This window comes from Hypanus sabinus, chromosome 26 (assembly GCF_030144855.1).
Source record: "Hypanus sabinus isolate sHypSab1 chromosome 26, sHypSab1.hap1, whole genome shotgun sequence".
NCBI classification, from domain to species: Eukaryota; Metazoa; Chordata; class Chondrichthyes; order Myliobatiformes; family Dasyatidae; genus Hypanus; species Hypanus sabinus.
The window spans coordinates 7,739,284-7,883,462 of NC_082731.1; the positions used below are offsets into that span (position 1 = coordinate 7,739,284).

Below are 144,179 nucleotides of genomic sequence, written 5' to 3' on the forward strand. Positions count from 1 at the left end.
GTTAAAGGAGCAAATAGATTGGTGGGAGTTTGAATTGAGAATATGCATCGAATTAATGAGTAGTCTTAGGAAGGACTGTTGCGAGCATCAATCATTAACGATTATAATTTAGAAAGAATAACAGTAATCTCTCAATACATATTGGCAGACACAGACAGGTGATATCATGTCCATTAACAACAGTGTTCAGACTCTGTCCTCCTAGATTCTTCATCTTCTCTACTTTAAAAAGAACAGAGATACTTATTTTGCAGTCTCCCTACATCACTCAGGTAAGCGGCTGCAAATCGAACTCAATACCGCTCAATATCCTACCGCTTACTTCTGCAATTATGGTTACTAGAATCTTTCTTCATACTCAGATGGTTCTTTGACAGATCGACTACTTTGATCCCTCTGTCCTTTCCCCTGCTGTGTATCCTGCCATTAATCCCGCGTTCTCCCTTTAAAGCCGACGTTCCAAATTGGATTGCGGCAAATCTTCATCACACACTCAGACAGTGCTTTCCAGATCCAACGAATACTCAGGCTGGAAAGTGTTCTTAAGCTGGCAAGAGTTGGGATCCAGTGTACAAATCTAGACGTCACGTTCGAGGAAGGGAGAGCTTGCACTGAAGGGATTGCAGGGGATATTCACCGGTCTGTCAGCCGAGATGGAGTGTTGTAGCTGCAGGAATACACTGTGTAGGTTAGGTTTGGATCTATCGTACTTCCAATATTCTGTTTAGCGCAGCTGATTTCCTCGGAAGTCCCCTGACTCTTTACTTATTTACCATGGGCCGTCTGGCAACTGATATTTCCATTATTGGAGAACGTTTCCCACTCCTCCCCGTGTCTCCGTCTCTGAGGCGGCGTGTACCACTGTGTTTTCCAGCAAGGAGAGAGACACGCACTACAAACAATCCCTCATGACCGAAAGCTTCAATTACAAACACAAGAAAATCTGCAGATGCTGGAAATCCAAGGCAACACGAACAAAATGCTGAAGGAACTCAGCCGGCCAGGCAACATCCATGGAAATGGGTATATCGTCGTCGTTTCGGGCCGTGTTCCTTTAACGGTGTGTGCTGCTTTGAAAAACTCGATAACCATCACTGCCTTTCAGAATACCCTGTACATCCGCTCGAGTGGATTCACTTCTGCCATTTCGATTAGCTAGCACATCTAGATGCAGCGCGCCAGCTGTGTCCTAAAGAATGTTTTAAAGTGTTGTAGCGGGACTTGTATCTCATCTGATGCGATATCACAGCTAACGAAAGCTTCCTCACGCTGACATCAAGAAACAAGTCTGATTTATCTGTGGTTAGTGATGCTGACTCACGGTTAGGCAGAGCTACTCGAATTCTCAGATTTAGTCCATTTAGTTATTTGTGACACTTGTAACGTGAAACTTGTAACATGGCGTCATCATTCTGCCTTTCCTCATTTCTGAGTTGGTAATACATGACGATGGAAACGTTGACCATTTTGAAACACTTGAAATTGCTAATTCAGGCAGGAGATACTCGCATCCTTTATGCTACCAGGATCACAGAACATTCTGGTAACTTTATTAGGTAACTCTTACTACCATGCAGATCTCCCATGTAGAAATGATCTTTGTTCACCATTTAACTAATGATTACAGACACCATCGCCGTCTTATTTTATTTTATTTAGAGATACTACATGGAACAGATCCTTCCAGCTGTTTGATCTGCGTCTCCGCAGCAACTCCCTATTCAACTGTAACCTTCAGCAGTGTAATACGCCGAGGAAATCAACGTGGGATGGAAGGTCAGTATTTCCGCGGCTCCAAACCAACTGCATCTTTAAACACATAACGTTTAGATAAAGTAGACAAGGCTGATTCATTGCTTGTTGATTACTAAAGTTCTCTGTGCGCTGGTGGAGAAGCCGGAGCATGAATTCTAGCCGATCAGTTCCTTGATCCGGAATGATCCGAAAAAGGAATGCCGAGCGAAAACAAAGAACTATTAACGAGCAAACCTTACATTGATCATGATGGAAAAATATTCTATTCCTAGTAGGAGAACTCTTAAACAGCGCCGAGAAAATCAAAATGATTTAGAAAACGGGAAACGCGACTCACCGATGCTCTTGAATTTAACAATGAACTGTAACTCGCATCATGAAATTAACGAAATAGACGGTGACACGATGCTGGCTTTGAACATTCAGATTTTGAATCGTTGTGAAATCTGAAGTAATAAAACAATAGGCGTGGGCAGTAGTTTTTTTCTAAAGGAACACACGTCAGAAACAGTTCCCTCTTGCCCAATGAGTCTACACAGCCCTGAGGACGGTGGAAACCACAGGAGCCGACGGAAAGCACATGGCCAGCAGCCGTGGAGAGACCGTCCACGCAAGCTGCTTATTGGCCTGATTGGGTGGAGAACCCACTGGTATTTAACAGAGGAGACAACTGAATGTCTCCATTGGAGGTACCGAACAGATAGGTCTGGAACACAATGATTCGCATGGGTAGTACAACGGAGAAACACACCTTTTGACAAATCGCGTCCATTCGTTGTTAATAAATACCACGCAGCCGCCTGCATTGGGATAATTTTCTGCGAGAGTACCATTTAATTACTTCTCCGAAAGTCTTTTGAAACGTAGTGACGTAGTGATTGTTTAATTCCAGCGAACTGCAGACGTCAACTATTCGTTATTTGTAAAATGAAACGAAGTCCATCTCAGATCAGACAAGAATACCAGAAACTATCGGAGCAGAAATAGGTTATCCAGACTATCGAGTACGCTCCGCCATTCCATCATGGCTGACTAATTATCCCCCTCACTCACATTCTCTTACCTTGTCGTTGTAACCTTTGAAGCTCTGAAAGAAATACACCAAATATACTCAGTAATTTGTCTTCCACAATCATCCGTTGTAAAGAATTACACAGATCGCCACAAACCTCTATTCTAAGGCTTTCCCTCTGGACATAGACTCAACCACTAGAGGAAACATACACTCCACATTCACTCTGTCTCGGCCTTTCAATATTCGATATGTTTCTGTGAAACCATCCGCTCCACTTCGTTCTTATAAACTCCAGCAAGTACGGGCGCAGAGAAATCGCTCCCCGTTCATTTTTGTGATCCGCATCCGGCCAGCTCTCCTCTCAAATACGGGACCCCTAATGTTCATAATGTTCCATGTGCAGACTGATGAAAGCCTATGTACCTCAGAATGAGTGCTAACATTGCATTTGCTTTGCATACCACCGACACAACCTGCAAGTTCACCTTCAGGGAGTCCTGCAGAAGGACTCCCGTCCCTTTGCATCTATGAGTTTTGAACTTCGCTCCCCGTTTAGAAAATAGTGCACCCCTTTATTCCTTCCACCAAAGTGTACCAAAGGCAGAAAAGTGTACGATTCCCTACACTATATCTCTTGTGTACTTCTTTGTCTATTCTTGCAATATGTCCAGGCCTTTCTGCAAACTCCCTGCCCCATCAGCGCTACCTGTCTCCCCATTTATATTTGTATCATCTGGAAACCTGTCTACAAAATCATCTATTCCATTATCTAGCAACACACACACAAAATGCTGGTGGAACACAGCAGGCCAGGCAGCATCTATAGGGAGAAGCACTGTCGACGATTCGGGCCGAAACCCTTCATCAGGACTAACTGAAAGAAAAGATAGTAAGAGATTTGAAAGTAAGAGGGGGAGGAGGAAATGCGAAATGATAGGAGAAGACAGGAGGGGGTGCATTAAAGCTAAGAGCTGGAAAGGTGATTGGCAAAAGGGATATAGAGCTGGAGAAGGGAAAGGACCAAGGGAGATCTTGCTTGCACCTACGCTCGGTCTGCCAGAGAAAGCAGGATCTTCCAGTGGCCACACATTTTAATTCCACGTCCCATTCCCATTCTGATATGTCTATCCACGGCCTCCTCTACTGTCAAGGTGAAGCCACACTCAGGTTGGAGGAACAACACCTTATATTCCATCTGGGTAGCCTCCAACTTGATGGCATGAACATTGATTTCTCTAACTTCCGTTAATGCCCCTTCTCCCCTTATTTCCCCATCCCTGATTTATTTATTCCCCGCTTTTTTTGGTCTCTGTCCACCACTCTTTTTCTGTTCTCCATCTCCCTCTGGTGCTCCCCTTTCCCTTTCTTTCTCCTGAGGCCTCCCATCCCATGATCCTTTCCCTCCTCCAGCTCTGTATCACTTTTGCCAATCACCTTTCCAGCTCTTAGCTTCACCACACCCCCTCCTGTCTTCTCCTATCATTTCAGATTTCCCCCTCCCCTCCTACTTTCAAATCTCTTACTATCTTTTCTTTCAGTTAGTCCTGATGAAGGGTCTTGGCCCGAAACGTCAACAGTGCTTCTCCCTAGATTCTACCTGGCCTGCTGTGCGTTGCTTGAAATTCCAGCATCTGCAGATTTCCTCGCGTTTGAATTCCATGATCTAAATCATTGACATATAACATTCCACCCCTGCAGAACAGTAGTCACTAAGAGCCAGCTAGAATAGGCCCCCTTTGCCTCTTGCCTCCTGCCAGTCAGCCAATCTTCTACCTTTTCTCGTACCTGTAATTCCATTACCTCTTATCCTTTCAGCCTCATTTGCAGCACCAAATGCCTTCTGAAAATACAAATAAACAAACCCACTGGTTCTGTTTTACCTATCCTGTTGATTATTACCACAATAATTGCAACAGGTTAGCCAGGCAATATTTTCCCTTGAAGGAATCATGCTAACTTTGGCAAACTTCTGCATGAGTCTCCAGGTATGCCAGAACCTCAACCGTAATAATGAATTCCACTATCTTTCCAACCTCTGAAGTCAGACTAACTGGCCTAGAATTTTCTTTTTCTCCCTCCCTGCCTTTTTAAAGAGTGGTGACGTTTGCAAATTAACAGCCCCCTACTGAACCGTTCCAGAACATAGTGATTCTTCAAAGATCATTGTTAATCCACCCAAAGTGTCTCTAGCTACCTCTTTTACAAACTTAGAAACACGAGAAAATCTGCAGATGCCGAAAATCCAAAACAATGCATATGAAATGCTGGAGGAATTCAGCAGACCAGACAGCATTTATGGCCGAGACCCTTCATTAGCACTGGGAAGCAAGGGAGGAAGTCAAAATAAGATGGTGGGGGAAGGGGAGGAAGCAATACAAGGTGGCAGGTGATCAGTGAAACCAGCAGAGGGGGAGGTTGTGAAGTAATGATCTTGGAAGTTGATTGGTGAAATTGTCAAGTTATACTCAGTGACTGTAACCAGGCCTGTTTGAAGAAAACCCTGCCCAATTATCACCAGTATGTAATCTGTTCCAACACATCAAACCACTGCTATACTACAACAAGGAATGCCTGTCATTCCTTCCCAAGACCACATTTTGGCAAGTTGGATCATTTGATTGTATCCCTGCTACCTGCACATAGACAGAGCAAGGGTCCAGAGGTCAAAACTGAAGATCAGTGCTACATACCATGTGGGTATCTTGTGACTGTCTCATGACCATGATGTAATTGCGTATCTGGTGAGTATGATGTAATGGTCTTGTGATGGTGGGGTGATGTAATTTCCCGCCAGTGTGAGGTCACGTGATGACATGTTTCAACAGGTATAAAACAGGGAAAGCCTGCTGTGACGTAGGAGTTTTGGTTGGGACGTCATTTAAGTTGTCCGTTACTCCGTTACGTTGCGTATTTGGTTTCATGACACAGTTTTATTTTAAAGTGGAATTTTAATTCTTACTGTCAGGTACATTATTGTTGTGCCGGCAGTTTTGAAAATCACTGCCAGTTATGTTTGATGTATCTTTGATTTAATTTTAAAGTCTAGGTATAGGAGAGTGAAGATCTACCGAAGTACGGAAACCCGAAGGATCGAGTAAAGTTGGTGTCGTTGGCGATTGACCTTGTTGGATCTTCATTCAAGGAAATAGTAACTTGCATCCAAGACAATTCCTGCTGTAAGAGCAGAAAGCATTGGGCGCAGTGTTATTCACCAAGGAAAAGGTCAGTTCCTTCAAGACATTTTTATTTCCTTCATCGTGAATCCTTTGGGCAAGGCATATTTCAGCTGGGATGAGCAGTAACGTCACGACGTTGAGGAATTCGTTACTTCAGGGAAGTCTCTCCTAATTGACTGTACAAATCATTTGCACTTCCGCATCTATCACTTTAAGAACTGTGTTTGCATTTTTAAGAACTGTTCGAGTTGCTGTACAGCAGTTAACTTCTGGTTAAGTTAGTTGTTTGTTTACTTTTCATTTTTATTGAGCAGAGTTTAAATAAATATTTATTTAATAAATGCTATCTTATTGGCTCTTAACACAACCCTGGAACATCTGGACAGCAAAGATGCATACATTAGGATGCTCTTTATCAGTTACAGCTCGACGTTTAATACCATTATCCCCTCAAAACTAATCAGTAAACTCCAAGTCCTGGGCCTCAATACCCCCTTGTGCAAGTGGATCCTGGATTTCCTCACTGTAGATCCCAGCCAATATGCATTGGTAAAAACATCTCCTCTACAACATCCGTCAGCACAGGAGCACCACAGGGATGTATACTTAGCTCCCTGTTCTACTTGCTTTACACCTATGACAGTGTGGTGAAGTACAGCTCCAACATCATGTACAAGTTTGCTGATGACACCACTGTTGTGGGCTGTATCAAAAGGGGTGATGAATCAGCATACAAAAGGGAGATTGAAAATTTGGCTGAGTGGTTTAATAACAACAACCACTCACTCAATGTCAGTAAGACCGTTGTAGACTTCAGGAGAGATAAACCAGAGGTCCTTGAGCCAGTAATAATCAGAGGATCAGAGGTGGAGAGGAACTTTAGATTCTTGGGTGTCACCATCTCAGAGGACCTGTCCTGGACCCATCTTTTAAATATAAATGCGAAGAAAGCACAACAGTGCCTCTACTTCCTCAGGAGTTTGTGGAGGTTCAGCATGTCATGTTGGCAAACTTCTAAAAATCTGTGCTGATGCGTGTACTGATTGCCTGCTTTACGGCCTGGTATGGGGACAGCAATGCCTTAGAGCGGAAAATACTATAAAAGGTAAAACCCTTCCAACCATTGAGCACATCTACATGAAATGTTGCCGTAGAAAAGCAGCAACCATTATCAAAGATTCTCATCACCTACGCCATGCTGTTTTCTAACTGCTGCCATCAGATGGAATGTTCAGGCGCCTCAGGACTCACACCACCAGGTTCAAGAAGTGTGTAAGAGGCATTGATCGTGTGGATAGTCAGAGGCTCCCCCCCCCCCCCCACCACAGGACTGAAATGGCTAGCACAAGAGGGCATAGTTTTATGGTGCTTGGAAGTAGGTACAGAGGAGATGTCAGGGGTAGGTTTTTTATGCGGAGAGTGGTGAGTGCATGGAATGGGCTGCCAGCAGTGGTGGTGGAGGCAGAAAAAATGGGGTCTTTTAAGAAACTCCTGGATAAGTACATGTAGGTTAGAAAAATGGAGGGCTATGTCTAAGGTAAGGACAAGTTTGGTACAACTTTGTGGGCTGCATTGTGCTGTGGGTTTTCTATGTTTTCTATGTTTCTAACAGTTACTACCCGTTAACCATCAGGCTCCTGAACAAAAGAGGACAACCAAACTCATTTAAGGACTCTGTTATATTGTTATTTCATACTTGTTATTTATTGATATTTATTTATATCTGTACTTGCACAGTTCATTTACAGTTAATAGTTCCTGACCTTTACGGTTGAGAGTCATTCAACAGATTTGCTGAGTATGCCCACAGAAAAAGAATCTCAGGGTTGTATGCGGTGACGTGTTTGTACTCTGACAATAAGTCTTCCTTTGAACTTTGAATCTTGATCTCTCTGAGTGAAATAGTTCCCACTCAGATCCCCTGTAAATCTCTTACCCCTTTACTCTGTATCGGACTTTTTGTTTGATCGCTATTCCCCCTCTGATTTGGGGAAAAGATTTTTGATTTCATCTCCTGATTATATCTCAATCATGTCTCTTCTGACCTCCTCCATGTTGAGACTCTGAACTGAGTCACCAGAGAGACACTGAAGCTCAACGTCAAAGGTCAATGTAAATTTATTATTGAATTCGTTTTACCATATCCTACTTCGAGACTCAGTTTCTTCCAGGCATTTAGAGAAAAATCAAGAAATACAATAAACCTTATGAAAAACTATACTTAAACAAAGAAGTCTGGGGATGTAAAAGTCTTTACTCATCACAGCCTGGTAGAGTCTCCCAAACGCAAGATTATATACCCTTGAGGTCAAAAGTAACAGCAAGTGATTCGTTACAAATTCAGTAGTTACAATGATATCATTTACTTCAATATCCTGAGTCTTCATTGAGTTGTGTATCTATACATGGGTCATCTCTGAAGGTTCTAACACCTTTGCTGGGGCTAAGTAATTTGCAAAGATTGTCCAAAGCTTCTGCAAAAATGGATCTCAGTCTTCCAGAATTAATACTGTGATGGCTGGCTCTCTGGGTGCACAAACATCCCAACTATTCTTAGATCAAATTTGCCTGTGATCATGTTTGATATGCTAGGTGACAGCCTGGTGAACTCAATTTCAGTGGTACAGAATATGTGAGCCAGTAATTTATTGGAGCCTCTACTACCACCCTCAGGCCAAATAATGCAGAATCACTGGGGCTGTAATTTACTGGAGCCTCTACTGCCTCTATCAGGCCAGATGACACAGAATAACTGAGCCAGTGATTTATTGAATCTCCTGCCATCCTCATGCCAAATTATGTAGAATGACCAAGCCAGTGTTTTTACTGCAGTCTTTCTGCTGCCTTCAGACTAGAAGATGCAGAATAACTGAACCATTGATTCACAGCAGCCTCTATTGCCAACCCCAGGCAGAAGATACAGAATCACCAAGCCAGTAATTTACTCCGGCCTCTACTGCCACCCTCAGGTTTGATGGGCAGATTAACTGACCAGTGACCTCTACTGCCACCATCATGCCAGATGATGTGGTAACTGAGGTACTAATTTACTGCAGACCCCACTGTCAGCTTCTGGGTGGACACCTCACACTTGTTCAACCCATTTCCCCCGCTGGTCCAGATCCCACGACAAGCCTAATAGCTTTCCTCACTGTCCACTACATCCCCAATCTTGGGTGTAATCTGAAAAGCTACTAACCAGTTAACCACATTATCATGCAGATCATTGTTATAAATGACAAACAACAGAAGACCCAGCACGGATCTCTGCGGCACTGCACTGGTGACAGGCCTCTAGTCAGAGGGGCACCCACTGTCTATCACTCTCTGCCTTCTCCCACAAAGCAAGTGTCAAATCCAATTCACTGCTTCTTCTTGAATGCTGAGTGACTGAAGCTGACTGACCAACCTCCTATGTAGGAGTTTGTCAAATGCCTTGCTAAAGTTCCTGTAGACAACACCCACTGCCTTGCCTTCATCTACTTTCCTGGTAACTTCTTTACAAAACTCGAAAAGATTGGTTAGACATGACCTAACACCCACAGAACCATGCTGACTATCCTTAATCAGTCCATGTCCATGTCCATCCAAACTTATCTATCTGGTCCCTTAGAATACCTTCCAGTACCTTTCCCACAACTGTTGTCCGACTCACTGGCCTATAATTTCCTACTTTATCTTTGGAGACTTTCTTACACAGTGGAATAATTTTGGCTATCCTGCAGTCCTCTGGTACCTCTCCCGATGCTACAGATGATTTAAATGTCTTTGCTAGGGCCCTGGCAATTTCTGCACTTGCTGCTCATAGGATCCAAGGGAACACCTTATAAGACCCTGGGGATTTATTCATCCTGATTTGCCTCAGGGCAGCAAACACCTCCTCCTCTGTAATCAGTACAGGATCCATGAAGTTGATGCCTTATTTTGCCTCACTTCTATTGGCTCCGTGTCTGTTTCCTGACTAAATACAGATGCAAAATAAAATATATTTAAGATCTCCCCCCACCTCTTTTGGCTCACACATGGATTACCATTCTGATCTTCCAGAGGATCAATTTTCTCCCTTGCAGTTCATTTGCTCTTAACAGATCTGTAGAATCCCTAAGATTCTCCTTCAGCTTGTCTTATTGGGCATTCTCCTGCCTTCTTTAGGCCTTTCCTAAGTGTTCCATTGCATTTCTTATAACCGACAAGCACCTCATTTGTTCTGGGCAATGTGGCTGAGCAAGTGAAAAGTGCTGATGAAATTCACCAAGATATTATGCAGATTGTAGAACTTCAGTTCTGGGAAGTGATTAGATAAACTGTTCTTGCTTTCCGTGGAGAACAAGAGAATGCGAGGAGACCAGGTAGAAGTGTATAATTCTATTAGAGATAGACCATACAGTGATAGAATACAGCAAGGACACAGACCTTTTGGACCAATCAGGCAATCCTTGTAGATAGTCCAAATTCCCTGCAATTGGCCCAGATTTTTCACAGAACCTCCCCTCTATTAACATGTCCATGTATTTTAATAATGCTATTGCATCTGCTTCAACCTCTTCTTCTGACATCTGTGTCGGTGTAATGCTATTACAGTGCTAACAATTGATTGGAGTTCAACTGCCACGATCTGTAAGAAATTTGTCTGTTCTCCCTGTGACCGCGTGGGTTTCCTCTGGGTGCTCCAATTTCCTCCCACATTCCAAATATGTATGGTTAGAGTTAGTGAGTTGTAGGCCTGCTACTTTGGCGCTCCAAGCATGGTGACACTTGTGGGGTGCTGCCGGGCCCCCAGCACAATCCTCGACGATTTGATTTGATGAAAAAGTTGCAGTTCACTGCACGTTTTGATATCTTAATGTACGTGTGACAAATAAAGACAATCTCCATCTCTTTCCATGCACTGGTTACCATCTGCATGTTAACGTTGCCCCCTCAGGTCCCTTTTAAATCTTTCTCCCACCCTAAGGCAGTACCCACCCTTAGTTTTGGGGAAAAGTCTGTTACCAGCCACATTATCGATCTCTCTCATAATTCTAAACACTTCTGTAAGGTTGCTTCTCATTCTCCTACATTTTAAGAATCAGAGAAATAGCCTGACCAAATTCTCTTGATAACTCAAGCCTCGTTGTAAATATTCTTAGCCCTCTTTCTTTTCACAAATGTGACATGCCAATGAGGTGTGAAGCCCCAATCAGTGGCTTGGAAATTACTGGAGGAAATAGAGATAGGATTTAGTTACCTTCTGCAGTGACAACAAAGTTGATTGATGTGAGTGGAGCAATGGATTCTGTCTACACAGAATTTTATAAAGCTTTCAGCACTGTAAGAAAATGGTATTTCTAATGCCCATTCCCACTGGGGTTGGGGAGAGGGTGTTCCATCTGATGCATGGTTGCAAGGGCTGGGAAGTCTTTCAAATCACAGAATATATGAGAGACATACTTGGACCTTTGTGAGGTCACAATGGGGGAGAGCATGAGGGAGGGAAGCTGAAACTTTGATCCTTAAAACTAGTCCTGCCCCTTGGATCCTGACCATCCCTTTCCACAGCTTGTCCACGTATCGCAGCATGGGACGGAGCACGAGGAGGGACCTGCTGCACTTCTCCTCAGCAAAAAATAAAGATGGTAAATATATGGTCAAGGAGCTGGTGTGCCAGGGATGGCTTCAGTTACATGGATTGCTGGTTCCCTCTAGGATGGGTGGGAGCTGTACTGGAAGGGATGGTTTGTACATAAAATGGAGGGGAACAAATATCTTCACAAGGAGCTTCATTGATGTTGCTCCTGATTAGGAGAGTTTAAACTAGAGCGTGTGGGCGTGAGAAGGTGCTGGGAAACAAACAGCAAATCAGTAGATGAAGGGGTTATTGGTAAGCCATAAAGCCACAGACTCATAGTTATAAGGTCAGGAACAGGTTCAGTAAGGTGTTGGGACCGATGGGTGGAAGAAAGTTGATCTCAGTCCAAGCAGTATTCCTGGTGAGGCAGATGAATTTAGTACCTGTGTCAGTGCACAAGACTATGATGGTACAGGCATTACTGAGACCTGGCTGTGAGGGGCATAGGACTGACAGCTCAATGTTCCAGATATCCATGTTTTAGACATGATGGAGAGGGAGGTAAAGAGCTGAACCAGTTGCATTACTCACCAGGAAGGATGTCACAGCTGCGCAATGGAGGGCTCCTCCACACAGTCAACATGGGTAGAACTCATAGAAAAGGTGCAGAGACTCTGATGGCATTATATGAGACACCTTACAGTAACTACCAGAGGAGAGGGAACTGATATATAGTTGCATTGTAGAAAGATCTAAAATCAAGTTGTAGTGAGTGATTTTAACTTCCTCAGGACTGACTGGAACTTCCTTAGTGTAAGAAGCATAGATACAGCAGAGTTTATTGGGTACATTGAAGAGGGCTTCTTGAAACAGTACAAGGATAATACCAATGAGAAGAGGGACAGTACTGGACTCTGTACTGGGAAATGAGCCTGACCAGATTTCAGTGGGACAGGATATTGGAAAGGGTGATCACAATCTATTAAAGTTTTCTAATAGTTATTAACAAGTCCGGAACAGGAGAAGGTAGAGTACAGAAATGCAAATTACAGCATTTTTAGGCAAGAACTTGGCAGAGTGAATTGAGAAGAGTTGCATTGGGTAATTCAACATCTGACATATGGGAGGCATTTAGAAACTAGCTGATGAGGACTCAGGACAGGCATGTTCCAGTGACGAGGAAGGACAATGCTGGTAATGTAAAGGAAAGATGATGAGAGAGATGGTGAATTTAGTGGGTAACCCTAGTAATTTCTAAGGTAGGGACATGTTCAGCACAACTTTGCGGGCTGAAGGGCCTGTATTGTGCTGTAGGTTTTCTATGTCTTAGTCAGAACAGCAAAGGACACACATAAGGTTTATGAGGGACCTTGGAGGAAAATAAACAAATGCTGTGAAGACCAGAAACAAGGAATTAGGAAGACAAAAGTGGGACATTAAATAAGAATCCAAGGCATTTTATGTGCATTTATACAAGAGATTAACTTGCCAGAGGGTAAGACTGTTCAAGGATGAAGGAGGGAATTTATGTTTGGAGTGTGAGCATGTTGATGAAGTATTAAACAAATACTTTTCACTTACATTCACTAAGGACAAGGACAAGAAGAGAGTGAGAGTGAGAATGAGTATTTTGAGATCAAGAAAGAGATGTTGTTGGGTCTTTTGATGAGAATTAATGTAAAAAAAACCCCTCTATTTTGATGTTAGCAAGGTCCTGCATGTGAGGTTAGTCTGGAAGATTAAATCCCATGGGATGCAGGGAAAGATGGCTAATTGGATTCATAATTGGCTCAATGTGGGAAGCAGTGTGATGGTGAAAGTTGTTTGTTGCACTGGAATCCTGTGAATTTCTGATTTATTGATATCAATGATTTGTGTGTGATTGTAGAGTGAATAATTAGTAAGCTCTTAGATAAAACTAAAACAGATGTATCAAAGAAATTGATGAACATTATAATTAAATACAGGAGGCTGCTTGTACGTGCCAAAGTTTGGCAAATGGCATTTAATTGGGTTAAGTGGAAGCTGTGGCATTTTGGGAAGTCAAATGACTTGTACAGTGAATGGTTGAGCTCGGGAGAGCCTAGAAATACAAGTCCATGAATCCTTGAAAGCAATGACAGGCAGACAGGTGGTGAAGGTGGCAGGCCAATCATCAGTCAGGCCATTGAGAACAGAAGTAGGGACTTTTATGTGGTAGCTCTATACAACATTGTTGAGTCTGTATTTAGAATATTGAGTAGAGCTTATTTGATCACCCTGTTAAAGTGAAGATGTCATTGAAGTGGAGAAGGTGTGGAGAAAAAATGGGAAGATGTTAACAGACACAAGGACCTGAGTTAAAGGAAGAGGTTGGGCAGGCAAGAACTTTATTCTTTGTTGAATTTCTAAATTAGTTCTTCTCTACTTGATCTTTCACAATATTTGTACACCCCTTTTATACATAGCCTCATTCTAAATCCATTTTACTATGCTGACGGTTTCAAGACCAGTCCATAAGAGACAGTTACCCTCCAATGTGTTGATGAGAGTACGGACTTATTTTGTGTTTGGGGGGAGCTGACAGTTTATGTAATCTGAGATAAAAACTAATTTGCAGTTAGCTTAGAAATACCTAGCTATTAAGTCATCATAAAGGTTTATGTTAAACAGCAGCAGAATAAAACTGATAGGAAACTACTGGCCAGTTAGTCTGGTCTCGTGGCTGGGAAGATGTTGGAGTTGATTATTAAGGATGAGGTCTCAGGCTACTTGGAGGCACGTGATAAAATAGGCCACGGTCAGCATGGTTTCCTCAAAGGAAAATCTCGCCTGACAAATCTGTTGGAATTCTTTGAAGAAGTAACAAGCAGGATAGACAAAGCAGAATTACTGAATGCTGTGTACTTGGATTTTCAGAAGGCCTTTGATAGGTGCCACAGATGAGACTGTTTAACAAGCTACAAGCCCATGGTATCACAGTTACAATTCTAACATTGATAAAGCAGCAGCTGATTGGCAGGGAGGCAAAAAGTGGGAATAAAGGGAGCCTTTTCTGATTGGTTGCCGGTGACTAGTGGTGTTCCGTAGGGCTCTTTGTTGGGACAGCTTCTTTTGACATCATATGTCAGTGAATTGGATGATGGAATTGATGGCTTTAATGCAAAGTTTGTGAATGATATGAAGATAGGTGGAGGGACAGGAAGTAGAAAGGCTGTTTGGCTGGCGGTGACTAATGGTGTTCCACAGGGTCTATATTGGGACCAATTATTTTTATGTTATACGTTAATTATTTGGGTGACTGAATTGATGACTTTGTTGCAAAGCTTGCAGCAATAAGAACATTAGGAGAATGGGCAAAGAGGAGGTGGATGGATTACCGTGTCAGGAAGTGTATGGTCATGCACTTTGGTAGAACAAATTTCTATTTTCTATGACTATTTTCTAAATACAGAGAAAATACAAAACACCAGGCACAAAAGAACATGGTGGGGGGGGGGGGTCCCTTGTACAGGATTCCCTGAAGGTTACTTTGCAGGTTAAGTGTGTGTGAAGTAATTGATTCAAGAGGACGAGAATATAAAAGCAAAGATTTTATGTTGAGAATTTATAAAGCACTGGTGAGGCCTCGCTTGGAGAATTGTGAGAAGTTTTAGGCCCTTATCAAGGCAGCGGAGGTTTGAGATCAGAGTTTTCCTTTTCCTACATGAGCTGCCAACCTCGGCTGACAAGCCCCATCTGCCCGAGTCAACTGATTTTAAGGCACCAGTAAACTATCTTTGCCTCAGTAGAAAGGGTTCTGCCAGACTTAGTAGTTAAGCTGTACGAGAAGGCCAGGAGCTGGACTTGGTTGGCAGCGGCTATTTGAGGTGAATGCCTTTGGGAGCATTTAAAAGGTATGAAGAACCTGTCCCCATTACCACGCCCATCTATAACAACCCTAAGGAGATGATGAAAGCAGGAAGAACTACAGATCTTTGGATCATTGGGTTCTTCCAGAGAAGGTGCAACCTGTATAGACAGGATGATGTGCACCTGAACTGAGGGGGACTAATATCCTAGTGCAAAGTTGAGCTAGTGATGTAAGGTGGAGGGAAGGGTTAAACTAGAGTTGCAGGGGAATGGGAATCAGAGTGCCAGAGTAGATAGTGGAGTGGTTGTGGTAAAAGTTCAGAATAAGGTTTAATAGCACTGACAAATGTAATAAAATTTGTTGTTTCGCACCAGCAACAGAGCACAATTAATAATTTTAAAAAATGACAATATAATCAGGATTCAAGTACATTTATTATCAAATAATGTATAAATTATACAACCTTGAGATTTGTTTGTTCACAGGTAGCCACGAAGGAAGAAACCCAAAATAACCCAGTGAAAGAAAAAAAGAATAAAAATAAAAGACTAATACCCAATGCACAAGAGAAAAAAAGAATATAATTCATGGTTTCTTGTCCCCATCACCCTGCCCAATTAGTATAAATTCAGAGGTTCCCAACCTGGGGTACATGGACCCCTTGCTTTATGGTATTAGTCCACAGCTTTAAAAAATGTTGGGAAGCCCTAGTTTGCTAGAGCTGTTGGGGTCTCTAGCAAACCTCTCTGCAATTATATTGGTCCTCTTCAAGATCACGTGCAACCCATCTTCTTTGTACAGGTCATGCCTTCCTCAATAGACATCCAAATGATTCAGAAATATGAAAACTTGCTCCCTGTACCAGTTTCTCTGTGACACATTCATCTGTGAAATCACTTTATTCTGACCCTGTGAGTGACTCCAATGATTGCTACCCTGGAGGTCTTACTTTCCATCTTTCTAACTACCTCCCTAAATTCTCTCTTGAGGACCTTCTCGCTTTTCTTACTTATGTCATTGATGCCAATATGTAGCAAGACTTCACCAGCCCCCTTTAGAAATATGCAGAGGTTTGCAGACAGTTGCAAAAAACATTAGGTTGTGATAGTTGGTAATTTTAACTTTCCATAGATTGACAGGGACTCCCATATTATCAAAGGACTGGGTGAGATAAAGTTTGTCAAATGTGTTCAGGAAAGTTTCCCTAGTTAACCAGCTCTGAGGTCAGAAACACCATCAGACTTAAGAGAGTGTTGTGAGAGGCTGCACCAATATTTGTGTAGATTTGCACCTGTGTGTGTTTCTGTGTGAATGTCGGCATGTTCACGTGTGGCAGGTGGCTGTACATGTTTGATTTAATATGTGTACGAGTGTTGATATGTTGGGGTATGCATGCATGTTTGTGCATATCAGTGTCGAGATAATGTAGGGGAAGAGGACTTGCCAGAGTTGATATTGGGTACAGGGAAAGTGGGATTGTGCGACCCAGGGAGGGAGGGGTTTTAGGGGATGTGCTAGAAACAGGTGACGTACAGAGTGTTCAGAGATGGGAGGTTTTAGAGGAGGAAGGGAACGTCACAGGGACGGTAATGTGGGATCTTCCTAGAGACGGGAAGGAGAAAGAGGTGTAACATAGATGAGTGTACAGAACTAAGGGGGAACAGGGGATCGTAAGTGTTGGGGGAAGTGCACGTCCCTGAGAAGAAGGGGGCTGAGACGGGAAGATAGCATCCCAGAAATAGGGCTGCTGATCGGGTATGGGCATTGAAGAGACAGGGGAATGCTGTGTGATGATGAAGTGGTCATCTCACACTCTGGCAGGGTAAAGGGCGTGACAGAGGCTGAGAATGAAAAGGATGGATAAGGAGGATGGAATGAGGAATCATAGAGATGGGTGTTGGAGGTGGGAGAAGGGGAATTCAAGAAATAGAGTGGGGAAACAGAGAGAAAGGGGCATCCCACAGATGGGGGTGGAATGGAGCATCACAGAGAACAGTAGTGAGAAAGGGGTGTCCTCAAGACAGGGTGCAGGGTGGGGCGCAGGAGAAATGCCGCATCAGAGTTGGAGGTAGATGGGTTGGAAGTGTGGAAGGGGGAACTGGGATTGAGGGAACATGCCTGAGGAAGGGGGAAAGCAGACGGATGAAGGGGGTAGGGGATGACCCAGAAACGATTGGATGGGCATCTCAGCAATGGGGTCGAGAGTGTGAGCATGGTGTGCTGAGATGTGGTATAGTCAGGGCAATAGGACTTCCCAGAGTTGGAGGAATGAGTGCAAATAAGGCATCCCAGATACTGGCAAGAATGGGAGTGGGCATCCCATAGATGGAGGGCCACAAGAGATAAAGGGAAGATAGAAAACTATGTACCACAGGTGAGGGTGCAGGAGCAACCCAGAGATGGGACCTGAGTTGGAGGAAAGGTAAGATAGTGATCCAGAGATGGCAGAAAGAGAGTGGTGAGGGGCATGCAGGTGATTGAAGTCCAGAGACAGGAGCAGTGGGTGAGTAAAGAGGAATTCAAGGGTAGGATGATGAGGGAATGGTACATCACAAAGAACGGGGAACTGATAGGAGTGGTTGGGAGCCAGAAAGTGAACAACTTACAGATGGGAGGGTGGGCAGGGAAATCCCAGACAGTGTAGAGGGGCATCCCGAGATGTGGGGAAGCCAGATGATGGGAAAGGAGTCATCTCAGGGATGGGAGGAAGACGTGGAAGGGTGTAAGTTAAGCAACTCAGAAATGGTGTTTACAGGGCTGTGGGTGTCCTGTAGATGAAAGGCAAGAGGCTGGGAGTGTCCCATTGCTGGGTGGTGGTGGGTGGGGCACAGGAGTCCCAGACAGAATGGGAAGGACCTCAGAAATCCAGTGCGTATTGAGTCATCTCAGCAATAGGGTGGGACTGGGAATCCAATATATGAAGGGCAGAGACACCCCGAGGCCGGGGTTTGCATTTCAGATAGTGAGAGGGCAAAAAGGGGGTGGAGTGGATTAGAAGAGTGCTTCAGAGTCAGGAAGTGGGGTATGGTGGAGAAGAGGACCCCTCAGGGACTCTGGGGAAGAGGATGGGAAACGGGGTTTCTACATACTGTATGTGGAGAGTAATGATGTTTTGGGATGGGAGTGCCCCAGGCCAGGTATTATGAGTGGTGGAAGGAGAGGGAAGGTGATTATAGGTTGGGTGAAATAGGTGACACACAAATGGTGGGCGAGAGGTGATGCTGGAAGGAGAGGAAATAGGCGTCACAGTCATGGATCAGGAGGGAGACAGGGACATCCCAGAGGCAGGCGAGGGAGAAAGGAAAGGATAATTACAGAGATGCGGGGAAGGAGTGATGGTGAAGTTCCAAAGATGGGGAGGGGATTGAGTCCCAGAAAAGGTGCTTGGTAGTCTCAAGAGAGAATGAGGTTCCAAAAAAAAAGCAGCAGGAGTAGTCCTTTCCTAAGATGGGAAGGGATTCGGTGTCCAAAGACAGCATTAGGATTGATAGGAGGAGGAAGGGGACATTCCATTGTCGGTGGGGAGGGGTCACCTGGAGTCAAGGAGAGAGTGCAGAAAACGTGGAGTGAATGTGGGGAAATGAGATGGGATCAAGGGGCCAACCCATAGACGAGGGAAGGAGGGAGACTTGGAGACAGGGTAGGGAGTAGGAAATCCTGAGACAAGGGAAAGGGGAGGGAGTAATGGGAGACCATGAGTAATGTGTGGAAGGATGAGAAGCAGAAAGGGGAGAAAAGACGTGACCCCGAGTCATGGGGGAAGAATGCGCCAATCCAAATGCAGTGGGTCAGGTGGCTCAGAAGTGACAGGGATGCGAGGAAACAGGGTGGCTCAGAGAAGCGTTAGCAGGTGGGAGTAAGGGCAAGTGGAGGGAAAGGGAGACTCTGAGTTAGGGGTGGGAAGTACGGTACCAAAGGACAGGGGGGTGACAACCCAAAAACAGCTTGCAGGACATGGCTATGGGATACAGGATGGAGCTAAGAGGAGGAAGTGTGACCCACAGACAGGGGTAAACATGGATTTAAAAGTGGTAGGTTAACCCAGTGATTGAAGAGATGAAGGCAGTGGTGAAGTGGTCAGGGAGTCTCAAATTCAGTGAGTAAATGGGTAGAGCAATAGATGGGGGATGCTGGAACTGAACAATCTAGTGAATCGGGGATGGGTGAGAAAGAATAGGGGCAGCCCAGAAGCAGGGACTCAGGGGGGCATCCAGAGATGTGGGGGAGAGGAAAATAAACAACTCTAAGAAAGGGCTGGGAAGAGGTGTGTGCAGCGAGGCACTGACTGGCAAGAGGTGTAACCAAGAGGCTGAGGTGAAGTGGAAGAACGAGGAAACCCAGAGAGCAGTGATGAAGGGGTTCAGATCAAAAGGTCCGAACTGCTTTATTTCCCTCCATATATGCTGTCTCCAGCAATTTGCGTGTAAATTGTGCAGTTTTGTGTAGATTTACATGCAATTTAAAAACAAAAAAGAACTGATTTAAAGAATGAGATTTAGAACCACAATATTAAACTCCAGTCCAATTAAGGCTCATGTCATGAAAACAAATCCCTCCCATGACCAGTGACCAGGGTTTGGTTCCGGGTGTGATGAACGACAATAACTGGCACCAACAGTCACTCTTGAATTTGCAAATGGATTCATTAAACGTGATGGTTAAATATTTAACAGAGCTCTTTAAACTCAATTTGTTGGTGTTTGAGCAAAGCTGTTTGCTCATGAAGGACAGATGTGCAGCCTCAGGCCGTGGGATAACTGTGAATCTGTTCCTACAGTCTGAACAGTACGGCCTCTCCCCAGTGTGTATCAGCGGAGACGATTGAGTGAGTCCCTTCCCACAGATGGAGTAGATAAACAGTCACTCCCCATTGTGAACTTGTTAGCATATCTGCATGCAGGAAAAGTGAGGAAACTCTGTCAAAGAGCAGCTGAACAGCTTCTTCCCACTGTAAACTCTCTGATGTGCCAACAGCTCAGATAACAGTGAATCCCATCTTAAAGATGAAGCACGATGACGGCTTCCCCCCAATGTGAACTCTCTGAAGTGTCTTTAAGTTGGACAACTAAATGAATCCCCTCCCGCAGTCACAGCAGCATACTCTCTCTCGGTGGTGTAAACTTCCAGATATACCTTTGGATAGGATGACTCAGTTTATGTCCGGCCAGACACCTAGCAATAGAGTAGCTTCTCCGCAGCATGAACTTGCTGATGATTCTGTTAGATGAAATACTAAATTACATCCCTTCCCACACGGAGCAGGTGCAAAAACTTTTTCCCACCGTGAACTCACTGCAGCCTGGTTGAACACTGAACCCCTTCCCACAATCTGATAGATGAATGATTTTTCCTTGCTGTTAACTCTCTAGTATATCATCAGGTAAGATGACATAGCGAATTTCCTACCCCATCCCCCAGTCCCAATTCTTCAAGGAGTTCAGTATCTGATCTCTGATGAAGTTATGCTGGGGCATTCTCAGGGATCCAATGGATTTCATTGAACAGTTGTGTCAGAAAACTTCATTTTAGACACAAAGCAGATACACATTTCAAGCTGGGGTGAGATATGCCCACTTTTCCAAGGATTGTCAATTACAGGTCACGTGTTACACAAGACAGAGGGGTTGATTATCATTATAGAGAACAGGTGAAACTAAAGTCTCGCTTGGCAGAAGGATCCACAACTAGATGATGTTCAACAAAAGTGTTTTGCTAAAGAACCAAAGTGAAGGAAGGAGTTTGCTTTTTCCCTTTTCAGCTCTAATTGAGATTTTAACTCATTAGATGCTGAACCCAGTTCTTCTTTTAAGCCTTAGTCTTAAATATTCTAGCTATCTACCAAAGTATGGACATCAGCAGCTTCTGTCCAACAGTCCTGATCTCAATGTTCCATTTCAAATGGCAGAAAATTGTGTATCTATTTATCTGGAGGATATATGTGAGTTCTGCATGCAAGATAAACTCAGAATTATTATCTTTCATTTGAGTCCCAATTCCTATGGTTTTGATAGCAAGATCTCAGTTGTGCCTAGGAGGTCCATCACACTGACTTGTGGATCCGTTTGTCCACTGAATGCATGATTCATAGACAGGTGCTTAATGTAAAGGCACCCTTTAGGAGGTAGTGATCATAATATGGTTGAGTTCATACTGCAATTTAAGAGGGAGAAGCCTCTCTCTCTCAAGTCACACAAGTCAATATCGCAATGGAATAAAGGGAATTACAGATGCTTGAGAGAGGAGCTTGCCCAAGTGAATTGGAGGAGGATACTGGTGGGTATGATGGCAGAGCAGAGATGGCTGAAGTTTCTGGGAATAGTTCATATGATGCAGGATAGGTATGTCCCACAGAACAAGTAGTTCTCAAATGGCAGGGGTAGGCAACCGTGGCTGACAAGTAAGTTAAGGACTTCATAAAAGCCAAAGAAAGGGCATATATCAAAGTGCCTGGGAAGTTGGATGATTGGGAAGCTTTTAAAATCCAACAAAAGGAAACTAAAAAAGTTATAAGAAAAGGTGAAATATGAGGGCAGATTAGCCAATAATATAAAGCAGGATGCCCAGAGGTTTTTTTCAGTTATATAAGGAGTAACAGGGAGGTGAGTTGATATCAGACCACTGGGAAATGATGCTGGTGAGGTAGTAATGGGGAACAAAGAAATGGCAGATGAACAATGGATACTTTACATCTTTCTTCACTGTGGAAGACACTAGCAGTGAGCCAGAGGTCCATGAATATCAGGGAGTAGGAGTGAGCGCCATTGCTATTACAAAGGAAAACATGATAGGCAAACTTAAGGTGGATAAGTCACCTGGACCAGATGGCCTACATCCCAGAGTCCTGAGAGAGGTTGCTGAAGAGATAAAAGATGCCATGGTTATGATCTTTCAAGAATCACTTGATTGAGGACTGGAAGATTGCAAATGTCACTCCACTCCTTAAGAAGGGAGGAAGGGAAAAGAAATTACAGACCAGTTGGCCTAACCTCAGTGGTTGGGAAAGTGCTGGAGTCTATTATTAAGGATGAGGTTTCTCGGTACTTGCAGACTAAAAATAAAACAAATCAAAGTCAGCATGGTTTCTGTCAAGGGAAATCTTGCCCAACAAATCCGTTAAGAGTCTTCGAGGAAGTAACAAGCAGGGTGGACAAAGGACAAGCAGTGGATACCATTTACTTGGATTTCCCTAGTGTTACAGGAAAGATACAGGCATTGGTAGAGGAATGGCTGACAGGCAGGAGGCAGCAAGTGGGAATTTCTAGTTGGCTGCTGGTGACTAGTGGTGTTTCTCATGGGTCAGTATTGGGATCCCGAGTATTCGCATTGTTTGTCAATGATTTTGATGATGATATTGATAGCTTTGTGGCAAAGTTTGTGGATGATACAAAGATAGGTGGATGGATAGGTAGTACTGTGAAGCAATGTAATTGCAGTAGAACTTAGACAAAATAGAAGAATGGGTGAAAAGTGGCAGATGGAATATAGTGTTGGGAAATGTAAGATAATGCATTTTGGTAAAACGAACAATAGTGTGGACTATTGACTAACTGGGGAGAAGGTTTAAACATCAGGTTTAGAGGGTCCTAGGTGTCATTGTGCAAGACTCCCAGAAGGTTTACTTACAGGCTGAGTCTATGGTAAGGAGGCAAATGCAATGTTGGCATTTATTTCAAGGGGAAGAGAATATAAAAGAATATAAAATGCTGAGTCTAAGACACTAGTCAGGCCACATTTGGAGTATTGTCAACAATTTTGGGCCCCATATCTCAGAAAGAATGTCAAGTCAAGTCAAATCAAATTTATTTATAAAGCACATTTAAAAACAACTCATGTGGACCAAAGTGCTGCACAAACCATAACAGGTGCCTAAAATGACAAATACAAGAAATACAGATTTAAACATCAAGGCACTCAGCTTACAGGCACAAAATAAACAACACATGAACCTCGGTACAAGCCAAAAATCAGCCACATCAGGAAGATTCAAATGCTAGTGAATAAAGGTAAGTTTTGAGCCTGGACAAAAGAGTCAATGGAGGGTGCAGATCTGTTCCAGAGTCTAGAGGCTGCAACAGCAAAGACGTAGTCACCCCTGAACTGAAATTTAGTTCGCGGGACAGTCAGTGATATAGCAGGGGACCAGCACATTTAGGGTTTTATAAACAAACAGGAGTAATATGGTCCCTCTTCTGGGCTGCTAAGTTCTGGCCTAGTTGCAGGCGGGACAGGGATGACTGACTAATCCCAATACACAGGGAGTTGGAGTAGTCCAAGCTGGAGGATATAAGGGCGTGGATGACTTTGAGATCTTTGAAAGAGAGAAATGGCTTGATTTTGGCAATAGTACAAAGCTGAAAATACTGGCTTTACTTGCTTGTCAAACTTACGCGGAATCAAATATCACACCAAGATTTTTAACATGGGTTTTGACAAGGGTGGACAAGTTACCAAGACTGTTGGTAATCACTTTGATGGAGTCAGGGGGTCCAAATGGGACAACTTCAGACTTGCCTTCATTCAGTTGTAGGAAGCTTTGTGCCATCCAACACTTTATGTCCTCAAGGCAGTTCATGAGGCTGACCAGATTTGACTGGTTGTTTGGTTTCAAGGGAAGATAAAGCTGTGTGTTGTTAGCATAACAATGGAAGGAAATGTCGTGCTTTTGAATGATTTGGCCAAGGAGAAGCATGTATATAGAGAAAAGAATTGGACCTAGGATGGAACCTTGTGGGACGCCGCAGGAGAAACTAGCTGGGGAAGAGAAACATCTGCCTATGTTGACAGAGAAGCTTCTATTTTTGAGGAAGGATGTGAACCAGTTCAAGGCAGTGCCATAAACACCAATCCCATACTGGAGACGGTCTATTAAAAAGGCATGATCCACAGTATTGAACGCTTTGCTGAGGTCAAGAAGAATTAGGATGGCAGAGTCACCTGAGTCGGTCGAGAGGAGGAGATCATTGTACACTTTCAGCAGGGCAGACTCTGTGCTACGATAAGCCTTAAAATCTGACTGAAATCTTTCCAGGATGTTGTTGGTGTAGGTAGGGCAGCAATTGACGAAGAATAACCTTTTCAAGAACCTTTGACAGGAATGGAAGTTTAGAAATAGGTCTGTAGTTACTGGTAAGGTAAGGTCTAAGTTGGGTTTTTTCAGGAGGGGCTGGCCCATGGCACGCTTGAAGCAGGTTGGAATGGTACCAGTAGCCAGGGAACTGTTCATAATAGAGAGGATGCTGGGACCGGCTATGTCAAAGGCATCCTTCAGGAGGGCAGTGGGGACAATGTCAAGGGGGCAGGTTTCAGGTTTCATGGTGGTGTCATTGAAGCAAGTTCAAAGGATGTTCACAAGGATGATTCTGGGAAAGAAGGGGTTAACATACGAGGACTGCTTGGCATCTTTTGTCCTATACTCACTGGGATTTAGAAGAATGTGTGAGGATCTCATTGAAACCTACCCAATATTGAGGACTTGATAGTGTGGATGTAGAGAGGATGTTTCTTGTGGTGGAGGTATCCAGAACTAGAGGGCACAGCCTCAAAATTGAGGGAGAACCTTTTTAGAACTGAGGTAAGGAATAATTTTTTTTTAGCCAGGGTAGTGAATCTGTGGAATGTTCTGCCACAGACTGTGGTGGAAGCCAATTCTGTGGGTATATTTAAGGCGGAAGTTGATAGTTTCCTAATCATCAGGACATCAAGGGATATGGTGAGAAAGCAGGTGTATGGGGTTGAGTGGGATCCAGGATCAGCTACGATGAAATGGTGGAGCAGATTTGATGGGCTGAATGGCCTAATTCTGCTCCTACTCCTGTCATATGGGTGCCTTTCGACACAACTTGGGACTCGCGGCACCTGCACACTTGATTCGCAGTGATAGTACATTCTGAAGCTCAGATTTCTGGATAAGATCATTACTATTGAAAGCATTTACAAGCATCAACTCCCCTCTGCCAAATGGTACCAAAGCAGTCAATATATTTATGAGAACTCAGTGGCCGGCTGAATGCAAGAAGCTTCCACAAGCAATATACTCAATGTTAACAGGCATTGTCAGTAGTCAAATTAACCAAGTTTTTTTCTCTGCCAGCTTCCAAATGTTGCTACTGTCTTTCATTGCTACACTTTTGCCCCTACTCCCTGGCTGTTTCCACAGTCATCATCATATGCCCAAAAACTCTGCCCTGCGCTGACTTGTCTCTGATTTCTGGCCCTGCTCCATTCGATATCCAACTGAAGGTTCCCCAGCTAATGCTTTCAGATGTTAGAGGACACTGGTGTATCCTAAGAACCCATTAGTGTGAGACACATCCCTATAGAAGCTTTGAGAATGATCTATAATATTGAAAAGAGCAGGGATTAATGAGGTTCTTTACCAATGTAATTTTGCCTCAGCGCAGAGATTTGAGGGATGAAGAGTATTTCAGGCATAAATGCAGTCAGCTCATCTTCTTCAGTCTGCAGAAAGACATGCAGGAAAATTAAGGGATACCTCTTCACCCACAGAGTGGTGACCATCATCATAGGGAGAGCAAGTAGCGAACAGTAGGGAAGGATTTAAAAGGACTGTTGTGGAACAGAAACACTGGCAGGGACCAGCTGGGCTGAGTAGACTCCCTGGTGTACACTGGGTATTTTAAACCTGAAAAACACTGTTTAAAATAAAACTGATTTATTTGCACAGATCCAGAAACTCCTCTCCCATTGAAAGTGAACATTACCAGAATAAATTTGTTTTATGCCCAGTGGCCAGGGTGCAGAAATGGCTGTGTCGAACACTGATTAAGTTTTAAGGGTATTGGGGGACTAAGAAATGATTCTCGGATTCTTGTAAATAACGGGTTAAAATTAAGCGGCAGCTTGTGTGTGCTCTGTATGGAGAGTGTGCAACGTTTGTCCTTCGCTAAGGAATCTGCCTTCAGCTTGCTTAGATTAACAACTCACAGTTTTGCACCCGTGAACTAAGCTCCCTCCTTGTTTCTAATGAAAGGGAGTAACTGATAAAGACTGGACAGAACATTCCTTTATTTTAATTAAAGCTCTGATTTAGTTATCTAAGTAATTAAGTTTTGCTTCAACAGAAGAATACCAGTTTCTCTAAGTGCTCTTTGTTTCCTAGTTCTATAAATTGTGTCGTTTCTGCAAGTTAGTCAGAAGCTCGTCACGAGGGGGAGGGGGAGAGACGGAGAGAGAGATTGAGATTGAGATTCTGTCTCCCTGATGTTTGGCTCCAAGCTTTTCGACGGCTGTGTTCCAACAAGTAAACTGGTGAAAGGATAAAGTAAAGAACTGTGTGTGTTGTGGTTATTGGTTCCAGCAAATTTAAGTTTACAACACCAGCAGTCACTTTTGAAGTTGCTTCTCCATTGAGCAACCATGATAGTCAAATATCCAGCATGCAGCTTATTTAAACTTTCCCCCAGTGTGAACTCTATAGTGCATCACAAGGTTGGATGAATGAGTGAATCCCTTGCCACATTCAGAGCAGGTGAACGGCCTCTCTCCAGTGTGAATTCGGTAGTGCGCCACAAGGGTGGATGACTGAGTGAATCCCTTCCCACATTCAGAGCAGGTGAACGGCCTCTCCCCAGTGTGAACTCGCTGATGTATCTGCAGGCTGGATGACTGAGTAAATGCCTTACCACAGTGTGAGCAGGTGAACGGCCTCTCTCCAGTGTGAACTCGTTGATGTACCTTCAGTTGAAATGACCGAGTGAATCCCTTCCCACATTCTGAGCAGATGAATGGTCTCTCTCCAGTGTGGACTGACTGGTGTGTCTGCAGGTGAGATGAACGAGTGAATCCCTTCCCACAGTCTGAGCAGGTGAACGGCCTCTCCCCTGTATGAACTCGCTGGTGTATCTGTAGGTGAGATGACCGGGAGAATCCCTTCCCACAGTCTGAGCAGGAGAATGGCCTCTCTCCAGTGTGAATTGACTGGTGCGCCAATAGGTCAGATGAGCGAGTGAATCCCTTCCCACATTCAGAGCAGGTGAATGGCCTCTCCCCAGTGTGAACTGACTGGTGGGCCAATAGGTCAGATGATTGACTGAATGCCTTTCCACATTCGGAACAGGTGAATGGCCTCTCCCCAGTGTGAACTCGCTGGTGTAGTTTCAATTGAAATGACCGAGGAAATCCCTTCCCACATTCCGAGCAGGTGAATGGCATCTCCCCAGTGTGAACTGACTGGTGTGCCAATAGGTCAGATGACCGAGAGAATCCTCTCCCACAGTCTGAGCAGGTGAATGGTCTTTCCCCAGTGTGAACTCGCTGATGTACATTCAGTTGAGATGACCGAGCGAATCCCTTCCCACAGTCTGAGCAGATGAAAGGTTTTTCCTCAGTGTGAACTGACTGGTGTGCGTGTAGGTTGCATAACTGAGTGAATCCCTTCCCACACACGGAACAGGTGAACGGTCTCTCCCTAGTGTGAACTTGCTGGTGTCTCTGTAGGTGGGATGACTGAGTGAATCCCTTCCCACAGTCTGAGCAGGTGAATGGCCTCTCCCCAGTGTGAACTCGCTGATGCACCTTCAGTTGAGATGAATGAGGAAATCCCTTCCCGCAGTCCGAGCAGGTGAACGGCCTCTCCCCAGTGTGAATTCGCTGATGCACTTTCAGTTGAGATAAGTGAAGAAACCCCTTCCCACAGTCTGAGCAGGTGAATGGCATCTCTTCAGTGTGAACTGACCGCTGTGTCTGCAGGTGGAATTAGTGAGTGAATCCTCTCCCACAATCCGAGCAGATGTATGGCCTGCTCCCAGTGTGAAATGCGTCAGCAGATCAGATGGCTGAAGAATCCCTTCCCACAGATCCAACAGTTCAAAGGTCCCTCTCCCTTGTGAACTTACTGGTCTGTCTGTGGGTAGATTGAGTGAGTGAATCTCTTCCCGGATGTGGAACAAGTGAACAGCCTCTCACCAGTGTGAATTTTCAGATGGATCTTCAGCTTGGATGACAGAATGACTTGCTTCCCGTAGTCAGAACAGGTGAACGATCTCACTATGGTGTGAACTCGCTGATGTATCTTCTCGGCAAATGACTGAGTAGATCCCTCCCATACAAAGAATAGGTAAGTGATACCTCTTCTTGGGTGATTCATCAAGTCTGATGTCAGATGCAGTGAATCCCTTGCAGTATCAATGCAGTTGAAGAACTGATCTCCAGTGAACAAATGCTGGCGTGTTCTCAGCACCCCGGTTCCAATGGATTTCACTGAGTTACAACAGGAAACTTCATTTCAGACACAAAGCACCTTCCCATCTGGGATGAGATAGTTCTTCTCTAAAGACTGACAACATTTATATTGGCATTTCAAAGGAAGTATCCAGACAGCGACAGCAAAAGCGATGTGCTGTGGTGTTTGACGCTCCCATGGATAAATACTTTGCCGTTACTAACCTGTAAAAAGATTTACAAAAAGGCATCAATGAGTGAAGGGTTGCATTTCAGATGAGATAATTTTAGCCTTTGTGCTGTGCTCTGACATCACTGAGGTTCAACTCAAGTTAGAAGAATTACTCCTGATCTTCTAACTGGGCACAGCACAAGCATCCAGACTGACCATTCAGTTATCTACTTTTCTGACTGTATCAGATGGGCCTTTCCTGCCCATCTTCAAACTGTGACATTGGCTCAGTTTGTCTCTCACCATTAGTACTGTTTCAAGTACTGCTCATGACCCCACAGCACTACATAAGCGCACATGATACAGGTTTCCCTCACTATCTGAAGGTAGAGCTATGAAATGGTTCGTAAGCCAGAATGTCGTAAAGTGAATAAGCAATTACCATTTATTTATATGGGAAAAATTGTGAGTGTTCCCACACCAAAAAATAACATAAAAATCATGCCAAATGTGATGAGCAAACCAAGCTAAGATGGGGTCCAGAGCTGACCCCCCCCCAGTGAACTATGCTGCTATTGAAAGGGGGGGGGGGGGGAAAGGCATCCCGTGCAGATGAGAGAGAGAGAGAGAGAGAGACATGATTTAATATTATGGCTCCTTGGCTGAGTGTTTACCTTTGCTACAAGGTCACTTTCTGTACCTGCTTGTTAGATTCTTGCAGAGACAGCAAGGCGGACCGGCTTGATGGATGGCCGGTGCCCTGCGGAGGGGAGATAAAATTCAGGTCGGCGAAGACACAGGCAGAAACACCATGGGACACTGAAAGAGCATTGTGCACTCATGTGAAGGTGGGGGTTTGGAGGATTGATTCGGGGGAAATCCATCAGTGGCTCACAGTGTGTGAAGGTGCAACTGGTGTCCACCCTTGCCTGGGTGACAGGTCTACCACTGAAGAACGGTCGTACGGGAGGGGGGTGGGGGGTCACAGTCAGTGACCATAACAAACAGGAAGATAAAAAAAGGTTCCACTGCAATGGCATCACCTCTCCCGCTCTTTCTCTCTCTCTCTCTCCAACGTTACACCAGCAACTACCTCGACCTAAACTGAACTGAACTCTTCACCATCGTAAGACTATCCATTTACCCCTAGACTTTTAAAGAGCTTGGTTTTGATTCCTATTTCCACACTTCTGTATATATCACTGCTAACCTGTTTCATATATTTGCATTTTTATAGTACTGTATTACTTAGTTTACTAATAAACACTATTAGTTACAGTAATACCAGACTCCAACGTGTATTCCATTTCTGCTGTTTCGGTAACCTGGCCATGGGGGTATGTAACAAATTGGGGGCTCATCCGGGATCTTGACTGTCAAATTGGGAGGATGTTGAATTGATTGGGGTAAATTCCCTTATCTGATTTGGGTTGTGTGGAAAAAAAAAACCCAGCAGAAATGGATGTCGATAAATTTTTGGTGGAGCCAACCTCTGAGGCATTAGAGGATACCAGGAGGGTGGAGCTGTTGAGTATTGCAAGAAAGTTCAATCTTTCAAAGGTGAAGACATCAACAAGGAAGTCAGAAATGCAGAGAGCCATATTATGTATTATGTATCTATGGGGGTGTTTCAAGTAGAGTTGGAGTTGTTCCCTGAAAGTAAACCTAGCAAGGTTGAGATTCAACTTCAGATGGAAAGATTAAGGATCGAGGCTGAGGAGAAGAAAAGGGAGGATGAATTCCAAATATGGAAGCTGGAGGCACAGAAGTAAAGGGAAGAGGCTGAAAGGCAGAGAGAAGAAGCCGAAAAGTAGAGAGAGGAAAGGGAAAATGAGAGGCAGTTTGAGCTGGCAAAGATAAAGGCATTGTAGGAAGGGGGACAGGTAGCAGACCCAGCATAGGGGTTCAAGATGAGTCAGGAGATTAAGTTGGTACCCCCATTTGAGGAAATGGATGTCGGTAAGTATTTTGGGCATTTTGATAAAGTCGCTGTGAATCAGAACTGGCTGAAAGAGAATTGGGCTGTTTTGTTACAGAGTGTTCTTAAGGGGAAGGCTCAGCAAGTCTATTGGGTGTTGTCTGCGGATGAAGCAAAGAATTATGATGAAGTAAAAGGGGCTATACTGAGGATTTACGAGTTGGTTCTGGAGGCATACCGGCAAAGGTTCGGGAATTTGAGGAAGCCGTAGGACCGCACGTATTCAGAGTTTGTCCGTGAGATGCAAATGTACTTTGAGCATTGGTGCACCTTGAAAGGGGCCGGTGTGGATCTTGACAAACTAAAACAGTTGATGCTGATTGAGCAGTTTAAAAGCTGCGTCCCTGAGGGTCGAGAAGGAGGCAGAAACTCTGTCCGCGACTGCCAAGTTGGCAGATGAGTATGCCTTAAGCCACAAGGTAAAGTTTTCTCCAAGTAAGAGCTACCAGAGGGGTAGTAGGGATGGTAGAGAGAGCCCACAGGCTAAGTCAGAGAGTAAGCTGGGGACTAGCGGAAAGGGTAAGGAGGATGAGAAGCAGTCTGGAGGGAAGCTCCCCAGTTTTACAGGTTATAATTGTGGGAAAGCTGGTCACGTAGTGTCTAAGCGTTTTGCTCCCAAAAGAGATAAAGGAAAGGGGAAGGCACCAACCCTGACTGCCTGTATTAAGCCGGATGAAATGCTGCTAAAGGAGGAGGAGTCACGCTGAGTTCAGGAAGGATGTGAGAAATTTCTTTCGACTGGGTTGGTATTGGTGAAGGAGGGGTCAACCCCAGTTCCAGTGAGAATCTGGAGAGACACTGGGGCTTTTCAGTCCTTAATTCTAAGCAAGGTGTTGGAATTTGGTGCTGAGACAGAGACTGGTGACGTGAATGTGCTAGAAGGGATTGGAAAGGGGACCGAGGCCACACTGTTGCATAAAATATTTTTGAAATGTGACTTAGTATCCGGACCAGTCCCGATACGCGATGTGGATGTCTTACTCGGTAATGACCTTGCAGGTGGGGATGTGTACTCAGCAGCGAAGCTAATGAACAAGCCTGTAAGTGCTGGGGACCCACCCATAGATTCTGAAGTTTATACTGCCTGCGCAGTAACCCGAAGCACGTCGAGAAAGGCTGAGACAAACACTAATTTAGTTGAGACAAACCTTGATTTAGCTGAGACGTTTTTACTGTTCCTGAGCAAACAGGATGTAGAGGAGAGTAAGGCTGAGGAAAGTAAGGGGGACGAGGCAGATTAATCGTTGTCAAGGAAGGAATTTGCAAAGGAACAGAGCAAAGATGAGAAACAGATGAGGCAGCTGGAAGGTCCAGTGTTGAAGAATTTAAGTGTGTTCCTGATAATGGAAGGGCATTCTGAGATGAAAAGGATGCCTCTCCCTTGAGGGAGTCTGCTGGGTTAGCAGACGAGGTTGTTTTAACCCACAAGGTTGAGTTTACTCTGGATGGGAGTTGCCCAGAGAGTAGCTGGGAGGATCAGGGGAACCTGGAATTTGAAACTGGGACTGGTATTGAAAGCCTAGAAGAGGCAGCTGTTATGTTTGCCTGTGTTCAGGTTGTTGAGGTACCTGTGGATTCACAAGGTACTGAACTTGGTGTTGAGGCTTAGGAAAGGTCTGAGGTGTCTGACTTGGTTAAAAAGGAATGCAGTCCTTTTGCGTCAGATGGACTTGGTTCAGTGAGTAAGGGATTAACCCTGGCACCAGTGGAAAGTGAGGATTCTCAGTCACTTGTGTTAGAAGATGTTCTAAAAGTTAGTGATGAGATAAAAGCTGGTGATGTGAATATTATTGAAGATATTGAGAAAAGTGTTACTGGACTTTTGAATCAGGTAAAATTAAAGTCTGGAGTGGTTTCAGGACCGTTGACCATGCTGAAGGGACAGTGGTTTGGTAACAAGGTGCCTGCTAGTCTATTACAGTTTGTTTTGGAACTTAAAGATAAACAACTCAGTGATGTCGTTCAAGTTTGTGATTTGGAGAGACCATCTGCTGGTGTTATTATGGAAACTAATAGAATTAAATATCTTGAAGATAAAATTAATGACTTGCTTAAAATTAATGAGTTGTTTGGAAGTTCAGCAAATGGGCTTAGTCTGCAAAACATTGGTGATAAGCTAGCACCTGTGCAGGGGGTCCATGAAGGCCTTATCCGAGCTGGTAAGCATGCTGATCACTTGATGGTTAAGTGTTCTGTTTCAAAGTGGAAAAGGGGCAATGGCTGACCGAGCGCCATTTTGAATAACAGGATTTGGTTTTGCAGGAATCTGACTTTTTTTTGACAAAGCTTGTGAAAGAGAAAGACAATATCACAGTAGATTGACTGTTTCAACATTAAGTTTAAAAGTGAACTAGTATTTGTATACACTTCTGGAATGTGTTACATGATAATCACACATGTATTGGTTCAAACTCTGTAATATACACCTAAGTTAAAAATTATTCCACTGTAGAGAAAGAATTACTCTTGCTGATTCTGGCTTTACAGCATTTGGAAGTTTATGTTTGTCCTGCACAGAAGCCACTAATAGTTTATACTGACCACAATCCATTGGTATTTCTGACTAACATGAAGGATAAGAACAAAAGGTTGCTAAATTGGAGTCTGATATTCCAAGAATATGATGTGAAGATAAAACATGTAAAAGGGACTGACAATGTAATTGCTGATTGTTATCTAGATGTTAGATTTGAAATTGTATCAGTGTTACACTGTTGATTGATGACTACCTATGTATATTAGACTCTGTAATGTGCATTCATGTTTAAATTTTTACCCCCCGTAAAAATTTCCTAAAAAGGTGGGGGTGTGATGAGCAAACCAAGCTAAGATGACCCCTCTGTGAACTATGCTGCTTATGGAGGGGGGAGAGGGAGGGGAGGAGAGGGAGAGACATGATTTAATATTATGGCTCCTTGGCTGAGTGTTTACCTTTGCTACAAGGATACTTTCTTTGCCTGCTTGTTAGATTCTTGCAGAGACAGCAAGGGGGGGACTGGCCTGATGGATGGCAAGTGCCCTGCGGAGGGGAGATAAAATGCAGGCAGACACACCACAGGACACTGAAAGAGCGTTGTGCACCCATGTGAAGGTAGGGGTTTGGAGGATCGATTCAGGGGAATCGATCAGTGGCTCACAGTGTGTGAAGGTGCAACCGGTGGGGACTTGTTTGTGTGTCCACCCTTGCCTGGGTGACAGGTCTACCACTGAAGAACGGTCATATTGGGGGGGGGGGGGGGGTGTCACAGTCAGAGACCATAACAAACAGGAAGATAACAAAAGGTTCCACTGCAATGGCATCACCTCTCGTGCTCTTTCTCTCTCCCTCCAACGTTACACCAGCAACTACCTCGACCTAAACTGAACTGAACTCTTCACCATCGTAAGACTATCCATTTACCCCTAGACTTTTAAAGAGCTTGGTTTTGATTCCTATTTCCACACTTCTGTATATATCACTGCTAACCTGTTTCATATATTTGCATTTTTATAGTACTGTATTACTTAGTTTACTAATAAACACTATTAGTTACAGTAATACCAGACCCCAACGTGTATTCCATTTCTGCTGGTTCGGTAACCCGGTCACAGGGTACGTGACACAAATAACACATAAAATAACAGTAACATATAGTAAAAGCAGGAATGATATGATAAATACACAGCCTATATAAAGTAGAAATACTCTTCTGCAATCACTGCAGCACTGTCTAGCATAGCGAAAATCTCACACATGCACTCTCAGCGGAAGCACTCTCTCCAGTAACCTTTAAGTTATGAAGCTGCCAAATCATATCAGATAACACAAACACATAAAAATGCACAGCCTATATAAATAGAAATAACGTATATATAGTGTAGTTTCACTTACCGGAATCGGGAAGACAGCGAGCACACTGATGATGGTGTGTTAGGCTGAATCGTCGGAGGTTGGTTTGGTGGGAGGTACAGGAGACTGGGGTGTCATCTTGCTAACAGGTGCACAAAATAAATAGAGATAAAGCACAGATGCTCACAGGCACGCGTTTAAGCAATGGCGGCTAGAATGTAACTAATGCAGGTCTTTTGAAACAGCCAGGTGTCGTAAAGTGAACATTTGAAAAACGGGGGGGGGGGGGTCATTGTATTCTATACAAGAGCAACAGAGGATGAGAAGTGACCAGACAGAGGTGTATAAGATGATGAGGGGTGTTGATCGTGTGGATAGTCAGAAGTTTTTCCCAGGGCCAAATGGTTGCTACAAGAGGACACAGGTTTAAGGTGCTGGGGAGTAGGTACAGATTTGCCAGGGATAAGTTCTTTACTCAGAGAGTAATGTGTGCGTGGAATGGGCTGCTGGCAAAGGGTCTTTTGAGAGATTTTTGGATAGGTACATGGAACTTGGAAAAATAGAGGGCTATGGGTAAGCCTAGTAATTTCTAAGGTAGGGTCATGTTCAGCACAACTTTGTGGGCCAAAGGGCCTGTAGGTTTTCTGTATTTCTATTTAAGAGAAAATCTGCAGATGTTGGAAATCAAAGTAACACACACAAAATGCTGGAGGCACTCAGCACGCCAGGCAGCACCTATGGAAAAGAGTAAACAGTTGATCTTTCAAGCCAAGACCCTTCATCTGGACTGATATTACATGGCTGATCCTGGAGACTTTGTAACTACCTGACCTCTGCTTTAGGTGACTGTGGCAGTGAACTAATCAATGGCAATGCCAATGAAGGGAAGGGCAGTACTATTTTTCAATGGAATGTGGCACTTTGATCTGAAAGCTGCAGGTCACTAGTTACACAGGACAAAGATGTTTGACATCATTATATACCCAGAGAGAACAAGACAAAGATGATCACCTCAAGAACTAAAACTGATGAAAGGGTTTTTCCGATATGACATTCCAGACATTCACATTGGTTGGAAGTAGCTTCTTCATCTGAGATTAATGCAGATTTTTGTTAATGTATTAATGTATTTTTGTTTTTATTTTTATTTTTGTTCCGAATTCCTAATCCTTGAATTTAGGTAGCTGAAACTCGGTAGTGGAAGACAAATACAAGCACACCCATTTCCTCCCCTTGCGCTTCTAAACAAGTGGGCAAAGAGCCGAAAGTGTTACCCATGGCCGCCAACATACCCAGAAATCCCCACGCAGCAGATACTCATCTGTTCGCCACAGTCCCATCGATGCGCATGCGCTCCAGAAATGGCGCCAGCACCTACACCCAACACAGACAGAAGCTACCTGAGGCCCGGATATAGAGCGTGGCCTCACCGGCGGAAAAAGACCGACTCTACGCCGGGTTTGACAGGTCACGGTGTGTGCGAGGCTCGCAGCAATTGTCCCTCAAACGCAGTGCGAAAGCGGGTGTAAATTTTATCATTTAAGAAAAATCAGCGCCCAAAGTTCCACTCCTACCTACTGCCGATTCTCCAGAGCCTTTTATCCGCTGCGCGCATGCGCATTTTCTGGGCTAACAGCGACGCGCCTGCGCATTTGATCGCTGGGTCATTGACGGCGAATTCTGAAGCACGGAGATTTCTGGGTAAGTAAGGTGCCATTAATGGCTTCTGCAAGCACCTGTTTCCTCATGCCTCAAACCAGACCAAGTTTTTTATGTAGAACACTCAACAGCTACTTTAGTGTAGCACGCTTCCACAAACAATATACTCAATATCAACAGATATTCTGTGTGTCAAATATCAAAATCCAACTCACTTAAAATGGGATACATCCTGAACCATTTACTGCCAGAATTTCTTTATAACCATATGATCCTCAATCTGCTGAGGGACAGATCAATGTCTCTTAGGTCTGGCGACCAAATAAGATACAAGAAATCCTGGTACAGTCTTACGGTGGCAATTATAGACTGAACCCCCTCCCCCTCTTTCTGCCTTTCCCTCCTTCCCTTCCTGCCTCTCATCCTCTCTTTCAACCTTGTCTCTCTCTCTCTGCCCCCCTCTCTTTATACCTCTCTCTCTCTCTTACTCTTTCTGACTCATTCTCCCTCTTTCTGCCTCTCACCCTCTCTTTCTTGCTGCCCCTCTCTCTACTTCTCACCCGCACTCCTTACACATCTCCTCTTCCTGCCTCTCTCTCCCTCTTTTTCCTTCTTATTTCTGCCTCTCACTTTACCTCTCACTTTCTCTCTTATACCTCTTGCTCACTGTCTCTCAGTTTCTTTCTGCTCCTCTCTCTCTATCTGCCAGTCTCTCTCTTGCTCTTTCTGCCCCTCTCTCTTTCTGCTCCCATCTCTTTCTCCCTTTACCCCTCTCTACCTCTTCTCTCTCTCCATCTTCCTCTCTCTGCCCCCTCTTTCTGCCTCTCCCTTTCAATCTCTTTGCTCTCTTTCTCTTCCTCCCTCGCTGTTTCTCCCACCCACTCTCCATCTTATGCCTCTCACTCTTTCTCTGCCTCTCTCTTCCTGTCTTCCACCTCTTTACATCTCTCTCTTTCTCCAAGCCCACACACACTCCCTACTTGTACAAAGAACTATGTACAAATAGGGAGTGATCTTTTTTTTTACAACAGATTCATTGATTTGTGAGAATAAAATCAGGCCTATAAGGCATTTTTCCCAGTATGAATCAAATTGTTCAAGCTTATGGTTAACAGATGCTGTTATCTTCTCCATTTTGTAAATGTCCATTGTAATTTCCATCCGTGTATTTAAAGTTGGGCTCTCCTGTGATAACCATTTCCTAGTAAGAGTCTTTTTACCAGCCATCAACAGTATTCATTACATATTCATTAAATATTTATCTCTTTTCAACCATTCTTGAGGTATATATCCAAAATATATGGTCTTACTCTCTAAGGGTATTTCACATTTAAAGATGTCTTGTAGGGCATTGTGTATCCCCCTCCAATAGTTTTTGATAACAGGGCAGTCCCAAAAAATATGATAATGATTTGAATTTTGATTTCCACAATTTCTCTAGCAAACAGGGAGGTTACTATCATAATGAGATTTCTGAGAGAGTGTAATAAAATATCTTATCAAGTTTTTCCATCAAAATTCCCTCCATTTCTGTGAACTGGTACACTTCCATTGATATCTCCATATTATTGTCCATTCTTCCTCAGATATAATTGTCCCTCCTTCCTTCTCCCATTTTGTTTTAATGTATGAAGTCAAATGTGTTTTAAGATTTGACAACCCCTTATACATGCTTGAAATGATTCTACTACCATTATCTGAATTATATGCTTTTCTAAAGAGCTCTATCAAGCATGTATTTGCCTTGGTTACATTTTTAAGCATCTTATTGTTGCATCTGTAAATACCGATAAAAATCTTGTTTTTCTAATAAGTTCTCTTCAAGCATTTCAAAACTGAACAGTTTTCCTTCTTTCATTATGTTGCAAAGAACTGTTATTCATTTAACTGTCCAGTCTTTAAATCTAGCATCCAATTTATTTGGTGTAAAATCTGAGTCAAATGCACTCCATTTAAGAACTGCAATATCTCCCTCTAGATTATATTCTTTTATAGTAGTTTTCCATATTTTAAGAGTCAATTTCACCCATGGGTTATCAATTCTGTTTATGTACCTTTGCAGGTTGTTATCAGCCAAAATTGCTTGTATGTGGATGGGAAGTACCTGCTCCTTAATGTTTTTCCATTGTGCGTCATATGATGGGTTGCACCAACATATCACAGCTCTCAACTGTGCTACAAAATAATAATCTCTAAGAGTAGGTAGGCCCCATCCCCCATTTTCCTTTGCTAATTGCAAAGCTTTGAGATGAACTCTAGGCCTTTTGCCCTGCCAAATATACCTTGATAGCATCCATTCATTGAATTGATTTTGATTAATCTCTATTGGTAGGGTCTGAAAGAGATATAACAGTCTGGGCAGTATATTCATTTTAATAGACTCAATCCTTGAACTGAGACTGAAAAAAGGAATCAGGTTCCATCTTGCCAAATCTTCATTAATTTTTTTATATAAAGGCTGATAATTACATTCTGATAATTTTGCCAAATCTTTTGGCATAGTGATGCCCAAATATTTGAAAAACTCTGTGTGCCATGCCCAGGGGTATCGACTTTCAATTTCTCTTGGTGGGAAAGAATATGTTGGTTGCCCTAGCTAGATCAAAATGTCATCCGTATAACAAGCCAATTTATGCTCTGTCCCTTTAATAGTAATTCCCCTGATATCTTCATTTTGTCTGATGTATTGAGCTAATGGTTCCAGATATAACACAAAGAGTAGTGGTGACCATGCACAACCCTGTCTCGTGCCCCTTTCCAAGGTAAGACTATTTGATAAATATCCATTGATTTTAATCCTTGCAGTAGGGTTGTAATATAGTGTCTGTATAGTTTTAATAATTGTGTCTTGGAAACCAAATCTATGTAAAACTCCAAAGAAAATTCCAATTAACTGAATCAAATGTGTTTTCAGCATCCATGCTTATCACTATTGCTTTGATTTTATTTTTTAGTATATGATCCATAATGTGAAGTGTCCTTTGTATATTGTCTTGTGTCTGGTGTTGTTGTATAAAACCTGTCTGATCGTTACGTATCAGTATGGGTAGAAACTCCTCTAATCGTTTGGCCATGATGGAGGTAAATAACCTATAATCTACATTAAGAACGGATATTGGTCTAAATGATCCATATTCTTGCCTTTACTCCCCTATATCTTGAGGCTATGTCCCCTCATTCTAGTCTTGCCTACCAGTGGAAATGACTTTCCTTTCTTCATTTTATCTATGCCTTTCATAATTTTATATATTTCTATAAGATCTCCTCTCATTCTTCAGAATTCCAGTGTGTACAATCCCAGGTGACTCAATCTCTCCTCATAGTTTAACCCCCTCATCTCTGGAATCAACCTGGTGAACCTCCTCTACACTGCCTCCAAAGCCTCATGTTATTGCTGCATCCCTTTATGTAACACATAAAATATTCCTGCATTAACATCCCACTTGGGTTTTGATTCCTAAGGTTTTTCCACGCAGTCAGATGCACTCTTACAAGCAATGCATTGCTCATGCAGTAACACACAAAGACACACGCGCACACACAGAGACACATGAACACAGATACCACTCACATTGCTATCTAGTTCCCCAGATCAGTATACACACATCCCTCTGATGCTCTGAATGGTTTGTTACACACTAGCCAACTGTTCTCTCTAGCCATAATGTCTTGACAAAGACTGAGCGCTATCTGCTTGCTTGCCACTTTGAGAAACCCACACACACACACACACACACACACACAGATACACAAGTGCACACACACACATTCACACACAGACACACACACACGCGTGCGCACACTCACACACACACACACACACACACACACACACACATATACACACACACACTCGTAAATAAGCATGCAGGTGAAGGGTGCAGACACACAACACACAAAGGCAGACATGGACATACACATATAGGCAGATCATCACACACACATATTACACACGAGCACAGACATACAAACACAGACTCAGTCATGCACAGATATATCCACATACAAACACACATACAACCACACAAACACAAATATGCACACTAATACCCACACACAGAAACACGCACACACTTACACACAGACACAGAAGACAAACACAGAAATACGTACACACACAAGACACATGCAGATGCAAACACACATGTGCAGACACACATATGCATAACATTCAGATACAAACACCCACAGACACACAGTTGATATACACTGAAACACACAGTCAGATGCACAAATACACACACAATGGCGTATGCATGCACACAAAGAGAGACACGCATACACATGGACAACACAAAGATACATACACACACATACACAGACAGGCAGACAGACAGACACACACACACACACAGGAACTAACACAGACGGACATGAGCACATATACACACTGTTACCAACTATAACGTTTTCGGAACAAACCAACAGCAATAGATTACACCTGGAATCTGGTTTTGATGTTAAAACCACTACCTTTATTAGGAACTACTTATAATATTGTAAGTTAAAAAAGATAAACAGAAGTTATCAGTGTTATGTGTATCAATATGTGCAAATATAACTCCCAAACTATTGAGCCTGGGGGAACATGGCTTAGGGTCTTGAGATGGTAAAGTAGGAAAGTTCAGTGATCCAAGGAATAAATGCTGGGAGAGAGATATTTGTAATTCAAGGTAAAATGTAGAGAGAAGGCAGTTACATTGAATTCCACACATTCCATGATGCTAATTAATAAATATCAGTTGACAAAGATCCTCCATTGAGTCGTTCCAGATCCACACATGAATTACCACCAAAGCGATCTTTCACAGGGATGTCGTCTTCAAGGGGTTACCACATTACATACCCAGGCAAGGGTTAACTTTGAGTGGTCTCACAGGACATTCCTTAATCCACTCCTGTGGATTATACGAAGTGACCGCCACACATTTGATGTGCACTGGATCAATAATCAACCAACCCTTGTGGGTATAGCAGAGTTCCAAATCCCCAGCTAAAACAAGCTGGAGCTGCTACCTCTTCTAGGTTCGCTCCCCTCTCTCTCGTTCTGACTTCTGACTGTGACTGTCTGTGTCCTTGTTTTAAAGGTAAACAAGCTGCGAGTCAGTCAGTGAACAACATCATAGTCTTGCCTCACTGAAGTACTCTTTTAAAGTTGCAATCCACAGTAAATGAAACCTGCAGGTTCGTAACACTTCCTTCCAAAAAAGGAAAAAAATTGATCTAAAAGAGCAAAATTTTAACTGCAAACTACAGTATGTAAAACAATACATATATGGTTATTATATAACACATTGCAGAAGTATATACAAATAAATACCAGATTGTACTTCACTATTAAAAATACATTGCAAGCTTAATATCTGGAAAGACAATCTGCCATTACATTGTCCTTGCCTTTAATGTGAATTATCATAACATCATATTCTTGCCAAGTCAGACTCCAGTTTAACAATCCTTCATCTTACTCAAAAACACCAATGGAATATGATCTGTATAGTTCAGTCAAAGGAAGAGCAATATCAGCAAAGTTCTTACAGAACTTATGATAATATCCAACCATTCCCAGAAATCTTAGGAGAGCCCTTTTCCCAGAATGGGAATGGAATGGGAACTTCAGAAATTGCCTGAACAGGAGCTAATTCACTGTGACCCACCACATTACCAAGATAGGTCACAGTGGCATGGCCAAATTCACTCTTAACTAAATTAACTGTAAGGTTGGCTTGGGAAAGCTTATCAATCAGCTTTTCTACTGCCGAGATATGAACTTCCCAAGTGCCATTTCCTGTGACTAAATCATCAATATAGGCATCTGTGTGTTCACACCCTCGAATTACAGAATTTGTCATTCTCTAGAATGTTCCTGGAGCATTTTTCATCCCAAATGGCAAAACATTATATTCATACAACCCAGAAGGTGCCACAAATGCAGAAATTTCTCTACCTCTATCCATCATTGGAACACATCAATACCCTTTCAACAGATCAATCTTTGTAATAAATTTAGCTTTTCTAACCTTATCTATGCAATCATCCACCCTAGGGATGGGATAAGCATCTGTTTTTGTTAACGCATTCACCTTCCCATAGTCAGTGCAAAACCTAATACCACCATCGGGTTTAGGTACTATAACACAAGGTGATCTCCACTTTGAAGTTGAAGGCCTAATAATACAATTTTTCAGCATATATTCAATTTCTTGCTCAGCCAATTTACATTTTTCCACGTTCATATGATAGGGGTTTTGCTTAATCGGTTTGGCACCCCCAACATCCATATCATGTGATGTGACTGTGGTTCGATTCAGAACATCAGGAAATAAATTCTTAAACTTCAAAATTAATTCTTTCATTTGTTATCTTTGCTGCGGTTGCAAATGGGCCAACTTGTTATCAATGTTTTCTAAAATAGCTGCATTTGTTAGTCTTACTGGGATGATGTTTGGTTTAAAATGAATCTCAGCAGTATCAACAATTACCTTCAGAATTATCTTCAGTCTCACTACGGCTGTCAACAGCCACCACAGCTGCTGGATGTGTCTCACCAATGTCATTTTCTCATAATAAGGTTTTGACATATAGGTATCACAAAGCTGTGTTTTTCGTTTATGATCAGGTATTTTGATCATGAAATTCACATCACTAATCTGAAGTTCAATCTCATTAGGAACTAAAAATCTCACCTGAAGAGGGCTTGAATTTGTAGGTAACAGTATTACCTGGCTTATCTCCTGGCTTAAAAATTCTCTTTCTCGCCTGTCGATCATACCAAACCTTCATTTTCCCTTGAGCTGTTTTCAAATGTTGTTTTGCTAATTTGCAACCTGTGCACAGCCTGTCCTTGAATGTCAGCACATAGTCTAACAAATTAATATGTAAGTCTTTATTAAGCCACTATCCCCTCACTCGATGACCAAATACAAGTTCAAAAGGGCTAAAGCCCAGTGATTCCTATACTGATTCTCTTGCAGTGAACAAAAAGCAAATGTACCCCTTCATCCCAGTCTTTTTCATTTTCAACACAGTATGTCTTAATCACTGTTTTGAGGGTAGAATGAAATCTTTCTAAAGCCCCTTGTGATTCTGGATGGTATAGAGACGATGTAATTTGTTTAGCTCCCAGTTCATAAACTACCTGCTGGAATAATCCAGATGTAAAATTACTTCCTTGATCAGACTGGATTTCTTTAGGCAAACCAAATACAGTAAAAAAAAACTTTATGAGAGCGTTTGACAGTTTTAGCTTTGATATTTCTGAGAGGTACGGCTTCTGGGAATCTGGATGCTGTACATATGATAGTCAGCAAATACTGATGGCCAGCTTTAGTCTTTGCCAACGGACCAACACAATCCACAGTAGCTTTAGAAAAAGGTTCACCAAATTCAGGTATAGGCCGGAGTGGGGCCACTGAAGTGACCTGATTAGGTTTACCCACAACTTGACAAGTGTGTCGTCCTGCAAAAAGTCACAATATCTTTCTTCAAATAAATCCAGAAAAATTCTTTCATAATGCTGGTTACAGTTTTATTCACACCAAAATGGCCACCTAAGGGCATACAGTGAGCCAAAGTTAAAATTTTGTTCCTGTAAACTTTAGGAACTACAACTTGGTGAACAATCGCCTATTCCTCACTTGCAGGTATAGCAGGTGGTCTCTCCTTTCTCATTAACACTCCATCCTTGAGATAATACCCTACTGGCACTTTCTTAATCTCATCATCTGAGAGAGCTTGTTCTTTTAAAGCTTTAATCTCAGGGTCTCAGTTCTGTTCTGCTATAAACTCCTTCCTAGACAGTGACAAATCTTTCTCATCAGATTTACTATCTGAATCCTGTTGAAACAATAAAGCCAGAAAAGTCCCTGACAAGTCATCACAACCTGAATCCCGATTTTGACTATCATGGGTACCAGAATCATGCTGCACAGAACTATCTGCATTGACTAACTTCTTAGCCGTACTTCGAGTTACTGCGCAGGAAGGATAAATGTTAAAATCCATCTGTGGTCATCAGTGGTTTGGCTTAGTTGTCAGCTGTACTGCAGGAACAACTTTACCATCTGCTAGGTCATTTCCTAACAACAAAGAAACACCATCAACTGGTAAACTGGGCCGGAGTCCTATTTTAACAGGTTCCCTCACAAACTCCGACTGCAAAATTACAGGAACAACGTTGCTCCCAATGCCCTTAATAATATTTACCTCACCAGTGTCAGTCTCATCATTAAACTTTAGAACACTCTCTAATATAAGTGACTGAGAGAAGAATTTGCACTGGTACTGGGGTTGACCCTTCCTTTACTGATACAAACCCATCTGACATAAAGTGATCGAATCCTTTCTTAACTTGGTCAGACCCCTCAGTCCTTAACTGAGCCTCAACAGAATGTTCAGAACCCTGTGGGTTTTTTGGTGTTTCAACCTGCTGAATACAAGCATTTGGGACTGCCTCCTTTTCCTTTCTCTTCTTCAGGACAGAACAATCAGCCATAACATGGCCAGCTTTCCTACAACAGTAACAAGTAAGACCAGAGTATTTCTCCTTTACTTGCTTCCTTTCATCCTTACTTTTGTCACTGGCCCCAGATTGAATTTCTGGTTTACCCTGGTTATCTCTGCTACTCTTTTGGAAGCTCTTACTTGGGGTAAACTTAAACTTGTGGGTTAAAGCAAACTCATCTGCTAATCTAACAAACTCCTGCAAAGTGGGCAGCATCCTTTTCATCAATATAGGTCTTTATGTCATCAGGGACGCACAATTCTTCAATTAAAACCAACTCTTTCAAGCAGTTGAAATCATCATTCACATATTTAGATGTGCACCAGCGGTCAAAACACACAAACTTCCAATAAGCAAATTCCACATAAGTGTGATTCACAGATTTCCTCAAATTTCTAACCCTTTGCCTATAGGCTTCCAGAACCAATCCATAAGCTCTGAGTACAGTCTGTTTCACAATGTCATAATCAGCTGCCTCTTCAACTGTCAGAGCAGAATAAGCCTGTTGGGCCTTACCCATAAATACACTCAGTAACAAGAGAGACCAGCTTCCTTCCAGTCAATTTTGACTCTGAGCTACCTTCTCAAAATGCCAAAAGTATTTATCAACCTCAGCTTCATTAAATGGAGGAACCAATTTAACTTCCCGACTGGCAACAAACTTCTCACCAGGGTCAATCACTAGACCCCTTTGCTGCATTTTCTCTATCTTTTCCAATTGGAACAGCCTCTGTCTTTCTGCTTCTTCAGCTTCAAAACGCCTTTTTCCTGCTTATTCCCTCTCATTGTCTTTTTCTGCAGCTTCTAATCTGTCTCTTTTGGTCGATCCTTAATTGGTCCAGCCATAACTGGAGCTCAGGGGTAACTGGTTTACTTTCAGGGAACAGTTCTAATACCTCAGCGTCAAACTTCCCCGAAGAAATATCAATTGTCGAAGATCCTTCGACGAGCTGTTCCAAATCCACACACGAATTACCACCAAAGTGATCTGTCACAGGGATGTCATCTTCAAGGGATTACCACATTACATACCCAGGCAAGGGTTAACTTTGAGTTGTCCCACAGGACATACGAAGTGACAGCCACACATTCGATGTGCACTGGATCAATAATAAACCAACCCTTGTGAGTATAGCAGAGTTCCAAATCCCCAGCTTCAACAAGCTGGAGCTGCTACCTTTTCCAGGTTCGCTCCCCTCTCTCTCCTTCTGACATGACTGTGACTAACTGTGTCCTTGTTTTAAAGGTAAACAAGCTGTGCCACGTGCGAGTGAGGCGAAGAATAGAATGATTATGCACATTAATACGAGGCTGAGAGCATGGTGCAGGAAGGAAGGGTTCAGGTTTTTGGATAATTGGTCTTTGTTCCAGGGCCATTGGGATTTGTTTCGAAGGGACGGTCTACATCTGAACTGGAGGGGTACTAACATTCTTGCAGGAATGTTTGCCAGTGCTGCTCGGGGGGGTTTAAACTAGATGTGCAGGGGGCAGGGATCCAGAATACGAGAGAAGATGATATGATGAAGGATAAGGGACAGGTGGGGAATACACGTTTCCCAAATATTAATTGTGTAAAGGAGAATGGTGAGACAGAACATGTGTTGGAAAAGTTACATGTACAGAGGGTTGGTCAGAAGGAGCATGGGGTTAAATATGTAGAAGGTTTGGGTAATCTTGAGAAGGTCATCAAAATTCAAGGTGCAATTAGCCCGATGGAAGTTCAAGGAGCTGGGTTAGGTACAATAGACAGTGTTTTAAGCAAAGAGAGGAGGAATGGGCTAAGAATTCTATACTTGAATGTGCGTAGTGTCAAAAATAAGACAGATGAGCTTGAAGTTCAGATGAAAATGGGGAACTACGATATTGTTGAGATAATGGAGACATGGCTGCAAGGGGATCAGGCCTGGGAATTGAGTGTACCAGGGTATACGTGCTATAAGAGGGGGTGGGGTGGCCCTGTTGGTGAGGAATGAGATTCAGTCCTTAGCAAGGGGTGACTTAGGAACAGGGGAAGTAGAGTCTGTGTGGATTGAGCTGAGGAACAGTAAGGGTAAAAAGACCCTAATGGGTGTTGTGTACAGGCTCCCAAACAGTAGCGTGGATATTGGGTACAAGTTGATTAGGGAGTTAACATTGGCATGTGCTAAAGGTAATGCAGTCGTTATGGGAGATTTCAACATGCAGGTGAACTGGGAGCATCAGGTTGGTGCTGGACCCCAGGATAGGGAGTTTGTGGAGTGTCTAAGGGATGTATTTTTGGAACAGCTTGTGCTTGAGCCAACCAGGAACGAGGCTATTTTGGACTTGGTGATGTGTAATGAACAGGAATTGATAAGTGATCTTGGAGCCATTAGGAAGTAGTGATCATAACATGATAAGTTTTTATCTACAATTTGAGAGGGATAAGGGCAGATCAGAGGTGTCAGTGTTGCAATTAAATAAAGGAGACTACGGAGCCATGAGGGAAGAGCTGGCCAAAGTTAAATAGGTGGATGCCCTGGCAGGAAAGACAGTGGATCAGCAGTAGCAGATATTCTTGGGGATAATACAAAAGATGCAAAAGCAGTTCATTCCAATGAGAAGGAAGGATTCAAAGAGGGGGAAGGGGCCACAGTGGTTGACGAAGGAAGTCAGAGATTGTATAGCATTAAAGAAAAAGGAGTATGACAGGGCTAAGATGAGTGGGAATACAGATGATTGGGAAAGTTTTAAGGAACAGCAGATCTTAACTAAAAAAGCAATACGGAGAGAAAAAATCAGGTATGAGCTCAGTCTAGCCAGGAATATAAAAGGGGATAGCAAAAGCTTTTTTAGCTATGTGAAGAGAAAGAAGATAGTTAAGAACAATGTTGGCCCCTTGAAGAATGAATTGGGAGAAATTGTTATGGGAAACAGGGAAATGGCAACAGAATTTAATGCGTACTTTAGATCTGTCTTCACCAGGGAGGACACAAGCAATCTCTCAGATGTATGGATGGGCCAGGGTCATAAGGTATCAGAGGAATTGAAACAGATTGACATTAGGAAAGAAACTGTGATGAGTAGACTGATAGGACTGAAGGCTAATAAATCCCCGGGTCCAGATGGTCTGCATCCGAGGGTTCTAAAAGAGGTGGCTCAGGAAATTGCGGATGCATTGGTAATCATTTTCCAATGTTCCTTAGATTCAGGATCAGTTCCTGAAGATTGGAGAGTGGCTAATGTTATCCCACTTTTCAAGAAGGGAGGGAAGGAGAAAACGGAGAACTATCGGAGCCTAACGTCAGTCGTGGGGATGATGCTTGAGTCCATTATTAAGGACGAAATAGTGGCATATCTTGATGGCAGTAATAGGATTAGGCTGAGCCAGCATGGATTTACCAAGGGCAAATCATGCTTGACTAATCTGTTGGAGTTTTTTGAGGGTGTAACAAGGATGTTAGACGAGGGTAAGTCAGTGGATGTAGTGTACCTAGATTTTCAGAAGGCATTCGATAAGGTGCCACATAGGAGATTGGTGAGTAAAATCAGAGCTCATGGCATTGGGGGCAGGGTTTCAACATGGATAGAAAACTGGTTGGCAGATAGAAAGCAAAGGGTAGCAGTGAATGGGTGTTTCTCGGACTGGCTGGAGGTGACTAGTGGGGTACCACAGGGCTCTGTATTGGGACCACAGCTCTTTACGATTTATGTCAACGATTTAGATGAGGGCATTGAAAACTATATCAGCAAGTTTGCTGACGATACTAAACTGGGTGGCAGTGTGACATGCGAAGAGGACGTTAGGAGAATACAGGGAGACTTGGATAGGCTGGGTGAGTGGGCAGATACTTGGCAGATGTCATTCAATGTGAATAAATGTGAAGTTATCCACTTTGGAAGCAGGAACAAGAGGGCAGAGTATTGTCTGAACGGTGTAGAGTTAGGTAAGGGAGAAATGCAAAGAGACCTAGGAGTCCTAGTTCATCAGTCAATGAAGGTGAATGAGCAAGTGCAACAGGCAGTGAAGAGGGCAAGTGGAATGTTGGCCTTTATTACAAGGGGAATTGAGTACAAGAGCAAGGATGTCCTTTTGCATTTGTACAGGGCCCTGGTGAGACCACACCTAGAATATTGTGTACAGTTTTGGTTTCCAGGTTTAAGGAAGGACATTCTGGCAATTGAGGAAGTGCAGCGTAGATTCACTAGGTTGATTCCTGGGATGGCAGGGCTGTCTTACGCAGAGAGATTGGAGAGATTGGGCTTGTACACACTGGAATTGAAGAGATTGAGAGGGGATCTGATTGAAACGTTTAAGATAATTAAAGGATTTGATAGGATTGAGGCAGGAAATATGTTCCAGATTTTGGGAGTGTCCAGTACCAGAGGGCATGGATTGAGAATAAGAGGTCAGTTATTTAAAACAGAGTTGAGGAAGAGCTTGTTCTCCCAGAGAGTTGTGGAGGTGTGGAATGCACTGCCTCGGAAGACGGTGGAGGCCAATTCTCTGGATGCTTTCAAGAAGGAGCTAGATAGATATCTGATGGATAGGGGAATCAAGGGATATGGGGACAAGGCAGGGACTGGGTATTGATAGTGAATGATCAGCCATGATCTCAGAATGGCGGTGCAGACTCGAGGGGCCGAATGGTCTACTTCTGCACCTATTGTCTATTATCAAGCTGTGAGTCAGTCAGTGAACGACATCATAGTCCTGCCTCACTGAAGAAGCGCTCTTTTAAAGTGACAGTCAACAGTAAATGAAACCTGTGTGTTTGTAACAATACAGACTGACACACATTGACCCTCACACCCAGACACAAAGATGCACACACACACAAGCACGTACAAATATACACACAAATGTGTGGACATACAATGACAGGCAAAGGCACATACACAGCCAAACCACTCACTCACACATAGATATACATATACATACACATGAACAAACAATACATACAGAAGCACACACACCCACGGATGCACACATACACAGACATGGCTACACTTTCTTATCCAGCTCTCTGCTGTTTTTTTTGGCACGCTCTAGGTGATATGATTAAAACATGCGCAGCCCTCCTGCGAAAACTGCTGAGTTTGATGGCTATGCATTAGGATTGGGGCTGGTTCCTGCATGAGCCCCCAAATGTTGTTACTGAGACTAAGTCACTGAAGGAGGGTTCGTGGATATGAAAGTGTTTATTCATCACCACAAACAGACATTTTCTTGGAGACCATCTTGATTGACCATCTCATTCAAAAGTTTATGTTCCTGAGGAGAATGGTAACAGTAGATGATTCAATACAATTTCACAAGCTGCAATGACGTAATATATAATATCTCATAAATGGTTTCTTTCAAGTGCATATTTACAGTGGAAGCACATTTAATTAATAACACTCCTGAAGGTTCAGACAGCTTTCTTGGGACAAACCAACTCACACAAATGGTCTAAAAGCTTCTGAGAACAGAGAACCCAGATGCCCAATGTTACTGTTGTGAGAGTTGACACATGGATAGGTAAGGCACGTAGGGAGACAGATCATGTGACTGTCGGTGGGATCCGCTTAATATGGTGTCATGTTTGGCTCATACACTGTGGGCCGAAGCTCTTTTCTCAGAGCATACGTTCTCTCAATGGTGAAGAACATAGATAAGTTTTTGACTCAGGACAAAGTTTGGCACACTTCACACAAACAAACTGAGGGTGGTTACTGGTGAGTGATGAGATTACAGTCAGGTGAGCTGTGATCACAATTGGTGGAGAATCAGAATGGAGTGGTCGATTTGTGCTCAGTGGATAAGACTTGGGTCTGATGGTGACTGAAACAATATCCCCTTTGCTGAAAGAATGACTCTCACAATTTACACCCCCCCCAGTACTAACACAATTTCCAGTGTTTTCAGTTTCACAATTAATTCACCAAATTAATCATGATCTGTCATCGTGGGGATAGCAGTTGTCTGATGTAATCGGTTGGTAAATAATTTAAAAATCTTTATTTTTAAATCTGTCTCCGGGGAGTCGCTAAATGATATTAAAAATCCTAGACATGTACTGTCTCAACATTTCCACTTGAAAGATCATCTGCAGCACAGGGGAACAAATCACTGGACAGGGAAAGTGCTTGCAATGTGTGAAAGGTACAGGAATGTGGAGAAAACATTGTACATGTTCATTGCTGTCATTGGTGTTCCTGGTAAGTGAGCAAAGCAATTTATGTTTGGTACTTCTGTGTGTTAACTGGTGTGAGCCTGTTTATGATCATTTTACAGGCTTCCAAATTGATGCTCACTGCACAAATATCTGTGAGTGATATCGATCCTGTTAACTCAACATTCTGATTTTTCATATTTAATGACAATTGAATCTAAACCTCTCTTGTCTAACTCTTGGGATTGAATCAAATATTATTCTTGCCTTAATAACACCGTGCCCAGAGTGGTGCCAATGCTGGGGACAGGCAGTTCTCCAGGAAGGTGTGATTGGGAGAGTTAAACATTTTAGTGTTGACTGTTCTTGAGTTATTGATCTAAGTGAACACATGGTCCTTTAATGGCAATTTGTCGAGAGTTATACCAGTGCTGGGGATAGGCATTTCTCTGGGAAGATAGAATGGGAGGGTTTTAATGAGACCGTGTCCAGTGTTGTATGAGTGATGGGAACAGGCAGCTCCCTGGGATGGTGTGGCTGGAAGAGTTATACATTTCTGAGTTATTGATCAGAGTGAACACCTGGTCCCATTTTTCACATCTCCCTCTGGAGTCAGTCACTTACAGATTCCACTGCCTGTTGGTCAATAGTTGGGTCTGGTTACCTGAACCACTGTCCATAGATCTGCTGACTTAAAGAAAAGCTTTTGGCACACTGGCCTTCAGAAGTAAATGTATTGAATACAGAAGGTGGGATGTTATATTGAAGTTGTATATGACTTTGCTGGGGCTCCACAGGGGGACTGTCCTGTCTCCCTTTCTCTTCACCATCTACACCCCAGACTTCAACTACAACACAGAGTCTTGCCATCTTCAGAAGTTTTCTGATGAATCTGCCATAGTTGGATGCATCAGCAGGGGAGATGAGGCCGAGTACAGGGCTACGGTGGGAAACTTTGTCACATGGTGCAAGCAGAATCATCTGCAGCTTAATGTGAAAAAGACTAAGGAGGTGGTGGTGGACCTGAGGAGGGCTAAGGCACCAGTGACCCCTGTTTCCATCCAAGGGGTCAGTGTGGACATGGTGGAGGATTACAAATACCTGGGGATACGAATGGACAATAAACTGGACTGGTCAAAGAACACTGAGGCTGTCTACAAGAAGGGGCACAGCCGTCTTTATTTCCTGAGGAGAGTGAGGTCCTTTAACATCTGCTGGACGATGCTGAGGATGCTCTATGAGACTGTGGTGGCCGGTGCTATCATGTTTGTCGTTGTGTGCTGGGGCAGCAGGCTGAGGGTAACAGACACCAACAAACTCATTCGTAAGGCCAGTGATGTTGTGGGGGTGGAACTGGACTCTCTGACGGCGGTGTCTGAAAAGAGGATGCTGTCCAAGTTGCATGCCATCTTGGACAACATATCTCATCCACTCCATAATGTACTGGTTAGGCACAGGAGTACATTCAGCCAGAGACTCATTCCACCGAGATGTAACACTGAGCATCATAGGAAGTCATTCTTACCTGTGGCCATCAAACTTTACAACTCCTCCCTCGGAGTGTCAGACACCCTGAGCCAATAGGCTGGTCCTGGACTTATTTTCACTGGGCATGGTTAACATTATTATCTAATTACTTATGGTTTTATATTGCTATATCTCTACACTATTCTTGGTTGGTGCGGCTGTAACGAAACCCAATTTCCCTCGGGATCAATAAAGTATGTCTATCTGTCTGAGGCCTAATGTGGAGTACTGTGTGCAGTTGTAAACAAGGTTGAAAGAGTGCAGAGAAAATGACAAGGATGTTGCTGGGTCTGGAGGACCTGAGTAATAAGGGAAGAGTGAATAGGTTAGAATTGTATTCTTTAGAATGTAGAAGATTGAGAGGAGATTTGATAGAGGTATACAAAATTATGAGGGGTATAGGCAGGCATTTTCCACTGAGTACAAGCAAAGGAAGTGAGCCCTGCTGAAGAATCTCGGTCCGATATGTTGACTGTACTCTTTTCCATAGATGCTGCCTGTCTTGGTGAGTACCTCCAGCATTTTTTGTATGTGTTTCTTCCCACTGGATCACTCCTCAGCCCTGTCAGATGTTGAATATCCAGAGACTTGGACAGTCATAGTTACATCATTGAAACCAATCCCATCAGCGACTGCAGTCAGGATCTGCATCAATCATTGTTGTCCCTGCAGCTTGATTTTATCGCCGACAATTACCCACACATCGTATTATCTCCACAATGAAGAAGGCATGTTCGAGATAGTGTCTAATGTTAGATTAGCAGCTGTTCACTGACTCTTGCACTCCTGATCTTTAGCTGAAACCAGAATTCCACGAGAATGTGCTCAGTAATGCCCAGTATCTGTTTTCTTCTCTCTTTCCAGTGAATTTTGTGGCGATGGTGATCCTGTCCCGGGATAAGTGTGGCCTCTCTACCTGCACCATTCGCTACCTGCTGGCCATGGCAGTGGCGGATCTGCTGACCATTGTCACCGAGGTCATTTTGATTAGAATCAAATCGTATTACTTTCCACGGAGTTTTCTAAACATTACCCCTGTGTGCAGAGTTATCGAGATACCGAGGTACACATTCCCAGATTGTTCTGTCTGGTTCACTGTCGCTTTCACCTTTGACCGGTTTGTCGCCATTTGTTGCCAGAAGCTGAAAACAAAATATTGCACCGGGAGAATTGCAGCTGTGGTTCTAACAACAACCAGCGTAATGTTCTGTCTGAAAAACGTTCCCTGCTACTTCATGCGGGAAAACATAGTGATCATCGACAATGTACCGTGGTTCTGTAGGATCAAGGACAATGTTTTCACTGACCCCGGGTGGATAGGATATGATTGGCTCGATACGGTTTTAACTCCGTTCCTCCCTTTCGCTGTGATTCTTCTGCTCAATGCTCGGACAGTCAGGCACATTTTAGTGGCCAGTCAGGTCCGTAAGGGGCTGAAGGGTCAGAGCAAGGGGGAGAACCGTAGTGACCCAGAGATGGTTAGCAGGAGGAGGTCTGTGGTTTTACTCTTCACCATCTCTGGCAGTTTCATCCTCCTGTGGATGACGTACGTTGTACATGTCATATATTATCAGGTCTCGGGCATAGGATTCAATTTCATTGATTCTGAAAAGATCTTTCACTACTTCGGGGCTTTGCTGATGAATTTCAGCTGCTGCACAAACACATTTATCTATGCAGTGACTCAGTCAAAATTCAGGGAGCAGCTGATTAGCGCGGTGAAGTGTCCGGTCACCGCGGTGCTTCGGTTCATTAATAAAGCCATGGCCTGAGCACAACCCAGTGCCTCCAGTCCTTACATTCATCACCTGATCTGCTAGGTGTTATTCCTGAGGATATTGTCCTATCCGTTGCCAGCTTAGGGACATTAGAAGCAGCATAGTCCGTGAGCCAGTAGGGTTGGTCGATACCATCTGAGGGGAAGAATTGTCATAGTGATTTTTGGCAAAGTATACATCTCTACAGTTAGAAAATATAACCATATAACCATATAACAATTACAGCATGGAAACAGGCCATCCCGGCCCTTCCAGTCTGTGCCAAATGCTTACTCTCACCTCGTCCCACTGACCTGCACACAGCCCATAACCCTCCATTCCTTTCCTGTCCATATACCTATCCAATTTTACTTTAAATGACAATACCGAACCTGCCTCTACAACTTTTACTGCAAGCTCGTTCCACACAGCTACCACTCTCTGAGTAAAGAAATTCCCCCTGGTGTTACCCTTAAACTTTTGCTCCCTAACTCTCAACTCATGTCCTCTTGTTTGAATCTCCCCTACTCTCAATGGAAAAAGCCTATCCACGTGAACTCTATCTATCTCCCTTATAATTTTAAATACCTCTATCAAGTCCCCCCTCAACCTTCAAAGCTCTAAAGAATAAAGACCTAACTTGTTCAGCCTTTCCCTGTAACTTAGGTGCTGAAACTGAGGTAACATTCTAGTAACTCTATCTCTATTCTCTTTATTTTGTTGACATCTTTCCTATAATTCGGTGACCAGAACTCCAAATTCGGCCTTACCAATGCCTTGTACAATTTTAACATTACATCCCAACTCCTATACTCAATGCTCTGATTTATAAAGGCCAACATACCAAAAGCTTTCTTCACCACCCTATCCACATGATATTCCACCTTCAGGGAACTATGCACTATTATTCCTTGATCACTCTGTTCTACCATATTCTTCAATGCCCTACCATTTACCATGTATGTCCTATTTGGATTATTCCTACCAAAATGTAGCACCTCACACTTATCAGCATTAAACTCCACCTGTCATTGTTCAGCCCACTCTTCTAATTGGCCTAAATCTCTCTGCAAACTTTGAAAACCTACTTCATTATCCACAACGCCATCTTAGTATCACAGTAATATGTGATAGCATTGCACCAGTGCTAGCTTTATTACTTCAAATAAGTAATCACTTTTTGTATCTATTCCATATTAACATCAGAACTGCAGAAAATGTTACTCCACCCCCAAAAGGTGAAAAAACCTCATTTGGAGAGATCACTACTGCAAATGCAGTACTACTGTGATGCCTACATTGAAGAAGTTCAAATCTTCTCTTCAACGGGAGTTCAGTGAAACTCTCTCTCGCTGTTCCCCATCTATAATTTTTTTGGTCCTTCAACTTTTCGATCATATTTTGACCCAGACCCACTATTACAGCCATATATCCTTCCTCTGACTGTGTCTCCACCGCCAACTGACTCCAGTTGGTTTCAGGATCCATTTTCGAGCTTCTCAATTTGGACCTTCTGAGGATCCCAGGTACTCACATTTAATTGACTCTGCCTCCCGTTGTTTCTCCTGTTGAGCTCTGAGGGCGACACTCTCCACCATGAGAAGGTACCTGGCCTCCCTATCACAATCCCTTCCACGCCTCCGGGACACTTTCTTCTCCCTATGTAATGGACCTGTCCATTATTTTATCCTCCATCGGATCCATGCACGCAATCGCCGTTTCTTTGACTTTGTCACGTCCTGCAAGGATTGCTAGATCTTCCATCTGCAGACCCCAGAGCCTGCTGGCTCCACCATTAGCAGGCATGAACTTTGGATCGCTGCCCGAGTTGTCGATCTCGGCTGCCCCAGCAACCCAGGGCATATTCAAAACCCAGACTCCAGCACCATCTACGCGGGTTCCAATGACCATGGACATCTTCAAAGTGATTGTGCAGCCTCCGACTGCGACTCCAGCCTTGAACTCCAGGCTGGGTCTTCACATGCTGTGATTGTGACTCCCATCTCCCCCTCCCCCACCACTCTGCAATCCCTTCTCTCTCATATCCCATTGTCAGCTCCTGGGCCCTCAGAGGCTCCATCTTCCTCTCACCCCAACCCTTCCCTCTCCACTGACACTACTAGCCTCCCTCCCCCCTCTGATAACATCTCTCACCTGTGCCGGGTCGTTACCATTCCCTCCAACCTTCAACTTTCTGAGGCAGAGCGCTCTGTCCTCAGTAAGGGCCTCAGCTTTGTCCCCCTTTGCCCACACCTCAGCGAGTTCCGCGTACACCATGATGTTGAACTCTTCTTCCGCCATCTCCGTCTCCGAGCTTACTTCTTTGGTAAGGACTGTCCTACCCCCACCGATGACCCCTTCTCCCGTCTTCAACCCTCCTCCTCTTCATGGACACCCTGCTCTGATCTTCTGCCTGCTCTGGATCTCTTTATTGATAACTGCTGATGGGACATCAACCGTCTTGACTTCACCACACCTTGTTCCAATTCCAACCTCACTCCTTCTGAACGCTCTGCTCTCCTCTCCCTCTGCACCAATCCCAACCTCACTATAAAACCTGCTGATAAGGGGGGTGCTGTTGTGGTCTGGCGTACTGACCTCTACCTTGCCGAGGCACAGCGACAACTCGCTAATACCTCCTCTTATTTACTCCTCAATCATGACCCCACTAAGGAGCACCAGGCCACTGTCTCCCACACCATCAAACCTTATCAGCTCTGGGGATCTCCCATCCACTGCCACCAACCTCATTGCTCCCACACCATGCATTTCCCATTTCTACCTGCTACCCAAGATCCACAAACCTGCCTGTCCAGGTAGACCATTGTCTCAGCTTGCTCCTGCCCAACCGAACTTATTTCTGCATACCTTGACACTGTTTTATCCCCTTTGTTCAATCCCTTCCCACCTACGTTCTTGACACTTCTCACGCTTTGAATTGTTTCAATGATTTTAAGTTCCCTGGCCCCCACCGCCTTATTTTCACCATGGACGTCCAGTCCCTATATACCTCCATCCCCCACCAGGAAGGTCTCAAAGCTTTCCATTTCTTTTTGGATTCCAGACCTAATCAATTCCCCTCTACCACCACACTCCTCCGTCTAGCAGAATTAGTCCTTACTCTCAATAATTTCTCCTTTGGCTCCTACCACTTCCTCCAAACCAAGGGTGTTGCCATGGGCACCCGTATGGGTCCCAGCAATGCCTGCGTTTTTGTTGGCTTTGTGGAACAGTGCATGTTCCAAGCCTATATGGGTATCCATCCCCCTCTTTTCCTTCGCTACATCAACGACTGCATTGGCGCTGCCTCCCGCAAGCATGCTGAGCTGTTTGACTTCACTAACTTTGCCTCCAACTTTCACCCAGCCCTCAAATTTACCTGGTCCATTTCCGACACCTCCCTCCCCTTTCTTGATCTTTCTGTCTCTATCTCTGGAGACAGCTTATCTACTGATTATCTCCTATAAGCCTACAGACTCTCACAGCCTCCTGGACTATTCCTCTTCCCACCCTTGCAAAAATGCCATCCCCTTCTCGCAATTCCTCCGTCTCCACCACAACTTCTCTCAGGATGAGGCTTTTCATTCCAGGATGAAGGAGATGTCTTTCTTTTTTAAACAAAGGGGTTTCCCTTCCCCCATCATCAACTCTACTCTCAAATGCATCTCTCCCATTTCACGTACATCTGCCCTCACCCCATCTGCCTGCCACCCCACTCTTGATAGTGTTTCCCTTGTCCTCACCTACTATCCCATCAGCCTTCGGGTCCAATGTATAATTCTCTGTAACTTCCGCCACCTCCAACGGGATCCCACTACCAAGCACATCTTTCCCTCCCCCCCTTTCTACTCTCCACAGGGATTGCTCCCTATGCAACTCCCTTGCCCATTTGTTCCCCCCCCCCCCCATCCCTTCCCACCGATCTCCCTCCCGGCACTTATCCTTGTAAGCAGAACAAGTGCTACACCTGCCCTTACATTTCCTCCCTCACCACCATTCAGGGCCCCAGACAGTCCTTCCAGGTGAGGTGACACTTCACCTGTGAGTTGGCTGGTGTGGTATACTGCGTCCAGCGCTCCCGGTGTGGCCTTTTATATATTGGAGAGACCTGACGCAGACTGGGAGATCATTTTGCTGAACACCTACGCTCTGTCTGCTAGAGAAAGCAGGATCTCCCAGTGGCCACACATTTAATTCTACATCCCATTCCCATTCTGATATGTCTATCCATGGCCTCCTCTACTGTCAAGATGAAGCCACACTCAGGTTGGAGGAACAGCACCTTATATACCGGCTGGGTAGCCTCCAACCTGATGGCATGAACATTGATTTCTCTAACTTCCGTTAATGCCCCTCCTCCCCTTCTTACCCCATCCCTGACATATTTAGTTGTTTGTTATTTTTCTCTCTCTCTGCCCATCTGCCTGTTCTCCATTTCCCTCTGGTGCTCCCTTCCCCCTTGCTTTCTCCCGTGGTCTCCCATCCCATGATCCTTTCCCTTCTCCAGCTCTGTATCCCTTTTGCCAATCACCTTTCCAGCTCTTAGCTTCACCCCACCCCTTCCTGTCTTCTCCTATCATTTTGCATTTCCTCTTCCCCCCCCCCATTACTTTTAAATCTTTTAGTATCTTTTCTTTCAGTTAGTCCTGACGAAGGGTCTCGGCCCGAAATGTCGACAGTGCTTCTGGCCTCTTGTGTTACACCAGCGTTTTGTGTGTGTGTGTTGCTTAAATTTCCAGCATCTGAAGATTTTCTCATGGAGAGATTTCTGGAGTTTTATCAATGTCATGATATTTTCTATATTGTATCAAATCAAAACAATCTTAAGCTTTTGTCATAGCATATAGAATTACAGTACAATAATTCAAATGTGGGGTTCCACACGGCCCCATTTGGTTGTAAAATGAATATATTTAATCAAAGACTGGTTTCCATACTTTGTTTTCCATACTTTCATAACCTATTAATAATCAGAATCATTTTTCAAGTCTTCCACGTCTTCATCTGAACTTTCCACACTCTCTGAGGTGGATGCCTGGTGCTCACAGTCTGCCAGTCTACACATGTCGGAACACCTGAGGCCATTTGCAACACACATACATCTTGGGAATGAACATTTTTTTTGGACAGTTACAGACCAGTAGATCCAGGATGGTATCGGTTGCTGGCTTGGCCTTCCATCCAGTGCACCATCAACTGTTCAGCTTCGTCTTCTTTCTCCATCTTCCATCCTCTGCCAACAGGGCTTGGTACTTGTGGATCCTTCTCCAAATACCATTCTGGTAGTTGGCTCACTGTGCATGTTTTGTTAAGCAGTCCTTGCATGGTGGGAGTTCATGACTTCTGATTTCACCCTTTTTGGCCCAAAAAAGTTGATACCTGAGCTCATTGACCTTGGTGGTCGATGATTTTGGGGCATACAGGAAACATGTAAATGCCTCCAGTTTGTCCATCAGTTCTGGGGAGAGGTCCCATTCCTGACCCAACTCTACGAAAATGTCCTGAGATTCTGTTGTTGGTCAGAAGTTTTAGGGCATTTGTCTTTCCTTTGCCTGCAAAAGTGCTTACAGTGTCACATGCTGTATATGCGTGCAACCCAATGAAAGCCCTACAAACCTCTACGCCAACAGTGGCAGCAACCTTCCTGATGTCTACAAGCCTTGTACGGGTTCTAGTGCCACACCTTTGGAACAAGGGGGGCTCAGTCTTGTCACAAAATGCTAAGGATGTGATAAAGATATCTGCGTCTTCTGAGCAGATCACTACAGATTGGTATCTCTCTCTTGTGGCATGGGCAGCATGGAGAAGTAGGCAGCCATCTGTTTCTTGTTGACACTGAAGATCTGACACCTCCTCACTGTCTTGAGATGCGATTCTGTAACATTTGTCATTCACAGCTGCATACAGAATCTTCTCCTGTAGCTTTGCTCTGTACTCCGCCTTCCTCCATTTCTGGACAATGAAGCTAATGAGACTATTTTTGTTACTGACTTTGGTCAGGAAGCTCCTCCACTGCCTCACCATCTGTGTGCCTGTGTTACCTTGCAACTCATGACCAGTCTCTTCACCCTGTAGAGATCTTTCACTATTCTTGATAGAGTTCTCCTTGTACGTGTCGAAGGCAACATCTATTCTGCTACTCTGACTGCCTTCCCTGAGAGCCAAACCCAGAATCGTTGTGGCAACGTCTCTGAAAGTAACTTGATCACCTTTCACTCTTGGGCCATGTTCTTTCCATCAGCCACTGTAGCAGAGTTTCCTGGGAGTTGCTCTTCTACTGCTACATCTTTCTGCAAGGTTGTGGCTAAAGTAGCTTTATTTGTCTTTCTCAGCAATACCTTCTGGTGTTGGCAGGGCCCAGGGCAATGGTCCAAGGGGATGAGAAAGGATATCCTCCATACATAGACTGCACCCCTGTGCCATCACTATGATGCGTCCAAACAAAGACCTGTCTGCTTTCAAGATGATTGCCCTCCCATTTGATTTCACTTCTCTCTTCTTACACATATCACTAAATGTTTGCAGCTTGTTGGTTTTTATTGGGTCATGGAAGTTCTTTGCTGGTGGGTCTTCCTCTAGTCTCTCAGCCTTGAAGGTTGCACAGCATTGCTCACCAATCCCATATGCCTTCATCAGGTCGGAGACAATGTCCTTGGGGGCTGCCTTTGCGAAGGAGGTCCCGCTTCTCTGCAAATGAGTTGACCCATTCATGTATGAGGCTAACCACTGCTGAAAGAGCTTCCTCATCTTTCTGGATTCTTGGCTGCTGTAGCTCCGCATGACAAAGCTCTGATCTGTTGCCTTGCATCATCTCCCTGAACTGTCCCAGGAATGCACTGCGGTGCTCAGCTGTTAGGTAGTAACGCTCGATAGCTCCGGCACTCAGGCTGAACCGTGATGTGCCTCCAGGAGTCTGTGTGTCTTTGTTCACTGTGGCTTCAATAGCCTGGTCCACAGGGATCTGCCCAAAGGGGCTGTTACTTGACAGCTGCACTGAGAGTTGGCCTGTCTGGAAGGCCTCACACACAGGAGGATTCTTCTCTGGGAGGTTCATCATCTGAACAAAGTGAGGGGACAGGTACCTGGCATAATTCATCTCATCTTAGACAAAGCACCATGGGATCATGGTTCTTATAGCATGGAGGTGCAACTCCCAGTCCCTCTCACGAGAGGCGCGCAGAAGCCCAAGTATTACGTTCTCTGCCATGTCAATGCTGATATCCAGAATGCGGATAGCTCTCCATTGTGATGGAGGTGTTCCAGAAAGTCTGTCCACAGGGTTATCAGCTCAGCCAAGAGCGGACTTTGCAGCGGATTGTTCAACTTCTGTTGGTTCACGTCACAGGCCGTGTGGTCACATGGTCTAAGAATGATTTGATTGTCCCACTCCTCTGTGGAACATCGTCCTCAGCCCACGGTGTGAACTCTGCCCATGCCAGTCTCAACAGCGCTTCATAGATGTACTTGTGGATCCTGACAACACGATTGTGGTGTTTACCATCAAGGGCTGCATTGATGGACCCTTCTATGACAATTCCAGCCTCTATGCGTACGTCCTTCAGACCAGCATCCCAAAATGGCTTTCCTAGGATGGCTAAACTACCACCGCTGCAATGCTCTCACATATTTTCTAGCACTAGGGGTGTATACCTTGCCAAAAATCACTATAAGAATTAATCCCCCAGATGGTATGGGTGGCCCAAATTTGGGGTCCTGGCTCACTGACTAGCAGGGGTGTAGACCGCAAGAGGATAGAGGAGAGATGATTGAGATCAAAGGGGGAAGGGGACAGGGAAGTGGTTGTGAGGGGAAGACGTGACAGAGTGGCTGAGTGAGGTGGTGAAGCAAGAGCGGTGCGTGCATGGGTGAGTGAGGAATGGGAGACTGGGGGAACGAGTGAGTGTGTGTGTGTGTGTGTGTGTGTGTAGCGAGAGAGAGACAGAGGGAGAAAGGGAGAGGGAGAGAAAAAAATGTAGAAAAGACTTATGAGGATGTTACCAGGACTAGGAGGCCTGTGCTAGAGGGAGAGGTGACCAAACTGGGTCCTTATTGCTTGGAACTTAGGAGAATGAAAGACAAGCACATAGAAACAATTGAAGTTACCAGAGGCTCAGATAAGCTGGCCTGTGACAGTTGAAGTTCCCACTGACTATTGGGATCTAAAATACAGCCCCAATAGAGCGACATGCCTTGTTTCTAAGTTCTACCCACTGTGGGGCTGGTGTTGGGAGAGGGGAAGGCAACTCATATGCAATTCACAGGTATTTTCATAGTTTTGCAACCAGTATACAGAGCACCGTGGTGCTGCCGTGTTGGGATCCCATTTCTGGGATCAGCACACAGTCACCGTGGGTTCATAGGATTTTGTGAATAAAATGTGCCTAGCTCATTTTATGTGCTCAACAAAAGCCACAGCCCTTTACTTCCATTATGAACAAACCAAAAGCAATCATCTTACACTCATGCCATTGCATCAGGCACCATCTCTTAAAGTGAAGTCAATGGCAGTGTCTGTGAATTATGTACAGCAGTTTCTATTTGTGTCATTTGTCACCCTTTACATTTCCCAACCATTGCATCATGACAGTGGTTCCTGTGGTGGCAGAGGGAACATAGTGTTGCATCACTGTCAGTTTTGGGATCAGTGCACAATCACTATCTAGTCTCGTTCTGACTAGAGTCCGCCAGTCCCAGCAACAAAAGTAGTCAATCCTTATCACACTTTCCTAGGTTAATCACATCCTTCCTGAGGTGGGTAACCAGAGATGCAGACGGTACTCCAATTGTGATCTCACTAACATAGAACAGAACAGCACGGGAACAGGCCCTTCTGCTTGCTGCTTTGCTCTGAACCAATTGAACTAGTAATTTTGTGCCTTATTAAAACCAATCCCTTAAACGTACACAAGGTCCACATCCTTCCATTCTCTTCTATCGCATCTGCCCCCACCACCAACCCTGGCATTCATTCCACACACTCACCACTATGAGTATGCAAGATAAAACTTGCAAAACACATCTCCTTTAAAGATTCAAAGTCAGGTTTAACATTACTGTCTTATTTAACTTGATCTTTCACAGCAGCAGTGTAGGGAAAAGATATAAAATTACACAAAATTACAAAAGAAGTAGTGCAAAAAAGGAATACTAAGGCAGTATTTCCCCCTTCACCTTAAATGCATGCCCTCTGGTATTAGACCTTTCCTCCTTGGGGAAAAACTACTGGTTGCCCACTCTGTCTGTGCCTCTCATGTCCTTAAAAACTGTCAGGCCTCTGCTGCTCCAGAGGAAATATCCCTAGACTGTCGAATCTCTGGTTATCCGGGCAGCATCCTGTTAATCCTCTTCTGCTCATCATCCAAATCCTCCACATTTCTCCTGTAATGAATGAAATTCTCCAGATGTGGTGAAACCAGAAACATATAAAACTGCAACATAACTACCTGACTCTGGAACTCAGTGCCTCAAGCTGGCCAATGACGCCTTTACCAACCCTTCACCCTGTGCAACCACTTGCAGGGAGTTATGAACTGGGATCCCAGAATCCCTTTTTAGATCAACATTGTACATCAACACATTCCAATCTGGGCCCATGACATAAGCCCCCCCCCCCCCCCCCCACCAATCCTGGTGAATCTCCTCTGCAGTCTTCCTTCCAACACAAATCATCCTTTATATGGGATGCTAACCAGAACAGAATGCAACATTTCAAGAAACTTGGCGTGTCAGGCAGCATCTATTGAGAGGAAGAGAGTCGACGTTTTGGACGAGACCCTTCCCTTTCAATATTGACACAGGCCCTTCCATGCCAACCAGGTGCCCACCTAAACTAGTTCCATCTGCCTGTGTTTGACCCATCTCCTCCGGGACAGGGAGTAGCTTGAATGTACATCTCAGTCACATGGGCACAACGGCTGAAGGATCTTCTCCTTGATATACGAGTCCATGACTAAATTTTTCCTGTTCAGTGCTTATCCAAAATGTCATTTAAATAATTTATATAAGTACAGAACCACTAAGGAGACAGTGTTTGGTCTCTTACAGAGCATTAAGATGGATAATTTTCCAGACCATAGTGGTACATTCTGCAGATTATTGAGAGAAGCAGGAGAAGAGATTACTGGGGATTTCACCAATATATTCGTGTTCGCTCTAGCCGCAAGCAAGATCCCAGAAAATTGGTGACTAATATTATTCTATTGTATAAGAAGGGGGAAAGATAATCCTGGAAAATGTAGACTGGTGAGTCTCACGTCTGTGGTAGGGAAGTTACTGGAGGGGATTCTTAGGGATAGGATGTAGAGTTATCAAGCACCACAGCACAGTACAGGAAGTGTTTTCTGGCCTAGTCCCATTTAGCTGTACTGAGACCATTGCCCTTCATATCCTTCCCACCCATGAACCTATTGAGATGTCTCCTAAATGCTGCAATTGATCCTTTGTCCACTACTTGCTCTTGCAGCTCTTTCCACACTCACACCATCCTTCAAGTGAGTAAGTTCCATCACTTGTTTCCTTTAAACATTTCACCTTTCACTTTTAATCTATGACCTATTGTTCTGGTCTCACCAAACTTGAGGGGAAAATTCTCAGTTAGGATGAGACTACACTTATTGCATCTTTCCCTTTAACTCAGATCCTGAAGTGTATCATTATAAATTTCTCTGTCATCTTTCAAGTTCATTGATATCTTTTCTGTTTCGGTGACCAAAACTGAACACAATAATCCAAGTTAAGGACATAAGACGTAAGGGCAGAATTAGGCCCTTCAGCCCATCAAGTCTGTTCCACCATTCCATCATGGCTGGACCCAGATCCAATTTGACCCCATACACCTGCCTTCTCCCCATATCCTTTGATACCCTGACCAATCAGGAAACAATCAACTTCTGCCTTAAATATATCCACGGACTTAACTTCCACCACAGTTTGTGGTGGAGCATTCCACAGATTTACTACTCTCTGGCAGAAAAAGAATTCCTCCTTACCTCTGTTTAAAGGGTCACCCCTCAATTTTGAGGCTGTGCCCTCTAGTTCTGGATACTCCCACCACAGGGAATATCCTCTCCACATCCACCCTCTCTAGTCCTTTTAACATTCTGTAGGTTTCAATGAGATCCCAATGCATTCTATATTCCAGTGAGTACAGGCCCAAAGCTGTCAAATGCTCCTCATATGTTAACCCCTTCATTCCTGGAATAATCCTCCTTAACCTCCTCTGGACTCTCTCCAATGACAACGCAGCTTTTCTGAGATATGGGGCCCAAAACTGTTGACAATACTCCCAAGTGTAGCCTGACTAGTGCCTTATAAAGCCTCAGCATTATCTCCTTGTTTTTATATTCTGTTCCCCTTGAAATAAATGCCAACATTGTATTTGCCTTCTTCACCAGAGATTCAATCTGTACATTAACCTTCTGGCAGTCTTGCATGAGAACTCCTAAGTCCCTCTGCACTTCTGATGTTTGAAACTTCTCTCCATTTAGATAATACTCCCCACTATTGTTCCTTTTACCAAAATGCATTATTATACATTTCCCAACACTGTATTCCATCTGCCATGTTTTTGCCCATTCTTCCTATTTGTCTAAGTCCTGCTGCATTCACATTACTTCCTCAGCACTATTACTCCACCTATCTTCATATCATCTGCAAACTTTGCTACAAAGCCATTCATTCCATTATCTGAATCACTGACAAATAATGTGAAAAGCAGCAGTTCCAATACTGTCCTCTGAGGAACACCACTAGTCACTGGCAGTCAACCAGGAAAAGTCCCTTATATTCCTACTTGCGCCTCCTGCCTATCAGCCATTCTGTTATCCATGGCAGTACCTATCCTGTAATGCCATAGGAATTTATCTTGTTAAGCAGCTTCATGTGTGGCTCCTTATCAAATGCCTTCTGAAAATCCAAGTAAATGACATCCATCCACTCCCTCTCCTTTTTCCACCCTGATTGTTACTTCTTCAAAGAGCTCTAACAGATTTGTCAGGCAAGATTTCCCTTTACAGAAACTATGCTGACCTTGACTTATTTTATCACTAGACTCCAAGTACCCTGAAACCTCATCCTTAATAATAGGTTCCAACACTTTTCCAACTACTGAGGTTAGGCTAACTGGCCTGTAATTTCCTTTCTTTTGCCTTCCTCCCTTCTTAAAGAGTGGAGTGACATTTGTAATCTTCCAGTCCTCAATCAAGTGCCAGAATCAAGTGATTCTTGAAAGATCATGAAACAATGCATCTGTTATCTCTTCGGCAACCTCTATCAGGACTCTGGGATGTAGTCCATCCGGCCCAGATGACTTACCTACCTTAAGATCTTTGCGTTTGCCTATCACTTTTTCCTTTGTAATGGCAATGGTACTCACTCCTGCTCTCTGATACTCACAGACCACTGGCACACTGCAAGTGTCTTCCACAGTGAAGACAGATGTGAAGTACCCATTGTTAATCTGCCATTTCTTTATCCACCATTACTACCTCACTAGCATCATTTTCCAGTGGGCTAATATCAACCTCCCTTTATAAAACTGAAAAAACTCTTGGCATCCTGCTTTATATTATTGGCTAATCTGCTCTCATATTTCATCTTATCCCTTCTTATAGTTTTTTTAGTTGCTTTTTATTGGACTTTATTCAGGTAGATGGAGCTCGTCAGCCTGGGAAGGCAGTCCATCTAAGAGAGGGAAAACTCTGATTTCAAACCTCCGCTGCCTTGCGGCCATACCCACTCATGGGAAAAGCTTCAGGAGTAAACCCTGAGGACAAATCCGGAGTTGGAGTCCCTAAGGCAGTCCGATGTTGTCTTCAATCTTGTTCTGCAGCTCCTTCGATGACACTGGCGCCAAGCTGTATCGGCCTTTGCCCTTCCCTTGGACAACTTTGGTGGTGTGGAGAGGGGAGACTTGCTGCACAGGCAACTGCCGATCTTCCATACAACCTTGCCCAGGCCTATGCCCTGGAGAGCAAGACTTTCCAGGTGCAGATTCATGGTCTCGCGAGACTAACAGATGCCACACAGATATTGGATTTTAAAAGCTTCCCAATCATCCATCTTCCCACTCACTTTTGCTACCTTATATATGCCCTTCATGCAGTCCTTAACTTCCTTTTTCAGCCACGTTAGCCCACCTAGGCCATTTGAGAAATTCTCCATCTGTGGGAAATATCTATAATGCGGCTTGTGAACTATTCCCAGAAACTTCAACCACCTCTGTTCTGCCCTCATCCCCACCAGTATCCTCCTTCAATCCACCTAGGCAAGCTCCTGTCTCATGCCCCTGTAATTCCCTTTATTTCATTGTGATACTGATACATGTGACTTACTCTTCACCTCAAATTGCAGTATGAATTCAATCATATTATGATCACTGTCTCCTAAGGGCTCCTTTACCTTTAGCTCCCTAATAAGATCTGGGTTATTACACAACACCCAATCTAAGATAGCCTTTTCCTGAGTAGGTTCAAGCACAAGGTGCTCTAAAAAGCCGTTTCATAGGTATTCAACAAAGTCCCTCATCAGAATTGCGTCATTACCCCTACTCCATGCCCTTTCCAGCTCCCTTTGCAATCTCAACCCCACATCTTGGCTACTATTTGGAGGCCTGTATGTGATTCCCATGGTTTTTTTTTTACCCTTGCAAATTCCTAACTCCACCCATAAAGGTTCAACATTCTCTGACGCTCTGTCACCTCTTTTTAAAGATGTAATTCCATCTTTTACCAACAGAGCCACACCACCGCCTATGCTTTCCCACCTGTCCTTTTGGTACTTTGATGTTAATTTCCCAATTATGGCCTTCTTTCAGCCACAGTGCAGTGATGTCCGCAACACCACACCGACCAATCTCTAATTGCGCCATGAGTTTCTCTACCGTATTCCCAACACTACACACATTTTAAAACAGCACTTTCAGCCCTTTTGAATTTTGCCTCTGTAGTACAATTTAACTCTTTGCTCTGTCTGCATTTGTACCCAATGATTGGCTTGTCCTTCCTTACATTCATCATCTACTTGTAACCTGCAGGCTCACCCTCAGCTTTATCAGCCTGGTTTTCATACCCGCCATATAAGTTTATAGACAATAGACAATAGGTGCAGAAGTAGACCATTCGGCCCTTCAAGCCTGCACCGCCATTTTGAGATCATGGCTGATCAATTACTATCAATACCCGGTTCCTGCCTTTTCCCCAAATCCCTTGATTCCCCTATCCATAAGAAACCTATCTAGCTCCTTCTTGAAAGCATCCAGAGAATTGGCCTCCACTACCTTCTGAGGCAGTGCATTCCAGACCCCCAGAAATCTCTGGGAGAAGAAGCTTTTCCTTAACTCTGTCCTAAATGACCTAACCCTTATTCTCAAACCATGCCCTCTGGTACTGGACTCTCCCAGCATCTGGAACATATTTCCTGCCTCTATCTTGTCCAATCCCTTAATAATCTTATATGTTTCAATCAGATCCCCTCTCAATCTCCTTAATTCCAGCGTGTACAAGCCCAGTCTCTCTAACCTCTCTGCGTAAGACAGTCCAGACATCCCAGGAGTTAACCTCGTGAATCTACACTGCATTTCCTCTACAGCCAGGATGTCCTTCCTTAACCCTGGAGACCAAAACTGTACACAATACTCCAGGTGTGGTCTCACCAGGGCTCTGTACAAATGCAAGAGGATTTCCTTGCTCTTGCTCTTGTTGGTGAGTTTGTCCTCACCAACATATTATACAACCTTTATGTTACATCTCCTTCACAATGTACAAGCCATAAAGAGGGGAAATGTGGGAGTATATTGCCCAAACACTAGATAGATAGATAGATAGATACTTTATTCATCCCCAAGGGGAAATTCAACATTTTTTCCAGTGTCCCATACACTTATTGGAGCAAAACTAATTACATACAGTATTTAACTCAGTATAAATATGATATGCATCTAAAATCACTCTCCCAAAAAGCATTAATAAATAGCTTTTAAAAAGTTCTTAAATAATAGTTTACTAAAGTGCATTGAGTGGTAACTTAATCTTAGTCCTAACCCCGGCACTTTAACATGTCTTGCCCCTGGTGGTTGAATTGTAGAGCCGAATGGTGCTGGGGGGTAATGATCTCTTCATCCTGTCTGAGGAGCATTGCATTGACAGCAACCTGCCACTGAAGCTGCTTCTCTGTCTCTGGATGGTGCTGTGCAGAGGATGTTCAGGGTTTACCATGATTGACCGTAGCCTACTCAGTGCCCTCCGCTCTGCCACCGATGTCATACTCTCCAGTTCTGTGCCCACGACACAGCCCGCCTTCCTTACCAGCTTATTAAGACGTGAGGCGTCCCTCTTCTTAATGCTGCCTCCCCAGCACGCCACCACAAAGAAGAGGGCGCTCTCCACAACTGACCGATAGAACATCTTCAGCATCTCACTACAAAATTATATATAAGATTGTATACATAATTGTTTTGTATACGTGTATATACAGCCAGATACAATGTACAGTCAGATATGCAATCAGATCAATGTGCATTGATACATCTGACAGCCAGGTGAAAGAAGCTGTCCCGCTTCTTTGGTCCTGGCCTTAATGCTATGGTACCATTTGCCAGACAGAAGCAGCTGGATCAGATTGTGGTTGAGGTGACTGGATTGTCTGATGATCTTCCGAGTCGTTTTTATGCACCTGCTGCTATAAGCATCCTGAACAGAGGGAAGTTCACATCCACAGATGTGCTGGGCTGTCTGCACCACTCTCTGCAGTGCCCTGTGATTCCTGAACCAAGTGATGACGCAGCCAGTTAGGATGCTCTCGATGATGCCCTTGTAAAAAGTCCTGAGGGATTGGGGATTCAAGCCAACTTTCTTCAGCAATCTGAGGTGAAAGAGGCGTGGTTGTTATTTTATCACCACACAGCCAGTATGTCCAGTCCAGATGAGATCCTTGGTGACGTGTATACCAAGGAACTTGAAACTACTTACCTTCTCAGCTACAGTCCCATTGATGTCAATAGGGGCTGGCCTATCACCGGTGGTGAGGGCAAACTAATATGGCAAGGATGGAAACCAGGCTGATAAAGCTGAGGGTGAGCCTGCAGGTTACATGTAGATGATAAATGTCAGGAAGGACAAGCCAATCATTGGGCACAAATGCAGAAAAACTCCTGAGAGCCCTGCTGTCAGCCGATGGGGTAACATTTTTTTGAACTTACTGCTACCTTATCTATCTTTTTGTTTCCTACCAGTTATTTGAAACCTTATTATCAATCTTAATACTCTATTATGTCTTTGAGAAAGACTAAAGCCTCTGCAAAAGAAAAAGATGATTCTCCAACCACTTTGGAATCAAATGGAGATTTCCTTAAAAAGCAAAGAACGGAACTCTCTGAGGAATTTCAACATCTTAATGTTAAGCTGCACACTATTCAACAAACTCTAATCCAACATGAAAAGCAAATTAAGGACAATAAAGAAACTTCATTGATACTGGAAGCGGACTTAGAAGACCTGAGTAAGCTCTGCAAAAAAATTATCATGATCTAATGAAAAATTAACAAAGAAGATCACCAACCTGGAACGCAGAAGCAGACGGAATAATTTACGTATTCTGGGTCTTGAAGAATCAATTGAAGGTGCCCACCCCACGGAGTTCTTTGCAAGTTTTCTGAAGCAGCTATTCCCTGACTTATTGTCGTCTGTGTCTAAGAAGGACCATGCCCACTAGTCACTAGCCCCCAAACTAAAGTTGGGAGAGCATCCTAGGTCAGTTATTTTAAGTCTTCATGAATTTTGTACTAAGGAGCTTTTGATCCATCATACCCATCAAGTAGGAATGATCGATTACAATGGTAAGATGATTAGATTCGTGGAAGATTATACACTGGAGGTTATAGCTGAACGTGCTAAGTACAAAGAGATCATGTCACTGCTTTATAATAAAGGGTTTAAGCCCTCCCTTTGCTTCCCTGCACATCTTAGAATCGTTCTGAAAAATGGTGTGCAGAAATGGCTGGGATTGGTTGAACACGCACAGAAGCTTTTGAAAGCAGAGATTGCGTTATATCTCTTACAGGAGCAATTATCTTTTTAATGTTGGATCAAATATGATTTTATTAAAGTTTTGACCGTTTATATATTTTGTTTTTTGATTTTTTTGGATTCTTTTTACTATATTCTTTTTTTGAGGTTTTTCTATGTATATATTTTTGAAATTGTTAAAATGAATTCTCTTATGTTTTGGATTTTTGATCTAAGTTTCCTTTCTGTTTTGTCTTGGTAGGAACATAATAACCTTGTAGGATTGGAGTTTTGCCCGCAGGATTTCTTTGGGAGGGTTGCCTTTAGGGTTTAGCTTGCTGACTGGCTTTTTGGCTTTGGGAGGGGGAGGGGGTGGGGGTCCCTTTTTCCTTTTTTCTCTGGAAGCTGGGATGGGCTACCACCCACATTTTCTGTTTGAGTATCTTATTTTATGGTTTGTTCTCTGGTTCTAATAACTTATGGTCAGATCTTTTAACTCTTCTGTTAATTAGAATTCATAATGGATCAAAATATTAATTTACTTCGTTTTAACATGAAAGGGTTAAACCATCCAGTGAAACAGAATAAGATTTTTGCTTATATTGAAAAGTTAAGGGCCCCTATTGTTTTTCTACAAGAAACACATGTACATAGTTGTGACAACACACGCTCTTTTAATCGGTGGAGGGGTCTACAATTTCATTCCTCATTCAGAGCAAAATCTCGAGGAGTCTCGATTTTTATAGATAATACAATTTCTTTTATTCAATATAAAGTTGTCTCTGACCCTAATGGGTGATTTGTCATAGTGTCAGGGAAACTACATAATAAATTAATTGTATTTGCTAATGTGTATGCTCCCAAAGTGGATGACCCAGGATTTTTTGAGTGTTTCTTTTCATTCCTGCCAGATTTGAGTTTTTATACTTTAGTGATGGGAGAAGATTTTAATTGTTGGCTATACCCAGTATTAGATTGTTCTTCTCTTAAATCAGCCACACCTAATAAATCAGCTTTATTTTTTCAATCCTTTCTAACGAAGTGTGATATTGTTAACGTCTGGCATTTTTTTCACCCAGTAGAAAGGGAGTATCCATTCTTCTCTCATGTCCATCATTCCTATACCAGGAATGATTTTTTTTATTGATAGTCAAATAATTCCATTAGCTTGATCCACTGAATATTAAGAAATAGCTCTATCCGACCATTCTCCTGTATTTCTATCTTTAAAGCTTCCTGGTTTCATTCCATAGACCATAAGACCATAAGACAAAGGAGCAGAAGTTGGCCATTCGGCCCATCGAATCTGCTCCACCATTTCATCATGAGCTGATCCAATCTCCCCTTTAGTCCCATTCCCCCACTTTCTCACCATAACCTTTGATGCCCTGACTCATATGAACAGATCCTGGCATTTTAAGTTAACTTTGTTATCTGACTTTTTAAGGACTTCTTATAATTTCTGGAGAATCAAATTACTCATGTTTTGAAGAAGAAGATGCATTGGAAGAGACTTCTAATCTTATTATTTGGGACGCTTTTAAGGCATATATTAGAGGACAAATTATCTCATATAACTGTACATATTAAGAAAAAAAGCTAATAAAGAGAGAATTGATTTAGTTAATCAATTAAAACAATTAGACCAGAAATATGCTTTGGCACCAGACCCTGAACTATACAAAAGATGTATTGAAATTAAAACTAATATGATCTTCTTATAACGTATCCAATTGAAAGCCAACTTTTAAAAGATAGAAGCCAATTCTATATACATGAAGAAAAAACTGGTAAACTATTTGCTAATCAATTGAAGACCCCTATACCTAAACGGCAAATTAAAGAAATTTGCAAAACCAATGTTGTAATGACAACTGACCATTTTGAAATAAATGATACTTATAGAGAATTTTATTCTAAATTGTATAGTTCTGATTCTGTTAAAGATAATACTGCAATGAACGATTTTTAGACCAATTAAATATTTCTGGACTTTCGGTTGATAATCGAAAGCAGGTGGATCAACCTTTTTCTCAGGAGGAGATCACTGAGGCTATACATTGATTGCATTCTTGGAAATCTCCAGGACCTGATGGATCCCTGCAGAATGTGCTTCTACCAAGCACATCTTTCCCTCCTCTCCTCTTTCTGCTTTTCACAGGGATTGCTCCCTACGCAACTTCCTTGTCCACTCATCCCCCCCCCCTCCACCGATCTCCCTCCTGGCACTTATCCTTGTAAGCGGAACAAGTGCTACACCTGCCCGTACCCTTCCTCCCTCACCACCATTCAGGGCCCCAGACAGTCCTTCCAGGTGAGGCGACACTTCACCTGTGAGTCAGCTGGTGTGGTATACTGCGTCTGGTGCTCCCGGTGTGGCCTTTTATATATTGGTGAGACCCGACGCAGACTGGGAGACCATTTCGCTGAACACCTACGCTCGGACTGCCAGAGAAAGCAGGATCTCCCGTGGCCACACATTTTAATTCTACATCCCATTATCATTCTGATATGTCTATCCATGGCCTCCTCTATGGCCAAAATGAATCCAAACTCAGGTTGGAGGAACAACACCTTATATACCGGCTGGGTAGCCTCCAACCTGATGGCATGAACATTGACTTCTCTAACTTCCGTTAATGCCCCTCCTCCCCCTCTTACCCCATCCCTGACATGTTTAGTTGTTTGTTTTTTTTTCCTCTCTCTGCCCTTCACTCTGCCTGTTCTCCATCTCCCTCTGGTGCTCTCCTCCCCCTTTCTTTCTCCTGCGGCCTGCCGTCCCATGATCCTTTTCCTTCTCCAGCTCTGTATCACTTTCGCCAATCACCTTTCCAGCTCTTAGCTTCATCCCACCCCCTCTGGTCTTCTCCTATCATTTTGCATTTCCCCCTCCCCCCACTACTTTCAAATCTCTTAGTACCTCTCCTCTCAGTTAGTCCTGATGAAGGGTCTTGGCCCGAAACGTCGACAGTGCTACTCCGTATAGATGCTGCCTGGCCTGCTGTGTTCCACCAGCATTTTGTATGTGTTGTTTGAATTTCCAGCAAGTGCAGATTTCCTCATGTTTGCACAATACTCCAGGAGCAGTTTCACCAATATCTTGTACAACTGCATCATAACAGAACATAGAACATAGAATAGTACAGCACATTACAGGCCCTTTGGCCTACAATGTTGTGCTGACCCTCATAACTGCCCCCCCACCTTAAACTCCTCTGGGAATTTAAATAACATGTTAAATAACTTCCCCACTCCTGTGCTTGGTGCCCTGCCTGATGAAGGACCGTCCGAACACATTCTAAACCAACAATGTGAGGGGTAGTGATGAGGTGGATGGTAATGGTCCTTTCCCCTGGGTAGTGTAGTTGAAAACTAGTGGATGTAGCTTTAAGATAAGAGGGAAAAGTGTATAAGGGATTTGAGGGATAAACTTTTCACCCTGAGGGTGGTCCATATACGGAAATGATTGCCGGAGAAAGTGGCTGAGGCAGATACATAACCAATGTTCAAAGGATGGGTCGGAAGGGTTTAGAGCAGGGGCTCCCAACCCTTTTTATGCTGGGGACCCCTACCATTAACGGAGGGGTCTGTGAACCACAGGATAGGAACCCTCTGGTTTAGAGGGATGTTACATCTTGTAACTTCAAAACATCAAACTAATTCAAAGGAAGACATGGGAATCTGAAATGTGAGTCTAACTTTGTGTTTACTTTAAGCAATATGCAGACAAACTATATAAAAGCGTGATGATGTATGCAATTCACATATTTATAGATATAACCCAGTGTGAATGATTTAAGTAACAAGAATGCATATTCAAACAAAATATTTACAATATTACTCAAGTACGACTGAAACATTAAATAAACCACACTCCTCCTTGCTTAGCTATAAACTCCAACTTAATAAAGAATGCAACTCAGCTATATAGACAGTATGCTATATAATACAACTACTATATATAGATATTTCAAATTGTCCAATTCACCCTAAAGGTATTCACTCTCACCTCAATGTTTTAACACTAATATATGGATTAATTGGATAATTGTTCATGGCTCTTTGGGCCATAAGGGCCTGTTGCTACACAGCACTCTAAAATAAGATGAATATTGGATACACCAAGGATGCGATGCTGGAACGCGCAAAGACAGCACCGTTTGAAGAAGAATCTACAAGGGAATTTGGAAATGCAAGTGAAATTGAGAGCAGATGGCAAAATGATAAGAGAAAGAGAGATTAATTGATACAGACAGATAGACAAATGGTGGAGAGAGGGAGAGAGAGAACTAGATAGAGGGAAGAACTAAAAAGTAAGAAGAAAATTAAATGAGAGTGAGGGACTAGGGTCAGGCAGAGCCAGTGAAGGGAACTTACTGAATAAAGAAGAGGAGGGTTAAGAATGAGAATGTAAAGAGACAGATTGCGAGCATCTGTAGATTCTCTCTTGTTTGAGTTTGTGAGAGAAGGTGGGATTGGGGTGACAGGAAAAAGTGAGAAAGAGGTGATGAACAGTAGGTAAATGAAAATAAACTGGAAGAACAATGGGAAAGGACAGCGAGAGGGAGGGGCGGATACAATGTGAAAGGCAGGGAGGTAAACACTGTAGGAGATGGATAGTGTGAAGGAGGGAGAGAGAACAAGAGCTGAGAGCAAGGATGAGGGCATTGGAGGTTAGAGAATCTAAGAGCGATAGAGGATAGAGAGAAAAGAGGAAGGAAGATAGAAAGGTAGGGAGAGCATGGGTGGTAGAGAAGATGAGAATATGAGACTGAGTGGATAAAGTGAAGAGAGTGGGTTAGAATAGAGGAGAATGGAAGAAATAGTGGAGGTGGGAATGAAAATAGATAGAAAGAGAAAATCAAAGCGCGGTGCAGGAGGATTTGGGGGAACAAAGGCAGGGAGAGATCGAGAGACACAAAACGAGACAGAGAAAGACAAAGAGGTAGAGAAGTGGACAGCTAGAGAGAGGGAGAATGAGGGAGAAAGAGAGAGGGACTGAAACTTTGTGAAAGACACTGAATTGTAGACAACAGTTGAACTTGATGTAAAATATTTTGTGAGGTGTGGAGAGTGGAGCAAGTGTGTGGGTGCTGAGCCAAGCAGCACCTGAAACACTCCGGTGCACATAGCCTTCATTGCCACACAGGTGGACTTTTCTTTGATATAATTTTGGAATAAGGTTAACAAAAGTTTGAAATTAATTACGTGTTGATGAACATAATCCATACAGTTTCTAAATAATAAATGTACCACAAGCTATACTTTCAAACATTTTAGAACTTCAATGTATTTACAGTGTTCATGCTTCAATTTACAACATTGTCAAAAATTGTAACAATAAATACAGAATGGAGGTTGGGAGCGCATTGCTAATAAATTGCTGGCCAAGTGAAGGCCAACACTGACTAGTCAAAACATTTTACTTTTGCCATTGTGCCTATCAGTTGCTTTGACTGCCTGATATTGTTTACTTGCATTGTGAGTTGTTGTTTGCATTTGTTCAATGTGAAAAAATCTATTACTTACCTTTTTTTGTGAAGCAGTCTTACAAAAAACAATAATCTAATAGGAATTTTCAATTAAAATTGTTAGAACAAGGTAAAAATTCTCTGTTACTATTGCAAACACAACTAATTTTGAATTTGGAAAAGAGAATGTTGCACAACTGACAAAAAAGTACTCAACCATTATTACAAACCACAACAAAGGCATTGTCTCAAAAATATTGCAGCAACACTGTGATTTCAAACTTGTTGTTTTTGAGAAAGTAAAGACTGGTTCACTTAAGATGTTCACTGATATGTGAACTACTTGCTTAGTAATGAGGGACCTGAAGAAATGTTCATTCTTGTTGACATCATTGGAACATTTCAAGCTTCCAATGCTGGAACATGGATTCAGTCTTATGAAATTCATCAAATCTAAATCCAAAAACAGACGATGAGTGGAACATTTGGATGAGCTAATGGTATGTATCTTTCATCTGGATATGAAATTAATCTGGACAGTGTTTATAGACAATGTATTTGTAGTAAATACAGACAAGAAAATATTTATATTCTTCAGTTTCATTCTAAATATTCATAGCATGTTACAAAAAAAATTTTAAAGTACTGCACAGTTGTCAGGCAGTGTAACAATTTCTTTCTCACAGCAATGGTTTGTCCATGTAGCAGAGAGAAAAAAAAGAGGGAATGTTGTCTCCACATCTGCCCCCAAAACTTAATCTGATCTCTAAGCCTCCACAACCCCGACCATAAAATCTAATCTGATCTATGAGTCCCCCATATCCCTGTCCCTACACTTTAATCTGACCTGTAACTCCCTCACATCCTGAAGAACTTCTGCACTCTCTCCAAATCATCAATATCTGTCTCGTAATGGGTGATCAACTGAATGCAATGTTCCAGATGTGGCCCAAGTAGAAATTTATTTGGCAACAGTACAACTTCCCAACTCTTGAAATCAATTCTTCAACTGATAAAGACAAGCTTGTCATATGCAGGCAACATATTATCAAGTTCAAGTTGCTTTTTATTGTCGTTTCGACCATAACTGCTGGTATAGTATACAATAAAAATGAGACCATGTTTTTTATGACCATGGTGCTACATAAACAATACAAAAACTACACTGAACTATATAAACCAACACAAAGACTACACTAGACTCCAGACCTACCCAGGTCTGTAACCTGTGCAGCTACATTCAGGGAGTGATGGGCTGGGACTCCAAGATCCCTCTGCTCATCAACACTGTTAAGGGCTTGTCTCTTTATGTTTGATCTGTCCAAGTTTATTACTTCACATTTGGGACAGGTTAAACTCTATTTTCCATTTCACCGACCATAGGAACAGAACATTGCAAATGCCACTCAAATCTTCAGGAAGGGAGATTGGCAGAAGAAAGGAAATTGTAGCGCAGCTGGTCTTACCTCAGTGGTTGGGAAGATGTTGGAGTTGATTGTTAAGGATGTGGTTTCAGGTTACTTGGAAGCACTTAATAAAATAGGCATGCATTAGGGTTAGGGTTAGCTTGAAATGATGTGTGCAGTGGGAAAATTATCTCTTGTGTTTCTTGATCTCCTTATTTGAGATTCAGTGTCATGCAACCCTGCCACTTTGATCTGGCCCACAGCTTCATTAACCAGCCTTTATTGGGATCTTCCTCCTCACACAATTTTAAGGTTTCTGGTATAAATATGCTACAGTGATGGGATTATCACTAGAGTTTGGTGTCAGGGGAAGGGTGATGTTGTATTATATAGGACAAGTGCTCAGGTGTCTAGGCAAGGGTAGTGGGGTGTGTGACAGCCAGATTTAGATTAGTGTCTCAGTTGTCAGGGTGTCAACGCAAGGGTTGGTGAGGGTGTGAGCTTCAGGATTTGGGGTGAGGTTAGTGGGTAATTATGTGGGCATTAGGAAAGTTATCCCTCTTGTGTTTCTTGATCTTGTTGCATGAAATTTAGTATCACTAACCCCAACCAGTCTGATCAGATTTCACTAAGCTGGTTTTACCCTACTTTACTTTATTAACCTGACATGTATTGTGATACATCATCTGCAATGTAATCTTGTGTCTCGGGTGTTTTGGGTCCTTAAGCATTGGACACCCTCACTCCAGATGACCCACAGGTCAGGTTGATCAAGCCTGGCCTGTGATTTCCATGGATCAAGATAATGAAAGGCACATTACTTTGAGGGTTACAGGTATTTTAGACCTCGTTACTTGGTTTTATTTTTGACCAAATGGGAAGTAGAATGTTTTGAGGCCTAGTCATTAGGCTTCATCTCAAAGTAAGATGTAACTTCCCTACTTTAAGTTAACACTGATCTTTATTTTTTTATCTGGGTGTGTGGGGATCTTCAGGATTTAATTAAAAGGAGATTTAGCATCACTCAACCCTGTCATTTTGAATTAGTAGTGCCTTGCTTTCTGTGGTCTCAGGTTGGGTTTAACTTACTGATTCTTTTTCACCCTCTTGGTATCTTGACTTTTTTTAATGGCATTTCATGGACCGGGACAATGAAAAGCATGTCGCTTTGTGGTCATATTGTAATTATGCATGCAGTCGGAAATTATCCCTCCGGTATTCTTGATCTCGTCACTTGAGATTCAGTGTCACATGACCCTGCCACTTTGATCTGGCCCATTCCTTCATCAACCAGGTCCAACACTTGCCTTTAAGCAGGAGAAAATCTGCAGATGCTGGAAATCATCGCATCTTCACTCCTCCACCCCACTCCCAGTTTCACCTATCACCTTGTACTTCCCCCCACCCTCTTACTCTGAATTCTCATCTTTTTTCCCCAGTCCCAATGAAGGGTCCCGGCCCGAAACTTTAGAGTGTTCACTATTTTTCCATAGATGCTGCCTGGACTGCTGACTTCCTCCAGCATTTTGTGTGTGTTGTTTTGAATACAGAGTCCATCAGCCTTTGGAAAGTCTGTGCTGCATTTTTGTCAGCTGAAATGGCACACATAGAAACTCAGAGGCCAAATGGGGTCAGCACATCTGTTTTGGGAGTACAATTCCACGTCTTTCAATGTCAGCAAACTCAGCCTTGTCAGTTGGCAGCTTTTCTGGATACAGAAACTGGCTGGACAGTTGTAGAACAGTGGTGCTCAAAGCCATATTCTGTGACTATAGTGGAGAATGTGGGCTTGATGGGGTTTGGAAACTCACCCAGCAGCTGAGAAAACTCGCATGCAGTGTTTATATGTGCTTGACAGAGTCTTGAGTGTACAACACTTCCTCAGCTGACATCTTCCAGAGAGCTCATGAAAACTTCTTCTTTACTTCTCTTAGGTCCATTTTTCACCGTAAATGTTTTTCTGGGACTGTTGAGTCCACAATTGACAGTTTGGAGATCATTCAAGTGTCCCAGGTTTTGCTGTCTCTGAGAAGATACTCAGACAGTCTCGATGCAAAGAAACTTTGGGACAGGGTGTGAGCCGATGTTTGACCCCATTTTGCTGGTTAAAGTGTCCAAAAATTGCCGATTAAATTGTTGAGGAAGATTGAGATGTCGAAGCAAATGCAGAACGTGAGTGAGTGTTCAGAGCTGAATGCTTTCCTTTTGATCGCTACCACAGAAGGAGTCTGTGAACGGCCTATCACTGTCCGGTCTCCTGCGGCAGGCGGATTGGCCTCTGCCTCATGTGGTGCCTCTCTGTTTCGATGAATGTCGGTGGTATCGTGGTTCTGTGTTTATGGACTTTTTCAGACTTGTGCTTTTCAATATTCTGTGTTTTTTAAAAGAAAAAAATTACTTGTTACCTGGGGGAGGGTTTGTTTGGGATGCCGATTTTCTCTTGTGTTCTGTTAGTTATTGGTGAGGGGGGTTGATTATTGGGACGCTTTTATTTTTTTGAGCAGGGGTGGGTTTGATGTCTCTTTCTGAATGACTTCCATTTTCTTTCTTTGTTTCATGGCTATCAGAAGAAGATGAATCTCAGATTTGTGTATGGATAAATGCTTTGATAATAAATGAAGTTTTACACCTTTGAACATGCCCAAGCTGGCAGTTCTCAAGATAGATTAATAGTCCTTGGACACACAAGAAATCTGCACCGAGCAGAGGTCTAGCCACTTTAGCCAGGACAACGTCCCATGTTTAACATTGCCTGCTGAAGTAGAGGGTCACCAGTCATGCCCCTCAAGTCTGGATTTTGCTGCTGTTGGCCGATTCCAGCAAGGTTTCATCTCTCTTTGCCTTCTAATTCAATAGGTGATGCTGGCAGCACACTCACTTAAGCACGTGTCACACAGGAAGTTTTGCCCTGAAGGGGAGTCCGCAGTGAACAGTAGATGGCCCTAGTCACTGGAACCCATGGTATTTCCAGATCTCTGATGTCCCGATGTGCTGGCACTGTCGAAGCTGCAAGTCGGTCAGCACGTCCTACCAAAGCAAGCATGGTAAAAGCACAGGCCCGGTGTCATCTGTTTCACAGACGTGGGTGTCCTCAAGTTGGGGGCTTTGCTGACTGGGCTTATTGAGGTAGAGGAAGGAGGAATGATGCACTGCTACCTGGCTAAGTGCGGTATCAGCCATTTTAGCAGGCCCCCTATCGTCCTTCTCAGGTGCATTAGCAAGGGCTATGCAAACTTGATCAGACACTTGCTGCATGAAGAGTTATTTATAAATAAAACAAGGATGGTGATTTCCCAGGAGAGACAGCATGTGGTCCATTAGCTCTGGAGGCTTAGCATGGCTGAGGCTGGGCAAGGAGAGCAACTGTTTGGTGCGCTCAGACTCAGATACTGTAGTCCAGAAATCTGTAAAAGGTGTTCAGGCGGGTGTTCTCATGGACTCACCATTCTTGTAGCCATGGAATTTCCACATACAAATAATTGGAGTTATTGGCAGAGATTTCTCACAGTGCAAATTGGGGCTTGCTTGGTACTGTAGGTTAACGTACCTTTGAGCATTGCACTTAATTCACAACCACCTACACTGGGTTGGGGTTTCACTTTGAGATTGGTCCGACATGACGATGTGGATACGTGGGACTTTTAGCATGTTTTTGTGTTTAAGTTCCGGAGTTCAATAACATGTGTTACGGGTTTCATTAAACACAAAACGCCTCACTTCATTTTTTTGTGAAAACCTATTTTGGTGACCCCAATGCTTTAAGAAGATTCCAGTTATTGAATATGTCGGCCAACGCAGTTGATCTGAAACTGCCGGAGATTTGGGAGCAAAATATCATGGCATGGTTCATACAAACAGAGACTCTATTTGCCCTCCGGAACCAACACCAAATATTTCTATGTGGTAACGCTGCTCAGCAGTTCCATGGCTGCGAGAGTGATAAGTCTACTTGAACACTTAAAATTCCAATCATCTTCTACAGATTTTTGGACTATGAGAGTCTGAGCATACCACACAGTTACTCTCCTTACCTGGTCTCAGCAACACTATGCTTTTGGAGGTAATGGAGCATATCTTGTCTCTCCTGGGAAATCACCATCCTTGTTTTATTTTTAAAGAACTCTTCACGTAGCAAATGCCTGATCAAGTTCGCGAAGCAGTCACTAATGCACCCGAGAAGAACTATAGGGAGCCTGCTACACTCAGCTAGGCAGAGGTGCATCATTCCTCCTCCTTTCTCCAGCTCAACAAGCCCCGTCAGCAAAGCCCCCAGTATAAGGATGCCCAGGGCTGTGAAATAGATGACGTCGTATCCGTTTTTGTTTTTACCATGATTGCTTTGGTAGAAATGCTATGAAGCACCGACCGCTTTACAGCTCGACGGTCCCAGCGCATCAAGACGCCAGTGGATGGTGAACACTGCCAAAGTTGTCCACTGTTCATAACAGACACCCTTTCAGGGCGATGCTTTCTGTGCGACACGGGTGCTCACCTGAGTGTGCCGCCAGCATTGCCTATTCATAAGAAGGCAAAGAGTAAAAAAACCTCGCAGGAGGCTGCCAACGGCAGTAGGATCAGACTTTTAAGGGGCACGACAGGTGGGAGACAGTGTGAACCTGTTTCATTGAGACATTGTACCCATGGGACTTTGCCCTTGCTAAAGTGGCTAGACCTCTGTTTGGTGCAGAAACCCCTGGGCTTCACCCCTCCATAGGGTCCCTGAGTCAAATGTTGATTGCTGCCCATCTGGTGGTAACTGATGCCTTAACAAGGCCACCAATCCTGATTGTTACCCGGTCCCACACATCCACGACTTTTCAGCATGTTTAGCTGGAGAGTTAATTTTTTCTCAAAGTCGATCTAGTTAGGGGCTGCCATTAGGTGCCTGTGTGCTCGGAGGACATTCCCAAAATAGCTGTGATAACCCCGTTTGGCCTTTTTGAGTTTCTGCGCATGGCGTCTGGACTGAAAAATGCAGCACAATGGCTGATGGAGTCTGTAATGAAAGATTTTCTTTTTGTCTACCTGGATGGCACATTTATTCCTAGTCCCTCCAAATCCAAACATGCATCTCATCTCTAATCTAGTGTGTTTGACTGGTCAGTGGACATGGCCAGTGCGTTTGATGGTAGAAAATGAGCTGTTTCTTATGCAACAATGCTGGTGCACCCACTCCCAATGCACCCAATAGCCCTTACGATTGACGCCTCAGACTATGCTGTTCATGGACAGCTGGTTCGAGGCGTGTCGCAGCCATTCAGCTTCTTCAGCCAACTGCTCTGCTCCCCCTCAGCAGGAAGTACACAACTCGACCATGAGCTTCTTGGCCTCTATCTGGCTATCTGCCATTTTTGTTTTCTTTCAGAGGGTCGCTATTTCACAGTGCTTGTTGACCACAAACTCCTTGCTAACGTGATGATCCTTGGATTGCAAGGCAGCAATGCCACCTGACCCACACATGCTAGTTCACAACTTATGTACAACATATCAAGGGGCAAAATAAAGCCATGGCCAATTGCCTCTCACATTGAGGCCAAAAACATAGTGGTTGATCATGCTGGCATAGCAGCCAACCGAGTTTCTGACCCAAAGGCCCAGGCTCACTGAATAGCCATCACAGGCCTGCGGTTGGCTGATATGAAGCACAGGGGAAGCTGGATCTCTCTCGTGTGATGTTTCAACCAGTCGCCCTCGTACCATCATGCCCACAAACTGGAGACAGACTGGTAGCAACTCTGTATATGACCTCTCACACCCGGGCTGGAAGGCATCACTTAAACTGGTTGCACTAACGTTTGGGCAACATATTCTCAGAAAGGACATGGGTGATTGGAGAGCGTCCTCTGTGGAGTGCCAGCGAGTGAAAATTAACCGTCACGTCCAGGCGCCATTGGCACCACTTGAGGTCCCTGAGCGACGGTTTGATCAAGTCAATGTGAACCTTGTTGGTCCTCTTCCCCCCTCTCATGGTTTCACACACCTCCTTACCACAGTGGATGATAGCATCGATGACGGCCACAGATGTGGCTTGAGTGCTCATTAGCACCTGGGTGACTCGGTTTGGCACCCCGTCTAATGCTTCCTCAGACCGCGGTCCCCAGTTCATTTCGGAGCTCTGGCTTATGATGGCCCAGAACCTTGGTGTAAGGCTACGTCACACCAGGGTATCACCCGCAGTCCAGTGGCCTCTGTGAGTGGTTTCACCGCTCCTTAAAGGCTGCTCTGAGGGCTTCCCTGACCCATGAGTGTTGGCAGGACTGCCTCCCATGCGTCCTGCTGGGGCTCAGAACTGCTCCAAAAGGGGACCTGCCGTTGCCCGTGGCAGCCATTACAAATGCCAGGTGATTTCATTCCTTATGACACAACTGCCTGGTCGGCCTCTCAGTAAATTCACCTATTCCTACCTCCCATCACGGGGCACAGCACTCTTGCGCACCTGCTGACGTACATTTTGCCGCGTTTGTTTTGTCTGGCATGACGCAAACCAACATCCCCTTCGGCCCCCTTATGATGTCCCATTCCGCACTTTGGAAGGGGAAGAAAAGACTTTTTCAGAGTTAAGAGGGGTAAACCTGAGGACATTTCAGTAGATCGCCTTAAACTGGCCCACCAAGATTTGGAAGTTTCTGCTACCAGGCCCCCAGCGTCACAACATGACCACGAGCACATCAATGCATCTCTGGACGAGCCAGAGGCACCTGCGGTTCCTCCACCCAAGGAATACAGGTCCCGAGCTGGGCGTCCCGTCCAATCACCAGACAGGCTTACAATGCCCGTTTTAGTGAATTCTGATGGGGGGGGGCCCTGTGTAGGGTAACGTAATTGGGAGAAATGTTAATAATTCACAACCATTGGCATTGAGCTGGGCCTTTGCTTTAAGAGTTTGGTTTGACGTGATGACGTGGTTACATAAGGTTTTTAGCTGTTGTGTTTAGGTTTCGGAGTTCAATAAAACATGTCACGGGTTTCATTAAACATAAATGCCTCACTTTGTTTTATTTGCGAGAAGCTGCAGTACAAGTTAAGAGGGTTTGTTAAGAAGGCAATATGGTCTTTGTCAACTACGGGATTTAGTTCAAGAGCAGTGAGATAATGTTACAGCTATAGAAGACCTTAGTCAGATCCCACTGAATGTACTCCAAAACCTGAACACAAAGTGTGGTAAAAAATATTTTATGTAATTACCTCATCATGTTAGACCAGCCTCTTGAAGTAAATGCCAACTCAAGATTAGTGACTGTGAATTATGTACGTTTCCACTGATTACATTATCCTACATATCTACGTATCCATCTGCATTTGCGCCCATCCATTTACCTCCTCATCTGTCTGCACGGCCACACTGATTTATCTGCCTGTCCATATACCCACCTACATGCCAGTTATCTACACCTCTGCCAACCCGCCCATGCATTTCTCTATCATCTATCCAATTTTTAAATTGTCCACCTGCCCGCCCATTTCTCCACTCATCCACTTGTCACTGTCACATTCATGTATTCGCCCATCTGCCCAGTCGCCTACTCGTTTATCTCCTTGTCCATCCGGTCTTCCATTCCATTTGTCAGCACACTTGGATGCTTCCTTGTCTCTTTATCTACTCAACCACTTGCCCATACTTTGCTCTGTGGGTTCAGGTGCATGTCCACCCACACATTGCTTCATCTGTTCACCCACCTGCCCATTGCCTGTTCTGTCTACTAGCCCACCCATTACTTGATCTGTCTGTCTGTCTGCCTGCCCATTCCTTCATCTGTCCATCCACCCACACATTTATATATCTATTTCTTCGTCAACCCGTCCACCTGTTCATTTATCTACTCAACTGCACTCCCACACAATTCTCTACTCGCCTGCCTGTCCACCCAGCTGCCCATTTACTGATTCGGACTTCTGCCAGCTAACTTATCTCCCACACAATTCTCTACTCACCTGTCTGTTCGCCCACCTATTTCTCCACTCCGCTGGCTGGCTGGCCAGCCATTTCTCCATTTTGCCTGCTCACCCACCCATTTCTCCACTTATCCATCAACTCATCTGCCCATTTATCTAGTCATTTGTCTGCCCTCCCACCTCCCTATTTATCTACTTGCCCGTCTTTATCTACTCCATTGCTCCATTCATCAGCCTGCCCATTGCTTCATCTGTCTGCCCAAAGCTCTACCTGACCACATGCCCATCATTTATATTCATCTGTCAGCTCACCTGCCCAATCATTTATCTACTTGACCATTGCTCTGCCTATCTGCCTACCCACCTCCTGCCCGCACGTTGTTCTCTGCCTGTCTGCCTACCCACCTCCTGCCCGCACGTTGTTCTCTGCCTGTCTGCCTACCCACCTCCTGCCCGCACATTGTTCTCTGCCTGTCTGCCTACTCACCTCTTGCCCGCACGTTGTTCTCTGCCTGTCTGTCCGATGCCCATTGCTCTGTTTGTCCATTGGCCCATCCACTCATTGCTGCACCTGTAAGCTCACCCGTCCTTCTGCCCGCCGGTCCCATTCCTCTGTCTGTCTGCCCATTCAACCACCTTTCGAGGGACAGTAATTTGGTTTTCAATAACTTTATTTGGAATAGTACTTTGATAATGTGGCAAGCATGTGGTCTTTTCAGTGAGTGAGCAATTAAGATCAGTTATTCAACTATGTTCTTTTCAATAGGCCTCTAAAGTATGAGAAAGCCATAGAGAATCTATCAAAGTACAAAAATATATTTCATCCATATCCAATGCACTGCCTAATGGTCATAGAGGAAATGCAGTTTTACTTTAATAGAATTGTAGTTATAGAAAAGTACACTGGTGCATCTTCAGTGCATTTTCATACACTTCAGTGCATCTGGTGCGTGCCAAACCGTCTAAACTGCCTTTTCACATTGTCCTGCACCAGGACCATAGCCTCCATACCCCTACCACCAGTGTACAAATTTAACTCATTCAAAATGCCATGAGATAAAAGTCCTGGCACTGTTAAGTTAAACATCTGTGACAAAGACATTTACAAGGGGTGGCAACCTAGTGTAGAAGTAAGCATAACACTTTAACAATGCCAGCAGCTCGGGCTCAGTTCTGCCACAGTCTGGAAGGAGTCTGCATGTTCTCCCTGTGACTGCACAGAGTTTCTCTGGGTGTCCCAGTACATCTCATATTCCAAAGACATATGGGTTTACGCTTGCAGTTGGGGGTACAGGCTCATTGGGCTGGAAGGACCCATTACCATTCTGTATCACTCAAAAACATGCAATATATGTAATAAGTTAGATAATCTTGTTGAACAGTCAGAGACTGGCAGATAAGACGTTGTGGGCATCACTGAGTTGTGGGTGAAAGAAGATCATAGTTCAGAGGTTAACATCCAAGGATACACCGTTATTTAAAGGATAGGCAGGTAGGCAGAGGGGATGTGGTGGGCTCTGCTGGAAAAGAAATGAAATCAAATTCTTTGAAAGCAGTGACACAGGATGGGAAGATGTGGAATCCTTGTGGATAAAGTTAAGAAACCACAAGATATATATCCAGTTGGGAGATATATCCAGACCCCTGAACAGTAGGCAGGATGTGGGATATACAGTAAATTTCAACAGGAAATAGAAAAAGCATTTATTAAAGCCAATGTTTAGAAAAGCATGTAATAAGGTCAATGTTATGATAGTCTTGGGAAATTATAGCCCAGTTAGCCTGTCATCAGTGGTTGGGAAGATATTGGAGTGTATTATTAAGGATGAAGTTTCAGTCTACTTGGAGGCATACAAAAAAGTAGGCCAAGTTTCCTTAAGGGTACAGTATGGTTTCCTTGAGGATAAATCTTGCATGACAAATCTGTTGGAATTCTTTGAGGAAATAACAGTCAGGATAGACAAAAGGTGAATCAGTGGATAGTGTTTACTTTGATTTTCAGAATGCCTTCGACAAAGTGGGAGGCTGCTTGACAAGACAAGCAGGAGACAAGCTGTTGGAATAAAATGGTCCTATTCTGTTTGGTTGCTGGCGTTCTGCAGGGGTCTTTATTAGGACCACTACTTTCTGCGCCACATCAATGATCTGGATGATACAATTGGCAGCATTGTGGCCGAGCTTGTGCATAATTTAAAGATAGGTGAAGGGGCAGGTGGCATTGAGGAAGCAGGGAATCTGCAGAAGGACTTGGACATGTGGAAGAATGGGCAAAGCCAGGACAGGGGGAATATAGTGCAGGGAAGTGTGTGGCCATACACTTTGGTTGAAGGAATAAAAATGTAGATTACTTCATAAATACGGAGAAAATTCAAAAATCAGAGACACAAAGGGACTTGGGAGTCCTTGTCCATTTAAAAATATATATATAATAAATAAACAGTGCTGTAACTTAATACACAAATACATTGAAGCTCTAAAATGTTTCAAAGTAAAGGTTATGGTGTGTTTATTATTTAGAAAATATATTGATTATATTAACATAATTAATTACAGGATATTTCACCATTATATTAGCATAATCTCAAAATTATTAGAATTATATAAAAGAGAATTCCAGCTGCTGCTAACAAAGGTTATGAGCACAGAAGCATTTCAGTTACTGCGGGGCCATGCACCTATGCAGCTGAGAGGGAACAGTGGTTAATGCACGAGGAGCATTAACATGGCTCTGGGCCTGTACTCGCTGGAGTTTAGAAGAATGACGGGGATCTCACCGAAACCTATTGAACAATTAAAAGCTTAAATAGAGTGAATGTGGGGAGGATGTGTCCTTTAATGGGTGAGTCTTGGATCCGAGGGCATAGCCTCAGAATAGAGGGATGCCCATTTAGAAATGAGTTGAAAAGGAATTTCTTTAGCTAGAAGTTGCTGAATGAATGGAATACATTGCCAAGGATGGCTCTGAAGGCCAAGTCATTGAGTATACTCTAAAGCGTAAGTCAATAGGTCCATGGTTAGTCAGGGCGACAAAGGTTACAGGGAGAAGGCAGAAGAGGGCTAACAAATCAGCCACGATGGAATGGTGAAGCAGACTCAATGGGCCAGCGCTATGTCTTTTAGTCTAAACATAAAATCCGCCATTTTCAGTTGATGCATTGCTTGCAAGAATAGATTGCAGTTTTCCTATCAACACATTTCCAACATTCCTCATTATCTTTCCCAACTTTAAATTGGCAGCAAAGGGGTTATTCTTTCCCATGGCAGAGCTCTGAATTACAGAGTAGGACAGCTAGAACGCATTGCTCAAGCACCTCAGAATCAGAACCTCAACCGTGCCAATGGGAAGAGACACTAGCAAGGATGAAGAGTCTTATAACATTGGAGTCAGGCTGAATTTGTCTTCCAGGACACAATTCTACTGATTAGTTCTGATTCCAGACCGGCACAGGGCCTCAGATGAAGGAGATAAAAATCACATTATCATTGCCAACTGTTTTATTCAATATTTGAGCAAGAATCTTAAATTTCAGTCCAGTGAAATTAGAAGACAAAAGCCAAATGAGCAGCAGTCATTCCTGTGTGAACAGCAGCAGAATCCAATCTCAACAACTATTTGTGGATTCGCTGGTGTCTCAGTAGTGTGGAGGACTGGGCAAACCTTCTCCCACACACAGAGCAGAAGAATGGTCTCTCTCCCGTGTGAACGCGTTGATGCTTCTGGAGGTGGGAGGAACGCGCAAATCCTTTCCCACAAACAGAGCAGATGAATGGCCACTCCCCGGTGTGAACTTGCTGGTGAGTTACCAGAACCTTTTTGCTTTTAAAACTTTTCTCACAGTCGGAACACTTAAAAGGCCTCTGGTCAGTGTGAACTAACTGATGAGCTGTGAGCTGGGATGACTGGGGAAATCCTTTGCCACACTCGGAGCAGGTGAACGGGCGCTCCCCAGTGTGAGTACGCTGGTGCACAGTGAGGTCGGATGATCGCCGGAAACCAGTCCCACAGTGAGAGCATCTGAACGGTCTCTCGTCAGTGTGTATGCGCTGATGGCATGTAAGTTCTCCTGAACTTTTATAGCATTTCCCACAATCTGGGCAGTTGAAAGGTCTCTCATCAGTGTGTACGCGCCGATGCTTCAGTAGAGCAGAAAAATGAGTGAATCCTTTGCCACACACCGAGCAGATGAATGGCCTCTCTCCAGTGTGACTGCGCCGATGAATTTCCAGTTCAAAGGGGTAACTGAATCCCTTCCCACAATCTCCACACTTGCATGGTTTCTCCCCGACATGACTATGCCTGTGCCTTGACAGACCAGACGCTCGAGTGAAGCCTCGCCCACACAGTGAACATGAATATGGTTTCTCCCCACTGTCAATGGGGCTTTTAGCTTCCATAATCAAAGGATGGCAATATTAGAGTCTCAGCGGATTAAGTGAGAATGTTGATTCTGTCCACATATCTTCACCTTCTGAAACCCTACAGAGTGAATTTAAAGCAAGAAGAAAAAAAGAGAACAAGAGTTTGAACAAAAGTACAAGCACTCAAATGAGCAAAAAGAATGTGATCATATTGTGATGATGGCAGATGCCAAATTCTCAAAAATAATGAAGAAAAAACTGACCACTGCTCTTCAGGAGGAGGAAGCAAGTTGGAAGAGTGCGGAGAGGAAGTTTACTCAACAACAAAATCAGAATTTTTACTGTTTCTTAAATTGGCAACTTCCAATCTAAAAGAGATGTTGCAGGATAATAATTGCCATTGTGTGTTACAGACAGTACATTTTATGAAACAATTAACCTGCAGCTCATGACGGGCAAGAGAGGAACTGCATGACCACCCGGCAAAGAGGAAAGACCAGTGGATTATTGCAGGTCACGCAGGGTACCAAGCCTTCCAGCCACTATTCAATATGAATAAACAGGGAAAGGCCAGAACAAACATCACTCCATCAATGGAAGCATGTGGAGAAAGATAGACAGTGATAGCTACAGGGGATACCACAGTCAGGGAAGCAGAATGTGGTTTCTGCAGTTTTAGGTACACATCCTACAATCAAAACAATTAACAGCTGGGAGATCTCAGTAGGCCCAGCAGCATCTGTGGAAGTGTAGGGATAGTCAAAGGTTTGGATTGAGCCCCTGTTTCAGAACTGAACAGGCAGAGGGAAGATAGCCTGTGCGTAGCAGTGAGAGGGAGGGTGAGGCAGGCTGGTGTGTTTGGAAGACCCAGATGACATGGGGATGATAGGCAGACAGAACCAAATGGGAAAGGGAGAAATACAGGCAAGTCATACAGCACCACAGAAACAGGCCCTTAGGCCCATCTTGTCCATGCCAAACTACTACTCTGTCTAGTCCTACAGCCCTCAACTCCCCTCTCATCCACGAACTTAGCCAAACTTCTCACAAAGTTGAAACCAAAATCAAATCCACCACTCCTAACTCCACACTCACCACCCTCAGGATGAAGAAGATCCCTCTTCTGAGCTCCTTAAATATTTCACCATCACTCTTAACCCATGAGCGCTAGCTCTAGTCTCTCCCTACTTCAATAGAAAAAGCCAGCTGGCATTTACCCTATCTATTTTGTACACCTCTGTCAAGCTATAAAGAATAAAGCCCTAACCTATACAACCTTTCCCTCTAACTCAGGTTCTGAAACCCCAGCAACACCCCTGTGAAAGGTGGTAGATGATAAGGGAAATCAGTTTAAGGAAGGGAAGATGAGCCATTGAAACCAGGTGGGGGAAGATGACAACAAGGTAATTGGGGCAAAGAAAGTAAAAGATTACTAAGGGAGAAAGAACCTTGGTTAGCTGAAAGAGGAAAATCTATTATTGATCCCATTAGGCTGCTGGAATAGGTACTGTTCTTCTAGTTGTGTATGACCTCACACTAAGTGGGTAAGACCAAGGGCAGACAGGGGATAGAAAGGGAATTGAAATGGCATAGGAATGGAAGCTCAAGGTGGCCAATACAGACAGAGCCCAGGTACACTGTATAATGGTTGCATATTCTGTGCTGGACTTACCAATGCAGGGGGGGTCCACCGGCTTAGAGAGGGTGTAGGTGAACCTTCAGCTCACCTGCAAGGACTATTTACACCCCTGGATAGTGGTGGGGGAAGGAGGAATAGGGGAAAGCGTTTCACTTCCTTGAGTTGCAGGGGAAGTACGAGGGGACAGGGAGGGGCAGTGGAAGGAATTCAGGGTCAGAAAAGTTTCCACAGAAAGGAGAAAGTGGGGAGAGGGTGGCGAAGAGGGGAAGGAATGGCTGGTGGTGGGGTCACTTTGTAGATGGTAGGCAGGATGTGACACATAGAGTGACCTTCTCCTTATCATCCTGTCCTTTTCCCCAGCTGGCTCCACTGCCTCATCACCCCTCCCTTACATGTGGCCACCCATCACCTGCCAGCTTTACATGCTGCTCAACCTGCCCGAAAAGAAGATTTTTTCCTGTTTTCTTTCCAACCATCACCTATAAATCTGTCTGTACCTCCCCCACTCCCCAACCCCTACCTGCCTCCATTTATCCATTGACCCTCTCACTCCTCTGCTTTCACCCATTATCTAGTCATTCCCAACTCACCTCTCCCTCTCACTTCTCTGCGTGGAAGATAACTGCTGGTTATCTTGTGTCTACACTCAGTCTGACATAGGAATGAGACCCACTGAGCTGTTCCAGCAGTTTACTTTCGACCACAGCATCTGTCACATTGTTTTCCCTCTTGCTGGCAATTTCCACACAGCTCTCAACATCACGCAGCACATTTCTTCTCCTCCCCTTCTCGACGGTCATCTCCACCTCAGAGGGCAGACCAACACAAACATCCATTATAAACAGACCGGCTGACAACTAACATAAGACCATAAGAGTAGAATTAGTCCACACTGCCAATCATTTAATAATGGCTGATTTATTTTCCCTCTCAGTTCCATTTTCCCACTTTCTCCTCATAACCTTTGATGCCCTTACTAATCCAGAGCCCATACTTTAAAAATACCCAAATGACTCAGCCTCACAGCCATCTGTGGCATTGAATTCCAGATTCAGCTCTGCACATTTAGTCTCTTATGCCTTTCAATATTCAATAGATTTCTATGAGATTTCTCCTGGTTTTTCTAGACTCCAGCGAGTACAGGCCCAGAGTACATATGCTCCTCATATGTTAATCCCTTCATTCCTGGGTTCATTCTCATAATCCTCTTCTGGACGCTCTTCAATGTCAGCACATCCTTCAACATTCCCTCTTAACCCACCCCATACAACAAGTTCATTCTTTCTGCTGGTTCATTCATCTCTGGTACATTTGTTCCGAGGATGACACTTCCTGTACATTTGCATCTGAGACAGCTCTCTCTTGAGCAGGGCAAGGATACAGTTTGTGTGGTCGTCAACTCACAAATCGCCAGTTTCTGTATTCAACTCACTGGCCTTCACAATCTCCACCACCTCCAACAAGATATCACCCGAGACCTATTTTTTTTCCATCTTGACTGTCTACATTTTTGGGGTGACCATTCCCTTTCTGACTCCCCAAACCTTGCTTCTGCCTCGCCAACTATTTCACGCCTTACCAATCTCTGCATAAAAACAATGTAAAACAACTGTGCTTTCCTCTCTTCCCTTCCTACCATCTGAAGACAAACTCTCTTCTGTTAAGACAGCAATTTACTTGCATGACTACCCATCTGGTATACTACATTCGATATTCACATTCTGGTCTGCACTCTCTGACTCACATTCAATCTGCACAGATTGCCTGCCGCTTGAGTACACCATCTCACACTAAATTAAGCTAAATCTGTGGTAAAGAAGGCAAATGCAATGTTGGCATTTATTTCAAGGGGAACAGAATATAAAAGGAAGGAGATAATGGTGAGGCTTTTTAAGACACTAGTCAGGTCAAACTTGGAGTAATATCAACAGCTCTGGGCCCCATACCTCAGAAAGGATGTATTGTCATTGGAGAGAGGATGATTGTGGGAATGAAGGGGTTAATATATTAGGAGCATTTGACAGCTTTGGTCCTGTACTCAGTGGAACTCAGAAGAATGCGGTGAGGTTGGGGGGGGGGGGGGGTGGTGCAATCTCACTGAAACCTACCGAACTAGTTGAAAGGACTAGATAGGGTGGATGTGGAGGTGATGTTCCCTATGGTGGAGGTATCCAGAACTGGAGAGCTCAGCCTCAAAACTGAGGGGCAACCTTTTAGAACAAAGGTGAAGAGGAATTTTTTGAGCCAGAGAGTGGTGAATCTGTGGAATGCTTTGCCACAGACTGCGGAAGAGGCCAAGTCTGTGGGTATATTTAAGGCAGAAGTTGATAGTTTCTTCATCGGTAAGGGCATCAAAGGATATTGCGAGATGGCAGGTGTATGGGGTTGAGTGGGATCTGGGATCAGCCATGACTGAATGGCAGAGCAGACTCGATGGGCCAGATGGCCTAATTCTTCTCCCGTGTCTGATGGTCTCTCATGCCTGTCACTGAGCACAGCACAGAGTGCTAATGCAGGAAAGCAGCATCTGTCATCAAAGACCCCACCAACCAGCCCACTGCTGCAATCAGGAAAGTGGTACAGTAGCCTCAGGACCTACACCCAGATTTACTCCCCTCAACCATCATGTTCTTGAACCAGACAGGATAACTTCAATCACCCATCACTGAATTGTTCCCAAAACCTATGTTTTTCTCCACTGGCTCATCCATCCACTGAAATATCACGTTCTTGATATTTATTGCTTAATTTTATAATATATTTTGTATTTGCACACATTGCCTTTTGCACATTGGTTGTTTGTTGGTCCTGTTGGGGGCAGTGTTTCATGGACTCTATAGTGTTTCGTGGGTTTACTGTGTTTACCCACAAGCAAACAAATAGCAGCATTCTATATGGTGACATGCATGTAATAACTTTACTTTGAACTTTGAAATAAGACCATATGATGTAGGAACAAATTTAGTCCATTTGGCCCATCAAATCTGTCAAAGTCCTTCTGTAGCCTCCCTGCTTCTTCAACACCATCTGCCTCTCCACCTATCTTCATATCACTCACAAACTTGGCCGCAAAACCATCAATTCCATCATCCAAATCATTGACATACAACTTAAAAGGCAGTCCCACTCTTTGCCTCCTGCCAATCAGCCATGTTAGGATTTTCCACACAAAAACACGGGCTCTTAACTGTTTAAAGCAGCCCCACGTCAAAGATCTTCTGAAAATCCCAGTACGTGACATCCATTGATTCTTCTTAATGTATCCTGCTTGTTGTAACAGATTTATCATGTAAAATTTACCATGCTGACTTCGGCCTACTTATCATGTGCTTCCAAGTAGTCTGAAAACTTCTGCTTAATAATAGACTCCAACATCTTCCCAACCACTGAGGTCAGACTAACTGGCCTATAATTTCCTTTCTTCTACTCCTCTTCCTTCTGGAAGTGTGGAGTGACATTTGCAATTTTCCAGTCCTCCAGAACCATGCCAGAATCAATTGATTCTTGAAAGATCATTACTAATGCCTCCATAATCACTTCATCCACCTCTTTCAGAACCCTGTGGAGTAGACCATCTGGTTCAGGTGGCTTAGTTACCTTCAGACCTTTCAGTTTCTCAAGCACCTTCTCCCTATTGATTGCATCTTTACTCACTTCTGCCCCAACACTCCCAAACTTCTGACATACTGCTTGTAGCAACCACAGTGAAAACTAACACAAAATACTTATTCAATTCATCTGCCATTTCCTCGTCCTCATTACTACCTCTTCAGCATCATTTTCCAGCAGTGCAGATACCTGAAGAAACGTTTTAATATTATTGGCTAGCTTACCTTCATATTCTATTTTTCCTTCTTCATGTCTTTTTAAGATACCTTCTGTTGGTTTTTAAAAAGCTTCCCAGTCCTCTAGCTTCCCACTAACTTTTGCTGTATTATATGGCCTCTCTTTTGCTTTTATGCTGGACTTGACTTCTTTTCAGACACGGATGTATCAGCTTGTGTTTAAAATACTTCCTTTATGTTTGGGATGTAATACTCTTACCCTATTATAATACTGATACATCTAACTTTAACTTCTTCTCAACTGCAGAGTGAATTTTATCATATTCTGATCAATCCCTTAAGTGTTCCTTTACCTTAAGCTGTATTAAGCTGTATTAAGCTTCATTGCACAATACACAATCCAGAATAGCCGACCAGCCATGAGCTATTCTAAAAAGCCACCACGTAGGCATTCTACAAAGTCCATGGTACATTTATTATTAAAGTACGTATGCAGCATACAACCTTGAAATTCGTCTTCTCCACAGCAAGCCACGAAACATGGAAACCCTCGGGATCCGGCACAAACTTGTTTTTTTAAACATTGCAAAATAAGGACTGCTTAGAAGGTGGGTGTTTTGCATTAATAGAAAAGCAAATAAACGACAGGTTGATTTTTGTAGGATTCTATATAACATTAGTTAAAACACAACCTAATCATAACAAACATTTTTGATTACATTACACAAAAAACGAACACAGGTAGAAATTTTGTTTGATAAAGATTTGTCATGTAAGTTTTGTTGTGAGAAAATATTTATTTAGTTCACATTACTTCCATTGGAACACAGGAAATAGAAGGAGAAAGTTACTTGGATTTTATGCCGAAAGAGCCATTAACTACAGAACAAGCACTAGTCCTAATTCTCCATTATGTCTTCCAATCCCTCAAACCACTTGATAAAATTCTTATAGCTCTTCAATATACAAGTAATCTCACGCCATGAATTGAGGCAGTGGAAATCAATGTTGGTTTTGTTACCTATGGCTATAAAAGTATTGAATCACGAGTCTCTGAAGAAAGGCTGAAACGATGCATGTCCTTTTAAACACTATCTGGACTATTCACTAGCCTCGTCCTCAGACTGCTTTTGGCCTGACGTATTTATTTCTTCCCATAGTGACTCAAACTGAGCTGGTACCTTCCGTCCAGTCCTTCTCACTTACATCCATATTACTTCCGAGCACGTGCAATTTTATTTGAACTATTACAATTTATTGATTCTGTTCTAGGCGCGCCATAGGAAATAAAACGCAAGAAAAAAAAACTTCTGGGAATACAAGATGAAGGCGAGAGGAAAGTTACATATAATTTGCAGATGATGCCATCGGCAAACAGGAACAACATCCAATGGAAAACGTACCAAAGCCACGGATTAATGGCTGTCACAGAATCCACAATTCTCTGCGCGTAGCAACCGCTCAGCCTTGCATCTTGATTCTCCTGGCGGAAAGTGCGCATGCTTCCCGGGGTCGCGGTGCATTCTGGAAGCGCCTCGGGCCGGTCTTTTGTTGTGCTCGGACTCGGTGGTAACGGGAGAAGAAACTAGGAACTGGTGGGTAGGACAGGAGAGGTGTTGCAGCGTAGGTTGAATGATACCGGGGACTCATTAACAGTCCGCCTGGCCCTGCCGCCCTGATTAAAGACGTGACGTCGCGCGATCGACATTGCTAAGGGCCACAGTCGCTCCGCTTTGTTTTTTTGTAGTCACAGTGCGCATGCTCCACGCAGGGGGCGGGACTTTGGCCACAAGCTGTTCCGCGCCTGCGCCTTTCCATCTTTCACTCTGGGCGTTTTCTGGACTGTTGTTTGTGTTAAGTTCTGTGAATAGTAGTAAGGATCGGCTCTTTGGTCCGTTTGCTAACTGAATTATAGGCGATCTTTTAGCTCGACACTGCTTACTAAATATGAAGGACAGGATTCGGTAGACAATAAAAAAAAACATTTACCAGAACAGGCCAGAATGCACAGATTTAAGGTGAGACGAAAGTAGTTTAGAGGGAATCTAAGGAATACTTTTTGAACCTAGAGGGTAGCTGGAAATCTGCAGAATACTGCCTGAGAAGATGGTGAAGGCAGGTATTACCAGCATCTAGGGAGCATCTGGCATCTGGCACTGTAATTACTGAGGCAAGGTAGGCTACAGAACACGTAGAACAGCTCATTTCTGTGCTGTGTGATATCATATGTGATTAATTATCATTTACTGACTCTGGTTCTGCCTAAAAACTAAATTTTCATTGTGTGCTTTTTATCTTTTCTAATGTTTTGCACTTTCCCCCCACAATTTCAGTGCTACCCACCAGACCCTCTAGAAAATGAGTTAAACCTTCTCCCACAGCATCAGCAAACTTTCCCATAAGAACCCCGACCGGCAACTCTATTGAGCTGCAGCCCTTCCAGCATCTATATGCTTCATCCATCTTATTTCCCTCCCTCCACCTTCTCTTCACCCAGACATTTATCTACACCAGCCTCTTTTCCTGTACCAATTAAAATGTCCAAATTTGAGTTTCTAATTCTTAATCTCTTTTCCAACACCTTAAAATTTGCTTGCAAGATTCCACATCATTGACCACGGAATGTTCAAAATAGTGCAAAGTGTATCTATTATCAAAAAATGTATGTGACACATTAGGTTGAGATTCATTTGAGTTGAGATTCGTTTTGGGATTCATTTGCTTGCAGGCATTCACAGTAGAACAGAGAAATACAATGTCATCAATAAAAAAAACTACGCACTAAAGTGCAAATAAATAAATAAAGCTGAGAACATGAGTTAATGACTCCTTGAAAGTGAGTTAATGAATTGTGGGATCCATTCAAAATTGAGGTGAGTGAAGTTATCCACACTGGTTCAGGGGCTTGATGGTTGAAGGGTAATAACTGTTCCTGAACACAAAGTATACTGTAGATGCTGGGGTCAAAGCAACACATACAACTGTTCCCGAACCTTGTGGTGTTGGGCCTAAGGTGCCTGCTTCCCATGGAACCAGCAGGAAGAGCGCCTGGCTTGGATCATAGAGTCCTTGATAATGAGTGATGTTTTACTGTAGCGGTGTTCCTTGCAGATGTGCCCAGTGGTAGCTTTACCTGTGACAGACTGGGGTGTATTCACCACATTTTGTCGGGTTTTCCCATTCACGTGCATTGGTGTTTCGACGCCAGGCCGCGATGCAACTGGTCAAGTTTTGCTCAGCGGTCACTTTATTAGGCACCTCCACTTCCTAGTAAAAGTGGCCACTGAGTGTGTTTAGCCATTCTCCTCAGACCTCTCATTAACAAGGCATTCCTCCCCCATAGAACTGCTGCTCACTGAATGTCTTTTTTTTTGTTTTTCACACCATTCTCTAAAAATTAGAGGCTATTTCTGTGTGAAAATCCCGGGAGATCAGCAGTGTGTGAGATACTCAAACCACCCTGTTGAGCAGCAACAATCATTCCACAGTCAAAGTCACTGAGGTCACATTTCTTCCCCATTCCGCTGTTTGATCTAAACAACAACTAAACCTCTTGCCCATGCCTGCATTAAGTTGCTGCTACGTGATTGGCTGAATAGGGATTTGCATGAGCTGATGCACAGGCATACTTAGTAAAGTGGCCACGAAATACTTTCCACTGTGCATCTAGAAATAGGTCAAAGTTTTAGATGACATTCGGAACCTATGCAAACCTCTAAGATAGTAGAGGTGTTGCTGTGGCTTCTTAGTGATGGCACTTACTGGCAGGGCCCAGAATGTACCCTCTGATATGATAACGCTAAGAAATTTAAAGTTGCCGGCCTCCACTTTTGATCACCTAATGAGGACCGCTTTATGGACCTTATGTTTTGTCCTCCTGCAGTCAATAATCAGCTCTTTACTGACTTTGAGTGACAGGCTGTTTTTTGTGCCATCGTCCAGCCAGATTTTCAGTCTACACAAAGTACACTGCAGATGCTGTGGTCAAATCAACACGTACAAACACGCTGGAGGAACTCAGCAGGTCGGGCAGTTCCCATGGATGCTGCCCGACCTACAGATTTTCAGTCTCCCTCTGATGTGCCAGTGCTGATTTGTCACCACATTTGATGCGGCTAACGACAGTGGTGTCATCAGCAAATTTAAATATGGCGTTGGAGCTGTACTTAACCACACAGTTATAAACAGAGAGCAAGCACACACCCTTGTGATGCAGATTATACAGGAAGCAATGCCTCATCTTGGAATCAGTTCTGCAACCATGGAAATACCTGTCTTCCCCCTCCCCCCATGTTCAGTAGCTTCTCTAATTATTACTCTACTGACTATTCTCCTTCCTCCCATTACAGCTCAGCCACGCAGGGCGCTATACACTTGACTGGTTGCATTTCATTAAGGAAAAATCACCGCTGCAGCTTGGAATTGAATACAGTAAAGCACTATAAGTAACGGAAAAGCAAAGAAAGAGGCAGAAACAGATGCGACAAGTATCATAAAGGTGGAGGTAAGAGAGGAAATGGTGTTGATTTCTTGGCTAATGAGAAGATTATGGCAGTACAGAGGGAGGATATTCCTGGGGGATCATTCAGTGAGACTGTGTGGGTGGAAATAAGAGGGTGGTCATTTTGGTGGACTGTACTACAACATCCTCCCCCGATAGTAGAATTAGAGGAGTAAGTAGAGAGGAGATTGTGGATAGTTGTGAGGAAAGTAGGGGTATAATAGCAGGAGATTTTAACAACTCTAATATTGACTGGAGCTGCCATTGTGTTAAGGCCATGGATGGGGAAGAATTTATTAAATGTGTCTTGGAAAGTTTTGATATAGAAAAAGGTATGAATGGTCCACAAGTTAAAGTTTTTGAATAGGACAAGGTAAAATTTGAAGTCAATATATTGGGATTCACATAGAGATGTCATTTGATTAGAGAGGTCATCTGATTTCAGCCATATATTAAAGTCATTTTCCACCTTTTGACATCCTTCTCACAGTTAGACAACCAGAGCTGTGCACAATATTTCAAGTGTGTCAAACCACCATCTTGTATTGTCAGAACATGACATCCCAATTAACATGTACAAACAAGCTGGATGAACTCAGCAGGTAGGGCAGCATCTGTTGAAATGAGCAGCCAACGTTTTGGGCCAAGACCCTTCGTCAGGACTGAAGAAGGAGGGGGCAGGGTGGGGGGAAGGTGGAAAACCAATCAGAGGAAAGATCAAGGGGTGGGGAAGCAGGGAGGGGCTAGGCAGGAGAGGTGAAGGAGGAATGTAAGGGGAAAGCACTATGGGTAGTAGAAGAAGGCAGAATCATGAGAGAGGTGATAGCCAGCTAGAAGAGGAGAAGAGGAGGCCTCAGCCCGAAACGTTGACTGCTCATTTCAACGGATGCTGCCCGACCTGCTGAGTTCGTCCAGCTTGTTTGTACGTGTTGATGTGACCACAGCATCTGCAGTGTACTTTGTGATGACATTCCAATTCTTCATCTCAGTGCTCTTGCTGATGAAGCCGTGCATGCCAAACGCTTTCTCACCACCCGCCTACCTGTGTCACAAATTTCGGAGAACCCTTAGACCTTTATGTTGTACTGCACTCTCCATGCCAATGTAATTTTCTGTGTAAGAGCTGCTCTGATTAAATTTGTCAAAGTGCTCCAATTCATACTTGTTGGACTTTCCCAGTTGTAATCATAGATTACCTTCATCAATATCCACTACACCACCAAATTTTGTGTCATTTGCAGAAGTACTAACTGTGCAACTTTGGCCTCACCAAATAGTTAATGAAATCAACAAGCAGTAGTTGACCAGTCACCGATTCTTGCAGTGCACCGTATGGACTTCATTAGATTCTGCATGATAGGCTGTTCTGGAAGGTTAGATCACATGACATACATAAACTGGATGACAAAATTGGCTGGATGTCCAGAAACAGAGGATGATGGTGGAAGAATATTTCTCAAACTGGGGCTCGGTTGCACACTAGTGGTGTGTATCGATGCTGGGCCCGTTGTTATTTAGACCATAAGACATAGGAGTAGAACTAGGCTATTCAGCCTATCAAATGCTCCACCATTCGATCATGGCTGATTTGTTATCCTTCTCAACCCTAATCTTCTGCCTTCTCCATGTAATCTTTGGTGCTTGTAGCAATTAAGAAACCTTTCAATTTCTCCTTTAAATCAACCCAATGACTTGGCCTCCATAGCCATCTGTAGCAATGAATTCCACATTCACCGTCCTTTGGCCAAAGAAATTTCTCATTATCTACTTTAAAAGGATGACCTTGAATCCTGAGACGGTGCCAAATAGTCTGAGGTGCTCCCTCTTTTGGAAATATCCTCTCCATGTCTACTCTATCTAGGCTTTGCAGTATTCAATAGGGTTTAATGAGAATATTCCCTCATTCTTCTAAGTTCCAATGAGTACAAGCCCAGAGCTTAAGTACAAGCATAACTTAACTCGTTCATTCCTGGGATAACTCTCATGAAGCTCCTCTGGTCTCTTTCCGATGTCAGCACATCCTTGCCACTTCATGTTCAATTTTCCTGTCATTCAGCCTCATAAACGTTTACTGCTAAATAATACAACGTTGCTCCGAACCAACATTCACAACACAGTGTGTATATATAACGCACACAACATATGAAGTAATCCTTAGATAAGGGGCCCAAAACTGCTCACGATACTCCAAGTGCAGCCTGTCCAATGCCTCGCAAAACTTCAGCATTACATCCTTGTCATTACATTAATGGTTTATGAAGAGTAATTGGTAAAATTTGCAAATGACAGCAAAGGTGAAGAGTAGTATCAATAATTGCAGCAGGATCCTCATTTGCTGGGTGGGTGGGCTGAGGAATGGCAAATGGAATTTACTTCTGATGGTGAGGTGTTATGTTTTAGAAGGACAAATCAAGTTAAGATTTAACAATGAATAAAAGTGCTGTAAGTACTGTGGTAGCATGGTAGAAACTTGAAGTACAGGTGCTTTGCTCCCTTAAAGCAGAGTCACAGGTAGGGAGGAGAGTAAAGAAAGCTTTTGACATTCTGACCTTAATCAGTGCACTGAAAAAAAAAGATGATATGTTATTTTGTGATTGTACAAGATTTTTGTGATGCTACACTTGGACTATCGTGGTCAGTTTTGGTCACCCTGTTAAAAGGAGGCACATTCCAGGCACCCATGATTCTCTGAGTTAAGAAAATTACCCCTTACATCCAATTTGAACCTAACCCCTGTCACCTTCAATGCTTGGCATTTCAACCCTGTGAAAGAGATAATCTATGTACATTCTTATCTTTGCCTCTCATAATCTTCTAAATGTCTATCAGATCTCCTCTCAGCCTCTGAAACTTCAGAGAAAACAACCTGAGTTTATCCAGTCTCTTATGATAGTACATGGCTTCTAAACCAGTCAGCATCATGGTAAACCATTTCTGCACCTCTCCAAAGCCTCAATATCCTTCCTATAGCAGGCGACTAATACTGCAGATGTGGCCTAACTAGAGTTTTATAAAGTTGCAACATAACCTCCTGACTTTTGAACTCAATGCTGCTTTAACAAAGCATTCTATAAAACAGGAACATCTGCAGATGCTGGAAATCCAAGTGCACGCAAAATGTTGGAGAAACTCACCAGGACAGGCAGCATCTATGGAAGAGTAAGCAGTTGATGTTTTGGGCCGAGGCCCTTCATCAGACCTGGAAAAGAAAGATTAGAAGTTAGAGCACGAAGGTAGGGCAGGGGAGGTAAAAGGACAAGGTGGTAGGTGATAGGTAAATCTGGGAGGGTGAGGGGTGAAGTAAAGAGTTGGGAAGCTGAGAGGTGAAAGAGATAAAGGGCTGGAGAAAGGGACATCTGATAGGAGGGGGTAGAAGGCCATGGAAGAAAGGGAAGGGGGAGGAGCACCTGAGGTAGGCAATGGGCAGGTAAGGAGGTGAGGTGAGAGGAGAATGGGAATGGTGAAGGGGAGGGGCAGTTACCAGAAACTCGAGAGTTCGGTGTTCATGCCATCAGGTTGGAAGCTACCCAGACAAAAAATATAAGGTGTTGCTCTTCCAGCCTGAATGCAGCCTCATTGCAGCAGTGGAGGAGGCCATGGACTGACACGTCAGACTGTGAATGCGAAATAGAAAATTGAAATGAGTGACCACTGGGAGATCCCGCTTTTTCTGGCAGAAAAGCAGTTTCCCAAACTACGTTGGGTCTCACCAATATACAGGAGGCAAGACCAGGACCACTGTACACGGTAGATGACCCCAACAGACTCTTAAGGTGAAGTGTCGCCTCACCTGGAAAGACTATTTGGGGCCCTGAATGGCAGTAAGGGAGGAGGTGTACGGGCAGGTATGGCACTTGTTCAGCTTACAAGGATAAGTGCCAAGAGGGAGATCAGTGGGAAGGGATGAATGGACAAGGGGGTTATGTATGGAGTGATCCCTATGGAAAGTGGAAAGTGGGAGGGAAAGATGTGCTTGGTGGTGGAATCCCACCGGAGATGGCAGAAATTATGGAGAATTATGTGCAGAACAGGGAGGCTACTGGGGTGTTAAGTGAGGACAAGAGGAATCCTATCCCTGGTGGCATGACGGGAGAATGGGGTGAGGGCAGCGTTGATGGTGGAGCAGGAAAAGCCCTTTCTTTGAAGGAGGAGGACATTTCCTTCGTTCTAGAATGAAAAGCCTCATCCTGAGAGCAGATGCAGCGGAGATGGAAGAACAGAGAAGGGGGTGGCATTTTTACAAGTGATAGGGTGGGAAGAGTTATTGTCCAGGTAGCTGTGAGAATCAGTGGGTTTATTAGGTATCAGTAGATATGCTATCTCCAGAGATAAAGACAGAGAGATTGAGAAAGGGGTAAATTTGAGGGCAGGGTGGAATTTGGAGGCAAAGTTGATGAAGTCGATACGCTCAGCATGGGTGCGGGAAGGAGCCCCAGTGCAGTTGTCAACGTAGAGTAGGAAAAGTTGGGGAGTTATGTTTGGAACATAGACTGTTTCATGCGGCCAACAAAAAGTCAGGCATAGCTGGGACGCATGCGTGCGCATGGCTACAGCTTTGGTTGGGAGAAGGTGGGAGGAGCTGAAAGGGAAATTACTGGGGGTGAGAACCAGTTCACCCAGGTGGAGGAGAGTGGTGGTGGAGGGGAGCAGGTTGGGACTGTTATCTAGAAAGAAGCAGAGAGCTTTAAGGCCCTCCTGATGGGGCATGGAGGTGTACAGAGATTGGATGTACATAGTGCAAATGAGATGATTGGGGCCAGGGAACTTGAAGGCATTGAAAAGGTCCAGAGCACGTGAAGTGTCATGATTGTAGGTAGGAAGGGACTGAACCAGGGAACCGGGGGAATGAAACAGTTGAGGTGCTGTTGGTCAAGGTCCAGGCTGGAGTCCGAGTTGGAGGTTGTGCAATAGGCACTTTGAAAATGTCTGGGGTCGCTGGAACCCACATCGATGGTGGTGGACTCTGGGTTCTGAATCTGCTCAGGATTGTTAGAACCATTGAGGTCGGCAGCAGGGATCATGGTCTGGGGACATTCGTGCCTGCCGGCGTTGGTAGTTTCATAGTCTGTAGACGGGGGATCTAGTGACCCTTGCTGGACATGTAAAAGGCTAAGATTGAAAGCATGGATCTGATGGAGGGTATCGGACAGGTCCATTGCAGGCAGTGGAAAGAGAATCCCAGATGTGGAATCAACTTGGATAGGGTCCCCAGGAACAACCTCATGGGGGAAAGTGTGGTGCATAGAACATGGTGGGAGGAGCAGTCTATTGAATGTGAGTACCTGGAGTCCTCAGAGGGTCCAAATTGAGAAGCTTCAAAACTGATCTGGAAGCCATGGTGGCAAAGTCATGTACCCAGGAAGGATACGTGGCCATGGTAGCAGATTTGGTTGAGCACATGGTCTAAGAGTCGGAGGGCAGCAGGGAGACCTATAAGCCCTCTTAACCACCTTATCGATCCGTGTAGCCACTTTCAAGGAGCTACGAGCAGGGATCCCAAGATCTCTCTGCTCAGCAACACCGTTAAGGCTCCTTGTATTTGCCCTACTGAGGTGCAACGCCTCACATTCATCTGGGTGAAACTCCATCTGCCATTTCTCAGCTCATATATGCTGCATTGTGCTGTATGTTTTGCCAGTCTTAAATTACTATCCACAATCTTGGCATCATCAGCAAATTTACTAACCACACATACACATTTATATAAATTACCTGATTGGAAATCATAAAACAGCGGAGGCCCCAGCACAGTCCCTGCAGAACTCCACTAATTTCAGACCTACCCAATGCCTTCTATGTGCAAGCCAATTTGCCAAGAATCCCATACGTCTAAATCTTCTGGGTTAGCCTCCCATGAGGGTCTTTGTCAAATGCCTTATTAAAATCCATGTAGACCACATTCACTACCCTACCCTCATCTATCTCTCTCCATACGTTGTCAAAAAACTCAAATCAAGTTGGTAAGGCCTGACCTGCACAAAACCGTGCGGGCTCTCCCTACTTAGGCTGTGAGTTTCCAAATGCTCGTATATCCTATCCCCAAGAATTTTCTTCAGTAATTTCCCTACACTGACGTGAGACTCACCAGTCTATAGTACTCAGGATTTTCCCTTGTTCCCTTCTTCAATAGAGGTACAACATTCGCCACTGGCCTGTGCTCTGGTACCTAGCCTCTGGCTAGAGAGGACAAAAAGATAGTATTCAAGGGCCGAGCAATCTTGTCTCTTGCCTCGTTCAATAACCTGTGGTAAATCCCATCAGGTCCTGGGGCCTTATCCACTTCAATACTCATTAGGAGGCCTGACACTACCTTGACCTGTAAATGCCCTAACGTATTTATGCACTCAGCACTGATCTCCTGGCCTTCCATATCCTTTGAAGCAAAGTACTAATTAAGTACCTGACTTACGTTCTCTGAATCCAAGCAAATGTTTCCCCCCTTTATCCTTGAGTTGACCCATTCTCTCCCTAGTTATCCTCTTCAATAGAAAATAGACAATAGGTGCAGAAGTAGACCATTCAGCCCTTTGAGCCTGCACCACCATTCTGAGAACATGGCTGATCATCTACTATCAATACCCAGTTCCTGCCTTGTCCCCGTATCCCTTGATTCCCCTATCCATAAGATACCTATCTAGCTCCTTCTTGAAAGCATCCAGAGAATTGGCCTCCACTGCCTTCTGAGACAGTGCATTAGACACCCCCACAACTCTCTGGGAGAAGGAGTTTTTCCTTAACTCTGTCCTAAATGACCTACCCCTTATTCTTAAACCATGCCCTCTGGTACTAGACTCCCAGCATCTGGAACATACTTCCTGCCTCTATCTGTCCAATCCCTTAATAATCTTATATGTTGCAATCAGATTCCCTCTCAATCTCCTTAGTTCCAGCATGTACAAGCCCAGTCTCTCTAACCTCTCTGCGTAAGACAGTCCCAACATTCCAGAAATTAACCTTGTGAATCTACGCTGTACTTTCTCTACAGCCAGGATGTCCTTCCTTAACCCTGGAGACCAAAACTGTACACAATACTCCAGGTGTGGTCTCACCAGGGCTCTGTACAAATGCAAGAGGATTTCCTTGCTCTTGTAATCAATTCCCTTTGTAATAAAGTCCAACATTCCATTAGCCTTCTTCACTGCCTGCTGCACTTGCTCATTCACCTTCAGTGACTGATGAACAACGACTCCTAGATCTCTGTATTTCTCCCTTACCTAACTCTACACCATTCAGATAATAATCTGCCTTCTTGTTCTCAGTCCCAAAGTGGATAACCTCACACTTACTCACATTAAATGTCATCTGCCAAGTATCTGCCCACTCACTCAGCCTATCCAAGTCACCCTGAATTCTCCTAACATCCTCATCACATGTCACACTGCCACCCAGCTTAGTATCATCAGCAAACTTGCTGATGTTATTCTTAATGCCTTCATGTATGTTAACGTAAATGGTAAACAGCTGTGGTCCCAATACCGAGTCCTGTGGCACCCCACTAGTCACCACTTGCCATTCTGAGAAACACCCATTCACCACTACCCTTTGCTTTCTATCTGCCAACCAATTTTTTATTCATGTCAATATCTTCCCAGCAGTGCCATCAGCTCTGATTTTACCCACCAATCTCCTATGTGGGACCTTATCAAATGCCTTCTGAACATTGAGGTACACTACATCCACTGGATCTCCCCCCGTCTAACTTCCTGGTTACATCCTCGAAAAACTCCAATAGATTAGCCAAGCATGATTTGCCCTTGGTAAATCCATGCTGGCTCGGCCCAATCCTATCACTGCTATCTAGATATGCCACTATTTCATCTTTAATAATGGACACTAGCATCTTCCCCACTACTGATGTTAGGCTGACAGGACAATAGTTCTCTGTTTTCTCCCTCCCTCCTTTATTAAAAAGTGGGATAACATTAGCCATTCTCCAATCCTCAGGAACTGATCCTGAATCTAAGGAAATTTGGAAAATGATTACCAATGCATCCGCAATTTCCAGGGCCACCTCCTTTAGTACCCTAGGATGCAGACCATCTGGACCTGGGAATTTGTCAGCCTTCAGTCCCATCAGTCTACTCATCACCGTTTCCTTCTTAATGTCAATCTGTTTCATTTCCTCTGTTACCCTATGTCCTTGGCCCATCCATACATCTGGGAGATTGCTTGTGTCTTCCCTAGTGAAGACAGATCTAAAGTACTTATTAAATTTTCTGCCATTTCTCTGTTTCCCATAACAATTTCACCCAATTCATTCTTCAAGGGCCCAACATTGTTCTTAACTACCTTCTTTCTCTTCACATAACTAAAAACCTTTTGCTGTCCTCCTTTATATTCCTGGCTAGCTTGCATTCATACCTCATTTTTTCTCCACGTATTGCCTTTTTAGTTAAGTTCTGTTGTTCCTTAAAAATTTCCCAATTATCTGTCTTCCCACTCACCTTAGCTCTGTCATACTTCCTTTTTTTAATGCTATGCAATCTCTGACTTCCTTTGTCAACCACTGTGGCCCCTTTCCCCCTTTGAATCCTTCCTTCTCCGGGGGATGAATTGATTTTGCACCTTATTTCCTGCCATTGCTGTTCCACTGTCTTTTCTGGTAGAATATCCGTCCATTTAACTATGGCCAGCTCCTTCCTCATGGCTCCATAGTCTTCTTTGTTCAACTGCAATACTGACACTTCCGATCTCCCCTAATCCTTCTCAAATTGCAGATAAAAACTTATCATATTATGGTCACTACCTCCTAATGGTTCCTTTACTTCAAGATTGCTTATCAAATCCTGTTCATTACACAACACTAAATCCAGAAAAGCCTTGTCTCTGGTCGGCTCTCGTACAAGCTGTTCCAAGAATGCATCCTGTAGGCACTCTACAAACTCCCTATCCTGGGGTCTAGCACCAAACTGATTCTCCCAGTTCACCTGCATGTTGAAATCCCCCATAACTACTGCGACATTACCTTTGCCACATGCCAATGTTAACTCCCTATTCAACTTGCACCCAACATCCATGCTACTGTTTGGGGGCCTATAGACAACACCCATTAGGGTCTTTTTGCCCTTACTGTTCCTCAGTTCTACCCACACAGACTCTACTTCTCCTGATCCTATGTGCCCTGATGCAAAGGACTGAATCTCATTCCTCACCAACAGGGCCACTCTATCCCCTCTGCCCACATTTCTGTCCCTACGATAGCACGTATACCCTTGTACATTGATTTCCCAGGTCTGATCTCCCTGCAGCCATGTCTCCGTTATCCCAACAACATCATAGTTACCCATTCACACCTGAGCTTCAAGCTCATCCGCCTTATTTCTGACACTTCGTGCATTCAGATACAGAATTTTTAGCCCATTTCTCCTCTCTGTTTAAATCGCTGCCCATTGTGCTTAACCCAGCTCCCCGAACTCCGATCGGGCTGTAAGCCCCTTGAATTTTGTTGTCCTTCCTAAATTTACGTATTCTTTCTGCACATTTAACTCCATGTTCCGTCAGATCATCCCTCTGTACATGTGTCCTCCTTATCACTTGTTCCGCCTCACCTTTCTCTACTACTCACTTAATATTCTGGAACCGTGTAGTCCCCACCTGTCCTTTATTCTTCATCTCGCTATCCTCTCTCACATTCTGGATCCCTGCCCCCTGCAAATTTAGTTTAAACCCCCTGAGCAGAAGTAGCAAACTTTCCTGCAAGAATGTTAGTACCGCTCCAGTTCAGGTGTAAACCATCCTGTCGGAACAGATCCCATCTTCCCTGGAACAAAGCTCAATTATCTAAAAACCTGAAGCCCTCCCTCCTGCACCATCCTCTCAGCCACGTATTAGTCTGTATAATCCGTCTGTTCCTTGCCTCACTCGCACGTGGCACTGGTAGCAATCCTGAGATTGTTACCCTGGAGGTCCTGCCCTTCAGCTTTGCACCTAACTCCCTGAACTCACTACGCAGGACCCCCTCACTCATCCTACCCACGTCGTTGGTCCCTACATGGACCACAACATCTCTTCCTCTTGATGTATCCTCATAGAGGGATCAGAAGTGGAAAGAGTGAGCAATTTCTAGTTCCTGGGTGTCAGTATTTCTAAGGACCTAACCTGGAGTGGACCCAACATAGTGATGCAGTTATAAAGAAAGCATAACAGCAATTATACTTCATTAGTTTGAGAAGATTTGCTAGGTCACCAAAGGCACTCACAGTTTTCTACAGTTGTACCACGGTGAGCAATCTAACTGGCTGACTGACAGTTTGGTATGGGAGGGTCTTCTGCACAGGATCAAAAGAAGCTATAGAAAGTTGTAAACTCAATCCACTCCATCATGGGCACTAGCCCCTGTAATATCCAGGACATCTTTAGGAACGATGCCTCAAAAAATCAGCATCCATCATTAAAGATCCCCATCACCCAGGGCATGCCTCCTTCTCATTTGTACCATCAGGAACAAAGTGCAGGAGCCTGAAAGCTTCTTCCCCTCTGCCATCAGAGTCCTGAGCGGACATTGAACCCATGAATGCTACCTCACTACATTTTTTACACTACTTATTTAACTTTTATATATACTTACTATAGTTCATGGTTTTATCATTATGTATTGCATTGTACTGCAACACAACAGATTTCATGACATATGCTGGTGATATTAAACTTGATTCTGATTAATAGAGAGGGACTCTTTGTAGGTAAACCAACAGCTGGTGTGGTGGCTTTTAAAAATCATACATGGTTCAGGAAGAGCTCAAGTTAAAGTTTACTCTTGGCTTCGGCTCAGAGTGTAAATGCATTGGAAATCAGCTTTTTGCAGCAGGAGGACAGTATTTTACAAACCTGACAATCGTGAGTTAACTTGCACTTGGGGCAAGCTTAAATTAGACATAATATACAAGTGTGCAAAAAATAATCAAAATTCACATAACAACACTAGTGTAAAACAGTATGTTCCTGTTGGAGTAAAAGGCCAGATGGGCAGGATTAGGGAATCTGAGTTGATGAAGCATTACAAGTTTATCGTTGAAAAAACGGAGGAGTTTGACATGTTTTGGCATCTGGGAGCAAGCAAATTCCTTGAGTTACTATAAGGGAAATGGTGAAAGTGTGATATGAGCTACAAACAGAAGCTGTGGATGCAAGCTCAATTGCAAAATTTAAGATAAGTTTGTATAAGTGTTTTGAGATATTGAGTGCTATGGTCCAGGTGCAAGTCGATGATACAGGTAAAATAACAGTTTGGCACTGTGGATAGAAACATAGAAAACGTACAGCACAATACAGGCCCTTTGGCTCACAAAACTGTGCTGAACATGTCCCTACCTCAGAACTACCTAGGCTTTTCCCATAGCCCTCTATTTTTCTAAGCTCATGTAGCCATCCAGGAGCCTCTTAAAAAACCCTATCGTTTCTGCCTCCACCACCATTGCTGGCAGCCCATTACATGCACTCACCACTCTCAACGTAAAAAAACTTACCCCTGACATCTCCTCTGTGCCTTCTTGCAAGCACCTTAAAACTATGCCCACTTGTGCTAGCAATTTCAGCCCTGCAGAAAAGCCTCTGACTATCCACACGATCAATGCCTCTCATTATCTTGTACACTTCCTTCCTCTGTCGCTCCAAGGAGAAAAGGCCAAGTTCGCTCAACCTATTCTCATAAGGCATGCTCCCCAATCCAGGCAACATCGTTTTAATTTCCTCTGCACCCTTTCTATGGTTTCCACGTCCTTCCTGTAGTGAGGCGACCAGAATTGAGTACTGTACCCCAAGTGGGGTCTGACCAGGGTCCTATATAGCTGCAATATTACCTCTCGGCTCTTAAACTCAATTCCACGATTGATGAAGGCCTGTATGCCTTCTTAACCACAGAGTCAACTTACACAGCAACTCTGAGTGTCCAATGGACTCTGATCCCAAGATCCCTCTGATCCTCCACACTGCCAAGAGTCTTACCATTAATGCTATATTCTGCCATCATATTTGACCTACCAAAATAAACCACCTCACACTTACATGGGTTGAACTCCATCTGCCACTTCTCAGCCCAGTTTTGCATCCTATCAATGTCCTACTCTAACATCTGACAGCCCTCCACACTATCCACAACACCCCCAACCTTTGTATCATCAGCAAATTTACTAACCATCGCTCCACTTCCTCATCCCGGTCATTTATAATAATCACAAAGGGTAGGGGTCCCAAAACAGATACCTGAGGCAGACCACTGGTCATCGGCCTCCATGCAGAATATGACCTGTCTACAACCACTCTTTGCCTTCTGTGGGCAAGCCAGTTCTGGATCCACAAAGCAATGTCCCCTTGGATCCCATCCTCCTTACTTTCCCAATAAGCCTTGCATGGGGTACCTTATCAAATGCCTTGCTAAAATCCATATACACTACATCTATGGGTCTAACTTCATCAATGTGTTTAGTCACACCCTCAAAAAATTCAATTAGGCTCGTAAGGCATGACCTGCCCTTGACAAAGCCATGCTGACTACTCCTAATCATATTACGCCTCTTCAAATGTTCATAAATCCTTCCTCTCAGGATCTTCTCCATCAGCTTACCAACCACTGAAGTAAGACTCACTGGCCTATAATTTCCTGGGCTATCTCTACTCCCTTTCTTGAATAAGGGAACAACATCCGTAATGCTCCAATCCACCAGAACCTCTCCCAAACCCATTGATGATGCAAAGATCATTGCCAGAGGCTCAGCAATCTCCTCCCCCACCTCCCACAGTAGCCTGGGGTACATCCCATCCGGTCCTGGTGACTTATCCAACTTGATGCTTTTCATCAGAAGGGAGGGAGGCAGAAGAATGGAAGAATGCAGTTAGCCTGCCTTCAGTGGTTGGGAAGATGTTGGACTCCATTATTAAGGATTATATTTCAGATTCAGTTTATTGTCATTTAGAAACCAGAAATGCAATGCAGTTAAAAAATGAGACAACGTTCCTCCAGAATGATATCACAAAAGCATATGACACAACAGATTACACCAGAAAATCCACATAACATTTGGCAATCCTCAATCCAGAGTCCGGAGAGGCTGCTGCGTATTAATATTGTGCTACCATCTTAGCGCGTTCCCCGGAAAGCAGCTCCAAAACCGCCAGACAAAACAAGAACCAAAACTAAAGCTACTAGACCTGCGCAAAACCACATAGTTACAACAGTGCAAACAATAGCATAATTGATAAAAAAAAAGACAGACCATGGGCACAGTCCAAAGATCTTAAAAGACTATAAGTTCGAAAGAAACCACCACACAGTTTCCACAAGTCCTCAGGGTACCGAGAGGCTCGTCATCCCATGCCAGCAGCAGAAGGGAATACCCACGCTATGGACTTCCACGGCGCTGCCCGACTCAGCCTTGCAGACGCAGCACACAATGAAAGCTCCATCAAACCCAGCCTCGCAGATGCAGCACACACCGAAAGCGACCTGACCGCAGCGGACTCCGAGTCCGTTGAACCTCCGAGCTGACGACCATCCCCCTCCGGCACAGCTTCTCCGAGCACCATCCTCTGCCGAGCGTATTTAGATGGCCCCGCCAACGGCCATCGGCAATGCGACCCTGAGGACGGGGGGGCCTGTTCTTCCCAGCGGAGACCCGGACCTCACAGCAGCAGCAACAACGAAGAAGGTCTTCCTGGAGATTTCCCGATGTCCTTCTGTGCTCCCACGTCCGTTTTCAATCGATTATGATTGCGCACGGCACCCCCCTTCACAAATAACATAATCATCTCCGGAGTGATTTCGGGGTGTAGGTCAAAGTCAGCATCGTTTCCTTAAAGGAAAAACCTTGCCTGACAACTCTGTTGCAATTCTTTGAGGAAATAACAGGCAAGATAGACAGTCAGTGGCTATCATCTACATGGATTTTCAGATGGCTACACATGATGTTACTTAAGAAGAGTGGGAATAGAGGGAGCCTTTTCAGGTTGGCTGCTGGTAACGAGCGGTGTTCCTCAGGAAACCACTCTTAGGACAGCTTCTTTTGAGGTTATATGTGAATGATTGTTTAGATGGCATTGATGTCTTTGTGGACGAGTTTGCAGCTGATCCCAAGAAAGGTGGAGAGGCAAGTAGTGTTGAGGAAGCGGCAACTCTTCAGGATGGCATATATAGATTGGGCAAAGAAGTGGCAGATGGAATATAGTGCAGGGAAGTACTTTGGTAAAAGGATAAAAGTTTAGAGCATATTCTAAATGGGGAGAAAATTCAAAACTTACTAAGTAGAAACTGAGTAAATGCATCTCCAGGCTTTCATATTTTTTCATTTGATTAGTTTCTGAAGTTACAAAACATAACAGTGCCAAAGAAGCTGTTTTAAAATGAATCCAAGGCAACTATGTGCATACCTGTTGAAGTATGGCATATTTTCTTCAGGAGAGAGAGAGAGAGACAGACATTTGAGTTTAAAAAAAAGTGCAGCACGTTTTTTTCTTTACAAGTGGAGAAAGACAGTCAATTTAAAAAAATGCAGAAAATGCACAAAATGCATGGGTTCATAACAGTTTACAAACAATGATAACAATCAATTTTTAAGAAAAGCAGAAATGGCTGGCTGCATCAGCAAAATAGGTGTGCACAACAGGTAGCTGGATGGTGCATACACTGAACAAATTGAGCAGTATTTTGAAGCAAATGAAATAGCCAATGAAAAGTGAGTGTCAGTGTTACGGAGTGCGATAGTGGAAAAGCATACAATTTGCTTAGAGGTTTAACTGCTCCAAACAAACCAACCGTCATGATCTTTGCTGATATCATGACCAGATTGCAGGAATATGTAGAAGTGAAACCATTATTGATTGGAGAACTCTTCATAAGTTTCATAAGCAGAATCAAAATAAAGGGAGGTCTGTTTCAGTGTACGTGGCCCAATTGTAGAAATTGTCTGAGCATTGTCTGTTCAGTGATGGACTTAATGGTGCACTGGGAAATCATTTAGTTTGTAGAATTTGCTAGGAAGCATTGAAACAGAACCCACACTTAAAGCAATGATTGAAATTGCTGTACCAATACCAATGGAAACAGTTGAGTTGCAGTCAGGAATGAAAGAGCATAAACAAAATTGCACCCTCTAAGCAGAACTGAACAGATTGTTTTATTGTTGGGTCAGGGACAAAAGTGAAACTTAAAAAAATGCAACAGAATAGGACACATGCAAAAAGCATATCAGGCAGGCAAAATAAATGAACGATGAGGGGAAGAGAACAAAAAAATACAAGTAGTCAAAACAGATTCAAAAAGAACTGTTTGAAAAAGTCTGTTAATAATGAGGGTGACACAGGACTGGGTAGCCTTGAGATCTGTACAATGGAAGAACTGACAAAAGACAAGTAATATGATTTACACCAGAAATGAATGTCAAATTAATTAAAATTGAATTGGACATTGGTTCAGCTGTTTCAGTTATTCCACAAAATTAGTTTGAACAGCATTTCAAAGACATTGAATTGAAGCCTGCAGTTATCCAATTAAGAACTTAAAGGATAACTCCTGTGGGAATGACATTAATAACAGTAAAATACAACAACCAACAAACCACATTGGGATTGCATATGGTAAAAATAGAAGGGCTAGACAACTATAACTAGATAGTAGGTTCATGAATTATTCATGTGCCATATCTCCAGCAATAGAGTCAAGTGAAAGTGAATTAAGAAAGGTACAGCATGTTACCACATCAACTGAAAGAATTACTTTGGAAAACACAAGCATATGAAGGGTAAAATAGTATTAAATGAAAATGCCGCACCCAAGTTTTACAAAGCCTTTCTGGTTCCTTATTCTATCTGTGATAAAGTAGTCGGTGAACTAGGTCACATGGAAGCTGAAGGAATTCTTTCCGAGGCTGAATGGAGCTCACAGTAGCCAAGAAGGATAGGACTGTCAGGATCTGTGCTAATTGTAAGATCATCATCAACCCAGTACTGAAGGTAGATTACCTATCCTCTGCACAGAGTAGAGGATACCTGTGCAAACGTTTCTGGAGGGAAACATTTCAGCAAAGTGGAGTTAGCTAAGGACTACCTAGTAATCGAGGTGGAAGAATAGTTCAAAGTGTTCCTCCTCATAAACACTCACGAGGGGCTTTACCTTTAAAATAAGCTCACTTTTGAAGTAGCATCTGCACCTGCAGTCTGGCAGAACCTATGGACCAGGTGTGCAAGGCTGCCCAGACACTCTGTGTAGCTGGATAACATCATTTTTATTGGTGAGAATGACAAGGAACATTTCAAAAATTTCAAGACAGTGTTTTAAGAAAAAAACAAGATTACAGGCTCAGAACATGATGCAACCAGTGTAAATTCTTTAAACCAAGCGTCTCTTACTGTGGTCATACCATTGACACACAAGGATTGCACAGTATGCTGAGAAATTTCAAGCAGTAGTAGATGCCCCAATGCCAAAAGGCACGTCACAGTCCTGGTCCTTTTAAGGATATGTCAATTCCTGTAACAGGTTCCTGCCAAACCTGGCTACTATGCTGCATTCCTTGAACTCATTCCTACAAACTGGGAAGAAATGACAAAAAAGCAATGTGTGGTAGCTTTCCAAAAGGTAAAGGAAATGGTGACATTAGACAGTGAACTTGCACGTTATGATCCAGATCATCCAGTGAAGCTTGCCTGTGACGCCTTGCCTTGTGCGTAGGTGCAGTCATGTCACAAGTTATGAGTGATTGAAGTGAATGCCCCATAGCCTTTGCATCACATTCCTTACCGCTACTTATATAGATTGACAGAGAGGCCTTGAATTTGTTTTGGCGTGTAAAACATTTGAGCCAGTACTTGTATGGGAGAGAGTTTACCCGCATTACTGAACATCAACCACTAGTGTCTATTTTCAATCCACAGAAGGGTATTCCATTGCCAGCAGCAGCTTGAATGCAGAGATGGGCTCTGTTTCTTGGTGGACACAGTTGAATTCAGGAAGACAACTAGTCATGGAAATGCTGATCGATTGTCCAGTTACCCTTGAAAAAGGAGATACCTGAGAAGTTTACAAAAGAGGACTTTCCTCTGCATGTGTATTCCGTAATGTAAATTGAAAGTTTCCTTTTTGCGGCACAGATGATCCAGAGGGAAACCAGAAAAGTCCCCACGCTGTCCCAGGTCTACATAGCTGCCCGAAATGCCTGGAATATGGAGCAGAAATTCCAGCTCCCCCATTTTTACCAGGATGAACTTGCCCTTGACGGAGGTTGCCTAATGTGGGGATTCAGATTGGTTGTACCATTTAATCTGAGAGCTACATGCTGGTCATCTCAGCATGGTCAAAATGAAACCATTAGATTGAAGTTTTGTCTGGTGGGCTGGAATAGATCAGTAGATAGAGCAGATTGCCATGCACTGTTCTGGATGCCAGTACTTCCCGAAGATGCCACGGGCAGCACCTCTCCATCTCTAGGAATGGCATGCCTTGCCCTGGCAGAGGATTTAAGGAGATTTTGCCAGATCATTCATGGGCACAAATTTCTTGGATGCATCTACCAAGTAGCCAAAAATGTTCCCAATAGCCTCCATTACAGCCTCACATCTTGTTGATGTGTTGAGAAACCTTTTCTCAAGGATTGGTGTTCCAGATTACTTAGTCAGTGACAGTGGACCACAGTTTGTTGCAGGACATGTTTGGAATAAGACATGTTACATCTACACTGTACCATCCAGCTACAAAAGACTTATGGAAAGGTCAAAGAAACACACTGTGAGAATGCCAGCAGAACACTACACTGAGTCAGAAGCTCGCAAATTTCCTCTTTATGTATCGCTATGCAGTACACTCCACAACCAACAACACACACTCTGCTACTTCTGGATCACTCAAGCTTGGATCTTCTCAAACCCTATCTCAGAAGGAATATGCAAGACAAGCAGCTGAGACAATTTAAGGGCTCCTCAAACAAGAAGGTTTGGTCTTTCACTCTTGGACAAGCAGTCCTGGTGAAGTACTACAGAGGTGTTCAAAACTGGGTACTTGGAAACATTAAGGACAGACTGGACCACACTCCTATACAGTGTAGATTACTTCTGAAGTCATCTGGAGATGACACATTAATTAGTTGAGGAGAGCAAAGAGAGAACAGGTGACAGAACTGTCAGAACCACTTCCTGCAGTCCCAGTGTCAACTCCTACAACCACCACAGCGAAAGCCCCAGAACCCGAAATTGTTTCACAGCCGTAAGCATTACCTGCCAAGCAGAGTGACTCCCATCTTGAAAGATGTCCCACAAGAGTAAGAACTCCTGTACAGTGATTAAATCTTTAATTGTCCTGATTGGGACAATTTAAAATTTACTATGCTACTGATGTCTATATTGTAGTTATATAGTATACTGTGTTTGTAGTTGAAATGTATTTTGTTTTGAGTTGATAGCTAAACAAGGGGGAGTGTAGTGTGTATAACATTTAAGTATTAAATGATTAATGTTGTAAATATATTGTTTGGTTGAGCATTCTTTGTTTCCATAATTTATTATGGGTTTATGTAAAAGTGTTTCAATGGCATTCATCATTACGGCATCAGGTCATATGTGAGTGCTTCACTAGTACATACATCCCCAGGATCCTGTGTTTTCCTTCTGATTAGTTTCTGAAGATAATCTCACAGTTACAGAGCAGAAGGCAAATGCAAAGCTAGCAATCATTCCAAGGGAACTAGAATATACAGTGGCATGCAAAAGTTTGGGCAACCTTGGTCAAAGTTTCTTTTACTGTGAATAGTTAAATGAGTAGAAGATGAACTGATCTCCAAAGGTCTTAAAGTCAAAGATGAAACATTCTTTTCAACATTTTAAGCAAGAATAGTGTATTATTTTTGTTTTGTGCAATTTTAGGGTGAAAAAAAGGAAAGGAGCACCATGCAAAAGTTTGGGCACTCCAAGAGATTTGAGCTCTCAGATAACTTTTACCAAGGTCTCAGACCTTAATCAGCTTGTTAGGGCTATGGCTTGTTCACAGTCATCATTAGGAAAGGCCAGGTGATGCAAATTTCAAAGCTTTATAAATACCCTGACTCCTCAAACCTTGTCCCAACCATCAGCAGCCATGGGCTCCTCTAAGGAGCTGCCTAGCACTCTGAAAATTAAAATAAATGATGCCCAGAAAGCAGGAGAATGCTATAAGAAGATAACAAAGTGTTTTCAGGTAGCTGTTTCCTCAGTTTGTAATGTAATTAAGAAATGGCAGTCAACAGGAACAGTGGAGATCAAGTTGAGGTCTGGAAGACCAAGAACATTTTCCGAGAGAGCTGCTCGTAGTTTTGCTAGAAAGGCAAATCAAAACCCCCGTTTGACCGCAAAAGACGTTCAGGAAGATTTAGCAGACTCTGGAGTGGTGGTGCACTGTTCTACTGTGCAGTGACACCTGCACAAATATGTTCTTCATGGAAGAGTCATCAGAAGAAAACCTTTCCTGCGTCCTCACCACAAAATTCAGTGTCAGAAGTTTGCAAAGGAACATCTAAACAAGCTGATGCATTTTGGAAACAAGTCCTGTGGACTGATGAAGTTAAAATAGAACTTTCTGGCCACAGTGAGCAAAGGTAAGTTTAGAGAAAAAAGGGTGCAGAATTTCATGAAAAGAACCTCTCCAACTGTTAAGCACGGGGGTGGATCGATCATGCTTTGGGCTTGTGTTGCAGCCAGTGGCACGGGGAGCATTTCACCGGTAGAGGGAAGAATGAATTCAATTAAGTACCAGCAAATTCTGGAAGCAAACATCACACCGTCTGTAAAAAAAAAGCTGAAGATGAAAAGAGGATGGCTTCTACAACGGGATAATGATCCTAAACACACCTCAAAATTTACAATAGACTACCTCAAGAGGCGCAAGGTGAAGGTTTTGCCATGGCCCTCACAGTTCCCCAACCATCGAAAATCTGTGGATAGACCTCAAAAGAGCAGTGCATGCAAGACGGCCCAAGAATCTCACAGAACTTTTGCAAGGAAGAATGAGTGAAAATCCCCCATTCAAGAATTGAAAGACTCTTAGCTGACTACAGAAAGCGTTTACAAGCTGTGATACTTGCCAAAGGGGGTGTTACTAAGTACTGACCATGCAGGGTGCCCAGACATTTGCTTCAGGCCCTTTTCCTTTTTTATTATTTTGAAACTGTAAAGGATGGAAATAAAAAAGTAATCTTGCTTAAAATACTGAAGAAATGTGTCATCTTTGACTTTATGCCTTTTGGAAATCAGGTCATCTTTTACTCGCTTATCTATTCACAGTAACAAAAATTTTGATCAGGGGTGCCCGAACTTCTGCATGCCACTGTATGTTCCTCCATTGTCTGTGTGTTCATAAGCTGGTATGAATGCCTTTTAAATCACACTTTCTTGTACTGTATGTTCCCTTTACCACACCAACAGTGATCTTTAAAAAAACTACCCCTACACATCTCATTTACATTTTACCCACATATTTTAAAGCCATGTCCTCTAATACTTGAATTTCTACAGTAGGAAAAAGGATTTTCTTTCCTAGCTGTGTTTTGAAATTGTATGAGCCACTGCCAGTTTCCCCCCCAGCCTCTGAAATTCCAGAGAAAATAATCCAAGTTTGTCCAATCTCTTCCCTATTGGTAATACCCCAATTCGGACAAAATTCTGCACACATATAGAATTAGATTTGTCCTGCTTTTTGTGAACGGGGAAAATCTAGGTGATTTTCCATGTTGTCAGGTGGATCCCAGAGTTTTAACTCTTCTGGAATAGTTTGGGTAGAGGCACAGTTAGTTCTACAGTAGCAATCTTCAGTATCACATCTGGGATGTTGCCTGCTCCTACAGCCAGTACTCTTGCCCATTTTGTGACATCATTTTGGCTGACAACAGGTTTCTCAGTTGAATTACTCACATGAAAGAAGCTGGGCATGAGACCCCACTCGTGCATTGTGGATGCTTCCTATTTTCCAGATAATGGCTGAGGCCAAGATTGGAACTCGAGTTTTGGGCTTTGGAAAATCACTGATGTCACTGTGCTCCATCCAAGGGGATGGATGTATCTTTTATGAATAAAATAATAATTTGATGATTAAGGGACCATTACAGAAACCAAAGCCTTAAATCTTGAGAAAGCAAACCGTAAAGATGTGAGTCATGGGCAGGGTATGGTAGATAGAAAACTTCTTAGTAAAGAATGGCATTAAATAACTAATGGACAGGTTTGCAACAATATTTTAAGGCACAACAATCTGACAGGAAACCATGGGGTTTGGGCAGAGAAGTTAAATGCAGCAGTAGATTTAAGAGAAGTTTTGTAACATTGAGGAGGGCCTCAGGATGGAAATGTTTCAAATTCAATAAAAAAGGCCAAGGAATGGGAAAATTAAATAACTGAGTAAAGAAATATTCATAGAAATATCACAGGCCCTTCAGCCCACAATGTTGTGCCGACCATGTAACGTATTCTAGAAACTGCCTCGAATTTCCCTTCTGCATAGTCCCCTATTTTTCTAAGTTCCATGTACCTATCTAAGAGTCTTTTAAATGATAGTGTTATATCTGCCTCTACCACCTTTGTGGCAGTGCATTCTTTGTACCACCACTCTCTGTGTGAAAAACTTACCTCTGACATCCCCCTTTTACCTACTTTCAAGCATCTTAAAACTATGCCCCTAGTGTTAGTCATTTCAGCCCTGGGAAAACAAAACCTTTGGCTATCCACAAGATCAGTGTCTCTCATCATCTTATACACCTCTATCAGGTCACCTCTCATCCTCTGTCACTCCAAGGAGAAAAAGCCAAAGTTCACTTAACCAACTATCTGCCCTTCCACCTATCTACATATTGTCTGCAAACTTTACAACAAAGCCATCAATTCCATCATCCAAATCATTGACTTAAAATGTAAAAAGAATCAATCCCAAAACAGACCCCTGTGGAACATCACAAGTCACCGGCAGCCAACCAGAAAGAGCTCCCTTTATTCCCACTCTTTGCCTCCTGCCAATCAGCCACTGCTTTATCCAAGCTATAATCTTTACTGTAATGCCATGGGCTCATAGCTTACTTTTTTTTAAACAAAATATACTTTATTCAAAAATAAATTAAGCAGCCTCAGGTGTGGCAGCTTGTCAAAGGCCTACTGAAATTCCAAGTACACAACATCAACTAATCCTCCTTTGTCTTTCTTGCTTGTTATTGCTTCAAAGAATTCCAACAGGCAAGACTTTCCCTTGAGGAAACCATGCTGATCATGGCCCATATTATCATGTGCCTCCAAGTACCAAGACCTCATCCTTAACAATCGACTCCAACATCTTCCTACAACTGACATCAGACTAACTTGCCTATAATTTCTTTTCTTCACCTTCTCTCCCTTCTTGGAGTGACATTTGCGATTTTGCAGTCTTCCAGAACCATTCCTGAATCTAGGAATTCTTGAAAGATCATTACTAATACCTCCACAGTCTCTTCAGCCACCTCTTTCAGAACCTTGGGGTCCACACCATCTGTCCAGGTGACTTATCTACATTCAGTACTTTTAGTTTCTCAAGAACCTTCTCTCTAATTATGGTAACTTCATGACTGACACCTGGAACTTACATCATATGGCCTCCACGGTGAAGACTGGTGCAAAATACTTATTCAGTTCATCCGCTATTTCCTTGTCCCCCATTACTACCTTTCCAGCATCGTTTTTCAGCATTCCAATATTCACTCTAGTCTCTTTTTTACACTTTATGTATCTAAAGAAACTTTTGGTATCATCTTTTATATTATTGGCTAGCCTACTTTCATATTCAACTTTTACTTTGCTAATATTATTTTTAGTTGCCTTCTGTGGTTTTTAAAAGCTTCCCAATCCTCTAACTTCCCATTAATTTTTGCTTTATTATATACCCTCTCTTTGACTTTTATGTTGGCTTTGACTTCTCTTGTTAGCCACAGTAGTGAAATCCTGCCTATTTCTTCCTCTTTGGGATTTATATATTGCTTCCAGAAATTGCAGCCATTGCTGTTCCGCCATCATCCTTGCCAGTGTTCTTTTCCAATCAATTCTGGCCAACTCCTCTCTCATGCCTCGATAATTCCCTTTACTCCACTGTAATACTGATACATCTGACTTCAACATCCTCAAATTCCATGGTGAATTTGATTATTATATGATCACTTGCTTGTAAGGGTTCATTTACCTTAAGCTCTCTAATCAATTCTGATTCATTGCACAACACTCAGTCCAGAATAGCTGATACCCTAGTGGGCTCAACTTCAAGCTGCTCTAAAAAGCCCTCCTGTATGCATTCTAGAAACTCCCTCTAATCAGCAGCAACCTGATTTTTTCAGTCTACCTCTGTATTGAAATTCCCCATGACTATTGTAACTACTCATTTGGCATGCATTTTCTATCTCCCATCGTAATTTGTAGACTGCACTGCTGTTTGGGGATCTGTGTACAAATCCTGTCAGGGTGTTTTAACCTTGTAGTTCCTTAGCTCAATAACAATGATTCAACACCTTCCGACACTATGTCATCTCTTTGGGCAGAGATCATCCACAATAACCTCTATCCTCCTCCACTCCTCCTATGAATGCTAAATTGAGCCACTACTCTGATCAAGAGATTGATTTGGGCCACCCTGCTATTGGACAGTCGGTCCAACTCTGCAAGTACACGTGGAGACAGGCCAGGGCTTCTCTGCTGCACACCCAGAAACATATGCCCAGCAGACTGATCATCTCCACTGGTAGGCGAGTCCTGTCAATCAAGAGAAAAAAGTCTGGCTGACTCTAGAGATTTTTTATTGTGAGAGTAGAGATCCACAAATTGGCCCCATGCTAAATAGGGCTGTTTATAATGGAGAAGGCTATCAACAGATAGCCTCCTATATGTTGCACTTACCATCGTTCATGAAGATTCACCCAGTGTTCCATGTTTCCCAACTCAGGCTGGTGATTTACTTTCCCCTTTTCCCTTTCTCTAGTCAACTCCCCCCCCCCCCCTCCATCTCACTTGGTGGATGGGCCCCTGATCTGTTCTGTGTGATGCTCCCTGGCTGGGTGCAAGATAGTGTTCAGAACCTTGATCTTTCAAAGGGGTGTGGCCCAGTGGAATGTTCTTGGGTTCTGGCTTGATACATCCTGGACAAGTCACTCATCTGGGACTTCCAGTGGGCACAGGCCTCTGGCACCTTGGGAGCTGCGCCAAGTGGGGAATTGGGAGTTGTCTAAACCTGGATACTGCCACTGAGTCTGGGTGCTCTCACAGCCGAGCAGTTGAGAAAAGGCCGCAGACACGCACCTGAGGGTGCACTCCTCGTAGCCAATTAGGTTTTCTTTGAACTGTATTTAACTCTCTCCCTTTTCAGTCTTGTATAGTCTTGATGGAAGAACAGTGATGACAATGTTTCCTATTTACCTTAGTCCATGTGCTGGGAAAGTAAATTAGTGATTTAGATAGATGCTGTTAAAGGAATGATATTAAATAGTTCTAGGTTCTTGCTTTAGAGCCACAGTGATGGCATTAGGTTTTAGTTAGTTTGAGTATTTTTTGTTGGTGGCCCTGTTAGCCTAGCATATATTATTTTCCTTAGTTCAGTACAGTTCTTATTGAAGCCCGGTGAACTGTTTATTCTCTCTCTCACTCTCTCTCATTATTGCAAGTGCTTAATAAACCACGATATCTTACACTCACCAAAAAGTTCAAGAGACCTCGCGCGCTTTTTAAATCTTGCGATCAGTCAGTACAAACAAGTAGCTGCTCACGGCATCTCAAGATCACAAACTTATATTGGTGTTTTATGGTTTGCCTGCACTTATAAGCCCCAGCTACTCATGACAAATATCCCATATGCCTTATCAGCTACCTTATGCAGGGCCTTTTGGGATCCTCAGTCAATTACTCTAAGGTCTCTCTGTTCTTCAGTACAACCATTGAATGCTACTATATCTTGTGTGTGCTTTAGCTTTCAAAGATTCAAAGAACATTTATTATCAAAGTATGTATGCAGTATGCAACCCTGAGATTTGTCTTCCCAGAGACAACCACAAAACAATGAAACAGCATGGAACCTGTTCAAAGAAAACATCAAACACCCAAAGCACTAAAAAAAGAACAAATCGTGCTAACAGCAAAGAACGAGTGAAAAACACAGAATATAATACATCAAACCACAAAATACTTGAAACAGTCTAAGAATGCTTTTTAGGAGCCGAGAGGTAATGTTGAAGCTATATAGGACCTGGTCAGACCCCACTTGGAGTACTGTGCTCAGTTCTGGTCGCCTCACTACAGGAAGGATGTGGAAGCCATAGAAAGGGTGCAGAGGAGATATACAAGGATGTTGCCTGGATTGGGGAGCATGCCTTATAAGAATAGGTTGAGTGAACTCGGCCTTTTCTCCTTGGAGTGATGGAGGATGGGAGGTGACTTGATAGAGGTGTGTAAGATGATGAGAGGCATTGATCATGTGGATAGTCAGAGGCTTTTTCCCAGGGCTGAAATGGTTGCCACAAGAGGACACAGGTTTAAGGTGCTGGGGAGTTGGTACAGAGGAGACGTCAGGGCTAGGTTTTTTACACAGAGAGTGGTGAGTGCGTGGAATGGGCTGCCGGGAACGGTGATGAAGGCAGATACGATAGGGTCTTTTAACAGACTTTTGGATAGGTACATGGATCTTATAAAAATAGAGAGCTATGGGTAACCCTAGTAATTTCTAAGGTAGGAACATGTTCAGCATAACTTTGTGGTCTGAAGGGCCTGTATTGTGCTGTAGATTTTCTGTGTTTCGATGTTCAGTTTAGTTAAATACAGTTCAATTTAGCACTGTGTCATTCGTTAACTGCAGGCTGCAGTGTCAGTCTACCTGTATCCAAACAGCAATAAAAGAGTAGTAACCAGAAACCACAAACTCTGTAAGTTAAACCTTGCCTAAGACCCAAGACTCCTGCACCTTCCTCCAGCAGCAGAGAGCAAGAGAGAGGGAGAGACTGGTCAAACGCAAGCTGCCAGCTCTGAAAACACGCTCGTCTTCTGCTTTCTCGTTGAGTTCAATCTTGCTCAATGCTTTAGTCGGCAACATTGATGAGAAATAGAGTCAATTATGGGCTCATGTCCAGTCTCCAGGCTTTTTGGCTTGCAGGCCACAGACTCTGCTCCAAACCTCACCAAACTCCTTCAGAGATTGCAAAGCGCCAGATCACTCAATCTGCTCAAAAGCACACCACCAAAATGTAAACCGCAGGTTCCAGGTACACACAGCTTGGTAATAGATTTCTGACACCTCCCTCCCCTATCTGTATCTCTCTTTCTCCATTCCTGGAGCCAAATGTCAACAGGTATTTATAAAGCTACCAGTTTCCCCTGTTATCTTGACTATACCTCTTCCCACTCTGTCTCCTGTAAAAATGCTGTTACCTTTTCTCATTTCTTTCATCTCCACCACATTGGTTCCGAGGATGCGCCTTTTCTTTCCAGGACACCAGAGATGTCCTCCTCCAAAGAACAGAATTTCCTTTCCTCCACCATAGATGCTGCCCTCACCTGCATCTCATCCATTAACTAAATATCTGCCCATGTTCCTGCAGTCTTACAGAGTTTCCCTTGTCCTTATTTACCAGACTAGGACCCTCTGCATCCAACATATTATCCTCTGCAATCTTCGCCATTTCCTACCAAACTTACCTTTACCTACTCCCCTATTCCTCCACTTCTTGGAGGGATTTTCCGTGATTCCTTTGTCCACTCATCCTTCCCAACTAATCTCCCGGCTGGCATTTATCCTTGCAATAGTCCGAAGTGCTACAACTGCCCCTTATCCTCCATTCAAGGCCCCAAACAATCCTTCCAGGTGAGGCAGTACTTCACCCGTGAATCTGCTGAGGTCATTTTTTGTATCCAATGCTCCCGATGTGGCCTCTCCATTGGTGAGACATGTCTTAAGTTGGGGGACTGCTTTGTTGAACACTTACGCTCCATCCAACAAAAGCAAAATGTCTTGGTGGTCAGATATTTTAATTCTGATTCCCTTTCCTGTTTTGACATGTCAGTCTATGGCCTCCTCTTGTGCCAAGATGTGGCCATCCTCAGGGTGGAGACGTAATACCTTATATTCTGTCTGGGTAGTCTCCAACCTGATGGCATGAATATTGATTTTTCTTTTGGGTAAAAAAAAATCCCTCCTCCTCATCTCTCCTTCTGTTACCTCTTCTCACCTACCTATTACTTCCTGCTGGAACTCCTCCTTCTTCCCCTTCTCCAATGGTCTGCTCTCCTCTCCTATCAGATTCTTTCCTCTCTAGCCCTTTATCTGTCAGCATTTGGCTTCGCCTATCGTCTTCTAGCTATCTTCCTTACCCTCCCCTCGCTTCTTATTATGGTATACTGTAATCCCCCTTCCTTTCCAGTCCTGAAGAAGGGTCTTGACCCGAAATTTCAACTGCTTATTAATTCCTGTAGATCTTGAGTTCCTGCAGCATTTTGTGTGTATTGCTTTGGATTTTCAACATACGCAGACTCTAATATTTATTGTAAAAGAATAGTTTTGTGAACTGTTTCAAGGACGTCGCTGTTGGTCACACTGTTCACTGACGACCACCCACCCAAAGTGCACCACTAAATATATACTGCACTGTGCAAAAGTCTTAGGCACAGATAAACAGTTAGGGTGCCTAAGACTTTTGCACATTACTGTAGTAATTTATATGTACTGCATTGTACTGCTGTCAAAAAAAAAACAGATTTCATGACATCATTGAGTGCTGATGAACCTGATTCTGATTTGGATCTCTATTGTGGACTGACTCAGGGAAGGGGGCAGGAAGAGGGGAATCATGGTGGGAAGAAGGCAGAGGGGAAGGAGTGGGAAGCACCAGAGATACATACTGTAATGATCAATAAATACTTGCTTGGAATCAAATGACCCTGCCTGGCATCCCACCGCTGGCTGTGTCAGCACCCGTGCCAACCCCCACCCTTTCTCTGTCATCTGTCCCACCCCCCCCCCCCGCAGCACTCCACCCTCACCATTCCCAACATCCTGTGCTCCCACTAGATTTACAAACTGCTCTCTACTCCACTTGACAAATACAGTACTATGCAAAGGTCTAAGGCACTCTAGCTCTACCTATGACTTTTGCAAAGTACTATACATATATATATGTGAATAGTTCTATCTCCCCCCCTTCCTTTTCTGAACAATTGATAAATCTCGTAGTATAGTTTAAGATGACCCTCCTTATTATTACTTACACTATTACTTTTTGTATTGTCAGTGAATTTACTAATCATACCTCCACCATTCACAATTCAATCCTGGTATCAATACCTTTCTTACACCTCTCTCCCCTTTCTCAATCTCTCCATCTCCATCTCTGGAGACAGTCTATCTACTCATATCTGTTATCAGCTGTCTGGATTAGACCTTTTCCCACCTTGTCACTTGTAAAAATACCAGTCCCTTTTCTCAGTTCCTCTGTCTCTGCCGCATCTGCTCTCAGGATGTGGCTTTTCCTTCCAGAATAACTGAGATGTCCTTCTTCAAAGAACAACGCTTCCCTTCATCCACCATCAATTCTGCCTCCACCTGCATCTCTTCCATTTCATGCACATTTGCCCTCACTCTATCCTCCACACCAGGGATAGGGTACACCTTGTCCTCATCTACATCTCCCAAGCCTCTGAATCCAGCATATAATTCTCTGTAACATTTGCCATCTCCAGTGGGATCCTAACACCAAGCACATCTTTCCTCCCCACCCACCCCCAAGGATTGCTCTCTACATGACTCCCTCGTCCACGCATCCCTCCCCACTGATCTCCTTACTGGCACTTATCCTTTCAAGCAGAACAAGTGCCGCACCTGTCCCTACATCTTCTCCCTCACTACCATTCAGGGCCCCAAATAGTCCTTTCAGGTGAGGTGACACTTAACCTGTGACTCACGGGTTGAGTCTGTTGGGGTCATCTACTATATCTGGTGATCCTGGTGAGGCCTCCTTTGTATCATTGAGACCTGATATTGATTGGGAGACTGCTTCATCGCACACCTTCACTCCTTCTGCCACAAAATGTGGGGCTTCCCAGTGGCCACCAATTTCAACTCTTTTTCCCATTCCCACTCCAACATATTAGTCCATGTCTTCTCTACTGCCAGGATGAGGCCATACTCAGTTTGGAAGACCAACCCCTTATATTCCATCTGGGTAGCCTCCAACCGGATGCCATGAACATTGATTTTGCTAACTTCCGATAATTGCCCCCCTTCCTCTCCTTCAGCATTCGCCATTTCTGTTTCCCTTTACACCTTCTCTTCTTATCTGCTCTTCATCTCCTTCTGGGGCTCTTTCCCTTTCTCTTTCTTCCACTGTCTTCTGTCCTCTCCTGTCAGATTTCCCCTTCTCCAGCCCTTTATCTCTTTCACCAATCAACCTCCCAGCTCTTCACTTCACCCCTCCCCCACATTCTTATTCTGACTTTTCCCCTTCCTTTCCAGTCCTGATGAAAGGTCAATTGTTTACTGTTATCCATAGATGCTGCCTGTCTTGATGAGTTCCTCCAGCATTTTCTGTGTGTTGCTATCGATCCCCGTGTTACACCAGTGGTCAAACAAGTCTTGACCAATTTGCCAAATTGCCTGGACTCTTCTGAGAGTGCCTTCCATCTGGGGAGGTGCTTGTCAAATCGCCTGACTAATTTTACTGATGGCCTTTGTTTTGCTAACTGTCTGGTTGAGTATCAATTGTTCACACAGCCTGCCGATTTTATAATTCTCTGCTTGTCTGTAGTCTATACCAGCTGAATACTTCTTAATTGTGATATTAAGCTTATATTGTCCCTCTTTATCACGGCAGCGCTCAGTCACGACAGACTGGAGCACTCGTCTAGTGAGCCATACTGGGTAGAACTGACGAATAAGAAAGGCCACGTTAATGGGATTATATTATAGACCATCCAACAGTCTGTAGATTTAGAAGAGCAAATTTGTCTTTAACTTTCCTCATATGGACTGGGACTCCTGTACTGTAAAAGGGCTAGATGGGAAAGAGTTTGTCAAATGTGTTCGAAATGTTTCCTCAATTGGAACATAGAAGTCCCAACAAGAGGCAGTGTGATACTAGATCTCCTATTAGGGAATGAGACAGAGCAGGTGACAGAAGTTTGCGTAGGGGAACACTTTCCATCAAGTGATAAAATGTCATTAGTTTCAAGGTAATTATGGAAAAAGATAAGGGTCAAGATTCTATATTGGAGAGAGACCAATTTTGATGGAATTCGAAAGAACCTGGCAAGTGAATTGAGGCAGGTTGTTTTCTGGCAAAGGTAAGTGTGAGGCCTTCAAAAGTGAAAATTTGAGAGAACAATTTGCATGTTCCTGTCAGAATAAAAGCCGAGTATAACAGATTTAGGGAACCTTGGTTTTCATGAGATATTAATACCCTGTTTAAGAGACAGTGGAAGTAAGGCAGTGCCTGTAGAAGTCCATAGAAGTGAGGCAAAGCAGCAGCAAGGTCATGAGCCCTAGACAGATTACAGAGGAGGAGGTGTTTGCTGTCTTGGGGCAGATTAGAGTGTATGCTGTATAACCTCAGGCCCCGACAGGTCTTTCCCTGTGGAAGGCGAGTGGAGAAGCTGCAGAGGTATTTAAAATGTCCTTAGCCATGGGTGAGGTGCTGGAAGACTGAAGGATAGCTAATGTTTTTGTGTTGTTTCTAAATGGCTCTAAGAATAAACAATGATTTATAGGTCAGAGGCCCTGGCAGTAGTGGGTAACTTATTGGAAGGTATTCTGAGAGATAGGATACATAAATACAGAGGTTCCAGTTTGGGCAGTCACTTATTTAGAGCAACTCTCAAAGAACAAAATCTGATGAAGAAAATAGCCAGGATTTTCACTGTTTATTTGAGACACTCTGCCAATAAATTGGAACAGGGTTTCTCACAAGCGTCAGTCTTATGCACTTGGCATAGCCATACACTGCAGCATGCTTAAAGCAAACACATTTTAAATAGTGTCAATTGCATGTGTTTAAAAAGCAGTGATTTTTGTCACTGACAGTTCAGAACTGTTTTACTGACTGCACTTTCAAGCATTCAGACTTGAAATGATCATGACTGAAAATGAAACTATTCCACTACTTCGACAAGTTAAGAACTACAAAGAATTTAAAGAATTCACTCATCTTGATCATTACAGTGAAAATAAAGATTTGAAGGGTACAGTTGTTGAAAGCATTGTGCGAAGGCAGTCCATTATCTGCACTTAAGTGTGTGCACTGATTTTGTTAATTTATACTGCCATGTACACTGGATGAATTCATATGTATTAGGAACTGATATACAGTTTTATCGTACTGTAGTAGTATTGGTAATGTTCTAATTTGTTTAGTATTTAATTTAAATACATAATTTGTTACTCAATAAATGGTAGTTTGTATTTTTTTAATACTTTTTTAACTATTTCCATGAAACGTTACTTAACTGAGCCAAAATGCACTGGTCCTGATGTGTCCCAATTAACCCTAATCTGCTGTATTTGGATAGTTAGGACCTGATTAGGGATAGTCAACATGCCTTTGTACATGGCAGGTTACGTTAATCCAGTCTAATATTTTTCAAAGACATTACCAGGAAAGTTGATGAAGGAAAGGCAGTGCATGTTGTCTGCAGGGACTTAAGCAAAGTGTTTCACAAGATCCCGCACAGGAGGCTGGTCAAAACTTCCAGTTACTTGCCATTCAGGATGAGGTACTAAACTGAATTCAACATTGGCTTCATGGGAGAAGGCAGGGAGTGGTCGTAGATAGTTGCTTCCTGGACTGGAGGCCTGCGACTAGTGGTATGTCACAGGGATTGGTGCTGGGTCCATTGTTGTCTGTCATCTATATCAACAATATGGGTGATATTATGGTAAATTGTATCAGTAAATTTGCTGATGACAGCATGACTGGAGGCATAGTGGACAGTGAGGAAGGCTATTAAAACTTGCAATGGGATTGGGACCAGCTGAAAAAATGACAGATGGAATTTAATGTAGGCAAGTGTGATGTGTTGCACTTTGGGAGGAAGAACCAGGGTAGTACACAGTGAACAGTTAGGCACAGAGCATGTGATAGAATAGAGGGATCTGGGAATACACATCCATAGTTCCTTGAAAGTTGCAACACTAATCAGTTGACACATTGGTTTTCATAAATCAAAATATTGAGTTCAGGAGTTGAATTGTTATGAGGAAGTTGGAAGGACATTGGTGAGTCTAATTTTGAATACTGTGTGCAGTTCTGGTCACCTACCTAAAGGAAGGATATCAATAAAATTGAAAAAATTATAAGGATGTTGCCGGGACTTGAGGACCTGAATTATAGGGAAGTATTAAATAAATTAAAGCTTTATACCATGGAGCATAGGAGAATGAAGGGAGACTTGATGGGGGTATACAAAACTATGAATGTTGTAGAGAGGGTAAATGCAAACAGGCTTTTTCCACTGTGGTTGGGTAAGACTAGAACTAGAGATCATAGGTTAAGGGTGGAAGTTGAAATATTTAAGGGAAACTGAAGGGGAACTTCTTCATTCAGAGAGTGGTGCAAATGTGGAACGAGTGCGGAATGTGAAGAGATGGATGCAGGTTTGATTTCAACATTTAAGAGAAGTTTAGATGAGTTCATGGATGGGAAGGCTGTGGTTAGGGTTAGTAAGTTGTAGGCATGCTATATTGGTGCCAAAAGCATGGTGACACTTGCTGGCTGACACATTTTGTTTAATGTTTCAATGTTTTAATCTACATGCAGTGACAAATAAAGCTCGTCTATTTTTAAATAGGTATATAATGTGGGCTTAGGTATGTGGAGAGTAATTTTCACATTTGCAGGTGGCAACATTTGGAGATGGAATAAACTTCGAAGAGAACAGTACTACATTTGAATGGGAAATAGTCTGGTGGATAAATGGGAGATTTAATTTAGTACTAAGAAATGAGAAGTGTTAAGTGGTGGGAAAAATAATAACGGAGAGTATACACAGTACTAGACGGTGTAATTCCAAAAGATATAGAAGAACAGATCGATCTGCAGTAGATAAGTGTTGAAAAAGCAATCAAACATTCAGGACTGTACATATAAATGAATAACATGTAAATGCAAGAAAATCAATCACAATGAGCCTTTTTAAAACACACTTTCATCCAGAGTTTGGTCATTATGCCCATTTCTAGGCTTACAAAGAGCTGTGTTATGATACACAACCAACCACACCAACTCCTGGGATTTAGATGCCGCAGTTCTCTGGAATATGGATAGCTGGTGTAGCCCTTTTAAAGATAATTTAAATTGGCCGCTTATTTTGGCACAAGGATTTTAATATTTAAAAGAGCACCTGAATTGAGGTTTGGTGTTCAATCATCAGTTCGACTTTGGGTTCTCATCTAGGATCTATTTTAGAATCCTGTCCTCGTCTCAGTCTCGTATTGTGTCTCAATTCTAGTCTTGGATGCTCCAGCACTTGGGTCCTAACCATACTTGGGTACAATTGAGCCTAACATGGACCCAGCAGGGTATTGGAGCCTCGTGTCAGCTGTGGCCAACCACAGCAAGAAAATTTCAAGAGCCTGGAGATGCATGACTTCCAGGTCGCCATGCACCGTCACAGGCAGGAAGCCAGAGTTGCTCGGGTGAAGCTGTCAGTCGCACTGCAGAGTCAATCCACCTTCTGACCCTGATCACTGGTGTTGGTGGCAGCTCGAGTTTTTGCCATGCCTTCCTCACTCAGTGTTCATTGGTGTTTGAATTCCAGCCATCCTGGTTTACTATGGAGCATGGAAAGGTGGCCTTCATGATCTGTCTCCTGACTGGAAGTTTGACCTTTCCTGGGCCACCATGTATTGGGAGCAAAGGTTGGAGATTTGCTCTGATTTGGAAGAATTCATGAATGCCATGAAGAGGTTGTTCCATCATCCTGCCGGAGCTAACAGAGCCTGAGACCGTCTGATGAAGGTGCATCAGGGTAGTTGGTCAGCAACCAAATACGGTGTTGAGTTTGGCTGGAATGGGGAGACCTTGGCCACTCTGTACTGCCACGAGCTCTGAGGCGATTTAAAGGATGCCCTTCCCTTGGGAGAGGCTCTGAGTGATCAGTCCATCTGCCTTGATAATCGCCTGGTGGAGTGAAAGTGGGACTATCTCAATTAGTCCAAGAGGGGTAGCTTAAGCCCATGGTCAACACATCATGGTTCCACTTGCTGACATTTGACAATGACCAGACCATCTCCTGCAGAAGGTCCTGTCAAGCCAATGCAAATTGGCTGCACAAGGTTCTCTGCCGATGAGGGGCCCTGGTGTTGGACTCGAGGTTGCTGCTATTACTTCTGGCTGAATATCTGAAGCTGCAGCTGTTGTGAAACTGCAAAGACCATCCTGTGTCAGGAGGACTGTGATGGTAGCAGCCATTACTCCTAAACTGCTGATTCTGGGGTCAGTCTGAAGGCAGAAATCTGGGGGAAGCAGCCCTGAGAAATGAATGGCTTTGTGGACCCTGGGGCAGCAGGTAATTTCCTGGACTTGGGGACAGCTGGTCAGTTGAATATACATCTGCAGGAGTTGAACCAGCACATGACCTGAACAGCCCTGGATGGTTGTCGTCTTTGGTCCAGGAAGATCCTGAGCAGACATCAGTTTTGCGAATGAGGATGGGAACATGCAGAGGACACTTTACAGATCATCGATTCTCCTCACGTATCCATGATGTTTGGCTGTCGAAGCATAACTCTTCTGTGAAGTGAGAGGAAAGGAGAATCAGCACACGATCAAGTTTTTGCAAGAGAGAATGTTCTTGGTTTGGTGTTCTGACCCCCAGATTCTCCCAAGAACCAGAGGCTGATGAGGAAGCAGACTTTTGCTTTAGGTAATAAGCCATTGGGAGACCCAGTCTTGTTTCAGAGGACAGAAAGACAGCTCCAATCAACAGAACCATGTGAGTCCTGACCTGGGGTGGGGGGGGAGGGGTGGTGTGTGCACTGGAACTGGAGAGAGAGGGTCTCTGGTTCAGGAGCAAGCCAAGAAGCACAAGGTGCCCAAGAATTCTGCAGCCCTAGCAGCCAAGCCTAAGGGAACCAGTTACCATGTCTCATCTAAAGGAAAGGCTCCAAAATGTAGACCCTTGGAACTTAGTCCCAGGAGGACATAGACTATCTGTAGTGTGTCAGTTAGTTTACCAATACCAGGAAAGTTGAACAGCTGAAATTGGGGTTGAAGGCCCAGCAAACATGCTGCTCAGAGGACGAGGATCGACAGTGTTAAAGGACTTGTCACTCTGTGAATATTTTTCACAACAGTTCGATGAATCCCTGGATGTAATGCAAACAGCTCAGCTTGTTATATTTGTCAGAATGGCTTTCCAGGATTTTACAACAAAGGAGGACTTCCTCACACTTTTGCACTTAAAGGAGAGAACTAGAGGTGAGGATATTTACAATGAGTTTAAAAAAATGTCTGTGAAAATGACATCCCCATTCATAAACTGATGGCAGTTTCTACTGATGGGGCCCCAGCAATGTGTGGTGTGAACATTGGTTTTATAGCACTGTGCCGTAATGACCCTGATTTTCCTGACTTCCTGGATTATCACTGTGTGATTCATCAGCAGGCCTTGGCTGGGAAGGTCATGGACTTTTCTCATGTAATGACACTGATGGTCAAACTGATAAACTTGATTCGAGCAAAACCGCTTCGGCACCACTTATTCAAGGCGTTATTGGATGAGCTCGATGCCACTATGGCCTGTTTGATATGCTAGTTACAGTGTTTTATTGGTTAAATTAATTTGAAAATTTGACAAAAGAATTTTGTGTGATTAAAATACAATTAGCCCAAATAAAGGGCCTCAAGTTGGAAATACAATCTGAGCTGTTTTTTCTCTAAATGATTTAGTAGGTCGATCTTGCCTTTTACTAAGGCCGAAGTAGGGGATCTTGGGCTACAAAAGGTTGGTGACTACTAATCTACTTGGATGACATCTGAGTTTTCTTGAAGTCCATGAGGAGCAAGTCACTCATGTCAGAGGTATCTTAAAGAGGCTTCTAGATCATGGACTCGATGTCAAACCGGAGAAACCTGAATTTCACATTACCACAGTTTTGTTTTTGCGTTTTATCATTTCTGATGGCAATCTCCACATGGACACTACTAAGACACAGGCCACAAACATCCAGTGTGAAATAAGTCCAATGATTCCTGGGATTTGCCAACATTTATAGAAAGTGCATCAGGAACTTCAGCTCAGCAGTGACGTTGATAACAGTACTGAAAGATCCATGGCCCTTTTGTTTGAACTTACAAAGCAGAAGCTGCTTTTGCATAACCCAAAGTGCAGTTTATGTCAGCTCCCATTTTCGTCTCGCTTAACCCAGACCTTCCCTTCATTGTAGAAGTGGACATATTGAAATTCAAAGTGTGGCAGCTTTATCTCAATGGACATCTTGAGACAAAAAACTGCACCCATGTGTGTTCTTCTCCAGGTGTGTATCCCCAGCATATGTGAACTATGACATTGGAAATAGAGAGCTGCTTGTGGTCAAAATTGGAGGAATAGTGTCACTGGCTTGAGGGGGCAAAGAACCATTTTATTATTCGTACAGACCACAAAAACCTGGTTTATATTCAGGAGGCCAAAAGACAGAACTCCAGGCAGGGCAGGTGGTCTCTTTTGTTTAACTAGTTCAACTTTGTTCAGACCTATTGACCAAGGTCAAAGAATTAAAAATTGGATGCCTTGCTAGTTCGATGAACTAAGAATAGATGAGCAGGCTACCACTATTTTGCCCCAAGCTAAGACAATAGCATCAATTCATTAGGGCACTGACACACTTGTTCACAAGGCTCAGGTGCAAGGGAAGATGCATAAGTATCTGCTCGTTCCTAGTTCTGTTAGGTTTTAGCATTTCAACGGAGATATGCATCTAGAATGACTGCTTACCCAGGGGTCACCAGAACCCTCAAGTTCATTAGAAGGAGATTAGGAGATACAGAGAGCCTGGAATGGCTAAGGAAGTCTGACACTATTTGCCTGGAACAAGGAGCCCCTCACCCAACTTCAGGGGCTTCTCCACCCTCTTGGATTTGAACCCAAGGGACGGTGCTGGGTTCCTGAAAGGGACATCTTGGATCCAGCTCTCATCCATGACTAACATCACTTCTCTGAGCAGCCAGGCCTGTCAAGGGTCAGCTTTAGGGGAGATCCTGTTACAATGCACATAGCACGTGAAGAACAAACATATATACTTTGACTATCCAGACATCGAAAGTTTGGAGAGGAGTGGACTTTAATCAGGTCCACTGTCCAACTATAAAAGGCAGCAGCAGGATGCAGCAGTGCAATAGAGCTTTGAATAGTGACCATTTGGCATTTAAGATTGATTAGTAAGAGCAAGTTAAAGGAAGGTAGGGCAAGCACAGCAGCCATCGTCTGAGTGGGCATAGTCACAGTGGTGATCTTGAGGCTTCAGCCCTTTGAAGCTTTAGCAAAGAGAGGCTTCACTTAGAGAAAGCAAAGCTCAAGTTGCTTTTTTTTTCCTTCTTTCTATCTGCTCAGCTAGGACACGAGGATACTGAAATGGTTCTCCTGCGGGATGTGGGAAGGCCGGGTGACTTTCAGGGTCCCTGACGACTACAACTGCAAGAAGAGCATCCAGCTGCAGCTTCTCACAAACTGTGTTAAGGAGTTGGAGCTAGAGCTGAATGAACTCCGGATCATTTGGGAGACTAAAGGGGTAATAGATAGAACATCTGGAGAGGTAGCTACACCCAGGACACAGGAAACTGGGTGACAGTCAGGAAGGAAAAAGGGGTTAAGGAACCAGTGCAGAGTACCCTTGTGGCCATCCCCCTTAACAACAGGTACAGTATATCACTTTGGATGCCGTTGGGGAGGTGACCTAACAGAGGAGAATCATAGTGGTGGGGTCACTGGCACTGAGTCTGCCTTTGTGGCTCAGAAGAGAGGGGAGGAGAAGAGGCACACTTTGGTGATAGGGTATTCGTTAGCCAGGGGAGTGAACAGAAGGATCTGTGGGTGAGAACGAGATTCCTGGATGGTATGTTGCCTCTCGGGTGTCAGGGTTTGGGGTATCTCAGTTCGCGTCCTCAGCATTCTTAAGTGGCAGGGTGAACAGCCAGAAGCGGTGGTCCATGTAGGTACCAATGGCATGGGTAGGACGAGTGATGAGGTTCTGCGGAGGGAGTTCAGGGAGCTAGGCGCTAAGTTAGTGTAGGAGGGAGGGCATAAAGTTTTTATATCATTGGAAAGATGGGACTTGTACAGAAGGGTCGGTTTGCACCTGAACTAGAGGGGGACTAATATTCTAAAGGGAAGATTAGTTCATGCTGCATAGTGGCGTTTAAGCTAGAGCTGTAGGGGGATGGGAACCAGAGTGCCAGAACAATTAGTGGAGAGGTTGTGGAGGCAGATGATGATAAAGATCTCAGACAAAGTTAGGAATCAAAAGGTTGAGCATCAGTGCAAGAAGTATTGTAGGAAAGGTGGATAATAGTGCTGAAGATGAGGTACCTGGTTTACAAACAGAGGCAATGTGAGGTGCGGAGAGGCTGTTGATTGGGCAAAATTGCAGTCAACAGGATGAGTTGCAACGTAAAAGGCGGACAGAATCAAAAAGGGTGAACAGAGGACTGAAGCTGTTGTATCTGACTGTGCACAGCACAGTTGCAGATTAGTAGATATGATGTTGTCGGCATCACTGAATCATGGCTGAAAGATTATAGCTGGGAGCTTAATGCCCAAGGATGTACATTGTATGAAAGGTTGGGCAGGAAGGCAGAGGAGGCAGTGTTGCTCTATTGGTAAAAAATGAAATCGAATTAGAGGTGACATGAAGTCAGAAGGTGGATAGACACCTTCTGACTAGGTAGTCAGACTGATAGATGGACAGAAATCATTGAGGATAGAACTGAAGAACTGCAAGTGTAAAAAGACCCTGATGGAAGTTGTATACAGACCCCCAAACAGTGGTAAGGATGGGACCTACAAATTACAATGGGAGATAAAAAAATGCGCGCTAAAAGGGGAATGTTACAATAGTCATGGGGTCTTCAATATGCAGATAGATTGGGAATATTAGGTTGGGGTGGATAACAGGAAGAGTGCTAGAGTGCCTAGGTGATGGCTTTTTTAGAGTAACTCGTCATTGGGCCCACTAGAGGATCAGGTATTCTGGATTGGGTGTTGTACAATGAACCAGAATGGATTAGAGAGCTTGAGGTGAAAGAATCCTTAGGTGAAAGTGATCATAACATGATAAAATTTCCCCTGAAATTTGAGAAGGAGAAGCTTAAGTCAGATGCATCAGTATTACAGTGGAGTAACGGGTATTACAATGGCATGAGAGAAGTGTTGGCCAGAATTCATTGGAAAAGACCACTGGCAAAGATGACAGCAGAGAAGCAATGGCTGTGATTTCTGGAAGCAATTTGGGAGGCATAAGATATATACACCCCAAAAAGGAAGAAGTATTCTAAAGGAAAGATGACATAACCATGGCTATGAAGAGAAGTCAAAGCCAACATAGAAGCCAAAGTGAGGGCATATAATACACCAAAAACTAGTGGGAATTTAGAGGATTGGGAAGATTTCTAAAACCACCAGGAAGGCACGTAAAAAGTCATTGAGAAGGTTATGATGGAACACGAAAGTATGCTGGCCAATAATATTAAACAGGATATCAAAAATTTCTTCAGTTACATATTAAGTGTAAAAGAGAGGCAAGAGTGAATATCGGACTGTTGTAAAATGATGCTGGAGAGGACAATGAAATGCCAGATGAACTGAATAAGTATTTTGCACCATTATACACTGTGGAAAATGCTAGCAGTGTGATGGAAGTTGCAGACGTCAGGGGGCATAAAGTGTGTGAAGTTACCATAACAAGAGAGAAAGTTCTTGGGAAACTGAAAGGTCTGAAGCTAGGTAAGTCACCTGGACCAGATGGTGCACTCCCCAGCATTCTGAAGGAGCTGGTTGAAGAGATGGTGGAGGCATTGAAATGATCTTTTTAGAATCACGAGTTGCTGGAGTGGTTTTGGAAGACTGGAAAATTGCAAATGTCACTCCAGTCTTCAAAAAGGGAGGGAGGCAAAAGGAAGGAAATTATTAGACAGTTAGTCTGACCTCAGTGTTTGGGAAGATGTTGGATCAATAATTAAGGAAGGGTACTTGGATGCACGTGATAAAATAGGCCATAGTCAGCATGGTTTCCTAAAGGGAAAATTTTGCCTGATAAATCTGTTTGAATTATTTGAAGAAATAAAAAGCAGGATAGATAAAGGAGAATGGGTTGATCTTGTGTTCTTTGAGTTTTAGAAAGCCTTTGACAAAGTGCCGCACATGAGGCTGCTTTACAAGCTATGAGCCCATAGTTTTACAGAACAGATTCTAGCATGGATAATGCAGTGGCTGACGGGCAGGAGGCAAGGAGTGAGAATACAGGATCTTTTCTGGCTGGGTGCTGGTGACGGGTGGTGTTCACAGGCATCTGTGTTGGGACCAAATCTTTTAATGTTATTTGTCAATGAATTGGATGATGGAATTGATGACTTTGTTAAAAAGTTTGTAAACAGTATGAAGGTAGGTGGAGGGGCAGGTAAGGCTACAGAAAGACTTAGACATATTAGGAGAATGGGCAAAGAACGTTAGAAGAGCCTTCCTGATGATAAATCCAAGGAAGGCGACGGGCCCAGATGGTGTCCTGGGATGGGTTCTCCGGGCCTGTGCAAGCAAGCTAACTGGAGTGTTAGCTGACATCTTCAACTGCTCCCTGCTTCAGTCCCTGCTCCCCTCGTGTTTTAGGAAGGCAACTATAATCCCAGTGCTGAAGAAGAGTAAGGTGGCATGTCTGAATGACTATTGACCTGTGGCTCTGACATCAATTGCTATGAAGTGCTTCGAGCGATTGGTTATGGCACACATCAACCATAGCCTACTGGTTAACCTCGACACTTCACAATTTGCCTATTGGAGTAACAGGTCAATGGCAGATGCCATCTCTCTGGCACTACATTCCTCCTTGGACCATCTGGAGAACAAAGACATATATGTAAGGCTCCTTTTCATTGACTACAGCTCTGCCTTTAATACATCATTCCAAATAAACTGATTCCTAAGCTCTGGAACCTGGGTCTTGGCACTCAGATCTGCAGCTGGATCTTCAACTTCCTCACAGACAGGACCCAGGCTGTAAAAATAGGGGACAAGCTCTCCTCTACAATCACTCTGAGCACCGGTGCCCCACAAGGCTGTGTACTCAACCCCTGCTGTACTCACTGTACACCCATGATTGTGTCACCAAGTTTCCATCAAACTCAATATATAAGTTTGCTGATGACACCACAATTGTAGGCTGCACCTTGGGTAATGAGGAAATTAAGAACCTGGTGGCATGGTGTGAAGACAATAACCTATCCCTCAACGTCAGCAAGATGAAGGAATTGGTTGTTGACTTCAGAAGGAGTAGCGGACCGCACAACCCCATCTACATCTGTGGTGCGCAGGTGGAACAGGTCAAAAGTTTTAAGTTCCTCGGGGTGAATATCACAAGTGACCTGACTTGGTCTAATCAAGCAGAGTTCACTGCCAAGAAGGCCCACCAGTGCCTTTATTTCCTAAGAAAGCTGAAGAAATTTGGCCTGTCCCCTAAAACCCTCACTAATTTTTATAGATGCACCACAGAAAGCATTCTTCTAGGGTGCATCACAACCTGGTATGGAAGTTGTCCTGTCCAAGACCGGAAGGAGCTGCAGAAGGAACCTAGCCCAGCACATCACACAAACCAATCTTCCATCCTTGGACTCACTTTACACCACACACTGTCGGAGCAGTGCTGCCAAGATAATCAAGGACACGACCCACCCAGCCAACAAACCTTTTGTCCCACTTCCCTCTAAGAGAAGGCTCAGGAGCATGAAGATTCGTAGGCCAGATTTGGGAACAGCTTCTTTCCAACTGTGATAAGATTGCTGAATGGATCCTGACCCAGATATGGGCCGTACCTTCCAAATATCTGGACCTGACTTGCACTACCTTACTTTCCCTTTTCTATTTTTTTAATTTATGATTTATAATTAAAATTTTTATTATAGAGTCGGCCCTCCTTATCCGCGAATTCAACCAACCACGAATCACGAAAACCCAGAAGTGCTCTTCCAGCACTTGTTGTTAGAGCATGTACAGACTTTTTTTCTTGTGTTACGTACCCCGTAACTGGGTCACTTACCAGCAAAAATACAGAGGTCCGTTGAAGTCTGATGGTACTATTTTTAACAGTATTTATTGATAAAAATACACAAAAATAATATCAATACAAACATACAGATAATATACGTCGTCAATGGTAAATCTAAAAGCACGGGTATAATAATAATCAATAAGAAATAGCTCTACCGTTGTCTAGGGGATAATATATTGTCCGATGGAAATATAAAAGTCACTCAAGTTCATTCAAGCTGCAGCTTTTTGGTTGGAGAGAAAGACGGAGCTTTAACTTGCCCATTCCTTTTATGATGTCAATCCTTCGAGAGTCATTGGGGACTGATTTCCCCTTTGTGGTTAGCTAAAACCGTGCTTCCGTGGTAAAGGCCCCACCAATTCCGAGGCAAATGGAAAAGGACGCACGTGGGCTTTTCCACCGGCTTTCGCTATTACGCTGTTACAGGAGTTCTAGCGTTTCTTCTGGTGCGTCTGAAGGGGCTGTACCCCAGACCCTATTTTATCCCCACTCACGGGGTCTCAGATGTCAATCAGGTTGGGATGATGCAATCCCTCCACCAACCCCTCCCCCCCTTGGTTCATTGCCTGGGGGCTTCGATACATCGTAGAGGATTCAATACACAATTCCGTCTCCAAGAGACAATAGCCGTTATCAATGGTTCCGCCTTTTGGAGGCCAGAACCATTCCAAACTCTTTGTGGATTTTGCATGTCAGTAGCCTGGGGTACATCCCATCCAGTCCCGTTGACTTATCCAACTTGATGCTTTTCAAAATCTCTTTCCTATTCCTTAATATCTACATGCTCAAGCTTTTCAGTCTGCTGCAAGTCATCCCTACAATTGCCAAATTCCTTTTCCGTAGTGAATACTGAAGCAAAGTACCTCTGACATCTCCTCTGGTTCCATACACACTTTTCCACTGTCACTCTTGATTGGTCCTATTCTCTCACATCTTATCCTCTTGCTCTTCACATACTTGTAAAATGCCTTGGGGTTTTCCTTAAACCTGTCCGCCAAGGCCTTCTCATAACCCCTTCTGGCTCTCCTAATTTCATTCTTAGCCCCAGAAGAGGTCTCAATGATCCAGAAAACTGAATCCTTGCCCCCTGCTCCAATCCCTCAGCCACGCACTTAACCTGCACCTCAATCTATTCCTATACTCACTGTCACGTGGCAGAGGCAGTAATCCCGAGGTTACTACCTTTGAGGTCCTGCTTCTCAATTTCCTCCCTAACTCCCTGTAGCCAGTTTTCAGGAATGTCTTCAGTTTTCAGAAAAACTCCCTTTTTCTAGGAATGTCATTGGTACCAATACGTTCCATGACCTCTGGCAATGATGACAATGGGGTTTTAGAACAGAGGTGAAGAGGAGTTGTTTCAGAATCAGAATAAGGCATTGTTTCATCGGCATATGTCATTAAATTCGTTAACTTTGCAGCAGCAGTACAATGAAATACATGATAAATAAATATAGAGAAAAAACTGAATTACAGTCAGTATATATATGTATGTCTATTAAATAGTTACGTTAAAAATAAGTAGTGGAAAGAAAAGTAAGAAAAGAAATAGTGAGGTTGTGTTCATTGATCAATGTCCATTTAGAAATTGGATTGCAGAGGGGAAGCTGTTCCTGAATCGCTGAGTGTGTGCCTCCTTCCCGACTAACAATGAGAAGAGGGCATGTCCTGGGTGGTGGTTGTCTTTAATGATGGATGCCCCCTTCCTAAGCCACCGCTTCTTTAATATGTCTTGGATACTACAGAGGTTACTACCCTTGATGGAGATGACTGATTTTACAAGGTTCTGCAACTTATTTCAATCTTGTGCAGTAGCCCCCCTCCCACCCCCATACCAGAATGCTCTCCACAGT

General features: G+C 43.6%; 2 protein-coding genes across 2 annotated transcripts in view; one reads left to right on the plus strand and one right to left on the minus strand.

Annotated features, from left to right (window-relative positions):
• Window positions 1-23,109: 23,109 nt before the first annotated feature.
• LOC132381559 (zinc finger protein 585A-like) lies at window positions 23,110-97,660 on the minus strand. Its single transcript, XM_059951060.1, has 7 exons — window positions 97,003-97,660; window positions 89,427-90,293; window positions 83,796-84,072; window positions 60,771-61,103; window positions 29,378-29,437; window positions 28,181-28,383; window positions 23,110-28,041 (listed from the first exon to the last, which is right to left on the minus strand). The coding sequence occupies exons 2-7, from the start codon at window positions 90,209-90,211 to the stop codon at window positions 26,730-26,732; spliced, it is 2,970 nt and encodes a 989-aa protein (XP_059807043.1). The 5' UTR covers window positions 90,212-90,293; window positions 97,003-97,660; the 3' UTR covers window positions 23,110-26,729.
• A 43,094-nt stretch (window positions 97,661-140,754) lies between these two features.
• The window catches only part of LOC132381560 (gastrula zinc finger protein XlCGF7.1-like), a 4,968-nt gene continuing 1,543 nt past the window's right edge, over window positions 140,755-144,179 (plus strand). Inside the window, exon 1 of the mRNA XM_059951061.1 lies at window positions 140,755-140,926. Coding sequence (XP_059807044.1) covers window positions 140,755-140,926 — 172 coding nt within the window. The remainder of the gene's footprint in view (window positions 140,927-144,179) is intronic.

Bases quoted from the DNA above. Each gene is read 5' to 3' on its own strand.
- LOC132381559 (XM_059951060.1), bottom strand. From the start codon at position 90,211: ATGGAAGCTAAAAGCCCCATTGACAGTGGGGAGAAACCATATTCATGT. The intron at 61,104-83,795 runs GTTAATTTTCAC...CACTTTGTTCAG, and splicing joins AATGGCGCCTGGACGTGACG to ATGATGAACCTCCCAGAGAA. The intron at 29,438-60,770 runs GTTAGCCTCATA...TCCCCTCCGCAG, and splicing joins AGGAAGCTCTTTCAGCAGTG to GGCACCGGCCATCCATCAAG.